We start from the raw sequence: 109,376 nt of genomic DNA on the forward strand, positions 1-109,376 counted from the left end.
TCTAGGAACTTCCTTCTACTTTTCTTCCATGTTGATTCCGGTTCAGGGGGGGGGGGGTCGGTTTCCTATACTTCCAATGCTTTAGAAATGGAACCTCAATTTTCTATATACCTCTCACTCACTTGTTTGGAAAAGAATAGCAAATGAGGGAGTGAGACAAACAATAGCAATTTTCGATGGAAGAAAGAATCTTGATTTTCGGACTCTAATGCAACTTAAAATCAAATGTACTCGGGCAACTTTTGTTTAAATAGGGTAAAGATCATATTTCATTGAAAAGATATGATGAGAAAAGAAAGATAATCGTGTAAAAACGAAAAAACCAATCTGTAAATAATGCCCGAAATGACATTTCAAGAGAGTCGAAAGAGAGAAAGTGGGTGGGGGAGAGACCTTCACGGGAAATATGTGATTCGCTCAAAATTATTACTGGAAAATTAACTCAGGTCAAAGTTAATGCAATTTTAGATCTATTGTGTTAATTTGGTTGAGGTGTTATTTCTTAAAATAAATTAAAAAATCAAAGAGAGTGCAAAAATTCTCTCGCGAATCTCTTAATTTTCTCAATTTGACTCCCCCATAACAACAGTTCTGCAGTTAGGATTTTCATAGGACATGTCCACTGAATTTTAAAGACATGTCTTATTCGCACCCAACACGTTATAAAATCTATTGAAATACCAAATTATTTTGTGAAAAGTGTCTAAAACAGACCTGAGCTAAAAGAAAAGCCAAAGTGAATTTGGTGGTGCCAGTTGGAATTCTTCGAAATGCCGCGAAAATTCACGTAGAGAAAATAACAGGTTTTTTAATGTGAAAATTGTTTAATTCCTTAGAGTTAAGTCATTTTCACAAGAAAATCCTTTTAATAATTTATTTGAATACAGTTATTTTGGGTTAATTGTGAATAATTGTCGATATTAAAAGAAAAACATTGGGATGAAATTTTGAGCTGGAAGACTCATGTCTCAATATTCAGGATAGGTTTGAGAAAAATCCTTTGGTACAACATTATTTTGGTTAATAAGGAATGCAAAAGTACATATTAGAAGAAGGTACACAATCTGCTAAGAAGCATAAAATAGAGAAGAAAATATTTTGTGGAATTTTAGAGATTTTTTGCAACCGCAGCGCCGCCAGACGTTTGTAAAGTGAGTTATTTATGTCTCTATCTCTCTCTCGAGTTGAATTACGCGCGATTTAAGAACTTTCCATTTGAAGTGATATTTGTATTTAATTTCTTTGTATTTCTGCAAGATTTAAGTAAAAGGATGTGTCGTGAACAACTATCCGTCTTCCGACAGAAATATGAAGAAGACAATTTCTTTCTATATGAGTTTTTATTTCTGTTATGTCTTTTTGGCGCAAAAATATTTATCATGGCACCGTGAATGAGCGGGATTAGTGTTACCAGTATGGCTATCTGTAATTTCTATTAGAACTATCAACACAAAATTTCCGATATTACACGACTTTTAACGACCACAGGTCTGGCCTAAAAACTAAAAAGAACTAAATGATATAATATTGTTGAATAAAATAAATAGCAATATGAAGAAGTAAGGCGAGATAAAAATGGATTATTAAAGAAGAAAACGACACATATTAATTATTCTGAAAAAATTATAACAATTCTAATTTTTGTGACTATTTCACTCATTTTAATGCTCAACCTCAAGGAGAGAGCAGTATATTACTTCATAATAAGGAGCACAAAAAGTTATTAAAAAAAATTAACTGGAAAAACTAGTACGTATTTTTCATCTATTTTTTGTGCAAAAATATTCAATATTTTTCTATCGAATTCTTTTTGCCAATATTTCTTTGTTACCCGTTTTTATTGCACTTATCATAAAAACTCTCAATTTTGTCCTGAAACTGGCAGAGACGGATGGGAACCATTATTAGAAAGATCTAACTCTCAAATACAATATATGTTAAAATTAAATCGAAATCCCTTCATAAATACAGAAAATGCAGTCCGATCAAGACATTTTTGATTATAGCTCGGGTCAGGGAACATCGAGGGAGGAGTGTGACCTACCGTTGGAAAGGCCTCGACCTGAACTACAACATACTAAAATTTAAAGAAAAACCATCGTCCAGTTTTCGAAATGTTCGAGATTGATTAATCGAAAATCGATTTTTTGATTAATCGGACCTTCGATTAAATCGGATGGAATTGGGGTGTCATAAACTTTATGGTACTCCACAAGAGCTTTCCAAAACAACAAAATTTTTCGAATTCCGATAATTAGAAGCGTAGATATGACCATTTGAAAATTGAATTTTGGACCCCCCCTCTAACTTTGGTCAGGGGGGTCCGGGGGGCTTAAGTTTGGTATCGATCGAAAGCTCTTAGGCCCAGCTATAACATACTAAAATTTGAGCCCGATCGATGCTATAGGGGCTGAGTGTGTAATGAAGAAAACAAATTTTAGGTGAATTCCAAAATGGCGGAAGGAGGAGGTGGGGATGGATCTGACATAACCTACTTTTAGCCGCCCATCAACGTTTAGCCTTTGCCTCAAATTGCTTGTCGATATCTCTCTCCGTTCTCTCTCCAAAAGTGGTTATACGACGGACGGACGGGACGTCCACGAAAATCGATTTTTCGAAGTAATACAATAATTTTTATTAACCCTCTATCTTGTAAGACCACCTCAAGACGGTCTTAACAAAAATCACATTTACAGCGATTACAATATTTTTATTTATTTAAAAGTGCTATAGTGTCCTCGGTAATAGTCTTACTAACATCTTTTGAAAGTTTGAACTCATTTTAACTCTTCGTTTAGTTGCTATTCTCAGTTTTGTGTGACAGGTTAGTGAAAAAACAACAAAAAATATTTTTGCAAAAAAACTCATTTCCAATTTCAAGAAAAATACCGATTTAAAGTTATCTGACTAAAATAAATTTATTTTTTAATGAAAGATGTCTTTCTATTTAGTATTTTTTATTTAAAAAAAATGAAAAAGGCAAAAATGTGAATATTATAAGCAAAAAGAGTTTCAAAAAAAAATTATATTTTCCCACCATGCGCCTAAACTAAAAAGAGATAATGAAGAATTGATGGTTTTTTCGACTTTATTGGATCATAATTATCTTAAAAAACATTTTCTTACAACTTTTTTCGCATATTCAAGAAAATACTGTTAGATGGTTAATTTACCTGTAGTGTTCAAACATAAACTCAGTGCTCCAAATTGTAAGTTGCCCAAAATAGTGCCATTTTCATATTAGTATTAAATATTTAATTCCCACGAAAATATAGCAATAGTCTGGTAAGACGAAGGATTTGTCCGAGGATGTTTTTCCGACATGTCAAGTGACATTATTTATAGAGCTCTCTCTCAAAAAGAATTTTCTCGAAAGAGAGAGCTCCAATTCTCAGTCGATTTTCAATGTGTTCGGACAAATTATTTTCCATAAACAGTGTATTAGGTGATAGTTACTAATTAGTTTTAGCATTAGTGAAAATATGGTTGAGGTGTTATTTCGGAAAACAGTAAGTTTTATTATAACTCATTCGAGTCGGGGGTCTCTCTGAGAGAATTATAACTCCAGGGTCAAATTAGGTGAATGTGGACCACCCCCCCGAGACTTAGAAGTTTCAGTGTGAGTTCTTCTTTAATCTTATTTCAAATATTTTCGTTATTTTTTAAGTACCTGTAAGGTACCCCCTTATTCATCAGAGATGGCGCTTTAACAGAGTTGTAATTAGGGGTAAAATATTTTTGTATTTAATTTTACTTAATTTTTTTTACTCAGTGTTTTTAGTTTATTAGAATTATGTTAGAATATAACCTAAAATGACTCCATTTTGCTAGGAATATTTTCCCACTTTCTTTGTTTCGTTTAGGATTATTAACCCTCTAACAGTGTTATCTTTAATATGCGAAAAAAAGTTGTAAGGAAATGTTTTCTAGGATATTTATGAGCCAATAAAGTAAAAAAAATCATCCATTCTTTATTATCTCTTTTAGTTTAGACGCTAGGTGAGAAAATATTTAAAAAAAAATGAAACTCTTTTTGCTTTTAAAATTCACATTTTTACTTTTTTCAAAATTTTTCAAATAAAATATACAATGTAGAATGACATATCTTTAACTCTTTCGTTTCCTTCGGGACTATGGGTACCCATGGAAGCAACAATTTTTTTAGACTATCTAGAATCGATAAAAATCTGATTCTTGTGGATAATTACAAACTATAAAGATGTCCAAATCTAGGATATTTTTTGCAGGATCCTAATTAACTCCTGAGCTTAGATATTTTTGGTCAAAAATCGTGAATTTTCGATTTTCTGCTTCCTTGCAGATATTGTGACTTTTTTGATATTTCTAGACCAGAATAAGGAAAAATCTCTCGGGGCCAATAAGTATGATAACTAGCAATTACAGATTGCATAAATTCGAAAAATATTTCTTTCTTAAATTTTCAAAAAACTTGTTCAAACTTTATGGGTACTCTCGTCCACAAAACTCTAGAGGTCAAATGTAAGGTTATCCCGCCAATGCCTGCCATTTGCTTTTTGACACCAACCTTTTATCAAAATTCCAAGCGGGAACTACTTTTTTGCCAATATGGCTGATAATTTTGACATTTGGCAGCGAGGCAGATTGCTTTCGGGGAAGTTTCTCCTATTCTTCCGGATTTTGGTGAATTCTGTTTGTCCAAGAAGTGTTTTTTTGGCTCTTGAGAAAGCTTAATATGTCTACAATAACTTCGTGTTGAAGGAAATGTGTTTTAAAGTGTTATTATGTGAAATATTTTGAGGAATCTGTTGGCAAGCAGAAACTTGGTGTCTTCTTGACCACTTCCTGGACATCCCACAAGATACTGGTCAATAATTCTTCTTGTTTTAGTGATCAACATTGTAAAGGAGTCATTTAACACGCAAAAACAATTCACAAAATTGATATTATTGGCTTTTGGAAAATTGAAGTTTGTCTCCTTTTCGCTCTTTTGGGGACGAGAGTACCCATGAGTTTTCCAATTTCCCAGAGGCGGACAAAATTCTTTCTCTACAAAAGTATCATATTTGATCACTAAGACTTACAATAAAGTGAGTTTTACTGAAATTCGTTCGCTGGATATGTTGTGGTTCGGAAAGAGTTAAGTAAAAAATAAATTTATTTTACTCAGATAACTTTAAACCGGTATTTTTCTTGGAATTAGAAATGAGTTTGTTCTGTACAAATATTTTTTGTTGCTTTTCTCTGACGTGTCACACAAAACTGGGGATAGCAACTAAACGAAGTCAAAATGAGATCAAACTTTCAAAAGATGTTAGTATACCGAGGACATTATAGCACTTTTAAATAAATTGTAATCGCAGTAAATGTGATTTTTGTGAAGATCGTCTCGAGAGGTCTTACCAGTTAGAGGGTTAAAGTGGCGATAAATTATTATGGAACGCATATGAAATTACAAAAATAGGGCATTGCTTTTTAACCAAAGTTTAAATATCAGCATGAAGTGTTACGTTTACTGTAATGCTAACGAAGTACAAAATCAGTGATATTATAATCGATAGATAGAATCATAGTTTGTTTGTTTATCAAAATACTTACATTTACCCAGAAGTTTTGTCAAATTGCAAAAACCTAGGCGAATCTGAAGCACGAATCATTATGTGGATCCAGCATGACACAGAATTTAAATATTTTGTCAAAAACTTGAAAATTAGGTTTGAGTAGGGTATAAAAGAGACTTTCCAATAGACAGTAAATTTATTTTAAAAATAGATTTTAATAAATACATTGCTTTTTATAATTATTCTGAACAATTGAATGCCTTTCAAGCTTAAGTCCATCTAATAGAATTTGTTTCTATAACACAAATCAGCAAAACACAAATGATATATTCATATGCCTTTTACCAGGATCTCTTATACCGTATGATATTGCATACAATCCATTCTGATGGTCTGTTACCACTTGAAATAAAAAGATGCTGTTCATCGTGACATCTGAGGAAAGAAACGATCACACTTAATTAGTGGTGCGTATTGCTTTCCATCAAAAGATGTGGTACCAATGTATTGTAGTAGGACTGTTGAGCCTAGAGGAGTTGGGGAGAAAGCCCGTCTCGACAAAGACTCTTCTAAGCCAACAGTACCAATCATTGTCCAGTTGGGGTGTAACTTTGAGAGGTGTTGTAACCACAGCTAACTTCAAGTGACGATATCGCTCAGTCGGTCTTCACCAGTGAAGTGGGGAGGACGCCAGATTCGTGGCTCTTTTTGAATGGGCAATGGGGGTTCACTTCCGGAGATTAGCGATGAAGGGTGCTCTAGCATGTTCTGGTGTGGACCCGTAGCAATTTTTGCTGCGGTTTCATACCTGGAAACTTAAGATTGTTTACAATAATTTTCCAATCAGTATCCAAAAATAATGAATTATCCAATTTTCAATTTATTTTTTTTTTAAATTCAAGTCAATTTAATTTCATCTCATTTCGTCTTTTTACTACCCTTCCCATGCGTCCATCGCCGTCTTAGCGTTTATTCCAGCTTCCAGGACTAAACAACAATGTCATTGTTAAAGCTGCATTGGAAATAAGCCAGACATAATTGAGAGAGAAGAAAAACCACTTCCAAGCCAAATGCTTTTTAGAAAAGTGGCAAAGTTTCCAATGCTGAAAAGCTCGAACTTGTGACTAAGATTCTAATTCCTCAAAAGTACTTTGAGATCATTTACCAGTTTACAACCAACCGATTTATTATGCACCTAGAGTCGCCCAAAAAAAATTACAGAGACACAATACAATTTCGAATAAAATTGTATTATTGGTTATTGGTGGGTATTGGTTATTATTGAGTTATTGGTTCATAACCGGTTTACGTACTACCGATATGTAACCAATTGATACCGGTTTTTTTTGTCAGAAATTGAAAGACTTTCAACGAGCCCTCACATGAACCCCTTTGGTTGGGAAATATGCTCTCTGGAGCCATTTAGACCTTTGATCTTGGAAATCGTCTGAAAAAATGGCCCGCGGGACAGGTTTTTACTTTTCTCTGTGGAGTTCGAAAAAGGTGTGTCTAATTGAGGTTCTTAACAATCTCACCTACTATTTCTATATTCGGGAATTCTTAAAAGAGACAAAGCAATCATGTTGAGTGGATAGTTTTCGGAAACAAACCTAAATATATATTGTATGAATTTGAGAAGATTATGGAGTAAAAATTATATCTTCTGTGACGATTGATAGTAATTATTTAAAAAAGCAGGACCGAAAATTTTAACGCTTGTACTTCGAGGGCTTCACTTTAGAGTCACTTTCCTAAATAATATCTTCTGGCCAGACGTCGAGGCTGCATATAGCTTTATTTTTGTTCAAAAGTGAAGCTGAGAGCTTCAGGCGACTTGCTTACACTTCTCGCATCTGAGATCTAAGAGAAAATTTTCAAAAAAAAAAAATCAAAAACTTGTAAAAATCCGGCCTTTTTCTTTATAGTTTCTTTAACCCGAATTGTTTTTATTTCTTGTAATAAAAAATAGGTGTGATTAGAAGGAATCACACCTATTACTAAATATATATTTAGAAATTTACCACTTTAAATGAATGGATATATAAAAAAGTACTCAAACGGTCTATTTTTGACAAATATCAATAACATTGATTTTTAAGAAATAAATTTCAGTAAAAGCGAAATGTTTCTAAAAACTTACTTATCTCACAAAAGAATTAGCAGTCTTGTTTTAAAACTAAAACTCTTCGTTATATATAAACTTAAAGATGAGATCCTGATTGAGAGGGCTCAAAAATCGATATTTTATTGGCCTTACTGATAATAGTTTCCTTTAGAATTGTACATCACAAATTTTAAAGTAATATCTATATATTTTTTCAAAATTACGCTTCTGAGAAACTCAGTATGGCCCTAGAAAAGCTCAAAAGAAAAAAAAACTAATTGATCGATCGAGTTGCTTACAAAACCATTTGAAATACTATAAAAACTCTTCAGTGAATGTGAACTAAAAACATTTAGAAAAAATGTTTTTGTCGATCGATGTTTTTTGTTATATATGAAAAACTAAAAAATTTAATTTTGAGTTAATTAATTTGATCCACATTGAGGCGAATTAATATTATTTAATTTTTTTAATATCTTAGTTCAGTAGTTTTTCTCTATTCACTAAAAACAACACTTTAATTATTTGTGAAGCAGATTTCTGTAAATGATTTTTAATCTTGCTCTTCTAATATTTTGAATATTACAAACTCACGTATAAGGTTTATGAATAAATTTGTAATTTAAGTGGCAAAAGAAAAAAAATTGATTAACGAGGGTTTGAATTGAATTGCTTGCCCCCCCCCCCACGCTCCCGACTAAATCGAAGTTACACGTAAGCTGAATAGAAACAAATGAAGAATGTCACAAAATGAATTAAGGAAAGTTTATCACTATTAAAAAATACAACAGACTTCTTGCGACCCCTAATTCGTCTCTGGGCACAAAAAACTTTTTGCCGATTTCGCAAAATTTGACCAAGTTTCCCATGTTCTCTCTCACTATATTTTTTGTGTACATTTACAATTCTTATACCAATAAAAGCCCTATTTATCTGACGTATTATGAGCCAAATCATTAGGGTAAGCACGTATTAATAAAAAACATATTGGCACAATACCTGTGGAATGACACCTCCAGAGAATTTCGCTGGTCGCCGTTGATGCAATTTTTCACAAATACACCTATTTTTTCTCACTTTGCAGCACAAAGAAATATATTCAAGAGTTTTTACACACCTTTTCACTGGGTTTTACGGGACTTTCTTCAATATTTTCCCGATTTTTCCACAAGAACTGCGCAAGTTAATTCGAGGAAATTGCTTCGCGTGGGAACTGTCAGAAGAGGTTTTGATTGTTTTTCCGCCAGATTCGCTAGTAGTTCGCTACTAGTTCTTCGCGCAACCGCTCGCGCCGCCCTCACGCTCGATTTTTGAATTCTCTATAGAGAATTTGCTAAAATAACGACATTGACAGGGGGGTGATGTGGACAGAGAACTCGCGCTGTGATTGGCTTATTTTATTTCTCCCAAGTACGTCCGAAATCGGTTTGTTTGGGAGACAGCGATATCAAAAAATGTTCCATTTTATTCTTGTTTACGAGGGGGCTTGCTTCTACCGAAATTATCCTTAAATTGTTGCTCTCTTATGTTCCAAATTTGTCCCAGTTTCTGCTGTGCCTTTTTGACTTGCTCCCTTAAATGATCACTGTTTTTACCATTATTTTTCACGATGTACCCCAAATACTTATACGTTTTTACTTCTTCCAGTTCCTGATTTCCCCATCTCCATCTCTCTTAACTAATTCTTCCACCTCTACTAAAAACCATAGGGGAAACTGGGGTACCACCAAACACTTTTGAAAGATGCGATTTTGACTGAATTTCCTAAGAAAACTGTGAATTTTTGAAAAATGTTGCTTACCCCATGTTATAGCCTTGGGTATAAAGCTACATATTATAGTATACAAGGATGATGTGAAGCACTTCAATTTTCCGCAAAAAGGAAAATTGTATCACCATGCATTTTTCGCTTTTTTCCAACCACCCGGGGTACCAATAAACACTTTCTGGGGCACCAAAAAACACCTGTTATTCTCACCCATTGAAGCTATTTTGGGCATTCACCACAACTCTTAATTATAAAGAAGGTATTGAAGATGTAAATAATTCTCAAAAAGCACTGCAAAATTTAGAATGAGTGACCAAAATAGCAAAAAACTAAAGCACTGCACATCGAACATATTTTTCAATGGATTTTTCATCATTTTGACAACATTCGACTTCTGACTGGAAAGCAGCGCCACTAAAATCGTGGCAAACACTAGACCTAAAGTTCAAATTTTGCGCGCTCTTTTGTAATTTTTGTAATAAAATCGAGAAATCATTCGTCAATGCTTGATTAAAATCATTTAAGAATCATTAAGTATCATTTAATGCGAAATTGGGTTCTTGAAATTATATTTCTCCTGAGTTTTGAATGAAAATCCCATGAATGGATATGAATTTCTGAAATCGAACAAAGAGGGAGATGAAGAGTAAGAAAGATAAGAGGAAAAATTTTGCCTTTCAAGCTACGCTCGCGACATCTGCAATTGTGAGAAATTTGCCTGTTTGTTGGTGCCCCAAACTCTGTCTTGTGATGGATTTTATATTCTTTTAAAAAAATGTGAACATTAATTTCTTTAGTAGATACATAAATATTATCCCAAAACATGTAGGAAAGTACTGGTGCAGTGAAATTTGATGTAACTTATTTCAGTTTTATTTTCCAGGTAGATATATAAATGACTAAAATTATCAAAATCTCACAATTTTGCGAAAAAAGATTCTCATTTCTAAACTACTTGAACTATGTGGATCATTCTTTCTCTGGACAAGCATCCCTATAGTATCTATGATTTCATGTAAGTCTCATTCTCTGAAATCTTATACTTATTTAAAAAATCGCAGTGTTTGGTGGTACCCCTGTTTGGTGGTGCCCCAGTTTCCCCTAGTCTTAGTTTTTTCCACGCTTAATTGCAATCCTATATCTCTCAGGTAAGTTTCAAAAGATTTTAACATTTGCTTCAGCTCTCTTGCCGTACTTGCCATAAGTATGAGATCGTCAGCATATGCCATGGTGAAGATTCTTGTACCTCCAATTTGAACTCCTCCAAAAATTCCATTTTTTAAAACATTCTCAACTTCTCTTATATAAATTGCGAATAGAAGAGGACTTAATGGACATCCCTGACGTACTCCTCTATTCGTTGCAAATACTCTTCCCTCAACTTCCATATATGTACTTCTATAAAGCTTTCTTATAGCGTTTATCAACTGTAAGTTCACGCCACTTTTCCTAATTTTTTCCCATAATTTTTCCCTGATTATATTGTCAAAAGCTGCTTTGATATCAACAAAAACCACATACAATTTTTTGTTAAGTGCTAATGCTCGCTGGGCGACGTAGTTCAAAATGAATATATTATCCATCGTTGATCTTCCTGATCTGAATCCTGATTGTGTCTCCGGTAAAATGCCTAATCTGTCAACCTCATTCTTGAGTCTTTCTGCCAGGATCATGGCAAAAATTTTATAACTGGTGTTGAGCAACGATATTCCTCTATAATTTTCAATTTCAACCTTAGTTTTGTCTCCTTTTTTGAGAATAGGCCAGATAATAGCTTTTGTCCATTTATCGGGAACTTCGGCACTGCCCATGATTTCATTAAAATGCTCTCTCATCCTGTCTCTAACTGCTTTATCGGCATTTTTCCATAGCTCTGGTCTTACTCCATCCGTACCAGGTGCTTTCCTATTTTTGATTTTTTCAATTGCATTCTCAATTTCCCCTTCTGATATTCTATCTATTTCTTCTGTGTTTACGATTCTTGCTTCCATGATTATTTGCTTGTCTTGCTGCACATTCAGAAGTCCTCTGAAGTGTGCTTCCCACTCCTCCGGTGTAATGCTCTCGTCCTTCCTGTTCTTTTTAGACTTTCTATACCTATTTATATTATCCCATGCACTATTTATATTTTTCATTTTCTTTAGCTTATTTTTTAGCTTTTCCTCCGCTTCTCTTTTTTTCCTTTTACACACTCTTTTGTATTCTCTTCTCATTTTAAGGCAGAGGCGTAGCGAGGGTTTCTGGCGCCCCCGGCGGTAAGACTAGTGTGCCGACCCCCCCCCCCTATTTTTTTAAGTCTTTTTTTTAACTAAGTTATTGCATATTTTCATGGAAATAGTGAAAATTTTTGAAAGTTAATATTATATTAATATAGCATATATGGGCCAATCCATCTCAAGACGACCATAGGGGTACCCTTCATTGTCTCAGATGTTTCTGAATTTTACATATGTTAAAATACACGATTAAATAATATAATTTTTTTTTCGCCCAAAAAAATTTTCTGGCCGGAGATACATGGCGTCAAAGATGGCGTCTCGCGCTTCATTCGTCAATTGAGATTTTTGGCAAATATTTCAAAATGCTCTATCTCGCGAACGGGTTGAGATTTCTTCTTACTCTTTTTTTTTATTTGAAAGACAATTTTATACTCTTTAAAACGATATACGAGTTTTCGTATTATCTGCTCAAGTTTTTTTGTAACGGTTTTTTGAATTATTTTTGAAAAAAAAATAAAAATTAATTTTTCTCAAAAACCCCATTCTCAAAAAATTTCATTTTTTTACTGTTGATCAGTAACATTGAGTACTACATTCCCTGAAAAGCCGAGCTTCCACTTTTGCGCTTATTTTTAAAAAAAAAAAAATTCAAATTTTTACAACATTTTCAAAAAAGGCATTTTTATTTGAAAATAAAAAAAATAAATCTTCAAAAACGTGAAATCGAAAAATTTTGCTTTTTTAACTGTTTATAAGTATTGTGGATTACTGTATTCCCTGAAAAGTTGAACTCAAAATTTTGAGTTTAACTGATATTTTTTTCTTTTTTGAAAATGTTGTTAAAATTTGAATATTTTAAAAAAAAAAAAATAAGCGCAAAAGTGGAAGCTCGGCTTTTCAGGGAATGTAGTACTCAATGTTACTGATCAACAGTAAAAAAATGAAATTTTTTGAGAATGGGGTTTTTGAGAAAAATTAATTTTTATTTTTTTTTCAAAAATAATTCAAAAAACCGTTACAAAAAAACTTGAGCAGATAATACGAAAACTCGTATATCGTTTTAAAGAGTATAAAATTGTCTTTCAAATAAAAAAAAGAGTAAGAAGAAATCTCAACCCGTTCGCGAGATAGAGAATTTTGAAACATTTGCTAAAAATCTCAATTGACGAATGAAGCGCGAGACGCCATCTTTGGCGCCATGTATCTCCGGCCAGAAAATTTTTTTGGGCGAAAAAAAAATTATATTATTTAATCGTGTATTTTAACATATGTAAAATTCAGAAACATCTGAGACCATGACCCCGCGATTTGCGATTTTTTCGGTCGTCTTGAGATGGATTGGCCCATATACATTTAAATAAACTGCAATATGATGTAGTTTGAAAATGCATTAAAAAATCGAAGGGGTTACGTGGGTTACGAAGACTGAAAACCAGCGTATTTTCCTTAAATATTTTTTTTTCAGAACATAATAAAAAATTCAAGATCTCAGGTCCTCTACACATTGGGAGTAATTTTCTTTAAAATAATTTCTTGAATTAGAAGGTCAAAAGGGAGCTATTTTTCGCAATTTAAAAGTAAAAGATTCAAATTATATTTTCTGATATTTTCATTTAAAAATTTTAAAACTTCAGATACTGGAATCTGATTTTTGGAGACTGTTTTTGAAGAAAATTTACTTTCCAGTAATCATGATTACTCAAAGTAGATTCAAATAAATAATTTTCGATTAGTAGAATATTTAAACACGTACTAGAATTTTTTTGTTTCCTTGGTTACAATTTGTTTTAAAAGACGAAACCTGGTGTAACATACGCCGAAAATGGAAATATTTTATATAAAATTCTCTCAAAAATCCAAACTTTTCTTTAAAAAAAATACTTTGTACAAAAACGAGTTTAACTTATCTGTTAATAGAAATATTTGATTTTCGGATTGTCTAATAAATCTACTCTGAGTAATAGTGAGTACCACAAAGTTGGTTTTCTTCAAAAAAGGTTTCCAAAAATTAGGTCCCAGTGGCAAAATTTTTAAAACTTAAAAAAAAATCAGATATAAATTGCAAATTAAATATAAAGTACAAATTTTAAATTTGTACTTTATATGCTTACGAGCTTGAATTCAATATCCTTTTATTATGTTGAAATAAGCTTAAGATAAAATATGCGACATTTTTAGTCTTTATGACGCACATAACCCCTTAAATTTTAGTTTACAAATCTTAAAAATTCAGCCATTTTTGCAAAATACATACTTTACCGTGGACAAGATTTCTCAGAGTATCTGCAATCAAAAAACTAAATATTTTCTCTTACTTAGCCGATGAACTAAACTTGTACTTGAACGGTACATTTTTTTCTAAAATAAAATTTGAATTTTTTAGCAGAATTTTAATCAAAAGAATACAATTTTCGGTGTATTTTACACCATGTTTTGTCTTTTAAAATAAATTGTGATGGAGGTAAAATAAAATCTACCGTTCAAATACGAGTTTAACTCATCACCTAACAGGAAATAGGGTAAGTGTGCCAAATTCCGGCCAGCTTGCAATTTCGGCCACCTTTTTTGTTCCTCAAATTTCCATGAATTTTTAGTTTTTACATACTCTAGAGATTATACAATGCAAGATAATAACAAAAATTGTAGCTTCGACAAACGAGATGACGTGAAAAAGATATTGGAAGAATTCCTGAAGGCCAAGGAACTATGAGAATGAAGGTGGCCGAAATAGGGCATTTCATTTTAAAATGTATTAAGAATGATTTTAGAGTAAATAAAGACGGTAAACTCTCTACAAGGTTCCAAGCAACACTCTTACAAAAGAAAGAATAAAAAAAATCAATTTGTATTTAAAATATTACATTTTAAACTTCAGACTTTGGCGCTTGCATGCAACTATGCCGGAATTTGGCACACTTACCCTATGCTTTTGCCTCACAGTTGTCAGACTTTGAATAGCTCTAAAACTCTCTGAACTCTGAACTCTCTCTGAAGCTCTCTGAACTCCGGGTCCTACATATTCAATTTTTTCACTATTTGTGGAGACAATATTAAATGTCTCTCGTAATAAATTCTCCCCGTCTAAAATTGATAGGGAGGCCTTGGCGCCCCCTAAGCTCTTTCACTTTTTTCTAATTTCCCTCATTTTTTTAAAACTATTTTTAGAGGCAATACCTAAATCTCTTTCATAATAATTCTCCCCCATTAAGGTTGATAGGACGCCCTCTAGGCCCCCTAACCTCGCAGGGGAACAATTCTTACCTCGATTCTTATACTATATTTGCACAAATATATATTTGAAACTGTCAAATTTTGCTAAAAATAGTTTCTTTTTCTTTAAACTATTTTTAAAGACAATATTTACATGTTTTTCATAATAATTCATCTCCAGCTAAAATTGATAAAGCGCCCTCGGCGCCCCCTAAGCTCTTTCATTTTTTATATAATTTCTCTTTTTTTAAAACTATTTTTAAAGACAATATTTAAATGTCTCTCGTAATAATTCTCTCCAAGTATGGTTGATAGGGCGCCCTCAGCGCCCCCAAAACTCTTTAATTTTTTTTTCTAATTTCCACATATTTTAAACTATTTTTAAAGATTTGTGCTTGTGTTTTGATATATTTAGCTTTCGAACATATAAAAGGCGCGTTCGGCGCCCTATTTTTGATTTTTCTCGGAAACAAAAATAATAGTGATAGGGCGCCTTCGGCGCCCCCTATTCTTTTAGCTTTGAAAGCGCCCAGGGCGGACCGCCCCTCCCGCCCCCCCCGTCACTACGCCACTGTTTTAAGGTATTCGTCAGCTTGAACTTCTCCACTTTTCCATCTTCTTAACATAGATGAGACTTGTACTCTTCCTTCCCAACATTCTCTGTCCCACCATACACATTGAAACATTGATTTTCGTTTATATTTCCTACCAATGACGCATTCTCCTAATGTTTTCTCCAAACTTGCAATATCTTTGCTCACAGCGATCTCTTGCATTCTCAATTTAACGTTTTCTTTAAATTTTTGCTTTCCTGCTTCTGTCCAAATTTGCTTAAAAACCTTCTCGTCTTTCTCCCTTTTATTTATGTAGTTACCCTCTAATACCATAACTTGTGGGAAATGATCTGACTCCGTCCTTTCTACTATCTCAAATTATAGGAAAGTTAGGATTATAGTAGGTGAGATTGTTAAGAATCTCACCTAATATTGGAATTTGATATTTGAAGGGTATCAATCAATTTTACATTTTTTACATTTTAACTTTACATTTACATGTTAAAAATGTAGCACATGTTAAAGGTTTTTTTTTTTTTACTATGTAAAAAATGATGTAAAATGTAAAAAAAAATCGCCCAACCCTGACTGTATTAGCATTTATTTCCACGGAAACTCACGCGCAAAAATAGAAGATAATTTCCATGGATTTTTCCGGTACACTGTAAAATTTTCCGCCCGATGCGGCTACAGGGTTGTGTCAATTTTCTTTCTTTCCGCCATGCTGTGAGTGCTCACAGTGCTCACAGCCTCACACGCAGACTTTACCATCTGTCACTGAGACGTCAGTGTGAGTGAAAAAGAAAAAGAAGAAGAAGAAAAAAGAAAGACATTGCGTGTGAGCGCTCGCAAGAGAATCTTTAGAAAAAAAAATTGCTTACTCAACAAAAGTGGACTTTAGAAATAAATTATTATATTATTTTGTTGTTTGTTTGTTGTTTTTGGTAGAATAACACAAAAGAAGAAGAAAATAAAATAACACATAAAGAACAGTTTGACTAGAAATAATTTTGAACGTAGACACAAGAAGAGAGACAGAGAGAGAGAGTGAGATAAACTTCAAATGATTGCAGAGTGAATGATTAGGAAGTCCATGGACACGAACAAGTAAAAGCATTTTTGTGACAATTGGTGCGTGATTTTGCGTGCAAATTCTGTTTTTTTTTTTTAACTATTATTATTTTTTTGTGGTAAATTTATTAATTAAATCCTTTATTCGACGGGTGGATTTTTTTTTTTAGGAATTGGGCTGTTTGTGGTGGTGTTAGAGAATCAAATGTGGCCGGTTTGCAGTTATATGCATACCCTGCCACCGAAATTCCGTCACAGTTGTCGGTGAGTTCTTTTTCTTTATATCAAAGTGTGGTATTTTTTTTGCTCTTTCTTTTGTCTTCTGTGCTCCAAAAGGGATTCTTTCTCTGTCTTTTTTTTTTGTTACGGGAGGGATTTGTTGGCATCTCTCTACACGGGGAGTTAACGGATGTCATTACGGGGAATTGTGACAGCTGTCAGGTTAGAATGAATTGCACGTGGATGCCTTTGGGAATGCCAGAAGGGTCTGGGAAATGGGGCAGGCGCGCAGGGGGGTCAATGGGGAGCCATTTGGGGTCATTAATTGGCTGTTTTTTTGTTTGTTGAAGTGACCAAACGTGGCGAGGATACGTGGCGCCATCTACAATGAGCACGTCTCACATGCCAAAAATTTTGAGGTTATGCTCTGTATGGCTATCTCTTTCTCTTTCTGATTTGTTGGTAATTGAGAAAGAGAAAGACAGAGAGTGTATCTCTTTTCGCCCAATGCATTTTTGTCGTAATAGAAGGGGCGCCAGGTAGATATAATTCGCACCTTTGTTATTACAGTGACATTATAATAATAATAATAATATATTTATTCACAAAAATAGGGTCATCCCTTTTACAATTGTGAAGAAAAAAAATTAAAGTTAACGAAAAAATTAAAGTTAAAGAAGGAACATATATATTATATATTATATTTTAATTTAATTTATGTACAGGTATATAATACAATTTAAGTAAGTGTTCCAATTTTGATTTAATTGCTACATCTTTAATTCAGAGTATATTATAAGTATTAAACAGAGGTTTAGAATAGAAGAATATATAAAGTAGATTTAGGTGACTTTTACTTAATGAAACATATCTTTTAAATTAAATTAATTTAAATTAATCTTTTAAATTAAAATTAGATTTTATTCATTTTTTTTTTAATTCAAACGTCTGAAGTGCTTAAAAGTGCTTGGAAGTGCTGAAAATCACCTGTGGCACTTCAGGAAGTGTGAAAGTCTCTGACTTTTTCCATACAAATTCAGGAAGTGCTGGAAGTGGTGTACACGATTTTTCGTCTAATATCTCCCCCTTGATTTAATGTCAAGTTTCGTAGTGCGATAACTTCTTGAACATAATTTTCGTTTTTTTTTTTTATCAGACAGGAACAAAAAAAAACCTTTTGTCTATTTACAATATTTTGCTTATTTTTTTGGTTGATCTGCCAAGGTTCTTTTTAAATCACAATAGCAAACATACATACGGCTCTTCGTTATCCGGCTGACTGGCGGACAAAATGACATTTAGGTTTTTTGAATGATCGACGGTTTTTTTTAATATTTTGTGCTGTGTGAATTTATGTTCTGTCTGACAAAGAACAAGAGAATTTTCTTCATTATGTACTTACGTTTCATTTTTTATCTCAGTAGAATTTTGTGGCAAAAAAAAAAGAATTATGAGAAAATGAGAAATAGTACAGTAGACTCTTTCAAATTCGGGCATATGGGACCGAAATGTCAGACGAATTAGACAGAAATTCGGGCGATAAACTTTTTGAAATGCAACGATTTTTTATTCATGTGCATATAGATAATTGAGTTTACACACTCATATATAACGTAAATTGCATGAAAATTCCTCAATAATGCAAAATGACATCAAAACTAAGACAAACCATGGCAAATTTGAGCATATTTGATTCATTTGATAATCATAATCAAACTTGAAAAATGACAACAAACTTTTTTCAAATATAACCGCTGCCCGAATTATAAAGTAGCCCGATCTTAAAAGAGCCGAATTTGCGAGAGTCTACTGTATTAAATATTAGTTTATATGATAAAATTAGTCATTACTGCTAATAATTAAACTAATAACTTTGGTATATTCCCAACATTTTATAGAAATGTATTTGGAAATGATTTTGGTGCGAGACACGAACAGATGATTTCTAAACATAACCTCCAAAAAGTATATACGTCATCACCAGGCCTATCTGGCTCACCTTATAGCCTTGTTATTTGTTTTTATTCATCTTGGTCATTGAAGACCAAAAGTCAATATCTCTTACCGTTTGGCTGCTAGGATGAAGAGAAGTTGAAAAAAAATGCTTTGTGAAATCTGCTTTCTCTTGGAGTTCGTACAGTTGAATTGAAAAAATTTATTCAAAAGCTACATACGCCATTGTACAGTGCTGTCTCTCTATATGCATAGTTTGGGTTCTTTTTTTGACAGATCTCTCTCTCTCTCTCTCTCTGAATATGCACATCCTTTTTTTTGAAATTCCAATGGTTTTTTTTCTTTTAATAAATTATCATATTTTTTATTGTTCTAGAAATTCCCGTGCTATTTTAAATATAATATGAGATAGAAAAAAAAGTAAAATTAAGAAAATTAAAAACAAGAAAAATTAGTTACGAAAAAAATAATTTTCTTTATTACTTTGTCAAAATGTAAACAAATTGCCCAGCAAAATTTCTGCAATTCCGCAACTTTTCTTCTTCCTTTTTCAATCGGCCATCATTCAAAAACCGCACTAGCGATCGTAAAGATCTCTACACATTGGGAACAATTTTTGTAAAAAATTGCTTTTTTGAAGGAAATTCCCTGCAGCGTTGTAGGGGGAAACGTCAAATTTTCTGTCAAAAACGCAATTTTTGACGAAAATTGCTCCCAATGTGTAGACGCCTTAACGGCAAATAACTAAAGCTATCAAAATTTGTCTCGAGTAAAGGCCTCTACACATTGGGAACAATTTTCATCAAAAAATGCTTTTTTGACAGAATTTTGACGTTTTCATCTACAGCACTACAGGCAATTTCTTTCAAAAAAGCAATTTTTGACGAAAATTGCTCCTAATGTGTAGAGGTCTTAAGCGAAGTATCATACCCGTTACCTAATGGCTGCTTCAGAGACGGTTATTTCAAATCTCTACATTTTATTGGAAAAATTGACGTAAATATATACTTAATGAAATGAAAAGAATAATTTTTTCATAAAAAAAATATTTAATTTTAAGGCCTTAGCTGAAAATCACATTGTAAATTTTTTTTTTGTTCTCAAGAAAATTCTTGTACAATTTATCAAAAAATGCAGAATTTTCGGTAGGGAGTATGTTTAGTAGTGCTATTAAACCCATTCAGTTAATGTACCAGAAATACTTAAGATAGAATGTTGATATTTTGGGATTAGTTTCCTGCAAATTAGTAGATGAATTTTTTGAAAAGAAATTTTTTTTATCTATTATGGCGGCGCGGGGATTCGTCCTCAAACACACGTCTTAACGGACATTGAATTTAAATTCTGTGCATTAATTCATTACAAACTCTATTGCTTTAGATAGAGTAACTATCCAAGAAAACAAATTGGCAACCAGAATTCAAATCAGGGAAGAAGAAAGAGGCCAATTTTAATAAATTCGACGGGATGTCGAATTTTCCGTCCGCCATTTTGAGCAAAAATTTTGCATGACCTTCCGCGAAGCAAGAGAAGAATAACAAAATGTATTTTCATCTCTGTAGGACTATTTTTCCCAAGTAATTGACGAACTAAAGTTACTGAGAATCTATTTCCGACAGCAATTGGATTATCAATTGCCCAGAAATAAATCATCAAAAATCACTCAATTTGCGTATGATAAGGAATGGGTTAATCCTTCTCTATAAACAACATACCCTCGCGGTATTTATATATAAAATATATCATGAAAATCGTGATTATAAATTCTACCAAGTTGATAAATAGATAAACAATTTTAGAGAAAATATTCCAAGTCCATTTTGACAGAAAAACCTTTATCTATTAGAAATTTACTTTTTATTAAGATCTGACTCCAGCAATCATTTCACGTATTTTATTTCTTAGAGAGAATTTTCGAGTTGCTTAATAGGCTTAATGGTAGTACCTTTTAAAAATGCCCTATTTTATTGCTAAAAGCAATATTTTTGAAAAATATACAAAATATCAGAGCTGTAATAAACCGAACTCGCAGGGCAAGATAGTTTCAAGAAATCTTCAAATGCATTTTTCTCACAACTTGGTTTCTAGGTAAAGATTTTGGATTTACTTAAAATAAATTTAGTATGTTTTTATTTTGAGCCAATAATAGATAAATATAAAACCAGTCAACGGATTCAATATGATTTAAAAAGAAATTAAACAATGTCTGTTAATTTTGAAATAGTTGAATACAACATTTAATAACAACCAATCTTATTTCAGTATTTGAAATTTAAAAATAAGCTTTTTTTAATTTTTCACTTCCTTTGTAAAATGTGACAAATGATATTTTACATTTTATGACATTTTTTTATGATCCAAATCTTTTCCTAATATAAGAAAGTGATACTTGAAGCTATCTATAAGTGTTGCCTGTGTTCCAGTACATTTGGGATTGATTTTAGAAATTATACGATTGTTTATAAAAATTTTATAGAATCAAACCAACAAACCTTCTGGATTGATTTTAGAAACTTAAGACTTAATTTTAGAAGCTTTAGAGGATTAATTATATAAACTTTTTCGGTTCGTTTTAGACAAAGAACCCTTAAGCTTGTATTTTCACAGATTAATTTAGGAAAATGCACACACCTTAAGCATAAAATATACATCAAATCCCAAGTGCCTCAGTATGAACGGCCTTAGTTGTGTGTAAAATAACACGCACAGACCAATCACAAAACGGTTTAAATTGCAATTAAAAACACGTACAGCCTAAACATAAAACGGTTCAGATTACGCTTAAAATGACGCTCAGCTTAATCGTAAAACGTTTGAGATTGCGCTTAAAATCACGCACAGCTCAATGATAAAAGGGTTAATGCGCTTAAAATTACGCAAAGTTCAATCATTAAACGGTTAATACGCTTAAAATTACGCACAGCTCAATGATAAAACGGTTAAAATTGCGCTTAAAAAAGCGCAAGCGTGATTTTAAGCGTATTGATCGTTTTATGATAGAGCTGTGCGTAATTTTAAGCGCATTTACCGTTTTATCATTGAGCTATGCGTGATTTTTCTGATTGAGCTGTGCGTGATTGTAAGCGTATTAACCGTTTAATGATTGAACTGTGCGTAATTTTAAGCGCATTAACCTGGACCGTTTTACGTGTCTGCTGTGCGTGTTTTTAAGCACAATCTGAACCGTTTAACGTATGTGCTGTACGTGTTTTTAGGCGTAATTTTGAGCGTTTTATGTTTAGGCTGTGCATGTTTTTAAGCGCAATCTTAACTGTTTTACGTGTGTGTTGTGCGTGTTTTTAAGCACATTCTTAACCGTTTTATGATTGAGCTGTGCGTATTTTCAAGCTCAATCTGAACCGTTTTATGATTGACCTGTGCGTGTTTTAAAGCGCTTTCAGAAAAACCGATCTAAGGATTTCTTGTTCTTTTAGAATATGATATACAGAAAACGTAATTGAACATCATCTCATCCTTATACAATAACTTCAATTCATTCCTTCTATCAATTTTTTCAACGTCAAATGTTAAAGAAAAACATCTCAAATTATTTTACAGATAACATGTTTAAAAAAATTGGTAATCAAAAAATCTTTAGTAAAATTAGCGAAGAGTTCTATCTAGTAAGATCAAATATTAAGCAACACTAGTACGCTTTTCTAACTCCTTTAGCAGCTTTTTAAATAATAGGAGGGGTAAATGATACTGTCCCCTCTGTGGGGTTCGAGCAGAAATAATTGAAACAGTAGGGGAAAGTGTGTGGTGACCCCAATTGAGGCCACCTTGTTGCCTCCGGATCCAGATGATGATGTTTCCTCAATACACTATTTTTTTTGAGTTGCTATATTTTTTTTATTAAGGAAGATTATTACACTGCCCAATGGCATGGGCTACGTTTACACAGTGACTGAACCAACCTCTTGAATCTAGCTAGAAATCTTGAAACTCGCACCCTAATTCTATTCGACATTATTTCCCGTGGGAAGGTGTCCAATTAGTGATTCAGGACGAACCTCTAGATAACGATCGTCTGGAGACGATCGTTAAGTGCCTATAAAAATATCCAACTATCCACTTTCGCTATCTCTAGAGTTTTCTCCAACACTTTCTATATCCTTAAGAAAGGGGATGCTTAATTGAGATGACCGAGGACCACACACCTTTTCGATCTTTGTTATCTTTATCACTATCTCTTTTCAGGATTTTATGGCTTTCTTGGCGCGAGCTCTTATTTTACGACCGTCTCGAAGAGAAAGTAATCTTAAAAGCTTGTCACCATAGATCACCCACTTTACGAGTTTTCCAGGAATGAGGATGCCTTTGTTTGCTTAAGCCAACAAATGCATCCCCTTTTTGGTCACTCATATCTCGCCCATTGTGATCTTACGAACACCTGCCTAATGGCTTAAGATGTTACTTTGTCTCTGGGCTATAAATTTCATTCATTCATTTTCAACCGCTTATCCCTATTGGGGTCGCGGGCCCATGACATCCAAATTAGAAGCCCACGCTTGTCGATCCTCCGCCACTTCAGGAAGATGTTCGGGTTCGATCCCGAGGCGTTCCAAGGCAAGATTCTGAATTTGATTCAGCCACCTTGTCCTAGGTCTGCCTCGAGGCCGAGGTCTCCTCACAATGGCTTGCATAGCTTTTCTGGGGAATCTTTCCTCATTCATGCGTTGAACATGTCCATACCATCGAAGTTGTGATCTCTCAACCCGAAGAAGCAGCTCCTCGACTCTTAGTTCCTCACGAACGGCCACATTCCTCACTCGATCTCTACGAGTGTATCCCTTAACCGCTCGAAGGTACCTCATCTCGGCAGCTTGTACTCGCGATCTTACCCTTTCGGTCATTACCCAAATCTCATGACCATAGGTGAGAATAGGAATGAACACAGCTTTAAAGACCGATAATTTAGCCGATCGACTAAGCTCGACCTTCCTCAGCACGCTTCTGCCAAGCTCCCTCATTACTGCAGAAGCCTGACCGATTCGCGACGAGAGTTCTGCCTCCATCCTACCATCACTCGTGGCTATAAATTTCGTAAGGATAATTGGATAGAAACTCTCGCGGCGCTAGACATGATCTATCATGTCTCTTCTTGATATTTCACGAAAGAACCAGCGCGATCATGAAAATTTGAAAACCGAGTTGTGATGCACAAAATGCGTCACAACAAGTGATCTGCCTTTGAATGCGGCAGCCTTTGGACATTTATTTTTCTCCCTTATTTCCCAAACCAAAAATTCTATTTTATTAATCGAAGTTAATAGAAAATAGTTAGTTGTATTGATTATAGTTTAGAGTATAGAGTTTTTTCTTTGGAAAATAAGAGAAAAATTGAAATATTCAAAGGCTGCCGCATTCAAAGGCAGGCCACTTTCCCCAAAAGAAAAGTTTACTTTTCAGTTGTTGAATATCAAAATTTTCTACAGATACAGAAATTACGCTTTATACATAAAGTGCGTAAAACATTAGTTTTACATATGCATTTTGCAGATAAACTAATACATTCTTAAGAAATATTAAAAAAAAAAAAAAAACAAAACGATTTTCGACCAAGAGTGTGGTCTTCGAATGTGTTAATGTGGGTGATATTAGCATCAAGTAGTGTAAAAGGATATTTTTATCCAAACTTTGAATGTTTTTTTGCAGCTATAGAAATTATATTTGTTTTCATTTTACAAGAAAAAACATTTTTTTTAAACAAAATTCGGAAATATCCAAAAAAAAATATGAAAAAATGCAAATGTGCAAATAAACATGAAATATGTCAAAATATGCATTTTTAAATAGGGTTTATTAGAACCACAAAGGCCTAATTCGTGAAGATAAAGGGTCAAATAGGGCCTGAGTACGCTTATTAAGAACATGCAATTACATATTTTGGCCAGCTCTAACTATTACTATTACTATTACTATTCTTAGGTCCTCTGTTTTTTATTATTTACCTCAATGATCTTCTCAATATAAATTTAAGTGGCAGAATTTTAGCATACGCGGACAATTTAATGATCATTTATCGTGCAAAATCTTGGCTCGAGGTGGATGCTATGATGCAGAATGACCTTATTATTTTAAGACGTTGGTTAAACAGTAACCACCTAGTTTTAAGTAGCAAATCTACTGCTATTCGTTTTCACGGACCTATTCCTTTGGTTAACAATAGCTCTATTATATGTCATTCACCAGTTTGTAGCTTAAATTGTAGTGAAGCCTGCGTTAGAATTCCTTACGTAGAGGAGATTACTTATTTGGGTTTGATTATTGATAGTCGACTCACGTGGAAGCCGCACCTCCAAAAAATAACTAACTCCCTTGCTCCTGTTATTGCTAAGGCATTTCAAGTTGGAAAATATTGTCCAGTGAAGGTTGCGCGATCATTTTATTTTGCGTGTGTTGAATCAAGAATACAATATGGAATCACAGCCTGGGGTGCTGCGTTCCGTTCCAACTGGAGATCAGTGAAAATGGCTCAAAGAACTGCTCTCAGAGCTGTTTTCCGTAAATGTAAGTTTGATTCCTTATTTCAAACGTTTATTAAATACCATATCCTACCAGTTACTTTCAGTTTTAAATTTAAAGTCCTTCGTATATTTTTTATTAGGGGTGGATACCTTGCATCCCGCAGAATTAGGTCATTAAGATTGGGTCCATCGATTGTTGTACCTCACCCTAAAACTGAATGGTTCAAAAAAACTTTTGTTTATTTAGCTCCTACCTTTTTCAATTCATTGCCTGATAGAATGAAGGTTTCAACTTTAACACGTAATGGGTTCCTTAAGAACTTATCGGTACTTCTCTGGAAAGAGTTTGAAGCACTACGTCTACCTGTTTCTGCTGTGCAGCAGTAAGTTCCGTGCCTACTGATCGCGCGATAAATTGGTTCCGATGTGCTCTTACAGTTTGAATAATCTCTATTGACCTGTTCTTTTTGATTTGCCCTTTACTAATGTTTTTAGTTTTTGCTTGGCGACTTCTCCAATGGTGGGATCTCTTTGGGGCCTTCAGCCTCTTCACTGCCCAACCACTTTGTAAGGGGTTGTCGCATGCACATTCTGAATTCTACTTGTTTTTTGCTTTAAATTATTTACTACTTTTAGCTCGTACATATTTCTTGTGAGCTGCTGTAAGAGTGTCCCCGGTTCTGATTTTTTTCGGTGATTTTCTGGCGTGGACCTGCTTTTGCCGCCGAATTGGCTATGCTTTTATTTTTATTTTTATTTTTCTTTAGTTTTTTCCTACTTCGTATTTTTCCGTTTTTGCTCTTTTTGCTTCTTTTGCAAAGGAACTCTTCTCAAGTTCTCTCACACTCTCGATCTCGTCCCCTCTCTGACTTTTTTCAGTTGTCTTTCTCTCCACCCAACTTAATTACCTTGAAATTCTAATATTTTGCTATTACAAGTAAAACAATTTGATGGTTCTCAATCTCGAACTCAGAAACGGCGAAATGAGCCACTTTGTGAGCCCGTTGTTTCTTAGCCCATCTGTCTCATCTGCCCTGCCTGTGACTCCCTTCCCTATCCCAGTAAGTGAGATTTTGCACATAATTTTAAATTGAATTTTGTAAATTAACTATTTTGTACTAAATTTTGGCTTATACGGTGTGTGAACCAAGGTTTCTGCCGTTTACTTGGGGAGACCGGTTGTGAAGTCGGTCGGCAGCCGCAATTTGAGATATGATGATGGAATAAACATATTATTATTATTATTATTATTACTATATTAAGACAAAAATGCTTCTTGGGCAGTTACATTTTCAAATCTGACGAATTTCTGCAGAATTTGCCGGGTGGGTGATTTTGAATGAATGAGACAGTGCAATGTAAAAAAAAACATTATTCAAAAGCTGCATACGCCACTGTAATACTAAAGGTGCGATATTAAATGGATTAGTGTTCTTCTCATCACATTCACTGAATTTGAAAGGGAGATTTTTTTTTTGAAAGGTTTCTCTATGAATGAGAGAGACAGAGACAGAGAGAGAGAGAGAGTTGATGGGGAAATAATGTGTCAAAATGTATTTGCCTGAAGTTTTCGATTCAATTTTATTATATTTCTTTCATTATTTGCTGCTTTTGTTGCCTTTTTAAGAGGAATTGCGTTTTTTTTTTGAAATTTTTAGTTAAATGTCAATATAATTGGTAAATAAGATGAGAGAGGAATTTTGTGTGTTTTATTTATTTGTTGTCATAGAATATTTGTGAGGTTATGTTTATTGTTTCGTGGCTTTCAATATAGCGCCCTCTACAGATTAGATTATTGTTGCTATGACTGTCAAATTGAAAGAGATTTTCACCTTTTTTTTCTTTTTTTTTATTTTATTGGTTATAAAGAGACACGAAGACAAAAATATTAATATTTTTAGTTTTTTTTTTTTTTTTTTGAAGAAAAATAAGGGAAATAATAGAGAAATAGTGAGAGAGAGACAGGGAGATCAGTGAGAATCTCTCTTTGAGGAGGGTAACGTTAAGTCTTTTTAATTTAATTTCTTTTTTATTTATTTATTTTTTTATATTGCATTTTTGGTTCCTGGAAAAACAATAGTTTTTCTTTCTTTTTAGGATATTTATTTAGTTAGATTAAATTCGAATTTATTGTTTACAAGGAAGACTTTTTTTTAGAGATTTCTTATATTGTTTTTTTTTTTTGTCTTTCTTTCATTTTAGGATATCTCCAGCCTTTTCGAAAGATCTTTGAGGTTTAAGTGATTGATATTTTCACCACATTATCGACCTCTAATTTGTTTTTTTTTTCTTTTTGTTATTATTATTTTTTTTTTTGAATTATTTTTTCGAAAGCATATTTTCGGAGAAAAATAGTGTTTATATATTTAATTTTCTTTAAAGAAAAAAAGATAAAAGTGAAGAAAAAAAAGAAAAATCAAGTGAAAAAGACTGAGAGGATATTTTTCTGATACAACTGAAAAATCTACAAAAAAAAAAAGATAAAAAGAAAAACAAGTTGAGTGAAAGTGATTTTGTTATTTTTTTCTTTCTTTCTTCTTTTATTAATTAATTAATTTTCAATATTTTGGTATTTTCTTTACTCTCCGCGGAAAAAAGTAAAAAAAAAAGAAAAATATTTGTGTGACGTGGTGTTGTAATAATATTCTTAAAAGATAAAGAAAGGAAGTGTCTCAGTGACCCCCCTCAAAAAGGAAAGAAAAAAGGAAAAGAGGTGGTGTGGCTTTTTGGTCATCTTGGGAAAATATGATGAGCACCAATTCACCAGGAAGTGGTGGAAATAGCAACAATTCAGCACAGAATTCAGTTCAAAAGGGAAAAATTCAGCAGTATTCATTTGTGGTGCAACAACAGAATCATCAGGCACAGAAACAACCACCTCAACCAGGCAATTTTGCTTTAATTCAGGGTGAGTGTTTCTTCATTTTTATTTCATTTTATTTTATTTTTTTTTTATTTATTTATATTTTTAACCTGTTGAATATATCTGCCCTTCTAAAGTGAGAGCAATTCAATTGACATTTGACAGAAGAACAAAAAAATGTCGTTCATGACAGTTTTCCTCTGTCAAAAAATGGTCCAGAGAGAAAAAGAGAGAAAATCTTTGACAGTTTTGACAGATTGGACGCCGACTTTATAATTGACTACATTTAGAACACTAAAATGAACTTAACTTACATATTCAGCATAATAATGCACAACACATTGTATGCTTACTCTAAGAAATTGCGAAATTAATGAATTAAAATAAATAATTAAGGGTGATATACAGGGTGTCTCCACTATACAAACATATTCACCACGAACACTTGTCACCACAAAATGACAGTGATTGAAAACCTTTTGACAACCCAGTGGTCAATCAACACATTACAGTATGCTAGACTGAGGCATTACATGAATGTTTAACCTAATCACTGTCTCATATGGAAATTTATCCCTCTAACGGTGTTTTCTTTACTACGCGAAAAAAAAGTTCTAAAACAGTGTTTTCTACACTCAAAAAAATCCACGGTTAAATGAGTATGTAAAACAGGGTTTGTCTATCAAACTGATGCCAAATCCTGTTTCAATCTAAACGTGGCAAGGTTTGACGTACAAGTATTTTTTAAATCCTGTTTCAACCAAACCCTGAAAAGGTAGAAAGTCAAATCCTGTTATGGATATTGATTTACCTTGCCGTCAGTAAACCTCGGCAGGAATGAAGACCAATCCTCGTCACGATTATATTTTAAACCCTGTTTCGTCAAACCCTGGAAGGAGTATGCCTTAACCCGTAACACGGCTTACACACAACCCTTGTTTCTATCAACCCCTGGCAAGCGGAAAAACAACCCTTGTCATGAGTTAATTCAAATCTCGCCTCTTTCAACCCCTGGATGACTATTTTTAACCCTTGTTAAGATTAAAATCAAATTTACTTGGAAAATAATAAAATAAAACTGCAAATGCTTATTATAATATTTTGCATCACTAAGGAAATAAAAAGTAACGGCTAGAATAAAAAGTTTATACTTTAGTCGTTATTTTCTTATTTTCTCAGTGAAGAAAAATATTATAAAAGGAATTTCTAAGCCTTATTTAATTATTTTACATGTAAATTTGACTTAAATTCTAACAAAGATTGAAAAGTGATCTCCAAGAAGTTTACTTAAGTGAGATTTGAATTTCTCATATACATACATCAGTGTAGAAGTATAAAAAATTATAATTAGGTTAAGTAAACATTTAGAATTTATTACAATAAAATGGTGCTGTTTCTCTAACAATATATCATTATAATTCCTTATTTTACTATTAAATGCGTATTGCAACTTTAAAAAAATATATACATATTCTTTGATAACATAGTAGGGGAGGGTGGGGCACTTTAACGAAGGGGCAGTTTCGTATTTCATGATTATATTATACACCTTTTTGAGGAATAAGCTAAAACCTTTATGTTACTAAGGTAGTACCTGAGTCTCATGTCCACTAAAATTATAAACTTTGTAGAACTCGTAGTTTGAGTTCTAAAATTGATTTTATAAAATTGCATGAAATCGAAACTTTTCGGGATTCAAGATTTTCAGCAATTTTTTAACTGTAGGAATTATTTACCGAAATAACATAGTTGCAATAATTTTCTAATGGTTTCATGATAATTGTAAGATATATATCGTGGAATTTATTTCAATATATTTGTGGCAATAATTTTTAAAATGTTGAAAATACAAGTGGGGAAGTTTAATGGTGGCTCTTGGGGCAGTTTAATGGAGTGTGTTATTGTAGTTTTGTCGGAAGAGGCGCTGCATACGCTGAATGTTTACATTTTGCATTTGACAACCTAACCTCTAAGAATTCGGGAGATTTCCATATGGTTCGATTTTGTTTCACTTGTGAAAATGGTCAGGAATTATAAAAAAAGAACAGATCGTTGCTCAATTTCTGAGGAAGGAGTGAGTGCAGCTCTGAATGATGTTTTTAAAAAGTTAAAAAGCTTGAGGTGTGCTGCAATTTTTTATGGAATAAACGAAAACACTCTGCATTCAAGGTGGAGGAGTTTGAAAAAAACTCTTCGAGACAGGCAAGCAGATATTCAAGAAGTTTCCCCTGGAATGGGCTTGAGAAATTCAGAAAATAATACGAAATACTCAAGCCATCAGGTATTTACAACTGCCCAAGAAGATCTTTTGGTTGAATACTTGCTTAAAAGCTCAAAACTGCAATATGGACTTACAATAGATGGACTAAGAGAATTAGCTTATTCTTTTGCATCACGTCTAAACCGCAAGATGCCACCAAATTGGGTTAAAGAACAAAAAGCTGGCAAAGAGTGGGATATATCATTCATCAAAAGACACGGGTAATGGATATATTTTGCAGAAATATGCTTTTTCCTTAAAATTTCATATTTTTCCGTGATTTTCTGGATTCGTCCCTTTTCAGATGTCTCTCTTTGAGAAAACCCGAAAATACGAGCATTGCTCGAAATTTGAACTTCACCAAAGAGCATATAGAGTGCTTTTACCAGAATTTGGAGATTGTGATGAACAAATACAACTTCCACGATAAACCGGAAAGGATTTGGAATATAGATGAAAGTGGCATCAGTACAGTTCTTCAGGCGCCGAAAGTACTTGCTGCGGCTGGGGTTAAGCAAGTTGGCCAAATGGTTTCCAATGAACGTGGTGAACAGGTAACTATCGTAGGAATTGTAAATGCAGCTGGGGGAAAAGCACCCCCAATTTATATTTTCCCCAGGAAAAGATCCAAAGAAGAATGGATGGATGGATCTCCTGAAGGAGCCATATCAATTTTCAATGGTTCCGGATGGATGGATAAAGACGGTTTTCTTACAACATTGAAGCATATTCGAGAGCACACGGCTGCAACAAAAGAAAACCCAATACTCATATTACTTGATAACCATTCTTCGCATACATCCCTAGAGGTCATTATTTATTGCCGGGAAAATGGCATACACATGATCACATTCCCGCCCCACACAACCCACAGATGTCAGCCACTCGATGTAGCAATTTTTGGGCCATTCAAAGGCCGTTGCAAAACGGAGTTCAATAAATGGATAGCAGCAAATCCTGGAAAAAGAATCACGCTACACAATGTTGTGAAAATATCTGCAAAGGCCTTTTCAAGCAGCTTCTCAATGAGTAACATCATTTCGGGTTTTTTAAAAACCGGAATTTTTCCCCTTGATAGGGAAGCTCTGTCCACAGACTTAGATAACTTGGCAGAAGTTATCACAGCCAAAGATTCTTGTACTGTATCTCAAAAAGAAGATTCGAAGCCGGCTATTTCCTTACTCGAAACAAAAATGAGTGATTCTATTTCTATGGCATTGAGAAAGAGCGAGAAAGACCCAGACGACCAGATTCCAATTTCTTGTGGTTCAAATTCACAGAATCACACTATCACTCCGGAAGATGTGAAACCAATCCCAAATCCATTCGGTGATACAACCAAGAGACAATCCAAAAGAAAATTGATCTCTACCATACTAACTAGCAGCCCAGAAAAGAAGAAAAAGGAAGGACAGAGGAAAATTCCCGTCAACAAGAAACAAAAACCGAAAGCAAAAAAAACCACCACAAAAAATGCAATAAAGAAAAAGAAATAAAGAAATGATATTATTGATAACATTATTTTTCTGTATCATTCCAATTCAAATTCATTAGAAGGACGAGGATACCTTTTTTTCTGGATTGATTTTTCAATACCCACACAAGGCACACAAGCAAAGGAGGACAAATAGGAGGAAGGTAGAATGTAACTGGCATATTGCAGATCATGAAGCAGAGAAAATTCTGTAAAAATTTGCAGCTTTATTTTTATTCTAGAAATTCAAATTCCCTCAAAAACGTTTAACAGTTAATAAGAGATGGCACTATATTTTCCGCAAGGGGCGTTACATTCGTCGCAAAGAGTGCTGGCGATTGCCGAAAGTTGTCGTATTGTGATATAAAATAGTATTTAGTTGATTCGTTTGTGATATTGTGCTGTTTTTGGATCATTTCTGACATGAAATTTCAATCTTTTAACAGAAATACTTAAACTAAAAGTTAAATTATTCATACAGAATAAAATTTATCATTTTTAATTTTGAATTGATAGTGAAAATCGGCTCAAATCATGGTCCGTTAAAGTGCCCCTTTTTCTCGTCAAACTGCCCCTTGACGGGGCAATTTCACCAATTGTGCAAGTATTTATTAATCGTCATTTTTGTAAAAAAATATTTATTTCTTTTGATTGGTAGTAGAACTTTTACAAAGTTGATACCCGTATAAAGCGCCTAGTGCATTGATTTCGTCTCTTAAACTTAAGGACTATTATTGAAACAAGTGCAAAGTTGGAAGTGCAATTTCGGGGTGAAACTCCCCCACCCTCCCCTACAACATGTGAAGAATATTTTCTCATCTCAAAGCTTCAAGCCAGTGAGAAACTTTAGGATAGAGCCTTTACAAATTTATTTAAAGCCAATTGAGAAGCATCAACTTTAAAAGCTCTTTTTAAAATCTCAATTTGTGAGATTTATATGCTAAATTTTTCGAAAACTAATCTTGAAACTAATGCATCAATTTCATCGAAAATTTGCATACTTCTAGAGTTGATTGTTTAAAACTTAAACAAGGACTTGTTTTTTTTTTTCCTTGATCATACCTTATTTTGTATGGCGAAATGTAGTGTAAAATACGCCATTTTTTTCTTGTAAAAAATGCTATTGAAAACAAATTTCATGTTTTTAAACTTTCGTTGAAATATAACTTTTACTCAACTGCTAATAGCAAATATTTAGTTTCTGATTTCAGAGAATAATTATGTGAGTTATGTCTCCGAAAATCATTTTAAAAGATCAGCCTCTTAAAATTTGTAAATGAAAATTTTAGAAAATACTGTTCTAATGTTGTACTTTTATGTTTCAGAGTTGGATTTGAAGAAATATTCTTTATTATATTTAAAAAAAAAAATTAAAGAGGGCATTTTTTTGGTTTCTGAAACCTACGTAATTCCTGAAATTAATCAAACCTGCTTCAGCCTGCACCACTTCAAAAAATGTGTAAGGTTAGGACGGTGACAATTATTTTATTTCGCACTTTCCACAGCTCCCTGGCGTGCTTCTGCTCTCTCCTTTTGAAATTTTAGGTAGAATTTCCATGTTTCAGTATGATCCTCTCGTTCGAACTTCTGCAAATCTGGAGTTCCGACATCTAAGAAAAAATGGTAACATAAACTAAAATTACAAAATTTATCTTAACCGTTTAGACATGTAGATAGATAGATAGATAGATAGATAGATAGATAGTTGTTTATTCATTAGCAATAAATGGGGCTAAATCCCGTGGAAAATAGAAAACGTATAAAACGGTTAACTCGAGAATAAAAAAAGAAGTTAAAACGTAATCTTGACACAGTTTAAAATTCAAAAGTCTTTAGAATATCTTGTGGTGAACAGCATTTCACAGTTTTTTCACTAAAATCACGAGAAATTTTATCGATTTTTTTTTAGAAAATAAAGATAAAGATAAGAAAACAATAATTTTTAAAATTTCGTGAAAATCCCGTTAAAAATACAGAAAACGCCGCACTTTAACTTTGGATGCGCACACTTTGCACCAATACTAACCGTGGCAAGGATGAAAATCAACCCTTGAGAGATTAAAACACTTAAAGTTAATTCAAGGTTAAAACAGGGGTAAAATCCTAATCTTGACACGGTTTAAAATTTAGGCGTACGGATAATCCTCAGTGAACAGAATTTTCACGCTTTTTCCACTAAAATCTTCAAGAATTTCACCGAGATTTTTTTTAGAAAATATATTGCTCACCATTTATTTACACATTTACGATAAAAGAAGGTTCTAAAACATTTTAAACACCTTTTTAAAACATAATTTGCAACATAAAACTCCAAAATCACTTCATTCTATCAGAAAATAAAATGAAAACAAAGAAATTCAGCAAATTTGACACTTTGGAGGTGTGAGTCTCAAACCTTTCTGCGGCGGCTCTCAAAATTATATTTTTGTCGGCTGGCTAAAAATTATGAAATATTTCCATATTTTTTTGTTAAATTTTACTTCAAAAATGATTTTATATGCTTTAATTGCGTATTTAACTCCAAATATATCACGATTGGCATATATAAATATATTTTCACACAAGAAACTTTTATTGTTTTCGAAAGAAGATATACCGAATATTCTCGCTTATTCTGCTTAGATAGATAGATAGATAATAATGTTTATTTTATGTCATAAGAATACAAATTCTCTTCATTATAATGATATAATGATTTAATTTTCCCTGTATATAGACGCAAAATTTGCAAAATGTGTTCTCAAGAAGGAGAGTTTGATAATATATGTCAAAAAACAATTCCATGTTTTATTTTGCAGCCACAATTTTGTATTTTATAATTCGAAAATTCATATAATTAGTAATAGGTTACAGTTTTAAACAAATTTAATAATTCGGATGATAAAAAGTGGATCTTAATGCCCCCCGTCCCACAGCGATATCACCTATTTTATTTACTTCTTAATGTTGCTACATTTTTTATATTTAGTTGAACTTTAAACTTGAGACTTATATTAAAAATGTTACAGTATTTGTTACAATATAGACAAATTTTTATGCCCTAGACACACTTACGACTAAAGTCTTGAGACGACTGACCTTGTTCATAGCCGAACCATATCCCAACCTTCCTGATACACTACAAATTAGGCTTAGCATTCACTGGTATCCACAAAACGCGGCTTTTTTTAAAGTTTTTATGCAGATATTTTTGTTGAAGTGAACATGTACTCTATTTAAAATAAAATTATTTGTAATTTTATAAATATCTCAGTTCACGTGCAATAATTATTGTTAATTAAAATTATTTGTGAGATGGAAGCTATCTCGCGACTTAAGTAAATTATGCGATTCTAGTGAATAATTCTTGTTGTTGTGTGAATTCTGAAGTAAACGTACAAATAATTTCATTTTCAGAGCAGTATTAATGCATTTTAGTAGAACTGTCTAAAATAAGAAAAAGCCGCAAAAGTTATATTTTGTTAGTGCCAGTAAATGTTAAGCTTCGTTTGTAGTGTGTCGGGAACTGACTTGAATTTGAAGAGATGATCGTTAAGTTTCCGCAAACTCATTTTAAAACTTCTACGCTGGCTGTCGATCCGATGGGAAGCAGCCTGATCTTTGTAAGTTAACAAACCAGTCCTCTTTTTGATCTTATGGAGCAAGTTAAAAGATGTTCCCATCTTTTTGCTAACATTCCGCACGGAAAGATTGAGTTGCTTCTCGTAAAGCACTAGGACTTTCTGTTCCATTCTCTTGATTTGAATCCCAGGCTTTCAGCCGCATTATTCTGAGTAAATGTCTTCAGATTCTTGAACCGAATTTGTCTTCCGGGTGGTAGAGTGCCACACTGCTGGATCAATTTTACGATCTCAGCATAACTCGAATTTGGATATTTGATATATTTGTCAACTTTTAATATTCGCATGCTCTCCATGTTTTTGTAATTACACTGTCAAAAATTAATATTTTATAACAGAAATTTCACCAAAGGAAAGCTGATTAAATTCTCTTGAAGAGACACCGAAGAAAGAAAACAAAATCTAAAGCCTACTACGTCTGACTTTATGTCTTGGTCAAAGTTTTTCATCTACGCGCTCAAAAAGCCATTAAATATTTAATTCATTAAGTGACCAAATCAGATGAAAATTGACTTTGAATAATTCAAGATGGCGAATTTTCCGGTGATTTGTGTCTAAGGATAAAATGTTCGGTTAGACTACCCCCAAAACATATCCAAAAATGAACGAAATCGCCAGAGCCAATTTTTTGCAAAGTCAAAAAACATATTTTTGGAGAGGTAAGGGGTTATTTGGGTAAGTTAGTTTGATAGAGAATGTTGACTTGTGATGGGGGGGGGGAGGGTCACCGAAGACCAGAAGTCAATATCTTTTACCGTTTGGCAGCCAGGATGGAAAGAAGTTGAAACAAAACTCGATTGTTAAAACTGCTCTCTCTTGGAGTTCGAGCAGTTAAAAAATCTTTTTCTAATAAGTATCCTAAATAATCAAATTTTTATTATATTATTTCACCATTTTTATTTTTTTTTCTGACCAGTTCAAATTTTTTGCTAAGCAGAATTTTATTTACTAGGGTAAGTTGCATAAATTGGAACAATTTCCAGAGGCTCGAACTTTGATACAAGATTAAAGACATTATAAATACATTTTTCCCTGATGACATACATAAATTTGCTCCTTGATTCTTCTAGAATATTACCGTTTCATGGAAATTCTTGAGAAACAGTTTGAAAAGTTCTTAAATACAAGAAAAATACGTGAGTGCAAAACAATATAATTTGGACAGGGTGGGTACAAGTTGGACGTGGGATTTTGGACAATGCGTAGGGGAAGGTTGTGCAAGTTTCAAGATTTTTTACTGAATGCCATACAAACTGAATCAATTATACAACTAGGGTAAAGTGTATAATTAAAAAGTAAAAAACATTAAGGCTTAGATATATATTATTTATTAAATATTTTTCTAGGATATTTTAATTTTCTTGCTTTGCTCCTTTTCTTCTTTTATTTTGAGCCTTTCTTCCTGTTTCTGAAGTCTAATTCTTTTTTTTTTCTTGTATAGCCTCTTCTTTTAGTTTTCTTTAATCATACGAATTGTCACAAAGAACTTCAAACATGAATTTAAAAACTCCATAGAATAATAATAGATACCTGTCCACCTTTGGGCGAAAGCATTACACCCGTTTCGTCTAGATTAAAGACGCGATCAGGAGGAAGTTCCAGAAGATCTTTGGATTTTAAATATTCATGAGTTTTCTCAAACTACTCAGTGATGTCCTCAGTGGTAATACCAGCTCTTTGGGTTGTGTATGCTTCTGGTGTACGAAGTCTCAATTCTGGGTATCTGTTCAAAAAGCTCTTGAACCAAGAGTATCCTGGCCTTCCATCGGTGAACTCGTTGACAATCTTGAACTTCTTACAAATAATTTGCACAGTGTTGAGGACTTGATCTTTTGTTATAGGATGCCACTTGTCACTGCATCCTAAAATCCATTCAACGAGCTCATCTTCTATATCTTTTGGCAGCGTAGGAGGCCTTCCCCCAGAGCATTCTTCCGGACATTTCCCGGTCAGCTTATTAAAAAGTGTTGTTCTTGGCACCCCAAATAATACTGACACCTGACTTAGTGACTTTCCTTGACGAAAAGCTTCCAGTGCTTTGTTCACTTAGTCTTGAGTATAGGATTTGTACTTTTTCAATTTATTTGCCTTTTTACCCATCTGAAATAAAAAGAAAACCCCTGCAATACAATCGTATCTCCGGATGTCCAACTTGTCACTTTTGCTCACGCTTCAAATAAGCACTTTTTCTTCATACAGTTAGTAATTATATCAAATAAAACCATTACGTACCGTTAACTATCGAGATTAAACACTTTATTCCACTAAAATTTGCCAGAAATATTGAGAAATGTCAACAGAACCGAAAAACCAAAGTCACTCTTCTTGTGTTTTTATTAGGAAAAAATGGCCGATCGATGTATTTTTTCGACGGTGAAAAGTTACACTGTCAATTGAGGTGAGAATTTTATACGTTAAATCTTATTCATATGAATGGATTTTCACTTTATTTGCAGCACAAGGAACCAAATAATTAAACTATAACATAGAAAAATTTACAAATTTAAATTTAGTACTGTATTTATCAAGAAAAAATTGCCCGCCCAACTTGTACCAGCGAAATTTTCCAACTTTTGCCATTGTCCAACTTGTACCAATTTACCCTACTGGTCGTTTCTGCAATGCCGAAGAGAAATTGTATGATAATACGTTGAAATATAACAGAATTTAATTACAATGCCTTGAAAATCATTTTCTTTAAAAAAGCCGTCGCAACTTGGCTTTGCGGCCGCCAAAAATGTTTCGATTCATACCACTCAAATTGACAGCAAAATGTCGTTGGAATCAGAATTCAAATACCAGAAGACAGAGACAAAAGATATCGTGGTGTCACTCTCTATTTATGTAGTGAGCACACCTTCTTAAGTCATTACACCATGTGGCCCACCTTATTACTTTGTTATTTGTTTTCATTCATCTTGGTTGAAAGGATCCTCCTCAGTATGAATACCTTTCATTTTCACCACATTGCAATATGCGTATGGTCAACCGGGCTTGTATTTGACACAAAACTGACTCAAGAGCGCGCCAAAAAGTAGATTAATTAGCATTTTCTGTTGCTGACATTTAGGCGCTTGTGCCACTCTTTGAACTGTTGAAAGGTTTTTCCCCTGTTTCTATGACAGCACCCAGCCAGCGCCCTCTGTAATTGCCTAATTGTCAGGCGCTCTATTCCATTTGCCAGAAGAAAAAGTAAAAAAAAAAGGGGATGGGGCGAATTTTCCCATCGAGAAAAAGGGGTTGGAAATGCGTTTGCGCGACAATTTGGTTTTTCCTTTCTCTCGTGTGTCAACAAGGGCAAGATATTGGTGGTACGAAAAAAAGGGGTTGCTGAGTGAGAGAGAGAGAGAGAGATAGAGAGGGAGAAAAAAGAGAAAATTTGTGGAGAAGGAAAATAAAGTTTTGCTGCAAAAATTTTCTATTCTCCATTTCTTAACACAAAAAATAACCACAAGATTTTTTCGTTTTTAAGAGAAAAAAAAGACAGTTTTAAGAAGGATAGAGAAGTGGACAAAAACTTAAAACATTTTTAAATGAGAAATTTTTTAGTGTTTAGTGATTTATTCTTCTAATTTTTCTTTTTTTTTGTTAATTTGTGTGTTTGTGTGCTAAAAGGGCAACGTTTAAAAGGAAAATAGGAAAAGTCCACAGAGAGAGAGACAGTGATTTTCTGAAGGGAAAAAAGGAAGAAAAGTGCAAAGGACACGAAAGTGGTAGCTTTTTGGGGTTATTTGGATGGTCAATTGAGAGAAAATTTTGTCCGGGGTTGTTTTTTTTTTTTTTTTGGGGGGGAACACCTGGCGCCTCTCTTTTCCTCAGCCCCCGCAGCATTGACGGAACAAAAAAAAAGGCGAATTCCTGAGCCACAGCAAAAGGTACACAGAAAAAAAGGGGGCGACAGGAACAAGAAGAAAAAGAAGAAGAACCTCTGTGGGAGGGGCTAAAAAGGAAGAGAGAAGTGAAGTGATTTTCCAGTTTTTTTTGCAAAGTATTGTGGTTTGGTATGTTGTCGCGATATGTCAATAACTATTCAGGGGGATCTGGACACCATCATCATGGGCAGCAAGTACCAATAAATCCACAAATGCCACTGAATTTGGTGGCAGAGCCAAAGGGCGGTGTAGGAGGAGGAGGAGGAGGAGGGGGAGGTGGAGGTGGTGCTAAAAGTCACGATTACCATGTGATAAATTCACAAGTATCACCATCTGGTCACTTTCGCATCATTCATCAAAGTAACTAACCTTAAAATGTTTATAAGCACGTAAAGGCGTCTACAAATTGGGAGCAATTTTCGTCAAAAAGTGCGTTTTAATGACAGAAATTTGACGTTTCCCCCTACAACGCTGCAGGGAATTTCCTTCAAAAAAAGCTATTTTTGTCAAAAATTTCTCCCAATGTGTAGAGGCCTTAAAAGTCAAATACAAAAAAAAATGGTCCTTCGTCAGTTATTGATAGTCCAAATGATATCTCTTCGAGCCCCCAAATTAAGGACTCAATTAAGTGGTCAATTAAGTTATTTGAGAGCCAAGAAAAAAAAAAAACAGAGAGAGCCATTAACATCCCTATTATTGGTCCTCAATGAACGGTAGAATCACCTGTACTAAAAAGCTTTAGTACAGGTACTAAAGCTAACTACCCGGCTGACACCGTTAGCTGAGTTCAGCTAACTCAGCTAAGCTGAGCTATAATCTCAGCACGGTTGTATGAAATTAGTGCTGAGGAAATATATGAAAATGTTACGGGTCAGCGTTCATGGTGGTCGGTCACCCGAACTAGATGCTGAGATTTTAGCTCACACTCAGCAGATATTCTCAGTATTTTTTTTAGGAATTTTCAGAATAAAAAATTATTTGAATTTAGAATATTTTATTCCTCTCAACTCTTATAAAAACAATACAAAATTTAAAAAAAAAATAATGGATGGCATGCAATTCACGAATTTTCTGGAAATATAAAAAAAATTTGCCAATCCAGAGCAATATAAAGACATAGTTCTTTCATTATTATTATTAAAGTCTTACAAAAGATGGCTTTTAGGGTTGCGGAGAATCAATAAAAAGACAGTTAATTGTTCTCAGAATCAGAACTGGATGATGTTCCAGATGATGACTGCTTCTTCTTCTGCTGTTTTGATCCTGTCTTTTTCTGCAACTTACTTGCCTGATATTTCGCAGAGTACTTTCGAGATTTTGCTGCACGAATTTTGCGCTTAATTGAGTTGGCAAAAACAATTTTAGAAGCTGTTGATGCTTCTGAAAATGTAGAACAAACAAAAAAAATCAATTAAAAATAAAATTTCCTTTTTAGTATAGGGGAAAGTGGGGCACCTTTGAAAAGGGGTACCTTTGAAATTGGGCTTTTTTCTCCTATTTTTAAATAGAAAGGAGAATGGTCAAATCCGGTCCCGCAATCGCCACGAACGGGACCTATGTCAATGGATAGATATTGGTATAGGTAACAACTTTTGTTCTGGGACCAATGTTCTAAACCATGGAGGAACAGTTCTAGAGCATAAAAACTATTTCTTAGAAGGAAGAATGGTCAAATGTATATATGGGCACCGGTTCATCTTTATCCAGAGATGAGAGTAGGCGCATTTTGCAGATACTGGTATAAGATTAAAGAAAAATCTCGGGACCCAGGACGAAAACCGTTGGGAGTCCTTGTAAAAAGGCCTCTATCCTTCCGATAAATCACTATTTTGACAAGAAATTACGCAAGAACTGCTAAAGCGATCTTGATCAAATTCAGTATAGGGTCAGTGTATTACTTAAACTTTTTATCCATGCATACCACCCCCTCCCCCCACTCTCCATTCTGATAGCCCCCATACAAAATGAGAGTATTTTACTTTATAACTCCTTTCTGAGAAGAGGTATTTTCAATCTTCACGAAAAATTTTTTTATCGAGCTTGATTGAATGAAAAAATTGAATAAGTAATAAAGTTAACAATCATTTTCTAGATTTTTTATATTTCATTTTTCACCTCATTAAAATCTGTTGGTACGTGAAAGAAAGAAACATATCCTCATTGTATAATCTAATTGGCATTAGTGGTGATTTTTTTGATATTGTAATCAAGGTTTTGGAGTTGCTTCTCAATTTATTGTCTACAGAAGTTGTACTAATATACAATTCAGTGGATTAATAACAATTTGTGCGAAGGAATTCTTTCTATATTGGGACTATCAGACAGGTGGGTGTTGGTGTGGTATGCTAGTTAAAGAGTCTTCCCTAAGCTTTGTTCCCATGTCGAATTTCAGCTTTCTACCTTCTCCCAGAAAGGAGTTATAAGGTAAAATGTTCTCATTTTGTATGGGCGCAACCATAAGGGATGATGGACGAAGAGTTCGATATGTATGGATAAAAAGTTTTCTTTAATCCTTGTTCGCATGCCATATTTCAGCTTTGTAGCTCTTCTCAGAAAGGAGTTATAAAGTAAAATGCTCTCATTTTGTATGGGGGCTACAAGAATGGAGGGAGGGGGAGGGGGTGGTATGCATGGATAAAAAGTTTAAGTAATACACTGACCCTATATCGAATCTCATAAAGATCGCTTTAGTCGTTCTTGAGTAATTCGTTGTCAAAACAGCGATATTTCGGAAGGATAAACGCTTTTTTACAAGGACTCCCAGCGTTTATCGTCCTGGGTCCCGGCAATTTTTCAATCTTATATCAGTACCTACAAAATGCACATACTCTCGTTTGTGGCGATTCCGGGACCAGCGCCCATATACTTTTGACCATTCTCCTTTATCTATAAAGTAATTTAGTTCTGCAAACTAATTGTGCAGCCAAATTACATTATGATAAGCCTTAGCTCCATTTAAATATTAGAGAAAAAAGTCTCATTTCATAGGTTATCGTAAAAGAAAATTATTGTTGATACATGCCTTTCCATACTTTATAGAAATTGTAATCCTTGATGTCCTTGATGCTTTCAGTATTGCTTTTGGGTTTCTGGAGCGCGATCAAACTTGAGTTTCATCACCAAGTCATCGGCTATGAACCTTTGTAGGGTCAGGTTTGATGTTATTTTCTTCTAAAAAAAGGCCCAAAAATGCTATGCTTTAAATTTTCTGCAGTCAAGGTGGATTGTTCGCCAGGAGAATCTTCAGAAGCGGCACATGCATAATCGGAAACAAGTGGGGCATCGTCAGATTATGGATCTTCTACGGGGGGAAATGATGTTGCTTGATTTTCTGGTGGAAAAGATGTCGTAGGCTCTTCTAGCGGGTGTGATGTTTTGGGATCGTTGGGAGGAAGAGATTCTACTTTCTCCTCAGTATCTCGAATAAATGTATTCAGAAGATGGGAAACATGCGTTCGGCTGTAATACGATAAGTTTCGCTTGACTTAGATATCGTTCTGAAAATATAAGCAAAAAATATACTACTACAATGTATTCACTCCATGATAGAAAATTCTAGTGGAAAAGGTTCAAAATTGTACTGAAAAGGGTTTTTTTTCGCCAGGGATTTTCTAACATCTAATCTTAAACTGATCTCTCAGCTATAAAGTTTCTCATTTTCCACAAATCTTCACTCCCGGACGGAAAATTCTAGTGGAAAAGATCTAAAATTTTACTGATATGGAGAACTCTTCTTGAATAAAGAAACTATTCTCCCATGACCAGAAGAAGTTCTATTTTCCCAATCCTTCAAACAAACTGTATGTAATATGAAGTGAACTTACCTATATTGCCGGTTTTTCCTGAAAAGGAAACACTTTCTGTGCACTTGAGACAATTTTCCTTCCACTCTTTTTTGACGTTTGACACCGGTTTCTGTTTTCTGAAACAGACGCCACGACCGCTAGTGTCTTGCGCTAGAATATGTGTTGAGAAAGTTGCTGAGTTTAGCTCCATTATCAGCACATGTAAATGAGCTCACAATAGCAATATTTCTAGCTGAAAGTATTGCTGATCATGTGCTCAGTGTATCAGCATGCTGAGAAACTTAGCAGCTGGTGTCAGCCGGGTATGGTGTTAATGTCAAAGGACATTCTGTGGAGGGGGATTCAAGGAAGATTTTCCTAGAAAAAAAAACTATATCCCTATTTCTTTTTTCCCTGGGATTTTCTAGTTTTTCCATTTAAATCGCTGAATATCCTTCAAATTCATGAAAAGGATTGTTTGTAAGGACACGACTCCCATATATGAAAAATTCTTCTGAAGAAAAAGAGAAAGGATCTCTGAAGATCTTAGGATGCTAAAAGTATCGTTATCTAGAAATTACATACAAAAAAAAATTAACATTATACCGCAGAAAATTTATGTTCTTTTTATGCTATAACAATATTTATGAAATATTACGCTGCAGCATATATTTGATCACTATATTTACTTTTATAGCTTTTCTTGGGTTCTTGGTTTATCTGCTCATTTACTCTTAACTCTTAATCTCTCCATTACATTGTACACAATGTGGCCAAATTTAAATCACTGATAAATATTTTATTGTACTGATTTATAGTTATCGCAAATACCCGGGTAATTTGAAATTGACGGGTACCCGGTTCCACTGAAGTTCTTACCCGGGTACCTGGGTAGGAACCGGTTCCACATATCAAATTTTAAATATATTTTTAACTGCACTAAAAATGGGTGTTTTAGGGCTTCGGGCCTTCTCTCGGCCGCATGCCATCATTTGGAATTTTAAACAAAAAGCAATTTTAGAGTTTCTGAACATAAGACAACATTCCTGAATTGATCCACATAGTGACTATCCCCAGAATTGTTCTAGACTGGCACTTTTCGTGCTTCTTTCCCATCTCTTTATGAAAATGTTGAGAATTTGGGCAGAACGGGGTAAAAAATTTAAAAAAAAAAATGGTTATTTATTTTTTACAGGCTCCCAGTGAGAAATCCTTAGTCTGAATATTATTCTTCAATTTTTTTTTCTCTTCAATTTAACCAAAGATCGTCTTGCCTCACGTTTTTTTTTTTTTAGACTTTTTCCAAGAAACAGAATAAAATATCGTTTTTTGAGTTATAAATAATTTTAAATTGTTTCTGCGAGATATCTAAGGTTAAAAAATATTTTTTTTATAAAGTTTTTTACATTCTCTTTTAAGCATTTTTTTTAAAAAATTTATTTTACTACTATAACAAGAATTAGCAACAGAGTTTCTGAAATGCATACTTTTATGCATATTTAAATTTTGTTTTGGAAAGATGATTAGAAAATTCTGCATTGATTTTGCAACGCAGAAAACGAGACGAATAGTGAAATTTATTTTTTTTTTTAGCAACATTTTATTGCAACGTGCTGAAAACACGCACAGCTCAATCATAAAACGGTTAAACTTGCGCTTAAAATTACGCACAGCTCAATCATAAAGTGATTAATTTAACTTAGGCTTTTTGTATACCTCACGGATAACACTTAAAATTAAGAATTCATTGAAATAAAATAGGAAAACACACTTTTAGGAATTGTTGCAAAATAGAATAATATTTCAGTGAAAAAAAACTTCACTTAATATGATTCGTCGACCGGTCGAATAGTGGAACATCGTATTTTAAAAATATTTTCAATTTTAAGACTCAAAATTAATATTTAACTTAATCATAGAACTAAAATTGATGCACAGTAACATAGATAGAGTCCTTGACTAGCGATTAGACTAAACATTTAAATTTACTAGTAATTTTTAAGGGTAATAAATTAAAATAATTCCTTAAGAAAAAGAAATCAAGGATATCAAGAAGCATGCCAAAATTTACTGGAAAATTGAGAATTTTTATTTAAGAAATTTCTTTCACGCTTCGCATTTTTATTATTTTTTCAGTCTTTTATTGTCAATTTTTACAAATTTTCAACTGATTTGTATTATTTATGAAATAATTGACTCAATAATGTTAAACCACTCGCTAAATATTATTGCAAAAATTAATAAATTGAATAAATATTTCCACCGATCGACTTAAGGTCACCCAGGGTGGTCGAGTTGAGAGGCAGTTGACTCGAGGATACTTTACCGTACATTAAAAACCACATTTCTTAAATTTTTTAACTCATAAGTTTTCCTGTGAACGAAAAGTGTTGTGACTGGTGGCTAGAGGATTCAAGATTTGATGTAAAATTCAGTTTAATTATTCAAAAAAAAGACGGTTCTAGAACCGGTTCCATGGCTAGGAACCGGTTCATAAAACCCGTGAAAAAACTTGGCGGGTACCCGGGTATTCAGGAACCGGGTACACGGTGCTGCGATCACTAGGGGAAAGTGACCATGCTTGATACTGTAAAATGATGTCCAAGGTTTGTGATTATTTTCTGATTAACACACAAACCGAAGCGATTCTTGCACTATGACAAAAAAATGTCTCACTTATTGGGTTCGTAATCCAACTTCAAATAGTTCCTGTATAATAATTGATTCGACAATTCGGAGGCCCATTTTCACTGCAAAAAATTCACCGGATACAAAAAATTGCACATCAATATTTAGACGGAACTCTAATCTATCTGCTTAAATCATTTGTACGACTGGTTATTAGTTTTAAAATCACTTTTATGTAATTTTTCTAAGCCATGTTTTTATGACATTAGGGCGCGAGCGAAAACCATTTTTTCACTTTGAGTCCAAGAAAATGTCATTCTGCAACCTTAAAATTCAGGCAACAGGGTTGACGATTATGTCAATTGTCGATAAAATTGACGGATTGCAATATGTGTAATTATGAAATAATCACATCTAATGATATAGTTGCCACATTAAAATTATCATTCATGGACCCTTCTTAAAATATAGGATGGACACAAGTAGAATTTATGAATTTGTTACCACCCACAAAAACAGTGTCCACCAATTAAAAATATTTTTACATAAATATTAGTACTGATGAACCCTCTATGTACCTATGATAGTAGTTTTCCTGTACAGCGACATTAATTAAGAAATACTTATGAAATATCATGTATCGAAATTACAGTTTTGGGCCTATTTTTGATTTTTGCTTCCTGAAACTAGGAAAAAAGAGCTAGGATCCTAATTTTTTTAGAAAATGTGAGGCTTAGCACCAGCTATTGAAATATATTGCGATGAGTCATAACTATTGATTAACATAGGAAAAAAATAGTTATTATCAAGCTTGGATCGTATCAAGCATGGTCACTTTCCCCTACTGATTTATAACTGCTGTTTCAGAAATATTTTATCATTGCGAATGCACTATACCAATAAGCAGGGGCGTAGTAACGAAATTTGCTCACGGGGGGGGGGCAAATTTTTTTTTTTACTTTTCAATTTCTTGAAAATATACTCATCCTTAATGGCCTCTACACACTAGAGATATTTCTGTCCATATTAAAGAGTTTTTCGTACACAAGCGTAGGGAATTTGCTCCAATATGGACATAAATTTCCCTAGTGTGTAGAGGCCATAAGAAGGAGTGTAAATTAGAAGATCAAAAGTGGTTTATATTTTTTTATTATTTAAATCGATAGATAAATTATCTTAGAATGTACCATAAATATTTCAGAAGCTAATTCGAAATAGATTCGAAGTAACAAATTCGAAAGCAAATGAGCGCCGATCAGAATAGCTTGCGCTTTAGTGCACATCCAAAAATTTGAGGCGTGTTTTCTCCACTTCTCATTTTTAAAACTTTGTCTAAATTGCGGGAAGGATTAAGAAAAAAACTTATAGAGCAAATGAAATGAATAAAGGCTTATTCTCTTCAGCATTGAATTCTCTTCTAGTTGAACTAAAAGAAATGATGAAAACTTATTCTTTATTTTTTTTAGGGCATGTGAAAGTTAAAATTTTGTTTTGAAAAATAAAACGTTCCGATTTAACGATTTTCTTCGGGGTTTTCTTACAAGGGAAGGTCTCGGACCTTCGGACGAATTTCTTTATGAAACTTTGCATATTACCTAATTTGGGCACGACAAATACGATGGTGATAGTAAGAAACCTTGCAATTTGTTGTGTCACCCGTTACAGGGGGGGTGTTTGGGGGACAAAATTCACATTTTTGGCTGTAGGAGCCAGAGGGTTGAAGATAGCGACTTGGGGTCTTCGGGTGACCCCCCCATAAGTTGACCTTGGGAATCTAAATATGACCTTCGTTTTTCCCCCACCCCTCCCCTTTCCCTAAAAAACACGTTTTTTGTAATATCTCGAAAAGTACTCTTCGGATAATTTTAATTGGCTGATATGTTTTAGACCTTGTCCAGACGGATATTTCGTCCATACATGCCAATGACCTTGAAAAATTTCTTCATGGTGTTTTTCAAGGTCAAATGTACTACGCTCAAAAATATCACTTTTTTCGCACAATTTTATTAAAGTATATTTTTTTAAGAACCCTAATCGATTGCTTAATCAATATAAGCCAATTTAAGCCACTTTAATTCCATTGACACGCTTTTGACATTTATATATATTTCAAACCCAAATGTCATTTACAAAAAATATTTTATGTCTACCTACACCTAATATTTGATTTTGACTGATTTCCTGAAGTAAGACATCATGGTAATGAAATTTTCATGAAATTTGTGAAATTTATGAAATTTATGAAATTTTATGAAACTTATGAAAATTTACTGCATAATGTTTTAACGACTGCTAAAATTAATAATTTTAAATTTATAACATGGATTATCATTTGTAAATTAAATGAAATGAGCTATATTAGGAGAAAACCAACATCTATTACGACAATAATATATTGAATTTCAAGTATATAAAAAAATCTATATGTAATCATGAACAAAAAATGCTACTTTCTGAAAGGCATAATTTTCAAAACTAAATATTTTAAAGTGATACTAAACATTTTTAAAAACTACGCAGATCCATCACAAAACGATAAAAAGTATATTTAAAACAAGTGTAGTTCAAGTATAAAACGACTTACCCTGTCCTACAAATAGCTCAAGTATAAAATGTTTAAAGAAAACGCTACAAATACGCACAGCTCAATCATAAAACGGTTCACTTTGCGTCTAAAAATATCGTTCGTTCTTAAAAACTAGCATAGCTTGAAACATAGAACGGTTAAGATTGTGCTTAAAAATACGAACAACCGAATCATAAAATGCTCAAGATTGCGCTCAAAATTACGCATAGCTCAATTATAAAACGGTAAATGCGCTTAAAATCGTGCACAATATTCAATCATAAAACGGTAAATGCACTCAAAATCACGCACCGCTCAATTATGGTTAAGATTCCGCTTAACGCTCTAACGGTGTTTTCTTTAATATCCAAAAAAAGTAGTTAAATAATTTTGTCTAGGGTAATTAATGGTCCACTGAACTCAAAAATACCATCCATTCTTCATTATCTCTTTCCGTTTGGGCGCCAGGTGAGAAAAGGTAAAGACCGCCTCCAGGCGGTCATATCGGTTTAAGGCATAAAAAAACTGAAATATTTTTATTGAAAAATAGTGAACAAATAGTAAAATAAATAAATTTTAAACGTTTTTTATGGATGAATGTTGTATGATTATCTAAGAAATGATAATTTTTAGGAAAAAAACGTTTATAACTCTTATAGTTAGACGTTAATGAAGCTCAAGGTGTTTCAATAAGACTGATTTTTACCGAAAGGTCACAGATCAGCTATGAAAACGTCATCTTCTTGTATAATTTGAAGGTCCTTTAAAATACATTGCTCATCTCCTGGTTTTATTTCACAATCTGGGCACTAAAGGACGAATTAGGGAACTCATCATCACTGTTGAAGTCTGCTTCTTTATCAATTTCGCTTAATTCGCAGAAATCGACCATTTTACTCATTCTGGACAGTCTCCGTGTAATCTCAATTGTTTTCCATGATTAATATATTGCATAATAATAATATATTTTATTGGAACAACCAAAACAATTAAATAAAAAAATTGGTAATTTTTGAAAATTTTACCCTTAAACGGATAAGACCGCCCACAGGCGGTCTTCCTTTTTTTCTTCTAAAACTCTTACTACTAGTTTTTTCACACTTATCAATTGAAATATACAAACTAGAATAGCATATCTTTCAGAAAGTAACACTCTTACTACAGTTAGATTAATTTAAAACAATTTTTTTTGCACTTGAAAACGCAAAATGTCGCGAGCGACATTTTGTTGTTTTTTCTCTGACCTGTCACATAAAACTGAAGATTGTAAGCAAACGAAAGGTGAAAATGAGTTCAGCTTCAGAAAATAAGTTAGTAAGACTATAACTGAGGACACTGTACATATTTCAACATCAAATAAGTAATATTATCGCAGTAAATGCGATTTATAAAATGACCGTCTGGAGGCGGTCTTACCCGTTAGAGGGTTAAAATCATTCACAGCTCAATCCGGTTAAGATTCCGCTTAAAATCAAGCACAGCTCAAAAATAAAACAGTAAATGTGCTCAAAATTACGCATAGCTCAATCATAAAACGATAAATGTGCTTAAAATTACGCACAGCTCAATCATAAAACGGTAAATCTTAAAATCACGCGCAGCTCAATCATAAAACGGTTAAGATTGCGCAGTAAAAGGCGCATTCTTAACCGTTTCATGATTCATGTGTGTGTGATTGTAAGCGCAATCTTAACCGTTTAATAAATAATCTGTGCGTGATTTTGAACGCAACCTTAACAGTCTTATGATTCAGCAGTGCGTGATTTTGAGCGTAATCTTTAGCATTTTATTATTGAGCTTTTGCGCATTTGCGGTTTCATGGTTAAGCTGTGCCTACTTTTAGGCACTTTTACCGTTTTATGTGCGTAATTTTAAGCGCATTTACCGATTTATGATTGACCTGTGCGTGATTTTAAGCGCATTTTCCGTTTCATGATGGAGCTGTGCGTGATTTTAAGCGCATTTGCCGTTTCACGATCAAGCTGTGTCTAATTTTAAGCTCATTTGCCGATGATTGAGCTATCCGTAATTTTAGGCGCATTTACCGATGATTGAACTGTGCGTGACTTTTAGCGCATTTGTCGTTTCATGATTAAGCTTTGCGTGATTTTAAGCGCATTTACCGTTCTATGATTAAGCTGTGAATGATTTTAATCGCATTTATTATTTTATAATTTAGCTGTGCGTAATTTTAAGCGCATTTACCGTTTCACGTTCGCGCTGTGCTTGATTTTAAGCACATTTACATATAATTAAACTGTGCATAATTTTAAGCGCATTTACCGTTTTATGATTGAGCTGTGCGTGATTTTAAACGAATTTACCAATGATTGAGCTGTGCGTAAGTTTAAGCGCATTTACCGTTTTATGATTCAGCTGTTCGTAATATTAAGCGCAATTACCGTTTTATAATTGAACTTTGCGTAATTTTAAGCACATTTACCGTTCTATGATTGAGCTGTGCGAGATTTTAAGCGGAATCTTAACCGTTTTATAATTGAGCTGTGCGTAATTTTGAGCACATTTGCTGATGATTGAGCTGTGCATGATTTTGAGCGCATTTATCGTCTTATGATTGAACTGTGAATGATTTTAATCGCATTTACCGTTTTATAATTGAGCTGTGTGTAATTTTGAGCGCAATCTTGAGCATTTTATGATTCAGTTGTTCGTATTTTTAAGCACAATCTTAACCGTTCTATGTTTCAAGCTATGCTAGTTTTTAAGAACGATCCTAACCGTTTTATGATAAAGATGTGCGTATTTTTAGACGCAAAGTGAACCGTTTTATGATTGAGCTGTGCGTATTTGTAGCGTTTTCTTTAAACATTTTATACTTGAGCTATTTGTAGGACAGGGTTAGTCGTTTTATACTTGAACTACACTTGTTTTAAATATACTTTTTATCGTTTTGTGATGGATCTGCGTAGTTTTTAAAATTGTTTAGTATGACTTTAAAATATTTAGTTTTGAAAATTATGCCTTCCAGAAAGTAGCATTTTTTGTTCATGATTACATATAGATTTTTTTATATACTTGAAATTCAATATATTATTGTCGTAATAGATGTTGGTTTTCTCCTAATATAGCTCATTTCATTTAATTTACAAATGATAATCCATGTTATAAATTTAAAATTATTAATTTTAGCAGTCGTTAAAACATTATGCAGTAAATTTTCATAAGTTTCATAAAATTTCATAAATTTTATAAATTTCACAAATTTCATGAAAATTTCATTACCATGATGTCTTACTTCAGGAAATCAGTCAAAATCAAATATTAGGTGTAGGTAGACATAAAATATTTTTAAAATGACATTTGGGTTTGAAATATATATAAATGTCAAAAGCGTGTCAATGGAATTAAAGTGGCTTAAATTGGCTTATATTGATTAAGCAATCGATTAGGGTTCTTAAAAAAATATACTTTAATAAAATTGTGCGAAAAAAGTGATATTTTTGAGCGTAGTACATTTGACCTTGAAAAACACCATGAAGAAATTTTTCAAGGTCATTGGCATGTATGGACGAAATATCCGTCTGGACAAGGTCTAAAACATATCAGCCAATTAAAATTATCCGAAGAGTACTTTTCGAGATATTACAAAAAACGTGTTTTTTAGGGAAAGGGGAGGGGTGGGGGAAAAACGAAGGTCATATTTAGATTCCCAAGGTCAACTTATGGGGGGGTCACCCGAAGATCCCAAGTCGCTATCTTCAACCCTCTGGCTCCTACAGCCAAAAATGTGAATTTTGTCCCCCAAACACCCCCCCTGTAACGGGTGACACAACAAATTGCAAGGTTTCTTACTATCACCATCGTATTTGTCGTGCCCAAATTAGGTAATATGCAAAGTTTCATAAAGAAATTCGTCCGAAGGTCCGAGACCTTCCCTTGTTAGTTTAACTATGAAATACACTAATGGAAATTGATTTTTTCTCAGATAAAAATCATGAACAGCAGATTTTCCCTATTTGAGAAAATTGCTCCTTATAAACTCTAAAAACATTTCTTTCCTTAAAAAAAAAATGCGTTTTTGAAGGAAAGTGCCTGGAGTGCTGTAGTTAGAAACGTAAAAATTCTGTCAAAAATGCGATTTTTGACGAAAATTGCTCCCAATAATGTGTAGAGGGCTTTACATTTAAAAGAAATGAATTAGAGAGAACAAATGAAATGAATTCTGCTTTTTTCGTAAATTCCACAATTATTTATTATATTAATTTAGCTTTTGAAGAAGTAAATGTGCATATGTCACAATAGATCAGGACCTCTTTGGTCGATAAACGAGGAAAATACAAATGTTCTCGGATAGCAAGACTGCGATTCTTTTCACATTTGCGGTTGGAATACGTGGTGTGCTCTTGTTTGCGAAATACCAGGAGCTACACTGGATACTTGGACCATGTTCAAGGCCCATTAAACGGACTCTGAACGTCGAATTGCACGGAACTAGATTGGAGCCGAAAGCTCTGGGGATAGTTTATGTGTTTCCCTGAATATTTGTTACTTTCCCGACGACTTCCACAACGGACTGACTTGACACATTCTGTCCTTAATAGGGTAAAATTCTTTGGACTTTAATTTATGACTCGAAGGACCAAAAAATGTAATGAAAGATGATCTCTGTCTCTCTGTGGCTTTCAAAAAGTAACATAGAGGAATGTTTTATGTTTTTCTTGCTTTTGAATGGTGTCTTTTTAGGGGCGGATGGGTTCCATGCACCAGCAACATCTGCAGCATTCAGTGGACAGTCGGTGGGTGGACAACAACAGCCACCATCATCCCAGCAACCACCTCAGAATCCCATCCAGAGAGCCATGAATCAGGCAGCACCACAGCAATCACAAACTGGTCAACCAGCACCGCCTGATATGCAAAAAATGGCCCAACCACAGCAAACACTGTCAGCCTATGCCCAACAGACACGTCAAGGTGCCGCCACTGGTCAACCACCATCAATTTATTCGCGCAACAATGGATCAAATGCACCAACAAATCGCAATAGGGGTCCATCAATAATGTCATCACCAATGTTTGCTGCCTCACCACATGGTATACCACAGCATTTGCTAATGACACAATTTCCAACTGGCCTGGCACCAGGTGCCTTCAATTCTCAACCACGTCAGACCCAAAATCAAATCTATCAGCAGCACAATCAGGTGCAATTCAATCAGGCCACCCACATTCAACCGCCCAGCTTTGCAACATATCCCTACTTTGTGTCACAGCCACAGTACCTTCAGCAACGTCCAAATGCCACGGCACCATTGGGTGTTAGTCAGGGTGGACAGACACTGGCACCGACATCATCACAGCCTGGCATTTCAATTCCACCGACAGCACTGCCACCGTCGGCCATTAATACAGCTGCAAATGTTGGGGGACCACCTGGTGGACAGAGTGGTACATCAGCTGGATCAGGAAACAATCGTCGACAGCATGCACTCAAGGTAAGGTCATCTTAATTTAGCCCGGTTCCCAAAAAGGTCTCAAAAAATCCTTGAAATATCGAGCAATTTGATTCTTTCTTGATAGCCTAATAGGGTGCAGACATTACATATGGCCACATTAAGAATATATCTGCTTATAGCTGCTGCTGACCTTTTTAATCAATTGAAGCAAAATTTTACCTGTAGGTTCTTTCATGTAGTTTCTTTCGATATATTCAAATGAATTTACAAGGAAAATCCGGAAACCGTCGGAAAATATGTGATTTTTTCCGAGCATGTGAAATTCATAACTTGTGGCCTCTTTTACGAACTTGTGGCCACTCGTGGAATAACTTATGGCCACAATTTTAAATGATATAAAACTGACTTAGGGTGCTATGCACACAAACTAGCTGATTTATTAGGCTTATTAATTAATGAATCAGAAAACCTATGCACAAACCCAAAAAAATGGCGTTCAAAAGTTCTGTTAAGTTCTGTTAGCGTTAACAAGTTTGTTTCCTCTATCCACCGCTAGAGAGCAGAATAAGCGCATAGAAGATGTCAAAGTTTTGTCGAACTGGAGATTCTAAACACGAAGGGTTTTCAATTAAAAAAAAAATTAGCTATTTATGAGACGATAAATAAAAGTTTTTGTGATTCCTAAATGTTTTTTGATAAGCAACGTGTTGCAAATATTAAGTATCGTCCGGGAACTAACATTTTCTCCACTAATATTGCCAAGAAGTTATGAATATTATGTAAAAGAAAAAGGGCTTTCATTTTTCGGATATGTGAATCCTTAGGCATTTTCTGCATTGACATTTAACAGAGTTGTGTGTAAAAACCCAAGCTATTCTATGCAATCGAGTTGAATTTTTTAAAAAATGAGCGAAAAGGAGATTGAGTTTATTGCACTTGACGATGGACAAGGTAAGTAAATAGCCTATGAAACTTCTGTTATATGAAATTTAATTTTCTGATAGATTATTCATATTAAATAGATGACGAGGTTCAAATTCTACCCCGAGCTCCTAAGGTCCGGGAGAAACGCACAAAATCTAGCCAGCGTGACATATTTATAACTTTTGTGGAGAATAACCCAGAAGTTCTTGATAATAATGATGCAGCATACGCCAAAAAGTGGAAGGTCCTTACCAAGCAACTGAATACGATGGAACCCAGGAAAAGCACCAGTCAGTGGATTAAGAACCTGAAAGAGTGGGCACTGAGAAAAAAAGAGGGTGCGATTAACATTTTTTCCTCATAACATTAACACTTTTTAGGTGTAAAAATATATCAACATTTTTTAATGTTAATTTTACACCTCTTTAAGAGTAAAATGGGTAAAATTAACATGAAAAAAGGATAACTTTAACCCCTAATACACCTAAAAAGGGTATTATTTACACCGATTTCGGATCAATACTGCAGGGTGAAATTAACATTTCCGGAATGTTATTTTAACTTTTTCGGATTTCTCTCAGTGGGAGTATTCCCTGAAATCAAAATACAATAGAGCGAAGAAAAACTCACGGGTTGTTACAGAAATATCCAATTTTGAGATGAGGGCACTGTCAGCTTTCGGAATGATAAGTTTGAAGGGAAATTCAGAAATATCAAATCTATATTTCCCAGATGCAAGTGTCACATCACGGCAAAGCAAAACTTTTTCAAGTACTTCGTCAATGGCATCTTCATCTGTTGCCCAAGAAGAACCCCTTTCTCGTGAAGCAGATTGTTTCTTGTCTGAGATGGAAAATTCTCCAGAAGTCACTCATCAAGCCGAAGAACCAGCTCTCTCAAAGAAAAAATCTTTTAAAGTGTCTACAGAATCCTGGTAGGAATTAGCTCCTCCGAAAAAGAAATCCCGATCTTCTCAACGTGATCCTGATATGGCCGATATATTGAATATTCTTTCTGAGCAAAACATAGTAAACCAGAAGAACGCTGAAACTGCTGAGAAAAACGCTGAAAGCTTGGCTATTATAGCTAATGCTCTGAAGGATGTGGTGGGATCATTCATCGGAAATCGTCAAACACAAAATTGAACTAATAAGTTTTTCTTTCTAATTTCTTTGTATCATTTATTCAATAAAAAATGAATTCTTATTCATAGCACTGAAATACAATCAATTTAAGAGTAAAGCCTTATAGCGTATTCATTTCGGATATTACGAGCCATTTGTAGTAGATCCCCTTCTTCCTCAATGATAAGCTCATCTATTTGACCTTCAAAATCTTCCATATCGTTCAGTGGAAAATTGTTTAATTTTAAAAAATTGTACAAAATTACACAGCTGTATATTATATTAGGTGAGATTCTTAACAATCTCACCTACTATAATCCTAACAAAATTTCATGTCGTCCGATCGACCTCAAACTTGGCCAAAATGTGTTTCGCCACTTCCTGATCACGAATATATATGTGGCTATTTTACGTTCCCGGCCGGCCGGCCGCTCTTTGGAGCTTAATAGCTCCTAAACTAAAAAAGATATCGACTTGCGGTTTTCGGCAAAGGTTATATATCGGGTGAAAATTGCAACATGGTGCATTGACCCCCCACCCCACACCCCTCCTTCCGCCATTTTGAATACCCCCCTTTTTTTGTTTTCTCAATAGCTTCGCCCCTATGGCATCGAGCGGGCTCAAATTTTAGTATGTTATAGCTGGGCCTTAGAGCTTTCCATCAATACCAAACTTAAGGTCCCCCGACCCCCCTGACCCGAGCTATAAGGGTCCAAAAAAAAATTTCTTAAAATGGCCATAACTCCGGTTCTAATTGTCATAATTTAAAAAGTGAGGGCTTTTTGGAAAGCTCTTGTGAAATGCCACTTCCCCTTCTAACATCGGAAGTTCATAAAACCACCGCTAGGGGCGCTATTATTAAAAAGAAAATTTTTAAATCTTAAAAGTTAAATAACTCAAAAATTCCATTGTGCATCGGGCTGAAATTTTAGTATGTTGTAGCTGTTGATTATACCTATCAAACAAAAAAAAACTTAAGTCGATCTAAAACCCCTGACCCGAGCTATAAGGGGTCAAAGTTCGAACATTGACCGGCCTCTATCTCCGGTTCTAATTAACATATCGACATAAATTTTACCTTTTTGGTTTCGTCTCGATGAGCACTTTCAGATGGAAGTTCAAAAAGTCACCACAGGTGGCACTGTGATAGCGCCAAAATTCATCGAAATTCAAAGTCACTTTTCTAAAAAACGGCATTGTGCAAGTTAATGAAATTTTAGTATGTTGTAGTCCAGTCTAGGACGTTTCCAAAATGGTGCGTAAGCGCGCTGTGGTTAAAACAGAACCGGAGATATGAGGGGTCAAAGTTCACAAAATTCAAAAAATCATATCTCCGGTTCTATGTGACCAATTTTGATGAATGAGGGCTTAAATGAAAGATCTCACCAAATGCTACAACTTTTTAGAATATTTGAACTTCGTGGGACCAACACCAGGGGCGCCACAGTCGAAAAACCATTTTCAATATCACATAACCTCAATTATCTCGACTGTCGCTGAACCGATTTTGATGATTACTTCGACATAATTGTAGAGCACATTTGTCTCTACATTTCGTCCATACATCATTTTCCACTCAGACTACGCTGTCACTCCGATTTTGCCGTTTAAGTGTGAAAAAATTGATTTTTCCCATAATAACGCTTTGAAATCACTCAGATGCCAATTTGACTGTCTCTACTCCACAAAGACACTTAAAATAGGGTTTTAAATGGAAAGTCCCACAAAATACAACAATTCCTTGATATAGTTGAAGTTCAACAAATGACTACTTGGGGCACTCTGGATGAAAAGACGAGTTAAGAAACAAAAAACCTCGCTTATTTTGGCTTCTGAGTAATCGATGAGATCATGTTCTATGGGAAAATTATAGAGTACATTCTGGTCTACATTTCACCCATATATTACTTTTGTGCCAGTTCATCCAAATCCTTGATATTTTGGTTTAAATAAAAAATAGTATAATTTCACGAATTTGATTCAAGATAACTGAATGGCGTCTCCCTACTTCAGCATCAAATCGAATTTGCATGCACTCCGAGTTAGCTCACGTTAAGAATCTCACCTACATAAGCCGGTTAGGATTATCTGTCCCTTTCCAGCTGTGGTTGGATGGTAATAAAGAGTTCGTGTTTTTGATAGACATTTAAAGATACCTTTCAAAAGACCAAAAGCCTGCTCAATGCAACTTCTAGTCTGTATATGCTTCACGTTATAGAAACTTTGGAAATTCTCCGGTGTCTCAATGTATGGAGTTACCAACCAGGGCTCTGTCGGATAGCCGCAATCAGCTAGTAAAAATTGTGGATTGCTTAAATCAAAATTTTGTTGTAAAAAATCACGAACAGGTGAATTCACCCATATGAAACTATCATGAACAGCTCCAGGATACCGAGCATTTACACTTGTGAAAATGAGATTGGATGTGCAGCTAGCTTCTACATTAATACTGTAGTATTTTTTTCGGTTCCGATAGTGTCGAGGATGATGCTCTATGTCAGATTTCTTAGGCTTCACAATAGCTACATGAGTACAGTCAATCGTTCCCAGGATATTTGGTACACCGAATTTTTCAAAAAATCCGTCCTGAACGAGATTCCTCCCTTCATTGGTTGTTGGAAACGTTACATACCTTCTACCCAAGTGATGTACAATCAGACCAGTAATTTTGTTTAGGTTGCGAGCGACGGAAGATTGACTGGTATTAATCGTATTGCAGTCGCCAACTGGCCCTTGAAAACTCCCGTTTGCGTAAAAATACAACGTGGATAAAACCCTTATGTAAAAAGGTATATCCTCCGCAATGCCTTCGTCGAAAGGGCTCAATTCATCCACCAAATCCTTCGCCAATGCCCGTGGGAATCTATATTTCCTTCGAAATGTATTTTCTGGTAGCAAAACGCATTGTTTTTATCTCGAAGTTGCCGCAGTCTCCGGAGAGTTATTGTCCTGCAAAATTTTGAACGATTATGAGGATTTGTTCTATTTATTTCAATGTTATTCTCTTACCGAGCATCTTTGGCTTTCTTTTTCCGCAATAACATCAAAAATAGAAACACACAAAGTGCCGTTTGAGGCATGATCTTTTGCAAAAACAAAATTTCCAAGACTTGATTTGATAATAAGTATAATAACCTCCTCTCGAGGACCATGTTTATAAATCAAAAATTTCATTAGTTAATAAAATGTAAAGTTCTGTGCATAGGAACCACTTATTAATTTGAAATTAAGCTTTCAACGGCCATTTTAATAAGCAACTTATTTATAAATAAATAAGCTGATTTCCGTGCATAGGTTTTTTGATTTATTAGCGAATTAATAAATCAGCTGACTTCTGTGCATAGCTCCCTAAGTTACGATAATTTTTATTTAAAATAATTTTTAATAAAAATTGCAAAAATGAAGTTACGACAAATGTTGATTCAACAGACAATATGGCTAAGCCTTAAGTCTAACTTGAGAAGTTATAGGGTCGAAGGAACACCTCTGCGACAGGGAACCCCTATTGACACTTTTCTAAAAAATGTTGAAATTTATTTAAAGCATCCAATAAAATCTAATACGACGTTTTTTCATTAACCTGCGTTTTTTTTTATAAAGATAAGTGTCCGAATTTTGTATTCAAAATAGTACAGAGTAGGGTATCAATAAGTCTTGACAGGAGATCTTAAAGTGTCAATAGATGTTCCTTTCACCCTATACCTTACAATATGATTTTTTTTAGGGGTCTTTTCCTTAGAATTCGTCACCAATATTGAATAATTTTGTCATAGCTCTTGAGACCATGTACACAAGAATACACTTTGCTATCCGGCTGACATTTAAGGACACAATTATGACATTTGGGTTCTTTTTTTTCTTTTCTTTCTTTCTCTCAGGTGATTGATCCAAATTCCGGAATGGACATTCTCGATGAATATCTTAAAGGGAATACATCGCGTACACAGAGTCCAGCTGCAGCTGCTGCAACAGTGACAGCTGCTGTCACAAGTAGCTCAGATACCGTTGTACAATTTGGTACGACAGTTGTAACAACAATGGCCACCACAGTCGATGACAGCCGAAATGCTGTTGGCGGTGTTGGTGGTGGTCCTGGAAGTGGAAGTGGAAGTGGTAGTGTTGGTAGTGGAAGTGCTGGAGGTCCAATTGACGGTACAATACGACCGGATTATGGGACAGTGATTGACATGAGACTACCACAGACAGCACCAGATCATCTTGGTACAATGACACCAGTTGTCAGTGCCATTTCCGATGGTCCGGCCGTCGATATAACGCCCAAACAGACGCAAAATAAGAAGAAGATAAAACCAACAGAGACTGCCGGAGGAGGAGGAGGAGGAGGAGGAGGTGGTGGTGGTGGTGGAGGGGATAAGAAGGATGTTAGCCAAGTGGTTCCAGTTGCAGCACCAGAAGTCACCACGGATGCGACAGTTGCAGCAGTTGCTGTGACAGCTGTCAGTGAAACAATTAATTCACTTGACAACAATCCCGACAGCACCAGTAGAACTACACCAGGTTAGTGTACAACTATTTACTATTTTTTTTTTACAGATACAGTAGACTCTCACTTATCCGTGAGAGCGGTACCAAAATGTCACACGGATTTTGAGAGTGATACACATCAAATTGTTTGAAATCTAACGATTTTTTTGTTTACATTGCAAATTTATGGAGTGAATTCTGATCTGACTGAATCGACATTCTCTCTAAACATGCGTACTGTCCAAAAAAGTTACAATGAGAAAGAATTAACAGTAGATAGAGCACATTTGCTTTAACAAAAAAACCCAAAACGGGGAAAATATGTCAACTTTTTTAAAATTCAACTGCCTCACGGATTTTTTTTTTATGTCACCCAGAAAAAGAGTCCACGGATAAGCGAGAGTCTACTGTAGATACAGTAGGTGTCAAAAATTTGTTGCCTCATGTATGTTCGGGAAGCCAGGTGCAAAAACTGATAGAAAAAATTACTTTTCAAAGTTTTTCTTTTTGCAAATTAGTAGCCTGTTATCCGTAGATCTTATTTATGTATTTCGAAAAAATTATTGCATTTTATTTCATATAAAAAAGTAATTGTTTTCCAAAAGTTGTTCATTTTTGAAAAATCAAAAGTTTGTTGCCTCATTTGAAAAGTTCCCATCTGACCAGGTGTTAACAGTTGGTAACCAGCTGTTAACAACTCTGTTAACAGAGTTGTTATGTTGCCTAACAAATTCATCTGACTTTTTGTTCCAAAATGAGACACTTTTGCGTTCATGGTGGTCGCTAGTGGAACTAAAAGCCAGTATATAAACAGCCGCTGTTAACAATCTGTTAACAACACTGTTACCATTTAGTTCGCTTTTTTTGTTACTATTATTGTAAAAGAGATTTTATCAAAATTAAAAAGAAATACGTTTCGTTTGCCAATATCCTTAGTATTTAATGTTACTTTATATTTCATCACATTTTCTTCTTATGTTGCACATTTCCTTTAGAATAAAAATTCCTTTCTCAATAATAGTTGAAAATCTTAACATAAAAAGGTGATTTCAAAGTTAAACAATAACAAAAAAAAAATAGTTCATTAGTTTTTGTCGAATATCAAACGCAAAATTATCAAACATTATTTTTTTTTCGAAATCAAATGAGCTGATCACATTTTCTTCTTATTAACGTATTTTACGAATTTCAAATGTAAAAGTATCGAACAAAATTATTTTTTCGAATCAGAAGACCTGGTATTCGATTCCTTATTCGTCTCCAGGTTTCCCTTAAACTTCGCCTTCGATTTTTTTTGGCATAGAGCCTTTTATGAGCAGCAGTAAGTTCTTGGATTCGCGCTTTGGCGAATTGTGAGTACGTCAAATCTGAAGCATCTGTGAAAAATGTTAAATTTATTGTAACATATGTTCACAGTAAAATAAAATGAACTTACTTTTCCAAATTTTGCATTTTCTCGTTTCGGAAAACGATTTTTTCCCATATCTTGATGCCATATCTTTAAGTAAATAAAATATTAAAAAAAATATAGTAGCAAATTGAAAATTTATCATTTTTTAAGAAAATTGTTTATTCTCTTTAAATTAAAACAAAAATATTGGATGAAAAAATAACAATAGAAATATATAAATATAAGGATGTTTTCAACAACAAAAAAATTAATTAAAAAATGGAAGGAGCAAAATTGGAATGGAATGGTATTTTGGTCTTCTTAGTCAAAAAATCATGGATAATATTTGTCAATAAGAGCTGTTGATGTAATATCCAAGGAATTTTGGTCGATCTCTGGCTAGAAGAACGACTAAAAATATCTGAAATGCTTCAAGGCTGACCGCTCTCATAATTTCTGGAAAATTGACTCTATTTGGGCATAACTACCTGGCCGGAAGTATAAATTTGTGGAAAATTATATTAAAGAGAGCTGTGTATGAAACAACCAAGAGATTTGGGTCGATCTCTTGCCGGAAAACTATGTAAAAATGTATGAAAAGCTTAGGGGCCGGCCTCTGTCACAATTTCTGGAAAATTGTCTATATTTGGGTAGAAATTCCTTTCCGGAAGTCTGAATTCGTGGAAAATTATATTAAAGAAAGCGTCCAAGGATTTAGGGCGATCTCTTGCCGGAAAACTGTGTGAAAAGCTTGAAGACCGGCCTCTGTCACAATTTCTGGAAAATTGTCAATTTTTGGGCATCAATTTTTGACCGGATATGATAATTTGTAGACAAACTATGTTAATAGGACCTGTGAATGAGGCATCCAAGGGATTTATATTGATCTCTGGCCAGAAAACTGTGTAAAAATGTATGAAAAACTTTGAGACTGACATCTGTCACAATTTCTGAAAAATTTTGTCTATTTGGACAGAAATTTCTTTGAATTTGGAAGAATTTTACTTAAAGATATTAAAATATAAAATACAGAATGATTTAAACTCACCTGGGAACTATATATTGTCACAAAAACCACCAAAATGTTTTTTATTGCAAATTAGTCACAAAATAGAAAATATGTCGCCCTGTCACGCCACCAAATTTGTTTCTGATATTCGCCGTTGCGCTACTCGTGTGCTGGATCTAATAAAATTGCCAGCGCTGTTAACAATTTTAGACCAACTCAATGTTACTTTCCATTGGCCCAAAAGTGTTACCAGTGCTGTTAACATTTTGTTACCAACCGGTGTTGGTTGTTAACTTTGGTCAGTTGGGTACCCAGCGAGCACAGTTAGCAAAATAAAATAGGATTTTCAGCATTTTTTTGCTGAATCGGTCTGCTGGCCAATCAGCAGCTCTCGAACAAAAAAGTGCTAAGCAAATACATAAAAATGGCACTGTTTAGCGCTCGCAGTGGATGATGGCAGAACTAAATACTGCCGGTAGATGGCGCCAGGAAGCATTTAACAGCAAATTTTCTCTTTCATTTTTTTTTCTTTTTCTCTCAAAATGTCAAAATGGACTTGGAATTTCCCCTGAAATTATTTATCAACTTGGGGGATATTATAATCACGATTTTTATTACTAATATTATTATAGGAATTATGCTGCGGTATGCTGTCTATAGAGAATGGTCTAATAGGTGTAGTAAACATACTCCCGACCAAAAATGTTGCATTTTTTAGTGAATTGGCGTCATTATTTTCCCGAGAAAAAAAAATTTTTCTGAGCAAATATTCAGTCGGGGGTTATAAAATTATTCATTATTTATAAAAAATATGTTTTTTCTTTTGCAAAAAGCATATTTTCCTCAATTTTCGCAATTAAATATTGGCATCTTTCCTGGAACAGCCATCGATGTAGTATGCTCACAGTCGGTCACAACTATTGTAATTGATCTTGAAACAGGATTTTTCTACTTTTTTTAAAAACTTTTTTATGGTAAATAAAGTTGCAGATGCATTTAAAAAAATCCATTTAAAAGTTGTGACTCCCCCACTTAACTCTTTCGCCTCTTTTGGGACTCTGAGTACACAAAGCAGCATATGAATACTCTGTGGAAAACAATGTTTTTTTTAAATATTCAGAACTGATAAAAATCCTATTCTTGTGAATGATTACAAACTTTAAGGATGTCTAAATGTAAAATATTTTTTTGTAGGACCTCAATTAATTTCTGAGCAAAGATATTTTTGATTTAAAAAAAAAAGTGAAATTGGCTTGCAGCATATGCTGCGGTCCGGAAAGAGTTAATGAGTTCAATGATGTCTTTAAAAATACTACAAAAAAAATTCTGTGGATACTACAAAATAAAATATAATTGTTTTATCACAATTTAAGTTGAAAAATTTACATAAAAGCGTTTTTGTTTGCTGCGGCGAATGCGGAAAATATTTTTTTTTTATGTTATAAAATGTTTTATATTTTACAAGTGAAATAAATGTATGATCCGTGCACGATGCATATGCATAATGTATATGCTGCACTTTTCTATTTATAAATTTTCGATTATAAATTTTCTAAAGCGCATTTTTACGCAAAAAACTACTTTTATTATCGTGGTAAAATAACAAACCAACAATTATCGTTTTTTTTTATACTGTATTTATTAATTTTTAAATGAAAAATTTATTCAATTTGATGATTCATTTTTTAAATTAAAATGATATGCATTTATATTTTTTAGAAGAGAGTTTTTAAATACCTTTAAAGTCAGGAAAATATGCTAATTTGTTGGAAATCATTTCAAATAATTTTGAGTAGACTGTGTATACCATTAAAAAAAAAATTATAGAGGCTCTAAATTCTATATGTTCTTGATCTTCTTGGTATTTCCATGAGGTTTCGAAATTTTTTCAATATTTCTCGAATTTAGAATTCATTAAATATCAAAATATCTTGAGAATTCCCAAGAATTTCTTGGGTTATTAATTTTCTAAAATCACAGCGGACAAGAATTCTTGGCAATGCAATTTTAATTTAGGTGTAGTATATTTTTTTATAAATGAATTCACAATATTTTTTGATAAAATTAGACAAAAAAAATTAAATTTATTGTTCGGAAAAGGTTTAAGAATACATTCTATTCAAAATATATTATAAATATGATTTTTTAAAATTTTTGTGAATTTTAAATTTTTTGCTTTATTTTTTAATGTCAAATGTGGTTATTGTAAGAATCATAAAATTGTAATAATGGAAAAGGTTAACCTTAGCTTCTACTCAAACTCAGCAAAGACAAAAACCAAGTGCATTAAAATCTCTCACTCGATTGGGGAAAAAGAATAACTTTGACTAATTGCCACTGCGATCGCTAGTGTAACTTCGAGGTCAGCAGAGCTCAGCTGAAAAAATATATGTTTTCAGCAGATTTGAAAAAGCTTAGCATTTGGTGCTCGCTGGGTATGGTCAGCCGGGTTTCTATAACACAATTTAAATTCAAATTATACCTTAAATTTAACGATTTTTTTTGTGTCAATACATCCCAAAATTCATTAAATATTCAGAAGAAAAATAAATTCATTGACTATTCGAAGATATTAAATCGATAATTGCAATTCATTCAATTCCTTGGACGAAATTACACTCGAAGCGGCCGAAATTTGACACACTTACCTTAAGTAAATGGATAACAGAGTGTCTCTTTTCTTTTGACAGAGAGGGAAAGTGAGAAAGAGAAAAAGCAATAAAGCGTGGTGAAAAATGTCAGAAGAATGGTGAATAATTGATGACATTTCATTTTGACATGCGAGTGATATGGGGGCAGAAACACGAGTTAACCACGTTTTTTCCTACTCTCTTTCATATTTTTTCTTCTTGACAGTAATGTCATCACGGTAAATGAACATGTGACATGATCTTCCTATCTTTCTCTCTTTTCTTCTTCTTTCCTTCAGTTTATTTTTTTTTGAAAAATTCGTGCGTGATCTCTGTACTATCACCACATTCTCTTTAAATGACGGTTTGCGATTGTGATGGTGGAAAAGAGAAGGGGCTAGTTTAATTTATTTTGAGTAGAGAGAGAGAGAAAAAAGAGTAATCTGCTTGTGCGCATTTAGCTGTCAAGATCGAAATGTCAGTTTTATTATTTTTCAATTTCACTTATTTTTGTTTTTTATTTTATTTTTTTTTGACAAATTTTTCTTCACCAAATATGTAGTTTTTTCTCTGGAAAATAATATTTTATCAATGTCAATTTCCTTCAATTTTAAAATTTGCTAAAAGAGAATTTAATGTTGTTTTTTTTACTATATAAAACTTCAACCTCATTTTTTTCTTGACATTTCTATCGTCGTTTTTTTTCGGGTGGTTTTTCTTTTTTTTATTTAAAGGAGAGAGATCCAAAAAGAATGTGCTCTGGGTTTTAGTGACGGGAAAAATGGGTGAAAAATGGACAATCTGTGATTTTTTATTGAAGTAAAAACAAAAGAAAAAAAGGGGAAATGACAGAGCCGGAAAAAGTGTGCCTTTTATATCAAAAAAGAATTTTCAATGATTTTATATAAATGAAAAAAGTTTTAAAAGAAGCAAAAAAAAAGTGACAAGGACGAGGAATGCAATTTCCACAATTATTTTTCCTCTAAAAGTTTGTTCGGAGTGATTTTTTTGTTGAAGTTTTTCTTTTTTTTGTGATAAATATGTAATTTTTCCTCAATTTTTTTCTTTTAGTTCATTTGCAAAATTCATTGCTAAATCCCGCCCACGTGTTATCTCCCTCCTTCTCTTTCTCTCTCTCTCTGTCTAACTCTCCATTCTCTTTTTTTTTCATTCAAAGAGATTTGTCATTGCAGAAGGAATTGAGAAGAAGAAGAAGAAAATACTTATTCTAGTCAATAAATAAATAAAAAGTGTGAAAAAGCAAAAAATAGGATCTATCAGAAAATACTCTTAACGCTAGTGGTTTTTTTTTTAAAAATATATAAACATAAATAAATAAATAAATAGCCAGCAACAAATGAATGGTAAGAACCTTTCAGATTTGACAAGTCTAATAAAGTAGTCAAGGGGAACTTAATGGCTAACACACTAAGTACTTAATTAAGTACTTAATAAATATTTAATTTAATGTCATGCAATTTAAGCACCTTCTGATGAGACAGTGCGCGCTTTCTAATCCGGATCGCCGCAATACGGACGAGTTATCGACGGTTACATTTAAAATCATTTTGAGGTTATGTATGCACGAGTATTCAGCAATGAAAAAATGAATTATCCTGTGATATTTTTGTTTAATAAATGAAGTATAATAGCAGAGAATTCTCTAATTATATCTTTTTAAGCTTTTCTAAAACATTTTTAGTCAAGTTCTAGAAAAAAAACTTGTTTTATATTTTCGAGACGTTGAACAAATTCAAAAAATCCATCCGGATTACGAAGCGGGCACTGTACTTTGTACTGAATTAAGTTGATTAAATAACAAAGAGAGGCATAATAACATAAAAAATTTCTAACAAAAAAGAAATATTTACCATTTAGTGGTATAATTTAGAAATTACACGTTATTTTTTAAGAATCCGGCACACCTTTTACTCTCAGAAAACGGCGTGTCTAATTTCTATGGGATTTGCAAAAATATAAGTCTTGCTATCAAGAAAAATTTAAGACACGAATCAACCTATACCCATTATGCTTTGAAATAAGACCTGTTTTCAAAACTGAACAACTAAGACCCGATGTGATTTGAGGCCAAGTACTAAAAGGTGTTAATAAATTTCCTTGAAGATTTAACGCACATCATAGCTTAATGCAAGATTTGAGGTGATTTGAGGACAACAACTCCCGTAAATACTTAACTCCATACCACTCATTCTTCTTTTAGGAATTTAAAAATAATGTTTTATAATAATTATCACTTTTATTTTTCCATTTATAATACCTTACAATTTGTTTAAATATTATATACTATTCCTGAAATAGTTTTTTTTAATAAAATATTATCATATTTTAAATAAAATTTGCTCAGTCTTTTACAAAATTTATCTACAATTTTTAGTTTAAAATAATTTTATTTCATGTCAAAAAATTGTTTAAAAAAATACTTTTTTTCCAAACCCTTTCATATTACTACTAAATTGATTTAAGATAACTGCGATATATTTCATTTGCACATTTTATGAATATATAATTTTAAGTTTTGATTTTTTACTGCAGAATTGATTTCAAAGATCTGTGGTATTGTTTTCGTTAGTAATACTTTTGAAATTTGTTTTTATTTTAGTTACAAATGTGTTAATTTATTTTTTTCAATATGTTTGCTCTATGCTGTTTATTTATTTATTTATTTATTTTTTTTCAAAACTTAAATGGATTAATTTTTTATAATTATGTGTTACTAACCTTCGCCTTCTCATTGATATAGGAGTCCAATAAAGAAAATTTGCGTAGCTTGCGAATCTTCAGAAGTAAACTTACGGCTCTTTTTATCTTTTAAATTCTGGATCTAGGGCTTCAGGATTTTATGTATTGTACTTATCACGACAATAACTCTTGAGCCTGAAAGATACACAATAAGAAAATGTGAAACGTTTATTAAAATCAAAAATATTATAGATCTTACTTTAATTTTTGGAGTTGTAATCATTCACAGTAATTTTCTGATCATTAAGAACTGTGTCGTACACGTCAATCCATGTTCCGACAGGCCTTCTATCTGGGGAAATTCGCATCAAAATCTCAAGTCAGCTGGAAAATAATTGTACTGAAAATAAAGTTGTTTAAAGGAAATTTCTGGAAAAAGAATTTTCCAAATTTGAAATTATTGAAATGATTTACTAAAATAGTCTAAAATATAAACATTAAACACAAAAGAAACTTACGAGTGAGTAGCACAAGTGTCAAATGCTGGCGATTCCAGTACAAACTCGTATATATTTAGAGCATAAATCTATTGTCCTGGACAACCCAGTGAGATAGTCCTTCCAAATAATTCTTTGACTTCTTCGAGTGGCTTGGTATTGCCAGTCAATCACTTTTTATCGTCATAATTGTTGTTGTTTTCCTAAAAAGTAAATTAAAATAACTAAATATCATAAATAAGCATAAGTACAAGTTTTGACTATACAAAGTACCTGTATGAGGCGAATTTTGGTGATTTTCGAATTGAAAAGTAGTAACCTTTGAATGCTTCTAAACCTTTTTAGTAAACCTTTTTCCTTTCGAGTTTCTGTATTAGTCGTAAAGTTTGCCTGTGTAACTGCCCCCGGAGCTCACTTAAAAATGCGCCCCCTTAATTGGAATTATAAACTTGGATTAGATTTTATATAAGTTAACTTAGGTTTAATATATATTCTATATTCCAAAAGAAGGATTTTCCTATTATGTATCCTTAAATAGTCTTAAATATCATTTGTCCGACTGCAAATTGAATGTCAATAAATAAATTACCAAAATAGTTTTGTTTATTTACATATAATGACCAGCGCACAATAACTTTTGTTTGTAAACATGTTTTCAAAATTTCCCATGAGAATGAGCGAAGTGACTAGATCTAGATCTCATTCACTCTCATTGAAATGTCAAAAACATGTCTACTAAACAAAAGTTATTGTGCGTTGGCCATAATGCGATTTCTGCGAATGCGCTAATATGGTCCACAAAGTGGCTTAAAGCAGCGCTCAACCAAAGGAAATTGAAGATACTTACTTTTAATAATTTCTTAAAAGATTGGGGTACGTCCGACGACTCTAGAAGGCTCTCTAAACACTCAGCATCACTTAAAAATTTAATACTGTCCATTAATAGCGCAGTTATGGCCAATGCGTCACTTCACTTTGACTTTTAGACACACACTGACCACACTGACAGACATGTATTACACGTAACCCATTGTAGGTGTTACGCCAAGCACCACACAATCTTGAGCATGACTTGTTAACAAGTATATTTGAGTATATTCGTGCTTTGAATGAATTTTCTTGCGCCGGTCTTAGCAATAAGACCCGACGTGTGTTAAACCTAAGTCCTGTGTAGAAATAAATGCTTTCCTTCAAGTAAAGTAGTCTTTACACTCAAGGCACAAATGCCCATGTCTTGATTCAAGAGCCGTGCCAAGACACGTTTCCACAGATCTGTATTCTGAGTGTAGATCGGTCAAATTTCATGAAATCAAAATTCACTTCTTAATTTCACTTTAAGCTAAATTTAATTTTGTTCTTACCAAGTTAATTTGTTTTTTTTTTTACTGATTTAAATCTAATTTAAGCTTTGAATTCAGCATGTAGAAATTTATATTCAGCAAGTTCAAAAATTAAATTCAGCAAATAAAAAAAACAAATCAATTATTTATATAATAATAAATCAAACTATCAATGACCGGATTTATATTTTCCTTCTTCACTGAATTTAAGTTTTTATGCCTTTTGCACACTTTTTTGATTGGTACAAAATTCCATGAAATCAAAATTCGCATCCCTTTCTTTCTGAAAGGATATTTGCATAAGTCTATTCCACTCTTTCGGTCTCAAAATTGGACTGGACGAAATTTAAATTTGGCGTGATGTTCAAAAGAAGAAGAAGAAGAGTGCGAAAGAATAGGATAGACATTTATACTAAAATTTTTGAGAAAGTAAGGGATGTGAATTTTGATTTAATGAAATTTGACCGATCCAAAAGGTGTACCAGAGCCTTTTTAGACGTGATTTCTTCTAATTACACCTATTGTAATCCTCGGATTTTCTAAAAGTGCTCAGATCGAGCTGAAATTTACAGGGTATAATATTTTGAACATCCCTGATGCCGAAAATAAAAAAAAAACCGGAAACACTTTGGATCCGTCCGGCCGTCCGTAGTACGGAATATCTCTGGTTTGGAAAGAGATATCTTCATAATTTTTTTTTTAAATATATCATGTATAAATATCACTGGAGTTTGCCACAATTCAAATTTACAATAAAAGGAATCACACCTCTCTATAAGTTGATCTAGGCTTATCACTTGGCTAATTTGTTCAAGCTCGAAGGAAATGTATTTTTTTAACCTTTAAATTTTCTTTTTTGAATATTCAGCTGCAACGACGGATGCTGTGATTGCTGCCAATGCAAATATCAGCAACAATAATGTCGTTGGATCGAAGACTGTAACGGTTTTGGCTGATGAAATGCCAAATAGAATTGATACAACAATGACAGTTACGACAACAATGGAGCTCGAAGGTGGCAATAATAATAATTTGCGAGAGACAACAACAACAACAACAACAGCAACAGATAGCAGCATTATTAGTGATAATGTTATGTCAAATGTTGTTGAAAATCAATTGACTCCTTCAGTGGTTCAAACTGGCCAAATGCTCATGAATAACAATGGCGAAGATGGCGGCGGCGGCGGCGGTGTTGGCGGGGGTGTTGATGGAAGTGATTTAGCGAATGATGATGGAAAAGGTGATGGAAATAGTGTTGCAACAACACTATCATCATCCCTTCCTGCTGACAGTAATGAAAATGTCACTGTGATGGCAGCACCATCAATTGATGAGACTGACGAGGCGCCATCTGTGCTGGAGGATCAGCAACAGCATCAGAATCATCAGGAGCGAATGGAAAAGGTAGCATCAGCAGAAATATCATCAATTGCTTCTGCTGTTGCTACTGAGGAGGCTGTGAAGGATATACAGTTGGATGATACGAAGACAAGTGGCGGAGGCGGAGGAGGCGGAGGAGGAGGAAGTGGTACTGGACCAGTTGGTGGACAATCAACAGCGCCATCAGTAGAACGAACAGTAGCACTTATTGTCTACGATGAAGGACAATGGAGTCCATTGAATCCAGACGGAAAACGGTAAGTCAGAAACAAAATCGTTAATTTGAATTTGAATTTTAGTTATAGAATATTTTATTGAGCTACTTTCTGTACATTTACAAAACATCCTTAAATAAATTTAAATTTTGACATTCCCCTCTGTCTCTTTCTAGGTATTACACACCGGAACAATTGAGAAAATTGTCAGAAAGTCCAAGGAGTAAATTGAAGCCGGACGTTAAGTTCGAGCATATCCTCAAGAAGCCACGTGGTGAGGCAAGTGGAGGTGGATCAGGTGGAGGATATCAAATGGGCATGGGAGAGAGAAAATTGGCGACTGGAAGGGGCGGCGAAAGTACCCTTCTGCCCCATTTTGCACTAAATCTCTCAATGCAACGCAGTACAGGAAATCAACCACCAGGAACATACAAAAGGGTAAGTTTATTCAATTTAATCTTTTTTTTTTCAAATTTCAATTTACAGTAGACTCTCGCTCAATCGGTTCCCTTTCAATCGGGCGTCAAATTTTTGTTGACAATTTTCACGTTTAATTATGAAGGTAATTCGCTGTAGTTCTTCCTATTTTATCGTGATTCTCTATAATTGAGCGCTTTTTGTGAAATTTACAAAGGCTTTGACGCTCAAATCTATCGATAAACCGGATGACATTTTGCCCCTCAAAATTCCCGATTGAGAGAGCGAGTTATGCCAACTTTCCATTAAAAATCTACCAAAAATCCAATTTCAAACCGATTTTGATGATCTCGACGGTTTTAGACACCTGAGGAAATTCTCCATCAACTGTCTTAAAAAGGAAAACTAGTTTTCTTAGGAAAAATGACTGAAAAGCTCCGTTAAAATTTCCTTTTGTATATTTATCAAAAGAACCTTCTGCAAGGCTTTGGTTGAAAATTCGCCAAAAATCGAGTTTCAAACCGATTTTGATGATCTCAACGGTTTTAGACATCTGAGGAAATTCTACATCAACTGTCTTAAAAAGAAAAACTAGTTTTCTTAGGAAAAATGACTGAAAAGCTCCGTTAAAATTTCCCTTTGAATATTTATCCAAAGAACCTTCTGCAAGCTTTCGGTTAAGAATCTACTAAAAATCCAATTTCAGTCCAATTTTGATGATCTCAACGGTTTTAGACATCTGAGGAAATTCTCCATCAACTGTCTTAAAAAGAAAAGTGTGTTTCCTCAGAAGAAGTTACAGAGAAGCTCCTTTAAATTTACCCTTTGAATATTTATCAAAAGAACCTTCTGCAAGGCTTTAATTAAAAATCTACCAAAAATCCAATTTCAAACCGATTTTGATGATCTCGTCGGTTTTAGACAGCTGGCAAAATTCTCCATGAACTGTCTTACAAAGAAAAGTGTGTTTCCTTAGAAGAAGTTACTGAAAAGCTCCGTTAAAATTTCCCTTTCTAAATATATCAAAAGAATCTTCTGCAAGGTTTTGGTTGAAAATTCGCCAAAAATCGAGTTTCAAACCGATTTTGATGATCCCAACGGTTTTAGACACCTGAGGAAATTCTCTATTAAGAGTGTTGAAAAGAAAAGTTGATTTTCACCCGACTAAGTAGTAGCCAATTGTTAAAGAAGTTGAACTAGGGGGAATAGTTCGTTTAGGGTTATTTAGTTGGCTGGCCTATACCTTAGACATGGTACAGGTTTATGGTTGTATTTTGTTGTTGTTGTAGGTGAGTCAGCAAGGTAGTAAATCAAGTGGAGGAGGCGGAAGTGGTGGTGGACAGTCTCAAGGGAAGAATCCAACAAAGAGTCTAGTCCATGTAACCCTATCACTCAAAGAAGATGTCAAACTCAATGAAACTGAAAATGCCTGGCGTCCAAGTCACCTCAAAGCACCGGAAAATGTGGCCGATGAAGAGAGAATAACTGAGGAATTGTATAAGAAATTCCGATGTATTCTCAATAAATTGACACCGGAAAAATTCAATGTACTCGTAGGCCAAGTTAAATCACTGAAAATTGATACGGATGAACGACTAAATGGATGCATTGAATTAGTATTTGAGAAGGCTGTCAGTGAACCAAATTTTTCTGTAGCCTATGCTCAATTGTGCAAACAAATATCAACAATAAGTGTTCAACCATCTGGTGCAACAGTATCATCATCTACGTCATCGTCTACGGCCGAAAATGGTAGTGATGGTCAACAGCAACAGTCGGCAACGAAGCCAACAAATGAACAGCAACAGTATATGTTTAGGAAAACCCTTTTGAATCGGTGTCAGGCTGAATTTCACACAATTAGTGCACAGACAGCTGCACAGGAAAAACGTGTACTACGTGCTGATGAATTTAAAGATGAACCAGAACGTCTTGAAGAGTATAAATTGATGTTGGAGGAAGAAGAGAGAAAATTGCGATGGCGTGCACTTGGTACTGTACGTTTTATCGGTGAACTATTCAAATCGGACATGCTGACGTCGGGCATCATGAATAATTGTATAGCAATTCTCATGAATAATCGCCATGAAGATAGTCTTGAGTGTCTGTGTAAACTCCTAACGACAATCGGACAGAGACTAGATCAGGCAATGTTGGTGGATTATTTTGTGAAATTGCAGGAAATTGTTGATAATCGACGACAACATAAGATTAGCAGTCGAGTGAGGTTTGTAGCAAAAAAAAACAAAGAATATCTCAAAAAATATCCTTTTAACTGTGTATCCCTTTCGAGACAGATTCATGATTCAGGATTTAATTGATCTGAAGAAGAACAAATGGATACCAAGGAGACCAGATCTCAAGCCCAAAACGATCGTTCAGATTCAGAAGGAGGCAGAAGCTGAATACAACAATCAAGGTAAGTTTATCACTTTATTTTTAGGTGAGATTCTTAATAATTTCCATGTCCTTCGATCGGGCTCACACTTTGCCAAAGTGAGTTTTCGATACTTCCGCTTTTTTGGACTCCTAAACTAGCTCCTAAACTAAAAAAGATATCGACTTGCGGTTTTCGTCAAAGGTTATCATAAGTTCGGTCCGCCCAGGGCGAGAGCCTCCGGGATGTTCCCTTTTTTTTTTTAGACTAAACCCTGCCCCTTTATTCTTTCCATTTTAAAGTAGAAAAGATTTTAATAAAATAGACTCCGAGTCTTTCTGGAGTGCCCCTCTACTTCCCGGCTAACACATTGAGTACTTATTAAGTACTTAATAAGTTCTTAACTCAATGACTTAATTTTAATGAGTTGTACAACATTCAATTACTTAAAAAAAATATATGAAAATGAGACAAACTTCAGTGCTTTGTGACGAGTAGAGAAATTAATATAGCATGACTATATTGAAAGTATTTTCACTAAGTACTTAATTAAGGACTTTCAATTAGGCCCTTTTTAAGCAGTTACTCTAATACGTATAAAACATATATTTTTATTTCATCGTTTTTTTTTTTTATTTCACAAAGAAAAATTATAAAATACGCAAAATACGATTCAATTTAATTGTCAAAATGAGAACGTTGCTACCGCTGTTCTGTTACGTTTCCCGGCACCACACTTTTCTCTCATGCTGCAACTATTGCCTGAAAGAAAAGTTGTTGTCTTCAGATTTCCCATAAGAAGTGTTTCTGATGAATCTGGTACAGAAAAAAACAATAGAACGATCAATATTAAATGCAAAACTTTTTAAAATGTAGACTCCCGAATAGGGATCTGCGCACGGAGTAATCTTGCGCGCTGCGCGCAGGGATGAGGGAGGGTTTGTGCGCGAAAGCGCGCAAAAAAAATTTTCGACTTTTGCGCGCAAGATTCACTGTTTGCGCGCAATTTCTTTCCTTGCGCGCAAGCTCTATTTTTGCGCGCAAACTTTTTTACGCCAAAAACATTTTATTTGAGACTGAAGAAAGTAATACCAACCAACAAAAAGGCTTCAGTTCCCGGTTTCCAGAAAAAGCCTTTTGTTTCTCTGTGGATTCGTCCTTATTTACACAGTATATTTTGTTCCGAAAAAAGTGGCACGTTTGGGGAAAAATTAGGTATTAAGAAATGGTTTCAGGGAATATCTTTTGAAAATATCAAGAAAATATAAGTATACGTTGCATTTACAATATCTAAGGCCAACACATTCTTATAAAACTATATAAGAATGTCCAAAAATATGTTCAGTTTTCGTCTATAATAATAACATAAAATGTTTAATAGATGGCTAGATTATTTCTCGAATGTTTTTCAAATGCACATACTATCTTCATGTAATTTGGACAATTCTTAGAAATAAGACAACTATAATTCAAAACTTTGTAGAATACCAGCGAAAATTTTTTAAGCAAAACCCTCTCAGCATTAAAAAGTACAACTACTTATACGTAATATTTTTCATTAAAGTGAAAACTAACATTCATTAGTTTTGTCAGAAAAAATTCTTAAATTTTTCAGCTATTTTTGTCCCTATCGTCCGTAGAGGTACGAAATATATGTCGTCAGTTGGATCAGCATTTGTCGTAACTTTCTCAGCGCCTCATCAGCACTTCTTCTAACACCATGGAAATACACACACTATACAAGAAGTGCTGATGAGGCGCTGAGAAAGTTACGACAAATGCTGATCCAACTGACGATGTACTGAACTTAAGCAATGTTATGTATAAAATTTGCTCAGCCTAAACAGAAAACGGTTAAATTGTGCATAAAACTCTCAATGCTTAAGCATAAAAGATTAATTAATCATTTTGCTGAAGTATGAAACGGCTAGTTAAACAGTCTCTGCTTGAGCAGTGTATTTTAGCAAAATCTTTACCATTTTATGCTTAAGCTGTGCAAGTATTATTCACTATCTTAATTATTTTATAATAAGCTTATGTAGGTTTTGCACACAATTTAGATTTTTTTTAAGCAGAAGCTATACAGTTTTAGTGAACAATTTTAACTGTTTCATATTAAAGGAGAAGAAGATTTATAAGACTTTACACGGTTTGTGCTGAGGTAGTGCGTGATTTGTGCACAATTTTTACTGTACCACGTTTTCTGGTTCTATCTGGAAAATTTTTCAAATTAATTTAAAAATTTCTAAAATAAGGTATTCTATTAATAAAATTATCCCAGATGGTTTCTAGAATTGATCATACGGAATTTCTAAAATTAGTCCTAATGCTACTCCCACAACTTTTAAATTTAGTGAAATTCAATCGATTAAAATTTTACCTCTTACACTTTCACACTGGTATTGTCTACATATAATTGTCTTTTTTGTCAAGTGCTATTGATTTATTTCTTTCTGAAAGAGTAAGAATTAATATTTCGATTAAAAACAGAGCTCTAAGATTTTTCTTGCGGACAGATTAAATCAAGTAGGGGAGACCTGGGATGTTTGGGCCATTTTTATCGTGTTTTCTCTTTAAAATATTATTCCAAGGGGCCAGTAAACTGTTTTAGAATTTTTATTGCCCGTAGAATACCCATAAGTATTTACTTTAATAAAAGGATTCGATGGAGCTCAGAAAATAAATGGATTTTCTTGGAAGAGGGGAATGTGGAATGTGTAATTTTGTCCCTAACATCCTCGATCTTGGGCACAGAGGAACAAGAATAAGGATATTCATGGCGCGGTTTTTTCTGGCATAAAATTTGGAATTTCTTGGAAAAGGTAATTTTGCAAAGGCATATCGTTGTCGCTCTTACTTTGACAGTCAAACGATTTACGCTTCACCCTTGGCTCCACCTAAGATTTCACAGAAAATGAAGTGACCAAACATGCCCACGTGTATTTTTGTTATTCAAAATGTTAAAAAATAGAGCATAATCTTTATAACTTTTTTTCAAAATATTTTCCAAAAATACTTTATAAGCTAATGAGATAACAAAATTTTGTTCATTTATAGTTAGTATAAAACACAAAGACGAAAACTGCAACATCAGAAACCTACTATTTTGATCAATTTTTAAAGAATTGTTTATAGAATCCAAGCAATAAAACTGAGGATATCCATTATTTTTATCAAGATACAGTAGACTCTTCGATATCCGGCTGACTGGGGGACAAAATGACATTTAGGTTTTTTGAATGATCAACGGTTTTTCTATTTTGTGCAGTGTGAATTTATTTTCTGTCTGACAAAGAAAAAGAGAATTTTCTTCATGGTGTGCTTATGTTTCATTTTTTATCACAATTATGTATTAAAAACTTCGATACAATGTTAATAATACTTTAATTCACTCTGGACAAACTTCATGTTTAGTGAAAATAATTTTGAATATATCAACCGCCAGTGTTTGTCAGCTGTCACCCGGATATCGAAGTGCTGGATATCGAAGAGTCTACTGTAGATCTAAATGCTGCCCATGATTGCGTAGTGTATTAGTTCCATTTATTTTAATAATTAAAGAAAAATCAACCGTGTCTTAAACTACCATGTTCCTAACATCTCCGGTCTCCCATATTTATTTATAAAAACTGTCGACATAAATTTCAATCTTCAAATTTTCTAAAATCAAATCCATTTTTCTAAAATTAATGAACTTTTCTTCTAAATTCAGTCCTATTTATTATAGATAGATATTGGGTTTTAGTAGCAGGATTTTTTTTTAAATAAATGAAATATATGATAAATCTCTTCTTATCCGCTATAGAATTGATTTCATCATCATCATCATTTTCAACCACTTATCGCTATCGGGGCGCGAGTTGGACTGATTTAAAAAAAAATTATTAAATTAATAATAATATTAATAATTATTATTATTATTCAATATAAAAAACGTAATAGATAAATGCTGCGCGCATAAAATGTACTATGCGCGCTGCGTCGTAAAAATCAGCTTGCGCGCAGCGCGCATAAATGCGCGCTCTTCGTGCGCAGATCCCTAGTCTAGGCTCTGAGGCTTCCAAAAAGTGGCGTAGCTTCGCTGTAGATATAATAGAACCGTAGATATCAGGGGTCACAGGAAATTAAAACTGTCATATCTCCGGTTCTAGTTGACCGATTTTTACGAGTAAGGGCGAAAATGAAAGGTCTCGCAGAGCACTACAATTCTCTGGAACATTTGAACTTCATGGGACCAACGCTATTGGTGCTACAGTCGAAAAAATCTATTTTTAATTTTACATAATAGCCATTATCTCGACACGTGCTTAACCGATCTTGATGATTACTTCGACATAATTGTAGAGGACATTTGTCTCTACATTTCGTCCATACATCATTTTCCACTCAGACTACGCTATCACTCCGATTTTGCCGTTTAAGTGGGGAAAAATTGATTTTTCCCATAATAACGCTTTGAAATCACTCAGATGCCAATTTGACTGCCTCTACTCCACCAAGACACTTAAAATAGAGTTTTAAATGGAAAATCTCACAAAATACAACAATTCTTTGATATAGTTGAAGTTCATCAAATGAACACTTGGGGCACTCTGGATGAAAAAACGAGTTCAGAAACAAACAACCTCGATTATCTCGCTTCTGATTAATCGATTAGATCATGTTCTATGGAAAAATTATAGAGAACATTCTGGTCTACACTTCACCCATATATCACTTTTCTGTCACTCCATCCAAATCTTCGATATTTTGGTTTAAATACAAAATTAAATACAACTGGAACTCTAAATCGAATTTCCATGCATTCCATGTTAGCTCACTTTAAGAATCTCACCTATATAAGCCGGTTAGGATTATCTGTCCCTTTTTTACGCACTATTTTTATGAAAAAAAAAACTGTTTTTGTAGCAATTGGTGGTGCCACTGGTGGCGGCTACCAGATTAATCAGCGTGATAGGCATCGTGGTGGTGGATCTGGAGGTGGATCCGGTGGTGGCTACAGCAAAGGAAGTAGTCACGGTGGTGGAGGCGGTGAGAGACAGAGTTCCGGAGGCGGTGGGAAGATCAATGAAGACGGATGGACACTTCAGAATGCTAAAAGTGGACGAAGTACGGCTGTTGACACCAAAAAACTCAGTGTTAAGGCCACAAATATTGACCAACATACGCCACTTGGTAGGTCTCTTCGGTCTCTTTGGTCTCTTCCCAAATAGCTTTGCCAGAAATGCAGAGAAAGAGAGAGAGAGAGAGAGAGAGGAATTGAAATGTTTTTTTTTGTTTCGTAAAGGTACGGCTCAGACGTACAAATGGCAACCACAGTCGACAAATATGTACCAGGCTCTCAGTGACATGGATAATCAACGATCGGACAGTAGTTCGGGTCAGGGTAAGGGTAGTAGCAAGGGTTTTGGTGGCTTCAGCAAAGGATCAACTGAGCGTGAACGGTACGAAGGACGTGGATCTCAGCACAAATCACGGGAAAATTCAACAACACGCAGCGCCGCCTCGCGGAGTCTTCAGGCACCAGCTAGGCCACAGGGTCCGGCTGGTCGTATGCCATATGCATCAATGGCTAGTACATCTCAAGGTGGCAGTACACGTAGCAGTTCAACGGCAGCCGTTGAAAAGGTAAACATCATTCATAATAATTATCTCCCTTTTCCTTCTTTATTTGGACCCAAATGTATACAAGGAAATTCAGAGATTCAAAATCTTCTATAAGGGTTTCTGCCTACAAGGATAGAGGGCATTTTCTTTTAAAAGGCATTTTTTTTAACACTTCAAAAAACCCGAGGCAAAAAATCATGTAAAATACCAAAGTGGCTTAAAATGCCGGTGTAGATATTCTCCACAAAAAAAAACCAAATTTTCAAGTATTTTGTTCCGTAAGACTTCTACAGCAGTTCTAGGACTCATAAATTCATTTTCCCAAGATGAATAAAAACAAATAACAAAGTAATAAGGTGAGCCAGATCGGGCTGGTGATGACGTAGATACTTTTTGGAGGTTATGTCAAAAATCAGCTGTTCGTGATTCGCGCCAAAAACTCATGCGAATACATTTCTATAAAATCTTGGGAATATATCAAAATTATTAATTTAATTGTTTACAGTAATGACTATTTTTATCAAGTAAACTAATATTTGATGTTGTTTCTGTTTTTCTCATACTTTTTTTGCCACAAAATTCCACTGGACAAAAATTATTTCCACAAAACCCGGCAGACCATACACCATATAAACAAATCACAAATGTGTCAGAACTTTCAATACTAATGTACAGTGCCCGCTTCGTAATCCGGATGGATTTTTTGAATTTGTTCAACGTCTCGAAAATATAATACAAGTTTTTTTTTCTAGAATTAAAATAAAAGTTTTAAAGAAGTTTAAAAAGACATAATTAGAGAATTTTAACTATTATACTTGATTTATTAAACAAAAACTTCAGAAGATAATTCATTTTCATTACTGAATACTCGTGCATGCATAACCTCAAAATGATTTTAAATGTAACCGTCGATAACTCGTCCGGATTACGGCGATCCGGATTAGAGAGCGGGCACTGTATTATCTTTGGAAAAAACTTAGAATAAGCAAAATGATACAGAATTCTATAAATCACGTAGAATACCAAATTGATATAAAATGTCGAGTTCAGATATTCTAAATAAAAAGCAAATTAAATTTTCTATAATTTCGTAAGACTTCTACAACGGTTCTAAGGACTCATAAATCCATTCCCCCATTAAGATTTCCACATTTTTTGTTTTGTGTTAACTAAGAAAAAAAAACAAGAAAAATCTTAAAATTAGTTTTCATTGATTTTATTAACAAAAAGCTATTTTATTAAGTTATTTTTTTTCCAACACTTTCTAAAATTTTCCTCTAAAATTGACATCGTTACGTATGTATCAGGAATGAGTTTTTTTTTCAGAACTGTCAAGAGCAATTCAGAAAAGAAATTTAAGGTGGCATTTGAATTCTCAACTTATGGTTCTTTCAGTACAATTTTACGACTATTTTGGATCTTATATGACTTAATTTTTATCCATTATTTTTACATATACAAGTATTTTGTGATTTTTAATTAATTTTCATGCCCCGAAACCTATAAAATGTCATCACCTGATGAAATTTTGCCAACGAGGGGAATTCACTAAGGCAAAATTGGCATTTTCTCGCCTTTAGCGAGTTTTTTTTTTTGAATATTGAAATACTTGAGAGATAAATATTTAGGATATTCGGAATTTTTAAGAATTAATTGCGTTATTCGCATAATTTCTATTCTGGATTAAAACGTGACCTTTTTTGATAATTGTAGTCTTAATTGTGGTAAAACCCATTCAATTGTTTATTCATGTATGATGTTGTACTCTTTATAAAAGATTTGGCATTTTACCGCACTTTGGAATTATCTCCCAATATTCTGATTCTTGGTCTATTTTTTTTATAATTTAAATCATAAAAATATTATCAAATAATTTTTTCACAAAGAGAAAGTTACGCTAGGGAAAATGCTCTCTGCAGTTCAGACTTTACCATCTTTTTCCGGGAAAATCGAAAATTAATCTTAATTTTTGCTACACAAAAAGAATCTGTAATTCATTAAGATCCAATGCTTACCTCATTTAGTATTTAAAGTTCTTATTTTTTATGTTACAAGACTAATAAAAAAGCAATATCGATTTGTTCCAAGGCATATGATACAATTTTTACATTCGAATGTGAAGGTACACGCCTCTGAATCTCGAACAGTTTCTGAAAATATTACTGTCGAAACATTAAACGAGGTATTATTTATAAGCCTGGGCCTAATACACACATTGGAACTATCATTTTAGTGAAACAAACTATCAAAAAAAAAATTTAATTTTTCTGAAGTGTTACTTTTTCTTTGATAATAAAATTGTTGGAAAAACCATTTTATCGATATGGAAACTATAAAATCCGATGTAAAAAGAGAAATGTGGTGCTCTACGACCCCATACATTGAATTGGCCGGTAAGGCTAGCTTGCCTAGAATGCTGTGATTTTTTTTCTGTATAGTCTATAATTTTTCAAAAAACTTAATAAAATTGAAAATTGACTAAGAAGTGTACAATGAATGCAATTTTTAAGCATAGGGTGGAATCACCAGTTCTCGCCAGTGTCCCACTTCTCGCCACTTACATTGAAATCGCTATTTTTCGCAATTTATGAAATAAATGAGTCGCAATTTTTTTGTATTGTTTCTGCTTCTACGCATAGAATCGAAAAATAATAATTATTCATTTTGGATTCACGATTTTGATCACTTTTTAGAGCAATATTTTAAGCAAGTGCATCGAATCCAACATCTCTTACCAAATGTACTAAGTGTCGTCAAATTTTCATCAGGCCAAAAATACCTATTTGGGTAAATAATTTGTCTATTGAATATTTAATTGCACTTGTGGAATACATAAAATTTGTATTTAGTCAATTAATATTTCATTTTATATTATTTTTGTATAAAAATGAGACATGGCGAGAAGTGGTAATATTCTGGAATTGATTTTACCACCTGTCGCCATATCTTTTCAATAGGCGACGGTAACTTCACTTCGTACATTCTCAGTTGTCAAATCTGCATTGTTTACGTTCTGCAAAAGCCCCATAATTTGATTTCTCAAATAAAAGTGAAGAAAAATCATTTAAAGAGAGTAATAATAAAGTGATCACAAGGAAAGAGAAATGGTGAATGTATTCTTTTCATAGCATTGCCTAAAATAACCGAGTGTGGTTCTTTTCAAGTGGGTGGCGAGAAGTGGTTACAAATTTTACAAAACTTGCGAAAAATGGTAAAAAGTGGCGACGAAATGGTTATTTTTGCATTATTAATAAAAATCAGTTTTTTAAGTAGTCCAGCGTTATGTTCTAGGATTATTGTTTTCACGTATCTAGAGCCAATACATCTAAGTAACTTTGTGTCAAATTTGACTTATCTTGTAACAAGGATTCAAAAGTTATGATTAAATGAATTTAATTTTTTCCTAAACATGGCGATAGCCGGTTATTCCACCCTATTAGCTGCAAAATAAGATTAAATTTTAAAATTTAACAATGGAAAATCGATTTAAGGAAATGATTGAGTTTAATAGCATATATGGATGATATTTTATCCTAGGCAATTTTAATATCATACCCAATGTGGTCATATTAGTAAAAAGATGTTTTTTTTTAAATCAAAATGTATCATATTATACTTATTTGAAGTTCATTAGCCGAGGAACAATAAATATATTTTCACTTATAAAGAAAATTAATTAATCTTTGTAACATTATTCGATTCTTATTTTTCTATTACAAATGTTTGACAAATCTGAGTTGTCGACACTGTATCATTCGGGTAAAAGTATCTACGTCACTGGCGGTTCGATCTGGCCTACCTTATACTTGAAACATCTTGCTTGAAGTGGGATTTAAAGAACATTGAACAATTTCTTAAAATATTTGAATGTAGTGTATCCATGTTGATCTTTGAACAGGTCTAAAGCCCGTATTACTTCCCGTTTTCACAGTAGCACCTCAATGACCTTCTTCCATGTTCCCTGAGTTTCTTTTTTTTGTGAGCACAGGCGATGCGTTTTGGGAATCTGGTCAGAGATCTCATCTGTCCAAAATGAAGAGGAGGTCTGATTACATGGAAAAGTCTCCATAATATCATCTGAATGCATTTATTAAAGTTGAAGGGGCAAAGGGCATTGATTAAACCCCATGAGCTTTTCATCCCTTCAACAGGGAGTTTGTGCTAGAATCATTTGAGTGGAAAAAGAGGCTGAGAGACAGATTAAGGAAGGTTTTATAATAGCAAAAACCATGGAAATTCATGAAACAATGAGATTATTGAATAAATTACAAATGAAACAATTTGAGATAAATATAGGGGGAAGTGGGGCACCTTTGAAAGAGGGGCACCTTCGAAATTGGAATTTTTCTCCTATTTTTAAATTGATTAAGCTTAAGATGTTTGTGCAGCTAAATTATATCTCGATGAGGCTCAATCTTATTTAAAAATAGGTGAAAAATCCCAATTTTAAAGGTGCCCTACTTTTAAAGGTGCCCCACTTCCCCCAACGTTTCTTTACAACTTTTCTTTTCATTTTCATACTTTCAGTAAAACTACGATATAGGTTATACAAGTGGGAAATACAATTAGGGGGAAGTGGGCCACTTTTGAATTGGGGCAACTTTAAAATGAGGTTTTTTTCCTCATATTTTTTAAATGGAATTTAACCAAACTATGATATAACACAGACTGATAACGAAGCTAAAGAACAATATGATAGGGCTCAGTTCTATTTAAAAATAGGAGAAGAAACCTAATTTTAAAAGTGCCCCAAAGTTGCCTCATTTCCTCCAATATTTAATTTAGGTATTCCAATAATTTTATTTTGCCTTAAATTGATACAGAACATCTTTTTAAATCGTTTTTTGCCCAACTTTCAAATAATAAAAAATGCATTATATTAAGATTTCCATTCCAGTATTTCCCATAATATATTGTAATTTTTTCGCACTCAAATCTAAATTGATATCATTATGATATCTAAAGAAGAAGAATGTGAAAGACTGGCACAGGTGTACGCAATACATATGCTAAAGAAAGGGACGAAAATTTCAATTTTTAGAAATTTTATCTCATAAAGAAAAGGCAGATAGGGGAAAGTACTCTCCCTTCGAACGTTAATGCCTTCGAATAATGCGAATTTTCTTTTATTTTTCCTAAGAGACTTACAAATTTCTATTAATTATTAGTTAGATTATCGTCAATCTTCAAGAGCACTTTCCCCTATATTAAGAATTATTATTTTTGAATATTAATTCTTATGGCGCTGGCACACCTTTTCAATTAAGTGAATTTCAATCAATTGAAATTTTACCTCTTACTCTTTATAAGTGAAATAATATATGTGTCTCTTTCTGTCAGTAGGTGTCTGAAAGAGACACCTATGTCTGATTTCACTTTGAAAGAGTAAGAGGTAAAATTTCAATCGATTGAAATTCACTGAATTAAAAAGGTGCTCCAGTGCTATTAGAAAATAATTAATAATATTATTTTCAATTCAATTTCAATTCAATTCAATATATTTCTCCTCAAATAATGCTTGGTTGCGGCTGCCGCCGACTTACCACGACCGATCTCATCAGGTAAACGGCAGAAACCCTGAATCACAGATCGTTTAAGCCAAAAATGTATAAAAGTTTTACAATTTATGTTTACAATTACAATTTAAATTGCTGATGAATGGCTGTCGTTGCGTGAGGAAGGGGCAACAGAAGCAAGCATAATGAGGGATTATGAGTATCAGCTTAAATTAAATTAATAAATTAATAAATTAAGCTTAAATTAATTAAATAAATTTCAGTTGATAATAAATTTAATAAAATAAGACAGGAATAATCTTACTGAAAATATACCAAAATTTTGATGAATTCAAAAGTCGAATGATGAGTTTCTTCCATGCGTTATTGCAAATTTACACTCACAAGTCATATTAATAAATTTCTAGAAAGAAAAATAAATAAGAATAACCCAGTTTTTCAGTGTTGTAGAATATTTATTTGCTGTTCTTTATTTCAGTCGGTATTTCATAAATTTTATCAGTAAAAATTGAAATTTGTAGACAATAAAAAGCAAATAGCAAACTTTGTTTAAACCCTTTTAAATTTAGTGAAATATTTATATTAAAGTGAAAATTATGATTTTTTTTAGCATTAAACGAATTATTGAAAGTCGTTTCCGTAATTTAATTTTTAACTGATTAAAATAACATATTTTTATTGACAATTTTGAATTTTTCTCATCTACGAATTCATTTTCAATGATAAAATACTGTTTTATTGATTTTTTCAATTAAGTATTTCATATTTATTTTTTGAAGTCTACAGTCTATTCATTTGGTACTTGATATTGCTCACGTAATTTATGCAAAATATAAAATATAAACTCCATTTTCATATCGACCGAATAATATGAATAATGCGGATAGGTTTATAACGTGCTCTCGGATATTTCATTGTTGTTGTTGTTGTTGTTGTATTGTAGGCTGTACAACAGGAAAAACCATCAGGAAGTTCATCGAGTCTAGGGCATCAACAGACACAGCAACAACAGCAGCAACAGAAGCAACAGGTGCAGCAGTTAACTGAGGAAGAACTGACAGAGATTGCCAGTAAAATCCGACGTCGTTGGACGGAAATGGTGATGGAAGTTGTTGAGGGTTACACTAAAGTTGATCAGTGTATGGATGATATTGAGAAGGTGCCAGAGGAACATCGACATTTGGGCATTAGGGAGATTTATGATGCAATGTTGGAGCAAAAGAAGAAACATCGTATGGCAACAGCTGATATTCTTGTTCATGCTGTTAGGAATTCAAGAGCATTGAGTATTGATACCTATTTGCATGGACTCCGACTCCATATGGATGGTATCGATGAGATTGCCATCGATGTGCCAATGATCTTTGAGTTCATTCCTGAATATTTGGGTGAGTTTTGATGAAAGGCAGTGTGTTCCTGGGTTCGGATTAATAATCCTTTTTGTTTTTTTTTTTTTTTTGTTCTAGGTCCAATGATCCTTGCCAAAATCATAACACTAAAGACACTCGCAATGGTGTCGGAAAATCTGATAAAGGCAAATCTTGGTGGTAATCTTCTGCAGCATCTTCTGAGATATTTAATATTTAAACGTGATGCTGCATATGTACTGGATTTGTGGGAGAAGAGTCAGGTTAAATGGACTGATTTTATGTCACCTTCCAAAGTAGATGAATTTATAGCCATAAATGTAAGTTAATTTATTTATTTTTTTCCTTTAGATTTCTTTTTTGAAAAATATATTTTTTTGCTCCCTTTGGTACAGAATTTCAACTTTCTCATCAACAAGGACTTCACCACTTACCAATCAACGAGCTCAACTACTGTTCCACTCGATCGTTGTGTTCATGAGCGCCTTAAGGAATTGATTGTGTCCAATTCTTCCTATGATACCATTGAAGAATGGATTGCGGTTAGTTTTTAACAGGAAATTTCTTCAAGAGAAGATATTTAAAAAATAATTGTTTTTGTGCATTTTCAGGCAAATATTGGGACAATTGATAAGAATTTCATAAGAATCCTCACAACGGTGGTGATTGAGTCGTGCCTCTATCCCAATTACAAGGTCAATGGACCTCTTCTGGAGCAACAATGTCGCCTCCTGACCCGATACATTGAGAATACGGAAGAATTTGAGATGCAGTGCCTGTTTGCCATTCAGAAGCTCATCTTTAAACTGGAACATCCGTCAGGTGAGTCGACCTTCATCTCTTTTCTTTTTTGATCTTCCTTTTTTATTAATATATAATTTATCTATTTTATAAATTGAATTTCTTTTCAAAAGGTCTAATGAATCACATCTTCGTCACACTTTACGAGATGGAAGTTCTATCGTCGGATTCATTTAAGAACTGGCTAGAATCACCAGAAGAACCAGAAGGCAAAGGTAAGTGAAATTAGATACCATATAGTGGCGGCCAAAATAATAAGAGTACCAATAGTGTACTTAGTTAGCGGAAAATTCAGTATTTTTAGACCTAACGTATCCATTTCCATCGGATCTAAAGAGTTTAATTTTTATCTCATCGCTCTAGCTAGAGTATATTCCGTCACTTCTTGATGCCATCGTCACCTTTCCAGTTTTCATAGATCCTTGAGAATTGTAACCTTTTTTTTTACATTTATTTGTCTCAAAAAAAGGGCACTTTGTTGGAAATTCTGCCATGCAGTTTGTTTTTGGTAAAAAAAAACAAAAGAGCAGTAAAAAATTATTTAAAAAAAATGGGTCTAATTAGAGTGGATGGACCATTCAATGTCACTTTTAGAATGCACTTGCTAATAATTTTCACAGTTGTCAACCAAAAAGAATAAAATTTTGGTTGAATATACTTTGAAGCTATGTCTTTCAATATATCTAGGTGATTTCCATAGAATTTATTGGAAAAGCACCAAAAGAAGGCATTGTTTGTGACTTTGCAAAAGTCTCCATTTGATGCCACTTTTCCACATTCAATACCGCCTTAGGATAAATTTGTTGCCACCTTTTTAAAATGAATATTTTGAGTCAATATACTATAAATTACATAAAGAAAATGAATAATTAATTAATTATATTATTTTAAAATGAATTAAGCTATTTGTTGACTCTTCTTTCTAATTTTTAACACGTTTTTTATTCGAAAATCCTAAAATTTTATATTGCTCAGTTGTCAGAGCTTTTTACTGGAAATCTACGTCAGGTTCCATTTCAGAATCACTCCCTTGATTCTCTTATCCAAACAGCATGACCTGTCTTTTTTTTTTTTTTGCTCAAATATTATAGTATTTTCCCCGCGAATGCATTTGTCCGGGGAATTTCAATTAAAAATTTCCAACAGAGATTCCATAAAATAATTCTTTTATTTGCATGGCAGAATAACTTTACTTACTTTTCGTTCCGTTTAGGAGTCATCTGAAGGAAATTTCAATCTGAAATAGAGAAAGATATTAAGTAAAAAGTATTCGCGAAAGTCATAACAAGATTAGACAACATTTCTTGAACAAAACATTCCTTCTGGATAACCTAACTTTTATTAATTCATTTAAATTCTTCTTAATAATTATTTTTTGTTCTATTTTGAGCATTTTCATCACACATTAATTTCATAAGTGTATTATTTGATATTTTTCTAGCACTTACCGGCCCATTTCATGATGTTTCACTAAAAGTTTTATACACAAAATACAGTTTTAAATATCAATTTTAAGTAAAATTTTGCCATACATCGCATGGTGGCACCACTTGTCAAAAGGTAGTGGCACAAAATGTAGAAACGTATTAAAAAAGACTACATTTAATGCCACCCTAAAATTTTAATGAAATAAAATACTAAAATACGAAATATTGACATCTTAAGACAAGCTTAGTTATCCGCAATTACAAATATTGATAACAATAAAAAAAATATCTCAAGTGAGTACGTTAAATGAAGTAATGAAAAAAATTGAAAACCTTAACAGAATTCTCTACGTTTACGGCCATTTTTGACACATCGTTCACATCATATAAAAAATATTTTGAAAATGTACAATAAAGAGAGAAAATATACAAATAAACCAATTGAGAAGTATCCATTAAATCTATCCTTAAAATATCGTAATGTTCAGAAAAATACAATTTTATTCAAGGTGGCATCAAATGGGGTAGTGGCATCATTTGGGGTATCAACCCTAAAATTATTGCAGATAGAACGAAAAGTCCATTATTTTCTCAATTGCCAAAATCTGGACGATAATATCACTGTTTCAATATTTTTATGTTACTGCTCATTTATACAATGCCTTTGTTTTTTTTTTTTTGCAAGAACCCTTCGGACCATATGTGGATACTCACATCCAATTGTAGATCTCTCTTTATGTTACTAGCGATCTTGAATAGCTTCTTTTTTGACTCCATCATTGTCATTCGATGGACCATTTTAGGGGCGACAATTTGGGCTTCTTCCCTCGTGTCTCCATTTTTTTTTTTGTAATGGTTGTTAGCGCAGTATACAACCATTTTCTAGGAGCAATCAACGGCTCTGTCAATTTCTCTTTGAGTATAGCCTATTTTGTGCAAGATTAGAAATCGTAATAATAAAAAATTTTGAGAGGAGTCATTCGGTGTCAATTACCCATTTGATTAAAAACCAAAACCAACTGAATTTCTTCCTCAATAAAAAGAAAATTTGCCAGAATTTGCACTTATTGTAAGTGTGACCTGGTGTCCCTTCTGAAAATGCGAGCAGAGTTCTGCTCTTGGTCCATCTGTTGATCTCTGAATGTCCTGAGTACATTCAATTCCTGAGTACAATTCGGGATTTTAGGACCAAAATGCCACCAGAATTAGAGAGAAATTCAGCCTGAGAATGGCCATATGGACCCGAATGAGTCCGACAGCCTTACATAAAATAGAAGAAGAAGAAGAAGTAGCCTGAGAAGCTTAGGATTTTGACTTTTCTCCTTTTAGTTCCCGGCCGGAACAAATGTCCGGAAGGCTTCGCAACAGGACACAGATTGTCTGGAAGTCTACCTAGAACTTCTAGGGCTTCTTCCCGAGAAAATAGAATGTTAGATTAGACCTTTATCATTAGACCAGACCTGTGCTTATTAAAAGTCGTGTAGTATCGGAAATTTTGTGTTGATAATTCATTCTAATGGAAATTTCAGATTGACATGTTGGTAACACTAATCCCGGTCATTCACGGTGCCATGATAAATATTTTTGCGCCAAAAAGACATAACAGAAAGAAAAACTCATATAGAAAGAAATTGTCTTCTTCATATCTTTGTCGGAAGACGGATAGCTCTTCACTAAACACCCTTTTACTTCAATCTTGTTCTTAAATCGCGCACAATTCAACTCGAAAGAGAGAGATAGAGACACAAATAATTCACTTGACAAACGTCTGGTGGCGCTGCGGTTGCAAAAAATCTCTAAAATATGCGACAAAATATTTTCTTCTCTATATTATCCTTAGTAGCAGATCGTGTCCCTTCTTGCAATACGTACTTTTGCATTCTTTATTAACCAAAATAATATTTTACAAAAGGATATCTTCTCAAACTTTTCCTGAATTTTGGTACAGCTCAAAAGAATATCAGTCTTCCAGCTCAAAATTTCATCCCAATGTTTTTGTTGCAATATCGACAATTATTTACAATTAACCCAAATAACTGTCTTTAAATAAAATATTGAAAGGATTTTCTTGTGAAAATGACTTAACTCTAAGGAATTAAACCAGAGGTGTGCAAGAAACCGTTGAAACCGAATTAACGTCAAAATAAGTTTGTTATAGTAGCGTTTTGACCATTGACGTACATGTTTCATTTGACGTTAATTCGGTTTCAACGGTTTCTTGCATACCTCTGAATTAAACAATTTTTACATTAAAAAAAAACCTGTCATTTTCTCAACGTGAATTTTCGCGACATTTTGAACAATGCCAACTGCCACCACCAAATTCAGTTTGGATTCTCTTTTAGCTCAGGCCTGCTCGAACTCCACGGAGAGAGTAGTATATTATAATCCCTCGATTTTTTCACCTCCCAAATTTTCCACCTTCCACCCCACGGAGACCAATTTTCTCAACAAATCTTCACGTTTCAGATGATTTCTGAGAAATGTCGTTACGCTGTTTGTCCGTCTATCCGTCTGTCCATTTATCTATCTGCCCGTTTATGCGTTTATCCATTTATCCGTCTGTGCGGCTGTACATTTGTTTGTTTGTCCGTTTATCCGTTTTCCCGTTTGTCCGTCTGTTCGTTTATTCATTTGTCCATTTATCCGTCTGTCCGTTTGTACGTCTGTGCGTTTGTCCGTTTATCAATTTATCCATTTATCCGTCTGTTCATTTATCCGTTTGCCCGTTTGCCCGTCTGTCCGTCTGTTCGTCTGTCCGTTTATCCGTTTGTCCGTTTATTTGTCTGTTCATTTATCCGTCTGCCTGTTTGTCCGTCTGTCCGTTTTTTCGTTTATCCATTTGTCCGTTTGTCCTTGTGCCCGTTTATCCGTTTGTCCATTTATCCGTCTGTCTATTTATCCGTCTGCCCCTTTGTCGGTCTGTCAGTCCGACTGTCGTCAGCTCTAGAGGCCAAACGGTGAAAGATAGCAACTTGGGACCTTCGGGGGACCCCCCCATAAGTTGATCCAAGGATCCTTAACATGCCCCTCATTCTCCCCCAACTCTCCCCTTCCCTTCCAAAACTATGTTTTTTTTTTTGGATTGCTTGAAAACGCGTCATGCGATTTGTTTCATTTTTGAATATGTTTTAGAGATTAACCACACACAGTAAAAAAATGTGTAAAATTTTACTACTATAATAGTTCAAAATCGACAATTTTAGTTGTTTAAAAAATGCACAATAATTTGGTAATTTATTGTCACGTGATTGAAAATTACCACTAATATTAGTTGAAAAATTTTCAACAATGTTGTTTAATTTGAAAATGTGTAAAATTTTTAACACTATAATAGTGTGAAATCGGATAAATTAATTATTTAATTGCGATCTATGTAAAATTTTCTTAGTGTTATAATCATAAAAATTTTTTCAACAATGTTTCGTGAATTAAAACTGTTTGGCAAATTCTAAAAATTACCACTATTATAGTATGATTACAGTTTTTCACTTTAATATAGTGTGAAAAAATACACAACTTTATGGTACCGTCGTTGCGGGTGACTTTGCACTCGGGGGGTGACTTTGCACTCTGCTGTTCGTGAGACTTTGAACAATTCTAGCACTTATTGATAGTCTTCGCCGATCCGGTCTACCATGTCAAAGTATATAGGGATATATTAAGTACCAAGTAAGGTACAATAATCCTCAAAAGGATTCTTGTAGTTTCAGTAATAGTCAATGAAATCCTAGCATAGGTATTTTGTCAAAAAACGACTCCGCGAAAAAGTTATCTGAAGATGCAATTCCAAAATCGATTTCAGAGAAGTAAATTGCCCAAATCTATTCTAAATTTATCTGGCTAGAATAATCCACTTCGATTTTGTTCATTATTTTTATAAAAATACTTTTTTTTCCATATAATCTTCTCAAGAACGCATTATTTACATTAAAAAATTGTATGTATATGTTTTCTTAAGCTTTATTATAGAAGTATTTGGCTAAAAATTATCCAATTTTTTTTATAATTTAAGATAAAATGACCGAGATCTACAAGATGGTGTGGTCGCCATCTTGATTTGACGATTCTGTCCGCCATTTTGAATAACTGTCAAAACAAAAAACTTATCCGATTGAGCTGAAATTTTAGTATGTTCTGGCTGATGTCAAGACCTTTTCAGAACATATATAAAATCCGACTTAGGTCAAGCGATTGTCTGGATACTGGGGCTCTAAGTTCAAAATTTTGACATTTTCATTAATGTAGAACTACGGAGAGCTTCTTTTATCGAAACCATCACAAAAAAAGACAGTATTTTCGTTAAGCGATGAGATCTAAATAACAAACAAAAATAAAAGTAATGTTTTTCTTTATAACAGCATATTATTTGAAGATCTGAAAAACTTTTGCAAAGATGAATAAATAAAAAAATAAATAAATGCACTTTTCATTTTTTTAATTACGTAAGAGTAAATAAATATATAAAATAAAAGCCTCAACCATTTCTAATGGTTACTGAGGCATTTCGTTTAGGTTTTAAAATTTACGATTAGAAAATAAAGATCGCCAAAATATGAATATTTCAAATTTTTAAACTTTGAGCCTCTGTATCAAGGTAAATACTTGACGTATACTGGAACATAGATACGTTCTGAAAAGGTCTTGATATCAGCTACAACATACTAAAATTTCAACCCAATCGAACCTGTTTTAGATTTTGACAGTTATTCAAAATGGCGGACAGAAACGTCAAATCAAGATGGCGATCATGTCATCTTGTAGATCTCATGCATCTTACCCTTAGATGTGAAGATCCTGATTGTCGTTTATTATCAGAAATTGTTGATTTTTTAGTATTTATTAAAAAATTGCAAAGTCACCCGAACCTTATCCCCATTGTAAGCCTCTTTTCTTGATTTTTTTAAACATAGTAAAATTTTATAAAATTAATGCTAGTGGCACAAAATCCATTAATTAACAACTGAATACAAATAATTTTACTCAAAAAACCCCCTCCCTTCACTTTAACTATCCACTTTTAGAGGGCAAAGTTGAAAAACAGCGAAAAAACGTGCAAAGTCACCCGCAACGACGGTATTTTTTTTGTCACATGATAAAAAATTACCACTATTATAGTTTGATCATAATTTTTCATACTATTATTGTGTGAAGCTTTGTGTATTTCAACCAAAGTTGTGTAAAAATTGTTGAATTTCTAATTAAGACTTATACTTCAGTCGAGATGCTTTTCATTGGGCAAAAGTCATACAGAAAAAATCAAATATTTATATGCATAATAAGTATATCATGAAGATCCGTGCATCAGATGTAATCATTTCGCATTTTAAGTGAGGGATCCCGAGTACAGGAAAAACCAATAAGAATGTCTAAAAGGGCAAAAAAAATCCAAATCTTCGAAGTGAAAAGAAAATTCAGCAATAAACAGAATTCAACGATTTTTAAATTCAACAGCTTGAAATTCAACAACTTTAAATTAAACAATTTTAATTTAAACACTTTTTCCAAATTTAACACTACAGTGCTGTCTCTCTATATGCACACTCTCTATATGCACAGCTTTTGTGTCGGTTGCATTCAAAATCAATTTGTTTACATTTTGACAAAGTAATAAAGAAAATTATTTTCTTGGTAACTAATTTTTCTCGTTTTTAATTATCTTAATTTTATTATTTCTGTCTCATATTATAGTTAAAATAACACGGGAAATTCTATAACAATAAAAAAATAATAATTTATTAAAAGAAGGAGAAAAACCGTTGGGAATTTCAAAAAAAGTTGTGCATATTCAGAGAGAGAACTGTCAAAAAAAGTACCCAAACTGTGCATATAGCGAGACAGCACTGTATAATAGTGGTGTCAAAGATTACACATTATAGTAGTGTTATTTTTTTTTACTGTGCAGGCGAACATTTCGTCCTTAGACGACAAAACCATTGAATCAATTATAATAACGATTTTTCAAGGTCAGAGGTTTAAAAGACATTATAGAGCGCATTTACCAAGCAAATGGTATCATATTTGGGGTCGTTGGAAAGGTCTTGGAATTTCCTAGAAAACTGAATCGGTTCTGATCGGTTTTGAATCGGTAATGAACCGGTTTATAACCGATAAAAATTTTTTTGGGAGATCTTGAGAGAAATTTATTTTTAAATGTTCTTTTTGTTGTTGTTTTTCTTTAAAGGTGTTGCTGTAAAGTCTCTCCATTCCTTCTTCACACACCTCTTCATCAATGACTTTTCCGATGACAATGACTGAATGATTGCAATAACTCCAAAAAAATGGCTGACTTTTGGCTGAAAGAGAAGGAAAAGAAGAAAGAAAGAAAAACAAAGTGAAATGCGTGTGCCCATGGTGTTGATAAGAAGAAGAAGAAAAAATGAAACAAAAATTAACAATTTAAAAAAAAAAGGAGAATAATTTTAAGGGGTTGGGCGGGAAGCAGTGAAAGTAAGTAGGTAAATTAAAGAAGAAGAAAAAACAAAAGAAAAAAAGAATATTTTTTGCTAAAGGAAGAAAATTGTGAAGAGATGAATTATTATTATTTTTTTTTTAATTGAATTGTTTTTTTTTTTTTCATGGGAAATATTCTGAAAATCGTGAGAAAAAATTATAAAGCAGAAAAAGAATAATTTATTAAAAAAAAAAGAAAAGTAAATTGTAAATATTGCAAAAGAGAAAAGGAATTAAACATTTTCTGGGGGGAGAGACGGGAAGAAAAATTTTCATGAGAAATTGTATAGAAAAGGAAAATTGTATTGTGGAAAATTTATTTGAAGTTTTTTTTTCTTTTTTCTTTTGTTTTTTAAAGATGGATCATTCAGATAGCTTAAAAGAAAAAAAGCATGGGATAGTTATTATTTTCTTTACCTTTTTTTATTATTATTATTATTATTGCTATTATTGCTATTATTGACAGATTTATTGATGAATTAATCTAATCGACCATTGAGAAAGGATATACTAAAGATTTTTCTTTTTCTTTTTAATAAAATTGAACAAAAAAAAAAGAAGAGAAAAACTTAGAAAAAAAAAGAAAGGGATATAGAAATGATTTAATGATGAAATTATTTAATTAAAAAAAAAAAAACAGAAGAACGAGAAAAAAAGAAAAGAAAATGAAGATTTAAGGATTATCTAGTGAATTAGAGGAGGATTATATTTAAATAAAAGAAATATATATATATATATATATATAAATATATAAATATTATTAGAAATAGAAGGAAAACTGTAAATTTTGCTATTGAATGAAAAAGAAGAAGAAAAAGTAAAAATGAAAGAGAAATAAAAGAGAAATAATGTCAACAAGAAAATGAATTAGAGAAAAAAAAAACAAGAAGAAAAATAATCGCAAAAGCGCGAATACAGATTAAAAAAAAAAAGAAAATTTCTACTCTAAGAAAAACAAAAAAAACAAAAAATTACTCATTTTTTCTATTTTGGTTTTTTCCTTCTAAAATGAATTTTTTTTTTAGAAAAAAGAAGCATCTTTTTGTTTTTATTTCACCAATTTTTCTTTTGCATAAAATTATAAGTAATCATATTAAAAACAAAAAAAAAATGTCAAAATATATACTTCTTTTTTCTGTTCATTTTTTTTATATTTGTAATGCAATTTACGCAAAATGCGCGCGAAGCAAAAGTTTGAAAAATTGCAAAAGAAAAAAAGAAGGAGAAAGTAATAATTAAAGAAAGAAGAAAAAAAACAAAAAAATATATATTATGACGATAAATAAAAATCGATTATTCTAAGGTTGAAATATAAAGAAGAAGAAAAAAAAGATGAAAAAAAACTAATAATGATATAAAGATGAATATCTCTTTTGTATATAAACTTGATGAAAAAAAAAATAATAAAAAAGGAAAAGAAACCGCAAAAATTACGAGTTTTTTTTTTGTCTTTTTAGTCCGAAAAATTTAATGAAACATTTTTTTCGAGGTTTTACCAGTGTTGGCACGGCGACACGACACGTCTTTGCGACGTGTCGTTACGACGTGTCGCAAACGTCGTGTCGTTAATTATTTTGCGACACATTTTTCTCCAAATTTAAGTAATATTTTTTGATGATCTAAGACTCTTGGCCAGCCGTATAATAATCTATCTCCCTGTACACCGTGATTGCTTCCAATTGATTGTAGACTCTACAAAGGTTTCAGATGTCTAGACTCGTTGTTGTGGTCCAAAGGCCAGCAAGAGACGTTGCAAACCGAATAAACGTCAAATGTCCCATTTTTTTTAGTGAACGTCATTTGGCAAAGCGCAATATGATCAGAACTACAGCAAAAATACTTGAAATGGTCCTACTCATGGTGTAACGAACTAAGAAGGTGTGCTCACAACATGTCGGCTGGAGTATTCGTGTTTTTGAAATTGTGAAATTAACGGTCACTTCTGAAAAGCTGTTAAAACCTTCAGATTTCGATTCAATACGGTTCATTTTCCTTTCAAATTCAATAATTTATTCCAAGTAAGGCTTATGAATCCTAAATTTGTGAGTATTTTCCTTAAAAATAGCGCAATTTCTAAAGAAGCTCATCTGAGAAATTGTGCACCTTACCCCCGCAATTCTTCACAAGAAAACGTCACACACGCACCGGAATTCTAAATTTTCACAATAAAGGCGGTTCTAGAACCTTTTAGACTACTTTTAAGAACACAATTTACAACATAAAACATTCTATCATAAAAACAAAGAAATTCGGCAAATTTGACACTTCGGAGGTGTGAGTCAAAAACTTTCTGCGGCGACTCTCAAAATTATTTTTGGCAGCCAGCTAAACATAATGAAATATTTCCATATTTTTTTGTTAAATTTTATTTTAAAAATGATTTTAGATGCTTTAATTGCGTGTTTACCTCCAAATATATCGCAATTGGCATATATAAATGTATTTTCACACAAGAAACTTTTATTGTTATTGAAAGAAGAAGATATGCCGAATATTCGCGCTTTTTCTGCTTTATATAATGATTTAATTTTCCCTGATTATATGCGCAAACTTTTTGTGATAATTCCAGGTCAGCTTATTAGCATTGAACAGACTGGGCCATTGCTCTTTTAATCGATTTTCAAAGAAGCAATGGAGAAGTGATATGACACTTTCATTTTTTTCGATTAGATAACTCACTGAGAACAGCGCCATCCAGTGTAAGTGAAATGTCCAAGGCGGGAAATATTTTCAGTTGTTCAAAACAATGTAATTCACATTATTCACATGTATTTTATACTAAACTTTAATTTCACTAAGCCTAGACTCATTTTAAATGTATTTCAAAAGTTTTCACAAGAGTTTTATGAATAAAATTTCCTTTGTTTTGATTTTTCCTGGCATCAGCTGATTTCGATGGTGGTCGATGAAATTTCGAACAGTGAATTCAAATAGAGAATGTTAACGGACTATGTAATATGGAAATGTCAAGAAAAAGCAATTGACCGGGCAATTGCTTTTTGCTTTTTGTTCAAGGTATTTAAATTTGGCTAATTTTACTAAAATGTCATTTTCTTTTTACATAATATTGTCTCAGAGAACGGAAAAAGATCAAATTGATGCAAAAATTGGTTTGATGCCGCAATTTTTTGAATATTTTTTCCACATGTAAAAAAGCAATGAAGGAGTAAAAAAGCAATGACCATGTAAAAAAGCCCAGTCTGTTCGATGTGATTATGTTGTGATTCATACATTGCAAATTCGGTTCGTGCGCCAAAAGTTGACCGTTTTTCATCGGCCAAAAGTTTCATCTAAAATTTGTATAAAGTGATCAAATTAGTGCAACTAAGTTTTTTCAATGTGGTTCCATTTTGAAGTTATTTCATTTGCGAGACAAGTGAAAAAATCAACTTTAAAGTTTCCTCATGATATATTACTAATTTTCAAGTGAACTTTCGCACATCTCGAGCCTATTGAGATGCGAAGTATGAGGCCTATATCTCCCATAGTTTAAGAGAAAATTTGACTTTAAAGTTTTTCAAATATTTTAATGTATTTCTCATCGAGTTTTCCTCATTTTCAAATGAAATTTTACACATTACGAACCTAAAGGAGGCTCTAAATGTATGTAGATATTGAGATTTCTATCTCTCGGATGACTTTCTCTTTTTGAGACTTTCAAATAGTTTCGATGAATAGGGAACATTTCATGAAAATTTTCGAAATTTGCAAAATATTATGAAATTCTCATGAAAACATCTTTGAAATTTGAAATTGGTTTTAGTCTGTTTGTTAGTTTTTTGAAGACAATTTTGTAGACAATCCAAAATTTCTGATAGATTTTTATGTAAGGGAAGAGCACCATCGATCGGCAGTGTTCCTCGGATCGTCAGGTTAATACCGTATCGTTGCTCCAAATAAAATGAATTTTTAAATATTATTAGCTACTTTTTACCGTTTAACTCTCATAATAATGCACTGGAAAAACCCAGATTTAATTTATTTTTAATTTTTAACTGATCAACTCGAGTATTTCTACTGCTCAATATTAATTTTTTTTGTTCACCATATTTTACTTTATATTGCTAATTTTGGTGACCACTTTTTAATTATTTTATTGCTCATTTCGAATACTTTTACTGATCATTTTTATTTTTTTTTTTTATCATTGAGGTTTTATTTTTTTCTCCAAATTTTTAATTTTTTCTTATGGTCTCTACACATTGGGAGCAATTTTTGTCAAAAATTGCTTTTCTGAAGGAAATTCCCTGCAGCTTTGTAGGGGGAAACGTCAAATTTCTGTCAAAAACGCAATTTTTGACGAAAATTGCTCCCAATGTGTAGACGCCTTTAATCACTTTTAAACTGTTTTCTGTCTAAATTGAATATTTTTTCTGATCATTCTTAATATTTTATTTGACTACTCGTTTTTAATTTATTTTCTTACCAATTTTTAATTTTTTTCCTCGTCATGTTTAATTTTTTACTGAACGCATTTTTTTTTTTTAAATTTAACTGCCCTTTTTAATTTTTTTCTGACCATTTCAAATTTTTTGCTAAGCAGATTTTTTTATTTTCTACTGCTCGTTTACGCAATGCCAAAGAGAAATCGTATGATAATACGTTGAAATATAACAGAATTTAATAACAATGTCTTGAAAACCATTTTTATTGAAAAAGCCGGAGCAATTTAGCTTTACCGCCGCCGAAAATTTTCGACTCACACCACTCAAATTGACAGCAAAATGTCGTTAGAATCAGAATTCAAATTCCTCAAGAGTGAGGCACAAGATATCATGTTGTCACTCTCTATTTATGTAGTGAGCACACCTTCTTAGTTCGTTACACCATGGGTCCTACTAATTGATTTCCATTGCGGAATTTGCAAAATCTCGACAAAAAATTTTTTGACCAAAAAAATAGGTCACCTATTTTGTTGTTGCAAGAAATCTCAGCCACGTGACAATTTTTCCGGATTTTCCGGGTCAATTGATCTATTGCTAGCTCCAGGGAGCTTCTGGAAGCCTATTTATGAAATAATTAATGTGAAAAAGTGCCAATTGGAATGGAGAAAGATCATTTTCAGAGGGATAGTGGCATTCTTGGCGTCCCAAAGCATTTTCCTCAGGAAGAATACTCGAAAAATTTTGAATTAGAAAATTGAGTGTTGTGATTAGTACGTGAGCGCAAGGATGAGGACGCCAGCTCGAGTGGCGACGAGTCCTGAGTCAGATCAAGACCAGGAATTGGTTGTAGCACCGGTTAAGTAAGTAGATTAGTGCGTCAGGATGTTTCTGAATGTCCGGAAGCACCTTTGTGGGGTCTCCAGGAACAACCGGAAGTGCTAGAAGTCTTCAGAATCTCCAGAAAGGATCTCCAAGCATGTTTTCCATTCCGTCTTTTCCAAGCAAGAACCGTTTGAATTCGAATAAACGTCAAAATAACTTTATTCATCATTGACGTAAAATTTCCATTTGACATTTATTTGTTTTCAAACGGTTCTTGCTCACATTTGACCTTAATATTTCTTATTATGCATTTTCAAGATGATTTTCACTTGGATTTTCTTCTTGTTTCAGACATCAATGCGACCTAGACTAGAGTATCTTCTCCATTTTTTGTTTTTAAAGATTTTCACAGACAGACAAAAAAAACTCACATTTTTTGTTGTATTTTCATCATTTATTTCATTTTTACTTTTTATATATTAAAATATAGTAATGTTGAAGGCTAATTGTGGCTCTCGTTCTATTTATATATTCCTTAAATCATGTTTTTTTTTATTTTCTTTACTATTTATTTCTCGTCAGTGTTTCTTCTTTTTTTTTCATCATTATCCATCTTCTTACTTTACGTCTCTCTTCGAATTTTGCTTATTCCCTTTTTTTTCTTCAATTTATTCTTTCATTTTTTTTTTGTATTCAACTCTATATAATTATTTTGTATGTTTTTTTTTTCTTCATCATTCTATTACAATTTTTCTCCATTGTTTTTGTTTTTTCTCTTAAATTCAAAATCTTTCTCTCACATTTGCAAAAAAGAAAATATTTTCAATGTGTTTTTCTTTTGTGTAATTTTTCTTTGTTTTTTTTTGAGGAAAAATTTAAAAAAGATAAATAATGGTTGTTTTTCTCTTCATTTTTCTTCTTTGTTTTACATGTTATTTTTTCTTTTTTGTTATGACTGCATCTCGCATGGAATGTTTTTGTCCACTTTCATCCTAGTATCTCTTTTTTTTTAATTATTTTTTTCTTTTTTTTTTAATTTTTAAATTTGTTTTTGGACAATAATTGAGAAGGATTCTGAATGGACGATTTGCAAAATGATTCATAAATTAAAAAAAAATTATTATACATATTTCTTTTTTTTTTAATAAAATTGTTTACAGGGGAATATGATTTTTTAAAGAGAGAAAAAAATTTTCCTCACAAAATGGAGCACTCTGGGACAATTTAACCGTTTTTTCTTTAAGAAGACACCCATTTTTTGTTCAATTAATTAATTATTAAAAAAAAAAATAATATCATGCTCATTAAATTGACTTTTCTGTGAAGTTTATAACAAAAAGAAACAACTAATTTTTTCGGACTCTTTAGAGGTCAATTAGAGGGCAAAGTACACTACCTTCGGACGAATTAAACAAATGACTGAAAAAAATGAATTGTGCGAAGCTTTGAATTGTCCGAAGGTACCGTGCTTTCTCCTTATAATTTTGTAGGGGAAAGTACTCTCCCTTCGAACGTTCATGCCTTCGAATAATGTGAATTTTCTTTTATTTTTCCAAAGACACTTACACATTTCTATTAACTATTAGTTAGTTTGTCATCAATTATTGATAATTATGTGACAATTATGTGGAAATCTCCCAGAAAACGTAACAGAAATTCACATTATTCGAAGGCATGAACGTTCGAAGGGAGAGTACTTTCCCCTACAAAATTATAAGGAGAAAGCACGGTACCTTCGGACAATTCAAAGCTTCGCACCATTTATTTTTTCAGTCATTTTTTTAATTCGTCCGAAGGTAGTGTACTTTGCCCTCTAATTGACCTCTAAAGAGTCCGAAAAGTTAGTTATTTCTTTTTGTTATAAAGTTCACAGAAAAGTCAATTTAATGAGCATGATATTGCTTTAATAATTAATTAATTGAACAAAAACGAGTGAAAATTACGCTTTTGACCTTAAATAATTCAAGATGGCGAATTAACCGACGAAAAGTGTCTAAGGACGAAATGTTCAGATGGACTACCTCCATTACATATCCAGAAATGAAGGAAATCGCTTGGGCCAATTTTTTACAAAGTAAAAAATTTTGAATTTTATATGGGTCAAAAAACTGAAAAAGTGCGAAAAACAGTATTTAAAAAAAAAATAGAGCTATTACCGTTACTTTCCCGATACATGACCGATTATGACCGATGCAGTCGAGTTCAGAATTACAAGACCTTTCACAAAAAATCCAAATTTAACCAAATCCGTTGCAAATTAGGCCTTCCAGGGTGGTTGACATTTGACCTTAAATAATTCAAGATGGCGAATTAACCGGTGAAGTATGTCTAAAGACGAAATGTTCAGCTCGACTAACTACAAAACATATCAGAAAATCATTGAAATCGCTAGGGCCAATTTTGAGAAAAACCAAAAAGAAAACCAAAATGGTTCTTAGGGAATGTTAAGGGGATGTAAAATTATTCAAAAATCGGTACAAAACCGCTTCATTACCGATGAAGGCCGATGCAACCGGCTTCCAAATTTCAATACCTTTCCAAAAAATCCAAATTTAACCACATCGGTTGAAAAATGACCCCTCCAAAGTGGTTTACCTTTGACCATCAATAATTCAAAATGGCGAATTTTCCGGTCATAAGTATGTTTGGGCGAAATGTTCACCTGGACTAGCTCTAAAACATATCTGAAAATCACTGAAATCGCTTGGGTCAATTTTGAGAAAAAACCGAAAAAAAACACTTTATTTTTACGTTATTCCAAAATCGGTACTTAACCGGTTGGTCCTCGATGAAGACCGATACAGTCGGCTTCCAAATTTCAATACCTTTCCAAAAAGTCCAAATTTAACTAAATCGGATTGAAAAATGGCCCCTTGAAAGTGGTTGAACTTTGATCTTGAAGTATTCAAGAACGAAAAATCATGTTTTTGAACGGGACAGAGAAGGTCTGGTACAATTTGGATAAGTTAATACCGGAAATCAATATCTCTTAGCAGACTGTGGTGTAACTGAGCTAGGTTTTTCAGGACAATCTGTCCTTCCGGTGAACGTTGGAATTTGTAGATTAAATCCCATGAATCAAACACAGAATTTTTCCAGAGCTTTCGACACTTATCGTGTCTTCAGGAGCACTGAAGATGCATTCACTAGGGGGAAGGCGTTCCTGGGCGATCTACGATCAGTAGATTGTTCCAACACGATTGTTCCAACACGAGGCACCTTGTAATGATTACATTGTAATACCAAATAAAGTGTCTCGATACGATTAATAATAATAATCGTGTCTTCCTCAGTGGTTGTTGGAGGAAATTTTTTATTTAAATCGTAACGAATTTTTCAATTTGAATTACTGAGCCACTGAGAAAGACACGATATAGTGTCGAAAGCTCTGGCAAAATTCTGTGTTTGATTCATGGGATTTAATCTACAAATTCCAACGTTCACCGGACGGTCAAATTGTCCAGCAAAAACCTAGCTCAATATCTCTTACCGTTTGGCAGCCATGATATAGAGAAATTGAAAAAAAAAGTCGACAGTGAAAAGTGCTCCCACTTCGAGTTCGAGCAGTCAAAAAAGAAGGGGCGTGGCTAAAAAAAAAATCAGCAAAGATTATGTGATTTTTTGTAAAAAAATGGAAACTTTGTACATTGACGTTTTTATAGGTCCTCGTTCCTTGTTTTCTCAATTCCTACCCCGTTTGATGGAAGTATTTTACCCCCGCGCGATCAGAGGGATCTTTTGGATAAATCGGATCGATCTTAGTCTTCAAGATCGTGCTGATCGACAGCCAAAGTGTACCATGAGCGGCAAATCGATCTGATCTATCTCCAAGATCGTTTTGGACGCGCGATTGGTCTTCAAGATCGGTTTGATCGCACGATTACTCTTCAGTGTCGCCCTGATCGACAGCCAAAGTATACCATGAGCGGCAGATCCATCTGATCTATCTCCAAAATTGCTTTGACCGCACAATTGGTCTTCAAGATCGTTTTGGTCGCGCGATTACGCTCCAGGATCGCCCTGATCGACAGCCAAAGTGTACCATGGGTAGATAGATCCATCTGATCTATCTCCAAGATCGCTTTCACCGCACGATTGGTCTTCAAGATCGGTTTGATCGCACGATTACTCTTCAGTGTCGCCCTGATCGACAGCCAAAGTATACCATGAGCGGCAGATCCATCTGATCTATCTCCAAAATTGCTTTGACCGCACAATTGGTCTTCAAGATCGTTTTGGTCGCGCGATTACGCTCCAGGATCGCCCTGATCGACACAAAAAGTGAACTACAAACGGCAGATCGATCTGGTCTATCCCCAAGATCGCTGTGATCGCACGATTGGTCTCCAAGATCGCGCAATTACACTCCTGAATCGCTCTGATCGACAGCCAAAGTGAATTATGAGTGGCATATCGATCTGATCTATCCCTAAGATCACTTTGACCGCACGTTTGGTCTCCAAGATCGTTTTGATGGCGCGATTACACTCCTGGATCGCCCTGATCGACAGCCAAAGTGTACCATGGGTAGATAGATCCATCTGATCTATCTCCAAGATCGCTTTCACCGCACGATTGGTCACTAAGATTGTACTGATCGCGGGATTACATTGCAGGAACGCGCTAATCGACACCCAAAGTGTTCCATGAGCGACAGATCGATCCGATCAATCTCCAAGATCACTTTGACCGCACGATTGGTCTTCAAGATCGTACTGATTGTGCGATTAGCCTTGAAGATCGTGCTAATCGTCAGATAACGCTCCTGGATCACCCTGATCGCCACCAAAATGTACCATAAACGGCAGATCGATCCGATCAGTCTCCAAGATCACTTTGACCGCACGACTGGTCTTCAAGATCGTACTGATTGTGCGATTAGCCTTGAAGATCGTGCTGATCGTCAGATAACGCTCCTGGATCACCCTGATCGCCACCAAAGTGAACCATAAACGGCAGATCGATCTGATCTATCCTCAAGATCGTTTTGATCGCACGATTGGTCTCCAAGATCGTACTAATCGCACGATAACACTGCAGGATCGTGGTGATCGTGCGATCAGTCTCCATTATCACGTTATTTACCCCTTGTCCCGTTCCTGTGCAACCGATCAACGTTAGATTTCAGTATGTTCCAACCTAAACTCAAGACCTTTGAAGACCTTGACGTGCCGTCCGGTTCGATATCGGGGTAACCTTCAAAGGAGTACTCCCTATTATTGTGGACACGCGTGAAGTCATCTCATTAGAAACCATGAAATGACTCCAGGAACTCGGGATTGCATCCAGACGAGTGGCGTATGCCCTCTCATGGATCGCTCTACGCTTCCAGTATTCTTCTGTATGTTTCTAGGGTTAAATGTGTACCGTTTTCCTCCGTGTTACTCTAGTCCTCGGCGAGTGGCCTTCAAAATTGAAGCCAATTTCTTACTTTAACATACAAATGCGTATGGGAATTTTTCTGCACTCGTGATCGTTATGCTAAATATTTAAAAAGTGAGAAGTTTTTCCGTATTATAAGAAACCTTTCCGTATGGAGGGATAAATATACTAAATTTTTGTTTAAATAAATTTTTTTCCTCGGAACACTGTGAGCTGAGTCCGAGATCAATTTAGGAAATTGGCTTCAAATAGCTCCATAAAAAAAAGTCAACTTGCCAGGCGCTTGATCAAAAATCACGAATTTTTGAATTTTGTAAAATTGCTTTTCTTTTTCAACATTTTTTATATTAATTTTGTTTTTTTTTCAGCAAAAACTTCTTTTGAAACACAAAATAGAATATCCAAAGATTGTATTTTGCATATTTTGATATAATGAACTACTCTCAATTTCCAAAGAAAAGAACGTAGAATTTTCCGGGTTATATATGACCCTATTGTCGGCAAAGGTAAAATTTTATGAAAATGTTCCCGTACCAACAATGTAGTTGGGATAATTGGGACATTGTTTTTCTTTTTGAAATCCAGAAGGAAAATATCTTGGTTCTGGACATTTCATCTTATATCTGATGAATTATAACATATTTTGCAATATTTTAGAGTGTTCTGCAAGTAAATTGTGCCAGAGACTGTTCAAGGGATTACCAGGAAGATTCCTTGAACACCAGGAGTACAGTGTTCATCAAGACTATCCAGTTTGTCATCGTTTTGGCCAAATTAGTAACTTCAACCAAAAAAAAAAAACTCTTAAAAAGCCCGTGATATAGATTTTGAAAATGATATACTTCCCTTGAGGACAATAGGGTCATATATGACCCGGACTTTTTCCGACTTTTCACGCAATGGAAATTTTTTTTCCTCCCTGAACTATTAGGGGAAGGTTTCGAAGGTTCGTATTAACAAAAGGAGTCCAAGATTTAAGATTTTTTACTGAACATACACGACGAATCAATTATATCACTATATCAAAAAAATCTCTTACTTATTGGGTTCATAATTCTGCCTCACAAAATTTATGGAAGACCTTGGATTTTCCTCTACAGGAAAATGAAAATGTAGTAGCATTTTTTACGAATGTGCCCTGGTTAACTCAGCTTCGTACTAGTTTTTCCCACCTCTGTAAGCCCCATTTTCCCTTGGAAACATTGCACCGGACACAAAAATTTGGGCATCACTACTTAGATGGAACATTCATCAACTTTCTTTTGCTATTTGTAGGAGGTATCCCGCATTAAAAATCATTTTTAAGCTATTTTTCTGAGACATGTTTCTGTGACACTCGGAAAACCATTTTTTTCCCTGCATTCTGACAGTCAGTTAAGAGCTTGGTTAGGCATGATTCTCTCATAATCTCACCTAAATGTAATCCTAAGATTTTCTCCAAAAACCTCCAATGGGTCTTGCAGAACATATTTCGGACGTAACTGACTTCAAAAATGACCAGCCATCAATTTAAAAGGGAAATGTGGGAAGTTCCACTTTAAAACAAAGAAAAATTGAACGAGAAATACTTAAAATACTTCGAAGTGGCTATTAAAGAATCACATCTACCATAAGCAGTCTAGTTACATCACTGAACAAATCAGAATGAAGTTATCACACCTATTGTAATCCTTGTTTTTTCTCTAACGTCTCGAATCTGTCTTACAGAACATTTTTTGAACATCAGTGATTCTTAGAATTACCATTGATTTATTTAGAGGGAAAATGTGAAAAAATTCCTCTTGAAAACAAAGAAAATTGGATGAAAAATGCTCAAAACGCACCGCATGGGCAATGAAAGGATCACATCGTACCATGAGCAGCCTTAGGATTAATGTTTAATTTGACAGAAGTGAAATAAAAAGTATCAGATAAAGTCTCATTTTGATGGGGAAATGCGTGTTTTCAATTCAATTCAATTCAATTCAATTCAATTTAATTTATTTAAAAACCATTAGGACAAACTGTCCTCTGTACAGAAAATGACCCTACATATAAAGTTAGGACGAGGCCGTTAATGGAGGCCACATGACTCAGGATAAGCCCCCTCTTTCGCTCCCTGGACAGAGCATTCCAAAGAATAACACCCTCCACAAAAATGGAGTTGCGAAAATTACGACTCCCTGAACCAGGCACACGGAGACACGAAGACCTGGGAAGATGATCCAGCCACCACAAGCTCCGCGAGGTACCGCGGCCTACCAGTTGAAAGAATCCTGGAGATGAAATCCACCACACGGGTATCGAGATAACCGGGCAGTGAAAGACCGAGTACGGAGTCAACATATACGGAGATGTGATCAGTCCGAAGACATAACGCAAACATGAATTGAAAGCCAATCTCAGACGATCCTGGACCTCACAATGTGCTCTGAAACACAGTTCACAGCCATAGGTGAAAAATGGAACAATTAGCGCTCTAACTAAAAGCAATCTGGTTTCCCTTGGAGTAAAAGATTGATATCGTCGCAATGTACGCAGCGTAAGAAAAACCTTGCGACAAATCTCAGCTACGTGATCGGACCAAGTAAGTGTATCGTTAAAGATAACACCGAGGTTTTTCACTCTGGAGGAGAGAGGAATTACTTCGTCCGAGAGGAAAAGTGGAAAAGGGGTAGGATTTCTACCCCTCGAATGCACTAACAGTGCCTGAGACTTCATAGCATTCAGCAGAAGACCATTATTGTGAGCCCAAAGAGAGATCCTCTCCATAGATCATCATTCACCGCTTCGAACACGTTGGGACGAATTCGACGGATCCCCGGAACAATAAATTTGCAGATCATCTGCGTACAAATGATAAGCGCAATACCTAAGTACTTGCGGGAGATCATTTATGAAAAAGCGAGAAGAGAATGGGTCCTAAAAAATAGTGCCCTGAGGAACACCATGAGTAAAGGTCCAAAGGAGATGAGACCGATTCGCCAGCTCTTACAATCTGTGATCTGGAAACAAGGTAGGAGACTTTATAAGGCGGATAGACACCGTAGAATATCCAAAAAGACTCTGAAGTTTGTTGCAAAGCAAAGAGTGCGAAATGCTGTCAAAAGCTTTAGAGAAGTCCAAAAGGACCAGAATGCTAAACATGGCTCTATCCAAAGCCAATGCAATGTCATGATTGACCCTAAGGAGAGCCGAGACAGTACTGTGTGATTCTTACGAAACCCAGACTGATTGAACTTCAGAAGGAGGAAGACCTAGATTGAACTTCAGAATTACGATTTTAGGCCCATTTTTTTAATTTTTTGCCTTTTGGACCCAGGAAAAAAGACCTAGGCTTTTAAGTTTGTCGCAGGAAATGTGAGATGTAGGACTAGCTTTTAGTTTAGATTATATGTCCATGGGTGAAAATCATTTAGTAACTTGGAAAAAAATCAACTTTTACGAAGCTGCAACATTACGAATGTGCAAAACCTTCCCCATACGTGTTGTAAAATAAGGCGACCGGGCCACAAGTAACCGGAAAGTCCGGTAACATTCACAAAACAAAACT

The 109,376-nt window shown here is 33.8% G+C and overlaps 1 protein-coding gene and 1 long non-coding RNA gene across 5 annotated transcripts; one reads left to right on the forward strand and one right to left on the reverse strand.

Annotated features, from left to right (window-relative positions):
• Window positions 1-5,722: 5,722 nt before the first annotated feature.
• Window positions 5,723-8,942, reverse strand: LOC129808820 (uncharacterized). Its single transcript, XR_008752464.1, has 3 exons — window positions 8,644-8,942; window positions 6,041-6,355; window positions 5,723-5,975 (listed from the first exon to the last, which is right to left on the reverse strand). It is a non-coding gene; the product is annotated as an uncharacterized LOC129808820 (long non-coding RNA).
• Window positions 8,943-15,214: 6,272 nt separating this feature from the next.
• On the forward strand, window positions 15,215-96,519 carry LOC129808814 (eukaryotic translation initiation factor 4 gamma 3-like). 4 transcript variants are annotated; one of them, XM_055858715.1, is made up of 18 exons: window positions 15,215-16,526; window positions 16,637-16,730; window positions 27,311-27,342; window positions 27,491-28,016; window positions 52,881-53,632; window positions 59,520-60,159; window positions 70,561-71,332; window positions 71,467-71,728; window positions 72,997-73,934; window positions 74,005-74,126; window positions 78,993-79,259; window positions 79,372-79,712; window positions 86,151-86,595; window positions 86,674-86,894; window positions 86,970-87,116; window positions 87,186-87,396; window positions 87,489-87,590; window positions 94,987-96,519. In XM_055858715.1, exons 4-18 carry the CDS (start codon window positions 27,854-27,856, stop codon window positions 95,058-95,060), a joined length of 5,457 nt encoding a protein of 1,818 aa, XP_055714690.1. In that variant the 5' UTR covers window positions 15,215-16,526; window positions 16,637-16,730; window positions 27,311-27,342; window positions 27,491-27,853; the 3' UTR covers window positions 95,061-96,519. The 4 variants fall into 4 exon arrangements, with proteins under 4 accessions (XP_055714690.1, XP_055714691.1, XP_055714689.1 ...); XM_055858716.1 differs by having other exon boundaries at window positions 15,215-16,502; window positions 27,311-28,016; XM_055858714.1 differs by lacking the exons at window positions 15,215-16,526; window positions 16,637-16,730 and adding an exon at window positions 26,636-27,104 and having other exon boundaries at window positions 27,311-28,016.
• The last annotated feature ends 12,857 nt before the right edge of the window (window positions 96,520-109,376 follow it).

The sequence above is a fragment of the Phlebotomus papatasi genome, chromosome 5 (genome assembly GCF_024763615.1).
Source record: "Phlebotomus papatasi isolate M1 chromosome 5, Ppap_2.1, whole genome shotgun sequence".
In the NCBI taxonomy this organism is placed as follows: Eukaryota; Metazoa; Arthropoda; class Insecta; order Diptera; family Psychodidae; genus Phlebotomus; species Phlebotomus papatasi.

Bases quoted from the DNA above. Each gene is read 5' to 3' on its own strand.
- LOC129808814 (XM_055858713.1), top strand. From the start codon at position 39,329: ATGTTGTCGCGATATGTCAATAACTATTCAGGGGGATCTGGACACCAT. The intron at 86,895-86,969 runs GTAAGTTAATTT...CCTTTGGTACAG, and splicing joins ATGAATTTATAGCCATAAAT to AATTTCAACTTTCTCATCAA. The intron at 87,591-94,986 runs GTAAGTGAAATT...TTTTCTTTAAAG, and splicing joins AGAAGAACCAGAAGGCAAAG to GTGTTGCTGTAAAGTCTCTC.